The sequence below is a fragment of the Malaclemys terrapin genome, chromosome 5 (assembly GCF_027887155.1).
Source record: "Malaclemys terrapin pileata isolate rMalTer1 chromosome 5, rMalTer1.hap1, whole genome shotgun sequence".
NCBI lineage: Eukaryota > Metazoa > Chordata > Testudines > Emydidae > Malaclemys > Malaclemys terrapin.
The window spans coordinates 133,725,784-133,869,962 of NC_071509.1; the positions used below are offsets into that span (position 1 = coordinate 133,725,784).

Below are 144,179 nucleotides of genomic sequence, written 5' to 3' on the forward strand. Positions count from 1 at the left end.
ATCGGGAAGCCCTTGCCCTCTGGCATTAGGGTGCTTTCAGGTCACCGTCTACATTAAGGAAATTCTCTCAACCCTGCACCTGCACTAGGTAGCAATGGTGTCAGTGTTGCATTGATGAGGTGAGGGTAATTTTACAACAGAGCATGTTTTCATGAGATATAGTGGTAAAACACCTGAAAATTGTCTTCATGCATGACCTAGCACCATTGCAGCTGTACAATTGGTGGAAGCTGGAACCTAGTTTTTCTAGCATTAGACATACCCAGAGCCCATCATTTCTTTCTGTTGCCCCCACTGAGCTGGAAGCCAGTTTAATTATTTGTTAGGCACTTTGAGGATGAAGTGTGCAAAGTCCACGGGAAATTGCCTCTTGACTTCAAATGGAGCAGAGTCAGGCCAGGCCCGAGTGCTTTTGAAATCCCACCTCTAAAAATGGTTTAGTAAGTGCCAAGTACTGGTAGCAAAGATTAGTGCCAGAAATGAGAGTTGGCTTCTTTAAAAAACAAAAAACAACCTGTTCCCGTTCTCCTTCAAGTCCCCCATCCTGGAAGTGATGCTGCGGATTGACCGCTGTGCTTTGCAGAGCCTTCAGAGGGGCCCTGAGCAGATGCAGGGGTCTGTCCACACTGAGCCGTTTGCAGGACTGGGCTTAACAGAGCACCACATCTGTCCTCAATCCCCTCACAGACAGTCCTTAGAGTAGCCACACTAATGTTCTAGCTGGGAACATGCAGCGGCTGGGACAGAACACTTGGACTCAAAAGAGCCTCACGCCTGGCTCAACCCCAGTCCCTCCGTGGGAGTTTGGGCAAGTCACTTAATTTTTTAGTGCCTCAGTTCCCCATCTGTACAATGGGGACACTACTATTTTCCTTGTCTGAGGCTAAAATCCCTTAATGATTGTGAGGTTCTCAACTACAATGGTGATAGGTGCCATTCAAGTCCCTTGAGAGAGAACTGGGGAAGCATTTTCATTATAAAACACTGTTTTTTTGGCACAAACCTGGGAGGAAATTGAGGATTTGAAATGATGTTTTTCCTGCTTGATCTCACACTAGAGGTGCTTTCTTTCCATAAAGTTTGGTGAAATCAGTTTTGGGTTACTTGGAATCGCCTAGGTGCAAGGAATACAATGTTTTCCACATATTAAGAAATTCCCATCTTTTTTTTTTTTTACAAATGCAGTCACTCAAAAATGACTTGTTTGGGGAGGAGGAGATGTAGCAAGATGTTTGGCTTGGAGGTAATAAAACTGGAAGTGTTAGAAAATCATAACCTAGAAACAAGCTGCAATGTTCCACTACATTTTAAACCATGTAATGGGGTGTGGCCCTCTAAACGAAATACAGCTGCAGCTGATCAAACGGGTTACCCTAAAGTGTGCGAGGACATTTAGATAGATGCACTCAAGGGATGTGCAGTGAATCTTGCTCTAGAATAATGGTATGGGGCCAGATGCTGAGCTGGTATAAATAGGCATTGTCATTGAAGTCGGTGGAACTACACAGATTTTCTCCAGTATTTTTCATCCGTAGATGTCAAAGCACTTTCGAAAGGTGCATAAGCACGATCATCACCATCATGTCAACGGGGAAAGCCAGGCACAGCAAGCAGAGCTGAGACTCGAACCCAGGCCAGCTGCTCCCCATCGAGTCGCCTCACCCACAGAACAATGGTACCTGTTTGGCAATTGTTGTCTTGTGCAATTACAGCTAATGTAAACACACTGCCCCAGTGTGCACCAGTGCTGCATGCACCAGTGCAGATCCCCTTCATAACTCCTGAATGCCTTACAAGCCCGTTTTGTCCTCATGCAACACAACTATACTGCAGAGTTTACGTGAGTGCAAAATTCTCCAGTATAGTAAGGGCCTATCTACATTTACCATGGGCTGTTATGAACAAGCAGGTTAATCAGCACGCCGAGATGATCCCACACCCCTTTCCCTACTGCAGAAATCAGTGATTGACCTCTCTGGGCACTAGTAGCCCGCAATATTTTCTTGCCTGGTATAATTAGCCGGTGTCCTCCTTCTTAGGGCATTATCTTCCCGCCCTGACACCCACTCAAGCCTACTTCCAGGCTGTCTCTCCCCCTACCTGGGGATGGGGTGACACGTGCTACCCAAGGCCTGTGACACTTCATTAGTTAACTCCTGTGGTTCCTTGGTGATTAATATTGCTTTTAATTTCCCCCTCGTCAGAGCAGAGCTGAATTCATTCCAGGGGGTTCCCATGCAAAAGTCATTTTCAATCAGTTCTTCTGCCAACAGGTGGAAAAAGAGACTACAAATACCGTACCTGACTCGCGTCCCCTCTCTCTTACCCCAGTCTAAAGCAGGAGCAACTCCACTCAAGCCAGTGGAGCTGCACCAGCGTAAAACTGGGAGACGTAAGGACAGCTGGGGTCTGTTATGTGTCAATTTGCAATCGGAAACCTATTCAGCAATCTCTGAGCTCTGATTCTCTGCTGCCCTGGCCCCTTGTGTAATCACTTACACTTGTGTGAAGTGAGCATACGACACTACAGGTCTGATGTGGGAGATGTTCTGTTCATTTGGCATGGGTGTAAAAGTGATCCCCCAAGGGGCAAGACAATGCAAATCACACCCTTTCACTTACCACGGTCATCCGCTGCAGTGAACCAATAGGCCTCAGGCACATTTATACCATTGTCTCTTATCCCACTGGGGCAGCATAGGGAGGCTTCAAGTGGCTACCAGCAGAGCCATGCCAAGGTGTGAATAAGTCACCCCTCACCCCCCGCCATGTATTTGATTCAGATTCTGCAATGGACTGATCTACCCTGCCTGCTAATTTAGACAGGGTTTGGTCCTGCTCACCCTACAGTCAGTGTCAAAGCTCCCTTGTATGGCAACGGGGCAGGGGCAGGCCCAGGATGTTGATTTCTACCCACTGAGGATAACATAACGGGGTTGGGGACTGTTCCCTTCTCCACTGTAAGTCCGTCCTACACCGGTGTGGGGCTTGGAAAAAGGAACTCTTTGAGGCATTTACTATTTGGTTACAGTGCTTCGAACAAAACATATCAATTCCTTTTGCGGTCGCATCCTTGCCAGAATGTGATGCTCAGATGTGGGGAGCGAGCTCCGTCAATTCGCCAGCCTCCAGAGTCCTGTGTGAGCTTCATTAACGTCAGTGGAGATTTGTAATGCATGGCGGGCAGGGGCGGGAATAGGGTGGCAAAAAAAAAAAATCCAAACTGTATAATTTCTTAATCTGGACTTTCTCTCTACCGAGATTTTTCCCCTCCCTAAATAAATCAGCATCTGCTCTGTGGCAGAGCGCTCCAGAAGATGGATCAGCAGCGGTAGAGTACACGCGGTTATTGAGAAATGGAATACAGACCGTGGAACACAGGTACATTTTCCAAGGAGAGTTACCTCCCCCTGTTGGGCAGGGATAAAGCAGCGAACTGACGACACCTCTACATCTGCGCCAGGCATTTCTGCAACGCCGTCACTGCTTCAACCGCCTGACCATCTGGACTGCGAATTACTGTCAGATCGGGTCACAATGGGGGACTCCTGGGAGTAAATCATTTTGACTGTAATTAAAGTGACCAATGCCGAACCACACCTCCCCAAAAGCCATTTCTCCTGTGCCGGAGCATTAGGAAATGGGTGATTTATTCATGGCAAACTGCTAATTAAAACCCTCTGAGTGTTTCGAGAACAACAGCAGCAAAGGTAGTTTGTTCGTTTTACCAATAACAACCAGAGGAAATTTGTCTTTAAAAATGTGTATCTGAAATTTGAAGCTAGTCTTTTAAATTATTTGTATTACTGTCACGTCTAGAAGCCGCAATTAGAGACCAGGGCCCCAATGTACAGGGCACCATACATACATACATACAAACAACAATAAGACAACCCCCTCCTCCAGTTGAGTTTTATCTGTTAGCTTTCTCATTTGGGGCTAATTAAACGGAGTCACATAATAATAATATCCAGCTCTTATATCGCACTTTTCATGCATCAATCACAAAGCACTTTGCAAAGCAGGTCAGTACCATCATCCCCATGTCACAGATGGGGAAACTGAGGCACAGGGAGCCCCCCCCCATTCCACTAGGCACCGTAATCTGCCCATTCGGGCTGATCTTCATTAGGGTATGGAGGGCTATCCTAAAAGCCTCTGCATCACAGCAGGGATCAATATGAGATATAGGAATGCCCCAGAAAGCTATTCAGGGGGTAAGGTGACCAGATAGCAAGTGTGAAAAATTGGGACTGGGGAGGGGGTTAATAGGCACCTATATCTGACAAATCCCCGAATATTGGGACTGTCCCATAAAATCAGGCCATCTGGTCACCCTAGGAGGGAGGTAACCTTAGACTATTCCAGTTCCGAGGGCGGGGGGCGAGAAACAACTTTTGAGGCTTCCCCAGGGTTTGGGGGGGGGGGACTGCTGGCAAACACAGGCCTTTTAATGTTTTGTTTCTCCCTATCCCAGCTTCATCGGATTGATCGACCACATCTGCCCTCCCCACACGCTTGCTGCTAACGCCCAGGACACGGGAAAAGCTTTGCAATTGGAAACGCCGCCTTTCACAACATTGCAAGGGTGCCAGCTCACACCCGGGGTGACTAATGGAAGCCACGGTGATGTCGGGCCACCCATGTGCTGCGGCTTCATCAAGGCAGGAGGGTAACCCGTCCGACAGGTCACAGCCTGTACACGCTCGCCTCACTTCTCCTCCCTCCTCTTGATAGGCTCCTCCTGCAATTTAGCATCAAACACAGGCCCTGCTGCAGAGATTACCTTATTGAATTCCAGGTGACGTGCAATCAAATCCTATGTGCACTACTTCAGATGAAGCAGTCACATCATTTCAAGTCTGCTGCAGCTCCCAGAGGTTCCTGCAGCGGCATTTAGGTCTAGCTTGCTGCCGAGAGCTCAGAGACGTGCCCTGCTCCCAGGTGGTTTTCTGGACAGTACAGCTAACATTTTGCTCTGCAGTCATTTTCCAGCTGTTATAATTAAATTCCTGTCCTCTCACCGAGCTTGATCCAAGCGAGGTACTTAGGTACATGCTTAACTGCAAGGGTGGGAGTAGCAGTGATGCCATGCCAGTTAAGATATTTCTGGGGGGGGGGAGAACCTGTTCCCCATGCCTGCTTGCCCCACTCTCTGAACAGAGGGGCAGCCGTATCATATTAGAGTGGCATCGCAACCCTGCAGCCGGACCACTCCAACAGCGGCCAAACTGATTTATAACAGGCCCACTGCTTACCAGTGGTCGGGCCATGCCCCACACCTCCACTCCACAGCCTAGGGAACTTTGAGCAAGTCCCCCGAATGGGAGCCTGTGGTGAGTAGCCCCTCGACTTCATTGGGACTCACTTGCTCAAAGTTCAGCACATGCTTAAATAGCGTGCCGAATCCCAGCGATAGTCTGTTCTCAAACGCTGCTCCCTAATCTGGCGCCTCCCTTTCACACCCGTACATGCTTCTCCATTTGACTGCTTTGGGGACTGGATTACGCCCTGCGGCCCAGATCCACAAAGGGATTTAGGCTCCTCCTTTCCACTGAAATCAAGACAAATTAGGAGCCAAAATACCTTTGTGTAGGGTTACCATACGTCCGTTTTTTCCGGACATGTCCGGCTTTTCGGCAATCAAACCCCCGTCCAGGGGGAATTGCCAAAAAGCCGAACATGTCTGGGAAAAATACCGGCCAGGCACTTCCTCTCCCGCGGCTGCTCTGCTCCTCCCCGACTCAGACTTCAGCTCTGTTTAAGAGCCAAGCTGCCTGAGCCAGCGCTACTGGCTTCGGGCAGCCCCCTTGCCTCCGGACCCTGTGCTGCCGGAGCAGAGCAGCTGGAGCCGGGGAGGAGAAGTGCCCGGCCGGGGGCGCAGGGTCCGGAGGCATAGGGGCTGCTCGAAGCCCGAGCGCTACCGGCTTCATGGTTTGCCGGGCAGCCTCCAGACCCTGCGCCCCCGGCTGGGCGCTTCCCCTCCCGGGCTCCAGCTGCGCTGGGGAAGCACCGGCCGGGGACGCAGGGTCTGGAGGCTGCCCGGCAAACCGTAAAGCCGGTAGCGCTCGGGCAGCCCTTTTCGCGTGGCTGGGAGGGAGGAGGGGGAGTTAGGGAGGGGACTTTGGAGAAGGGGCGGAGAAAGGGTGGAGTTGGGGCGGGGAAAGGGTGGAATTGGGGTGGGGGCGGGGGTGGGAAAGGGGAGGGGCCGGGGCCCGTGGAGTGTCCTCTTTTTTTATTTTTTAAATATGGTACCTTTGCGGATCTGAGCCTGATGCACTGAATCAGACCAGTGGCCCATCTAGTCACCTACCTGATGCTTCAGAGGAAGCAGCCCTACAGTAGGCAGTTTTGGGGTAACCTATTCCTAGGGAAAATTACTTCCTAACCCCAATAGTTAGAGATTGGTTTGTGCCCTGAAGTAGGAGGGGCTGCATCTCCTCGAAAGTGCTTGTTTATTTAATACTTAGTGTTCCAATTCTGAATACACTCATCATATAAAGGTCTACTCTATTTTATTCTTGCAAGCTCTTGGCCTATACCTTGTGGCAATGAGTTCCACAGATGAATTGTGTACTACAGAAGGACGATGCATTTTTGAAGAAAAAAAAATACTCTTACTAAAATCTTCTGCAGTGTGAACTTGGGCTATTGATCTGAGTTCACGTGGGCTTGCATTTAGGGTGACCAGATTCCCAATTTTATAGGGACAGTCCCGATTTTGGGGTCTTTTTCTTATAAGGCTCCTATTACCCCCCGACCCGATTTTTCACATTTGCTGTCTGGTCACCCTACTTGCATTCCATCTAAGCATGGCAAAACAAGGGTACTTCCTGCCTGAATTTTCATTTCCTTCCTGGGTTAAAGTGTAAATTTCTGAGGCAGCAGGTTGGGAATCTTCCTGTCCATGATCTGTGTGTGGAGGGGACCCCTGCATGACGATCTCTCACTGCCTATGCTGAATGGGATGTCAGTCACTACCAAGGCATCATCTGCTCCTTTCCAGGAACCCGTGGAAGCCCTCTATGGGGTCAGAATTTGCAGGAACGAATGTGACTGAGGAAGGGCCCTGCATTGGCTGGGTTTGGGCCTAGCTACATTAGAATCTGAAAACATCCAATACAGAGAAGGACAATTCACAAAACACTGGCGGGGCCAATCTGTTGCATGTTTTCTTTCATTCTTGCATTGCTGCATTATAGGCTTGGTAACAAGCTGGGAAAATTTGGAGAAGCAGCTGAACGTCTGGATATTTATCAGCTGAAACACACTCCAAGACTCTGGATTTTCACTGTGCTCGGGGCTGGTTTCTTACAGACTGATCTATGCATTTCTGATATAAGAGTGTTGGGGTTACTATGCCTGCCTGAGCCAGAGTTCTTCCATGTTTAAACTCTGTCCTTCCATGTTTAACTCTAATCGACCTTAACAACCAAGGACAGGAATTGGAATGTGTAAATAGCCAGTTAGCAATTACGACCTTGCTCAAACCAGGTACCAAACGATAATGATGAGGTTTGCATGTTTCTAGCTGGGGAAGGGGTAATAAACTAAGGGTAAACAGGACCAAATAACTGTTTAGAGGAGTGTTACTAACAAGCTAGATTTATAGCCCTAGAATGATTTAGTTGCTTAAATGTATAAACATGCCTTTGGTAGAGAGGGGAGGGGGAGTGAGGGGGGTGGGAGAGAGGGGGGGCTTAGTTGTAAAATGTATAAAGAAGAGAGAAACTGTTTTTGCTGGTGTGCTCGATTTGAGACTTGCCTGTCTCCTTGCACCACTTTGAGATCTCAAATAAACTTTGATTGTTTCTCCACCCCGGTATGTTTATTGGCGTGAAGCACTCCGGGCACCGAACCCCACTGTTGCTGTCCTCGGGCCCCTGTGCCGGCAACAAGAGCGTCCAACAACACAGCCCCCACAAAGCAAAGACACATTCTTGCTTACACTAGGGGCTGTTTTAACCATATGCACCTGTGTGTGTTTGCTGGTCTCGGGGCTGGTGTACATTGGTGACTTCATATATTATGGGTGAGTTTTTCAGATGCCTCATCACTGCTCCAACAGTAATTCACTGAAGTCAATGGTAAAACTCTCACTTGGGAGCAGAGTTAAACCAATGTTTAGTGCTTTTGAAAATCCCCTCTGTAATATATCTGTATACCATTCATACTGTTGTGCTGGAGGCTGGTATGTTACATGCTCTTATACAGTATGTTGATTAGTCACCTTGAGCCTGAGTTTGCATAGTGTCTATTGTAGGCTTACCATATTTTGACTGTCCAAAAAGAGGACACTCCACAGGGCCCCGGCCCTGCCCCCAGCCCCGCCCACGCCCCCGCCCCAACTCCACCCCTTCCCCAAAGTCCCCACCCTAACTCCGCCCCCTTCCCTGCTTCCCGCGAACATTTGATTCATGGGAAGCCTGAAGCAGGCAGCAGGTAAGCTGGGGGGGGGAGGAGGCGCGGCCCAGTCTCCCCCCCCCCTCCCAACCGAGCGGCCCCGGCCCCAGCCCCAGCGTCTCCAGCCTCGCTCGGCTCGGGCCCTGGGGTGCCGGCCCCGGGCCAGCCCCCGGCCGAGCACTCCCAGGCCAGCACCACCGGCCCCCGGCCCAGCACTGCCGGCCCCTGGCCCCAGCCCCCGGCCCAGCACCGCCGGCCCCAGCCCCCGGCCCAGCACCCCCGGCCCCGGGCCAGCACCCCCGGGCCAGCACTGCCGGCCCTGGCCCGGCCCCGGCCCCCGGCCCAGCACTGCCAGCCCCAGCCCCCGGCCCAGCACCCCCGGCCCCGGGCCAGCACCCCCGGGCCAGCACTGCCGGCCCTGGCCCGGCCCCGGCCCCCGGCCCAGCACTGCTGGCCCCACACCCCCGGGCCCAGGCCCGGCCCGGCCCCGCACCATGGGCCAGCTCCCGGCCGAGCACCCCCGTCCCAGCACCGTCGGCCCTGGCCCGGCCCAGCACCCCGCGGCGCCGGCCCCTCCCTATTTTCCAGGACATGTTTGGCTTTTTGGGATTTCCCCCCGGATGGGGATTTGAGGCCCAAAAAGCCGGACATGTCCGGGAAAATCCGGCCGTATGGTAACCCTAGTCTATTGGATTCCCCTGCTGGAAACAGGGCAGGAATTATTTCAAAAAGGGAAGCAAATGATTTCATCTATGATTATATCATAAGCGAGCTTGGAACTTAGAAAATACATACCTTCCCTTCCCCATAGGATCCAAAACCACGGGGGTTTGTTCTTGCCATAAACAAAACACAAGGGGCCAGATCCTCAGCTGATGTAAATTGCCAACCCCACTGAAGCGATGCAGATATACACCAAGGGAGGATCTGGCCCAATGACTGAGGTTTTGCCAAAAGCAACCCACCGTTACTGCCTGAACCCATCTCTAGTATATCCAGACACCCATTCTAGGGTCTGAATTAATACAGGAGAGCCCCTTGCTTGTGATGGAATTCTCCCAACGTATCCATTTTGATGTAGTTTCTTATATGCCCCCTCCGTCACCACCGGATCGGAGAACCCCTCTCTGCATACTGCTAATTTTAGCCCTGCCAACAAAGACTTATTTTTTGCTCATGAAGTCAATGCACATTTTTACTTTTGATCTGCACCACATGATAAATGTTTACAAATATATTCCCAAGGTAGAACACCCCTGGCCTCCTCTAAAAAGATTTCAATCCTCCCTCCTGCAAATTTGATCACAGGAGTGGAGGTGAAGAAGGGACGTGGAGGAGGAGTGGAAGAAAGTAGGGAACAGTAACTTAACATGAAGATGAGAACTATTAACACAGCCACTGGCAGGGCCCCAAGGAGGCCAAAACTGCATGAGTTCTACCGCTAGACACGATGCATGACTGTAAAGAAATGCAAGCTCTGGTTCCAAAAATGATTGGACAGTTGCAGAATGATGCCAAGTTAAACACAAGCAAATCTGCAAATTATGTACCTGCTATGCTAATGAATCTTCCGTTCAAAGTTTTGGAACTGCCACATGACTGACAGAAGACTGGCACTACCCAGATAGTGAAGGAACTTTGGGTGCAAACATGGAACAGCAAACAGCGAAGTCCTTTGCAAACATGAAGCATAGTCCTGGTCCGATTGCCACTGTAGCTTCCACTTCTACTCCAGTCAATGTTTTCCAGCTGCAGACGAAGCAGCAGCAGCTCTCAGACTCAAAGGGCCGGTTTGTGGCCTCTGCTCCAGATACTCAGCAAAAGCCGGCTTACCAGGTACCAGAGAGCCGGCTTACGGGGATTCCCACACCACGCTCATCACCCGAGGATCTGAGATATCGGAGCGCCTTCCAGTAGTGCATTAAGGAGCATGACTACACATGTGTCACATGTGGTTTGGTTTCTCATCATCCCCCCAGAAAGAGAAGTGAGTGCAGTGGAGTGTCTTGTTTTGGTAGAGGGGGGAGTTTCGAAGGGGGGGCGGTTGGGGACCAGAGGGAGGCTGGTTTTGTTTTTCTAAGTTTGGGGTTTTTTAATAAACATTTTGCTCTGTATTTATGTTAGAGAAGGCAAGGTCCTGCACTGGAAACCAAAGGTGGGCAGGTTTGTGATGGTTCTTTGTTCCTGTGGGAGTTCATTCCACAGTCTCAGACCAGCCCCCGAGAAAGTTCTTTCTCTTGCCCAGATTGGCTTGACCTTCACTGTAGAGAGAGCAATTGTGCCAGAGGAGCAGAGTGGTCAACCCTGAATTCTTCATCAGAGCTTTAGGCAATATTTTAGACATCTTAGGCCCAGGTCATGGAGCGTTTTGAAGATAAGGACTGAGACTCTGGCCTTGATATGAAATTCTATGGGAAGCCAGTGTACCGAGCGAGACCACACATGAGTACGGGGCTATCCTGCAGCATGATCAGTGCTGGCACGTGCTTCCCATGCATTGACTAAAACAACAGAGTAGTGCTCATGTTGAAACAGAAATGCTGGCCATCGGTTTAAGATGCATGCAGTCTTAGTAATTCGCTTTCTGGGCAGCAATCGATCAAGGCAGGAAGATCACGAACCACAGGAAGAACTATTACAAAAACCGTTGCGTAAAGCACAGACTGGACTTCCAACCAGGACCATGCAATTGCATCCGTACTCATTAAAATGCAAGCTTGGTTAGCCAGTTTCTTACAGCCAACATGCTTTCAAGAGCACCTATAAATAGCAAAAGAGCTGCTGAAAGTGGAATTTGAAGTAAATATGACCCTTGTCTTACCCATTTCTGAAATGACATGACAGCCTCAGAAATGCAAATTAAACCAACCTTATAACAGCTGGAGAGAGTGATCCTAGATGGACGGTCAACAGAAAAAGCCCAGGTCCTTCCATGCTTAATAGGATCAGAGACTGAATTGCCACATATGATGGGATTTTATACAAAGAATGTCATGCCACAGTACCTGTGACAAAGTGGGAATGTTCTTAATGTTTTCTCCAAATACTGTGTGGGTGCCTCAGTTTCCTCTATGCCTTTCTTAAGTAGCTAGGTGGTGGGATAAGGGTGTATGATTGTTGCAAAGCCCTAGAGGGACAGTGTGATGCTGTCTGCACAGAAAATGGCTGACACCCTGTCTCCTGGCAACTGATGGCCTGGGCCCCTCCCCTGAAAAGGTGCCAACTGAAGGTGTTGGAGCAAAAAGAGATCAGGTGGCCTCCTGGCCCAGGAAAGGGACAAAAGCCAGAGGAGGGGCTGGAGAGTTTCAGTGTGGAGCTGGCTGGGGAAAGAGAGGGAGGCCCAGACCGGGGCATGGCCTCCCTGCTCCCAAGATGGACCTGACTTAGGGGTCCTGTTTCCTGTACCTACAAGCTCTGTTTTGGACTGTGTTCCTGTCTTCTAATAAATTTTTACTGGCTGGCTGAGAGTCACATCTGACGGCGGAGTTGGGGTGCAGGACCCACTGGCTTCCCCAGGAGCCCCGCCTGTGCGGACTCGCTGCGGGAAGCACACGGTGTGGAAGGGGAGGCTGAATGCTCCGAGGTCAGACCCAGGACGGTGGAAGCTTCTTGCCCTGGAGACAATCTGCTCACAGAGAGGAGGCTCCCCCAGAGTCCTGCCTGGCTTCGTATGGAGTAGTTCCAGAGCATCACCCGGTGACTCCGTGACAGTACCACACAGCATGAGGTTAGAAATGTTAAGCATTATCCTCAGTGCCCATCTGGGCACGGAGAAGGGAAGGCAGACAGCTTGAGATGTCGTTCCTGGCCACGCCTTAGTGCTGTTATGGAGTATAAGGGATAACCTTTTCAAAAGTGCCCAAATGATTTCAGACCCATTGATGTTCCAAGCGTAAAATGTGCGGTAAATAGAAGCCGCAATAAGAACAGCTGCAAAGAAGTGAGATTTGTGATCACTTTGGTTCAATATTGACTCGTGTTTTTGAACTAAAAAGGGAAAGATAAGATTACCTCTTTATTAGTGGATTACTACTCATGCGTTTTGGAACTGGACTATCGCACGACACCTTGAATCACAAAGTAACAACGTGGGATTTGCGGCTTAGTCACAATGGGCTTCCAGCGAGTTAACAGATAATGGCTCACGATTCGTGAGCCAGTTCAGCAATTGTGATGCACTGGTTCAGTCACATAATGTCAAGCCCTTACAATGCACAGTCAGCGAGAAAGCCAGGAGAAGCAGGGGAGGTGGGGCAAAGACGTCTATTTTTTTACATGGCCCTTATAGATCCAATGGATCCATCTTTAGCATTATTCGAAATTCATAATACACCTCGCAGTGCTTCACTAGGATCACCAGTTCAGCGACTTATGGCAGAACAAAAAACTTCTGTGCCAACATAAGAATGGCCATACTGGGTCAGACCAAAGGTCCATCCAGCCCAGTATCCTGTCTACTGACAGTGGCCAATGCCAGGTTCCCCAGAGGGAGTGAACCTAACAGGTAATGATCAAGTGATCTCTCTCCTGCCGTCCATCTCCATTGACAAACAGAGGCTAGGGACACCATTCCTTACCCATCCTGGCTAATAGCCATTAATGGACTTAACCTCCATGAATTTATCCACTTCTCTTTTAAACCCTATTATAGTCCTAGCCTTCACAACCTCCTCAGGCAAGGAGTTCCACAGGTTGACTGCGCTGTGTGAAGAAGAACTTCCTTTTATTTGTTTTAAACCTGCTGCCCACTAATTTCATTTGGTGGCCCCTAGTTCTTATATTATGGGAACAAGTAAATAACTTTTCCTTATTCACTTTCTCCACACCACTCATGATTTTATATACCTCTATCATATCCCCGCTTAGTCTCCTCTTGTCCAAGCTGAAAAGTCCTAGCCTCTTTAATCTTTCTTCATATGGGACCCGTTCCAAACCCCTAATCATTTTAGTTGCCCTTCTCTGAACCTTTTCTAATGCCAGTATAGCATTTTTTAAGATGAGAAGACCACATCTGTACACAGTATTCAAGATGTGGGCTTACCATTGATTTATATAAGGGCAATAAGATATTCTCCACCTTATTCTCTATCCCTTTTCTAATGATTCCTAACATCCTGTTTGCTTTTTTAACAAGCATATTGCACCAAAGACAATGAAGCCTGAAGTAGTTTTAAAAACCCCTGTTTGCCAGGAAACTAGATTAGGAACAAATATGACGACAGGCTAGTTAAACAGTAATCTCCTTTGCATGAGGGAGATAACGGCAGGCTGCCAGCCACTTTCTATTTAAAATCTAACGAAGTAACAGCTGTATCAATTGCAGCAAGATCATACATCATCAGGGCCAGCCTTCCAGAAGACATCTAAATAAAGCTGACGGATGACACCAGCTCTCTTTCCTGAGAGCAGTAAGTGACACCCAACCAGCTACTGACAATGATGCTCCAAGTGGTGGATCCACCCCAGGCCATGGCAGAGAGGACTGTTTTGAGAACCAGAGGTGGCCGGGTGCTAAGAAAACCATTGAGGTTCAGAGTGAGTAGTAACAGACTGATGTCCAGAAGGAGAACATTCCTCTTTTCCTCTCTCAGTAGCCTACCCTAGTCTCCATCCTAGACTCCACTGCTGTGTTGTATTAACTGGCTGCCTTAATTTGTGGTGGAGGTTTTCTATTAAGTTTCATTTGTATTGGAGAAGCAACCACCACCACTGGAGGGAGTGGACAAGGCCCCCTGTCATGTGATATGGATTTATTTACCTTTGTAATCCTCTGATCTAAGGGAGGTGAACATACTAAAGTGAACTGTCTCTCTCTTCTCTGACAGGTGCCATTTTCCACACGGAACAACGCATTTCAATAACACCATGTTCTACCAGGGCTATTGCTGAGAATGCATAGTAAGTGTCAGATTTTATTTTTTGCAGTAGTTGGCTGTGGCGTCCATGCCCTTGATTTTAGCATATCTTTCAGGGCATCCTCTGCATCAAACATTAATTTCAATTGCACTCAAGCAGCTGCATCGTCGTCTCTAAAGCACCTGGCCGCTGAGCAGGTCTTTGTTAAGTTCTTGGAGGGGAAAAAAATACCCCAAGCAGCACAGTAGTTTGTCATTCCTGGTTTTCATCACTGGTTCCAGAGTACAAGTTTCACTTTAGAAAGAAAAAGATGCCCATGTTTCTACAGGCTTGTCTACACGGAGTGATAATGCACACTTAAGGGTGGGATTTCTAAACCACGCCCTCACCTTGTGCATTAACTGACCCAGGAATCAGAGTGGTAGCTGTGTTAGTCTGTATCAGCAAAAACAACGAGGAGTCCTTGTGGCACCTTAGAGACTAACACATTTATTTGAGCATAAGCTTTTGTGGGCTAGAACCCACTTCACCAGGAAGACGCTGCTGGTGCAAACTAGAAACTCCCCGACAGTACTACGGCTAGTGCACACTTGGGAACTTCTACTTCACACCAGCCGGGTTTCCCCAGGCCAGTTCACGAGCAGCACATTGGGGACACTTTAGAAATCACGCTGCTCTCGCACACATTGCTGCTCTGTGCGGACAAGCCCTTAAAGGAAACCGTGAAGAGAAATTTGGGCCAAGAGTTTCAGGAAAGGGAGCCTGAAGTTATTCAGAAGCCCGATTTCAATAGTACTGATCACCCAGCTGCTCTCATTGAGGAGACTGGAAGCCTCAGGGTGGGCTCCGCGCTTTGAAAACCAGGCCACCTAGGGCCAGATGGTGAATGGTGATGAGCCCCATTGACAATAAACAGTAACAGGATCACTGAGTAAGGAGTTACATAAGGGCCAGGTTATGGGCGCCTGACCCAGGGAGAGAGAGAGTGTTACTTGCAGGAGTAATCAATGGGGAGGTGCGGGGAAGCCTGGCCAAGCTCTAATGTATTTAGTGCCATCACACTTGAAAGGAGATACGACGCTTGCAAAGCCTTTACCTCCTCTGCATCCCTCCATCCCTGCTTCGAACTACTGCTTCAGTCAAAGCTACGGAAGGAGCCAATGTTGCCACCCACCCTTCCGAAGGCGTCATGCGAGTGTGTGAGGGCTCTGCTGGGGCGAAAGGCAGAAGGAGCCTCGTGGTTTCTGTAGGCCTGTGACTGTCCAGTGATGGCTCTCTCAGGGTTGGCTTTTTACCCCTCTGGCTGGTGAGAGAGTCTCAGCTCCACATCTGTATGCCTGCAAATTGGGGTCTGAGGCCCAGGACACCAGTCGCTGAGAGCCTGAACCATGGACCATTGACGTTAATAGAAAGATTCCTATTGACTTCAACAGAGGTTGAGTTAGGTCCTCCGGATATGTCTACACTGCAAAGAAAAACCCACAGGGCACAACTCAGAGCCTGGGTCACATGACTTGGGCTTCTGGGGCTCAGGCTCTGTAGCCATCTGGGCTCAGGATGAAGCCCCAGCTCTGAGACCTGGCAAGATGGAGTAACACACTGGCATTTTCTGAAAATCCCAGCCAAGCTGTAACCTCGTAGCAACTGTACAAAAATCCCAGCCAAGCTGTAACCTCGTAGCAACTGTACAAAACAGCTAATGCGGTATGGAGACTGAGCAGAAGAACCAGGAAAGTGACTGTTATTAAAATACATGGAAGGTCCACTGCACGTCTAGAGAGCAGCTTTTAAAACAAGATTAGTAGGTTACACCATCCCTGAGGTACCTTCATCCCAGCCCCCTGGTGGTGTCCCTGGGGAAAACGGAGGAAAAAAATACCAGGAAAGAGTTGGGGAGGAAAGGGGTGGGTTGGTTTGTTTATTATTCCAAATGCAACTCTAGATCCCCAATTTTGCCATAACAATATTTTGCCATCTGTTTTTCCATTCTCAAACAGTTAAAAAAGGATGCAAGGTCATTAAGTCTTCCCTAAACAGTGATCCTAAAGGAGGCTTTCTTTTTTCTTGTGCTGTCTCCATTCCATAATGCTGTGAAGTGGTGAACTCGGGTGTGAACCAGGGGTCTCAAATACGCGGCCCATGGGACGCATGCGGCCCGCGGGTTGATTTTCTGCAGCCGGCGAGCCCCTTGCAGCCCCCCAGTGTTTACCAGAGCGGCGGCCAGACGTGCACCGGGAGCAGGGCATGCTCCCTGCCCTGCCCTGCCCAGCTCCGGGAAGAGGCTGGAATGTGGGGAAGGGGGGGCGGAGGGGCTGTGTGTGGCTGTTACTTTAGGCAGCGCCCCCAGCAGCTCCAATGGGAATGGGGAACCGCGGCCAATGGGAGCTGCTGGCTACGGTGCCTCAAGCAACAGAAACACACAGCCCCTCCGCCCCCCTTCCCCACATTCCAGCCTCTTGCGGGGGCAGGGCAGGCAGGCAGGGAGCCTGCCCTGCCCCCGGTACGTGCCAGGCCAGATCCTACCCCCCGAACTCCTCCTGCAGCCGAACCCCCTGCCCTGAGCCCCCTGCCGCACCCTGCATCCTGACCCCTGCCATACCCTGCAACCCTCCTGCATTCCAACCCACTGCCCTGAGCCCCATGCCGCACCCCTCCTGCACCCCGACTCCCTGCTGTACCCTGCACCCCTCCTGCACCCTGAGCCCTGCCCTGAGCCCCCTGCCGCACCCTGCACCCCGACCCCCTGCCCTGAACCCACTGCTGCACCCCTCCTGCGCTCCGACCCCCTGCCCTGAGCCCCATGCCGCAACCCTCCTGTGCCCCGACCCCCTGCCATACCCTGCACCCCGACCCCCTGCCTGAGCCCCCTGCCGCACCCCGCACACCTCCTGCAGCCCAACCCACTGCCCTGAGCCCCCTGCTGCAGCCTGCACCCTGACCCCTTGCTGTACCCCTCACCCCAACTCCCTGCCCTGAGCCCCCACCCCACACCCCTCCTGCCCCCGCTGGGGGCTCCGCTCTACCAGCCGCACCGCTGGGGACAGGGAGGGGGCAGAGTTGGGGGTGAGGATTTCGGGGGAGGGGTTGGAATGGGGGCAGGGAAGGGGTGGGAAGAGGCGGGGCAGGGGCGGGCCTCATGGAAGGGGTGGAGTGGGGGCGGGGCCGAGGGCAGTGGCGGGGGAGGTGTCAGTAATGCGGCCCTCGGGCCAATGTACTAGTCCTCATGTGGCCCTCGTGGTCATTTGAGTTTGAGACCCCTGGTGTGAATCCTGGGCTGAGTGGCTTGCTTCCACCAAGCCATGAGCCAAAGAGTCCAAGCAGAACACACTTCAGTCCTCATAGTTGCAGAAAAGTTCTGGTTATGTGAGGGCTGTATGCAGGGAGGGAAGAATTTACACTGGAGGATAAATAAGAATTTCTTGAAAGTAAATTTAGGGCTGGCACCTGTCCCAAAGTTCATGTTATTGCCCTGACTTTGATGGGTAGTGTGGTACATTGAAAACCGTATGAAAATTGTAAGTGGTCACTTGAAATGCTATGGGGGGGGGGGTGTTCCTGGTCCTGCTTGCAGGCTTGTGTGCAATCTGAACCTAGCAGCAGTCGGTTCTGTAGACAGACAGCTTAGAGTAAGGTAGGGTAGTTTGTGCTTCTCTGTTTTAAGGAGCAGCCTGCTTTGACTGTCTCTGGTTGTGGGTTCCTGCGTGTTATCTTTCTGAATTCTAAAAAACAAAGCAGTATGACGTTGCAACCTTCCAGCAAAAGTGTTCATCTAACTTCCCTGTGTGTACGGTGTGAACATTACAGGTAGGTACTCCAAAGAAATAAAGAGTCATGTTCATGTGGTGGCGATACTCAGTCTTCATGTTGTGAGGTTACTGGATCAGCTAGTGATGTGTCAACATGCAGTAATACAACACACTCCTACAGAGCACGAAGGAGGCAAGCGGAGTAGGTCCCTTGGGGACAACAGCAAAGCTAGGAGCCCCCAGCATGTGTAATTCCAAGAACATGTCGCTGTTCCCCAGGAAATAATGTATAGTGGAGGCAATGCACAAGCAAGCTAAAACAAACGCTACACGGCTTATAAAAGTCTCAGAAATAGAGTTGATTTTAATTGTCTCTCGCTTTTGGGATTCCTCTGCTCCAGGGCTGCCCGGGGGGAGGGGGGTCAAGTGGGGCAATTTGCCCCAGGCCCCGGCCCCAGAGGGGCCCCCATGAGAATATAGTATTCTAACTTTTTTTTATGGAAGGGGCCCCCAAAATTGCTTTGCCCCAGGCCCCCTGAATCCTCTGGGCGGCCCTGCTCTGCTCTGCCTCTTGCCCCGCATGGGTGGTTTTTTTTAGCTAATTGTTTCTCATGAAAAAAAAAGACTTTCTATTGATCTTAAATGTGTCCTAACAGACAAAGCTATGCGTGTACATCACAGGCAAGATTTTCCATGAGGAATTGCGCCATGAACCCTTTTTCCATGGTGCCACTCAGTGGCGAAAGAAGAAGATGCCGATGCTGCAGATAAAAGCTCCGCAGTAAAAAAAAGAAAAGAAATCAAAGAAGAATTTTGCTCTGTGACAGCAGATAACATTAAGAAATCTCTTATATGTGCCCCAGACCAGCTAGTTTAAGTTCTCGGCACTGGTTGCACTAGGAGACTATTTGAAACTCGTTGGCACATGTAATTTGTATGCTATCTATAAGGAAAGGACTGGAGAGGATAATACATATTGAAACATGGGTATTTACTGGAACTGAGTAGTTAAGATCCTGTCCCTAAGGGCATAGAAATGTATCAAATTATGTATAAGCTCTGCACAGACTAGCATTTGGACGTTTGACATTGGAGTCCACCCTCAGCCCTCCAGTTTTCTTTGTAATTTCAGTATTTCCAGTGTGGAGGGAAAAAATTAAAAGTTTTGAGGGGGGAAAATGGAGAGAGGGGAATCTTGAAGATAAGGGATGGGATTTCAAAGAACATTTAGTGCTGTTCTAACTCTGTTCCCATTGAAGTCAATGATAAAACCCCCATTGAGATCAAGGGGAACAAAGTTTTGAATGTCAACCTTTAAGAGTATGTTATTTTCTTAGACAGCATCTCTTAAAATAAAGCATTTCAATAAAGCCCAGGGGTCCTATGTGGAATACAGTGTCTAGCAGGAAGTATAGTCTTCTACTCTTGTTTCTATGATTTTTTTCACCTAGAAAATATTGTAATAAAACAAAACCACCCTGTAGCTATTCATTTAACACACCGGGGCATGAAAAGTTTCTCTCTTTAGCAGATGTGTGACCATACAAAGTAGCGATGCTCTGGAATAGGCAACTAGTTTGGACCCATCCAGCTGTGGGTTCAACCAACAATTGAAATAGCAACACTGTCTTAATGACTCCCCTAACTTTGGAAAATAAGGATAAACATACAAAAATAACCCACTTTTACTGTTGCTATTAGATGAATGTTCAATGTTGCATGTTTCACAGAGATTGCTGCCATCCTGTAACAGGCTAGATGTTCAGCCCTGACATCCTGCAGCACAATGCAGGGAAACGTACAATCTTTATGCAAATTAAATGTTCATAGTGGATAAAAAACAGTGGGGCTTTGCAAAGGAATTATTTTTAGGTGGGCTGAACTGTACTGGCCAGCAGATGGCAGCCTATAATCAAATATGCATAAGGTGCCTGCAGAAGAACCACTGCTACATTTGACTCAACTGTCCTGTAGCTTCTAGGCTTGCTAACAGGGAGTTAACTATTGCTGAAAGTTTTCCCAACTCTCACAGTTCCCCCTGCAAAATCTTTTAGCTAAAGAGCCACATTCCCTACATAGTATCAAAGGGGTAGCTGTGTTAGTCTGGATCTGTAAAAGCAGCAAAGAGTCCTGTGGCAGCTTATAGACTAACAGACGTATAGGAGCATGAGCTTTTGTGGGTGAATGTACATGCATCCGAAGAAGTGGGTATTCACACACTGTACTGCTGGTGGGTTTTGCTCACAAGCTGAGGGTCTAACTGAATGCTATATTTGCTGCAAAGCCCTCCAGCCTGGACTTTCACCAGCACACATATAGGTAGGGACACACGCAGCTGCAGTTACATGCAGGCTCTCTGACCAGCCCCTGCATGGGAAGGCTACAGTTAAGGCAGTGGTTCCCAAACTTTAACAACCTGTGAACCTCTTTCACTAAAATGTCAAGTCTCACGAACCTCCTCCTAAAAATGAATGTTTCCAGGGATTTTCTCGTCTACCCTGAGTATAAATTATAAAAGCAGTGAGCTTGGAAATATAACATTTGTTTTTATGACATGCTTATTACACACTATTTATTAATTATTTATCATTACAGTATTTTGATTACATTATGAAAACGGCAACACTCTTCCAAGATCTCACTTTCGTCGCTTGTATCACTTTGAATAAGTCTGTTATAAGACAAGGCTCGTATGTTTCATCAAGGACTATCAGATGTGAAACAACATGAAGGTATTTAAGAAGCCAACTCAAAGACTTCCTCCTACACAAGCATTCAGGTCTTGAGCAGTCCAGGCAAACAACGCACATTACAACAAAGCTTAAACTTGTTCTTCATAATAATTTTAAAAACAATACTAGCTGCCTATTTACTTTTAAAAACAGCAAAAAATATCTACCTCCCTTTCCATTTCTTAGAAGGAGTCTTGAAGTTTAATTCTCCTCAGTGTGATAGCTATGCTTGCTTTGAACTGCTTAGCTCTTGGAAGTCCAGGGGCTCTGGGCTGCTGGCCCCCTGCTGTCCGGGGTGCCTAGGGACAGCTCTGTCCGCCATTAGGGAATTTTTTCCCCGAGAACCCCCTGTAACATTTCGCGAACCCCCAGGGGTTCACGAACCCCAGTTTGGGAACCACTGAGTTAAGGCAACTCCCAGTTTCCCACGTGCACACCCCCTCTGGAGTATAAACCCCAACCCTGCTTTGCCTCCAGCATTTATAATGGTGTTAAATATATAAAAAAAGTGTTTTTAATTCATAAGGGGGGTTGCACTCAGAGGCTTGCTTTGTGAAAGGGGTCACCAGTGAAAAAGTTCCAGAACCCCTGTTCTAGTTTCTCAGATAACTTCCTCTTTCTCGTATTCCTGCTCCTAACCAACAGAGCACAATCATATGCAAATAGAGTGACAACTACCCTGGCAAGATCAATCATCATAATGTTAAATAACATTGGGCTGATAACACTTCCCCGTGGTGTGCCATTTTTAGTATGTATATATATTCGACATAACTTTCCCAACTCAGACCTGCATGGTCCTTTTACTCAAAAATTCTCTAAGCCAGCCATACAAACTTCTCCTTATCCCGAGTGCAATACGCCTTTCCTCCATAGCATGTCATATGCCTTTTCAATATCTAGAAAGGCAGCTCACATGAAACCCTTGTGCTTCAGACTTTTTTGTGTTTCATTTTCTAATTTAGCAATGTTATTAATGGGGCATCTTCCTCTCCTAAAACCACTCTGCACCTTGTCTGTAATGCCATTGTTTTCCAAATAGACAACGAATCGTTCATACACCATTCTTTCCATCATTTAACCCAGACAGTACCTACCTCTTTACAGCCATCCACTTTTGTGGATAGTTCCCTGGGTTGCATACTGGGATTACTACTCCATGTTTCCATCCTACTGGGATCACGCATTTTTCCCACGTAGCATTAAATAATTCAAAGATAACCTTCAAACTGCTTTCGGAGAGATATTTAAACATTATATTACATATCTTATCTTTACCTTGGGATGTATTCTTGATTATATGAATAGCTTTCTCAAGTTCTTGCATACAAAACCATTCATTCAGTATAGTATCTTCATGTTTACTCCAACTACATATTAGATCATGATTCTCTTTAATTAATTATCTTTTAATAATTAATGGTGGAAAACTTCACTTTGGTTTACTCACCCCCCGGAAAGTTTCTGATAAAACTTCTGCTTTCTCATGATCAAGGGGAGCAGTGGGGGCAAAAAAACCTAATTTGTTTCAAGATTGAACTTCATAAGTTTATGGAGGGGATGGTATGAGGAGACTACCTACAATAGCATGATGTAGCCAATCTGCGACTGCTAGCAGCAAATATCTCCGACAGCTGATGATGGGACACTAGAGAGGGAGGACTCCGAGTTAGTACAGAGAATTCTTTCCTAGGTATCTGGCTGGTGGGTTTTGCTCACATGCTGAGGGTCTAACTGAGTGCTAGATTTGAGGTCAGGAAAGAATTTTCCCTTGGGTCAGATTGGAAGAGACCCATAGGGTGGGGGTGGGGGTGGAGTTGGCTTCCTCTGCAGCAAGGAGCACAGGTCACTTTTCAGTCTTTAAATCATGATTACAATAGTAGAGTGTGACTAGGGGGGTGCATTTGCTCACAGGGGACGACTGCTATGGATTACTATACATTAATAAAACATTTAACCCTAAGCATCTGGCGCACTGTGACTTCCTGGAGTCAGTGGTCCCATGAAGTTGTCCAGGGAGCCGGTGCCCGCAGCTAGTTCTCAGCCCAGTCTTGTGGGGTTGGATTGTGAACGCTGTGGGGCAGGGACAGCCTCTCTCCCTGCATTTGTACAGCGCCGAGCGCAATGGGGCCCCGGTCTGTGGCACCCCTGCTAGGCTCTGCTCCAATCCCGGCCCCGGCCCGGCTGCTGGGGGAGCGGGAAGCGCTAGGCACCGGGGTGCAGGGGGGCGAGGTGCTGGGGGAGGGGAGAGCGGGCTCGCTGCGGGGAGAGGGGCCCGGCTCCCCCGCACTGTCCAGCAGAGGCCGCCGCGGGCCGCTCCCCGGGGAAGGCTGGGCGGCGTGGGAGGGGCCGGGCATGGAGCAGACGCGCGGAGGCTGCAGCTGCTGAGTGCGCCCAGCTCTCGCCCGGCTGCTGCTGCTTCTCTCCCGCCGCGGACCATGGTCTGCCCGGCTCGCCTGGCCCTCCTCCTCCGCGTCCTCCTCCTCGCGGCAGGTAAGGGGGCGCCGGGGGCCGAGCGGCGCGGGTCGGTGCCCACCTGCCCGGGGAGGGGCTGCGGGCGAGGGGGGCTGCCCCCCGCCAGGGGTGTGGGTACCATTTCCAGGGGGCGGTGAGAGCCATTGAACCAAACTGCAAACCCTGCATAGAATGGAAACCACTTCAAGCCATCGCTGCTTTAGGAAGAAGCGGCAGCACCCCCCTTTCCAGCCCCGGGCCCCCCTCCTCCCTGTGCCCCCAGGCCCATAGCTTATGGGGGAGTGGGACTAGACTTGCCTGGTATGCCACAGCGAGGAGCTGCAGGGACTCTGACCCCCCCGGTGCCACCCGGGTTCCACCCGGGTGTGTTTTACCCAGACAGTCCGGTTTTTGGCTTCTGTGTCTGGGTGCCATCGCTCTGCCCTCGAAAAACTCAGCCCTCTACCCTTCTCGGCTGGGCCTGGGGCCCAGAGCGAGGAAACCCAGCCGGTGACACCGGGTGCCCGGGCCCGGCAGCAGGTTGATAACACCCATGCCCGGCACCAGGTTGATAACGCCCCTGCCTTGCCCTTCTGATGACCTAAGGGCGGCACTCTAGTCCAGTGACTTGCTTATCTGGGGCTGGGTGTCGTTCAAATAGTGATACACACACTGCAAGCAGGTGAATGGTGTTGATTCGGCACAGTCCAGCTGCAACTCCTTGGACTCCTGGCTGACTCAGCCAAGGTGCTGGGGCCAAGTAGGTGATTGGGCTGCTGAGAGTTTTGTTACCACCAGCTGTGGGTTTTTAGGAAGCTCCGCCGTCCATAATCATCTGATGCATATAGGGTGACCAGATGTCCCGATTTTATAAGGACAGTCCCGATTTTGGGGGCTTTTTCTTATATAGGCTCCTATTTTCCCCCAGCCCCCTCCTGATTTTTCACATTTGCTATCTGGTCACCCTAGATGCATAAGTGGAAGCAGCGGGACTGAAGGGGACAGCGGGGATGCACTTAGAACTGGACTCTGGAGGGGACGGGTTAGGGATGATTCTGACCTGCCTCTGGTGGTCCTGGGGAGTGCTACTGATTATCCCAACTTTATACACTACCTGGTGAATTCACTTTGCCAATGCAAAGCATACCTGTCGACTTCCCTTTGTTGCGTATTCATCTATTAATAAAATCAGAACCTCATAGAGAGTTATACATAAGGCCAGAAGGCACCATTGTGATTATCCAGTCTGACCTCCTGTATAACACATGCTATAGAACTGCCCCCAAATAATTCCGAATATATCTTTTATAAGCGCATCCAATCTTGATTTACAAATTGTCAGTGATGGAGAATCTACAGCTCCTCTGATGCAACTGCGTTTTAGATGCCTAGAGAGCCCTTTTAACATCGGAAATGTGAAACTTGCATGCTGACGATAGGATCTGGTTTTAGAGGGGTGATTATTACTTTACCCACACAGCAAGAATGAATTATTACTTACTGGACTGCGGTTTTACAGTTGAGCTTCTGTAATCCATCAGTAAACAATGGGCTATATTTATACTAGGAAATGAACATTGTAATGGTGAAAACGTAGGTAGGTATGTGACCCATACATCTAGCCACTGCTACTTTAGGAAGAAGCAAAAGTGAAACATATCGTTTGTCTAGTTCAGCATTTGTGGCTTTTTAAAAAAACAACACAAATGTCAGAGAAAAACACTACAATATACTTTATAATTGCTTCAATCCGCTTAAAAAAATTTCAGGTTTTCAACCATAGTTAGCAGAAATCTCTCCCATTCATAATAGTTCCCAAAATGTCACATTCTGTTTGCTGGTAAAGATTTGTCTTCCTATTGGAGGAGTACAGACCCGATTTAAGAAGAAACAGTCTGATATTCTTCTGTTATGTAGTTTTACAGCCCTTGCAGTCTGTCCATGAGAGAGAGTTCTTTTCCTAGCGGTATGATAGTAGTCACTGTAAAAGGGATGGGGAGGGGGGTGTTTGAAAAATGACCTTGCATGGAAGACGAAGACAAAAGGGGGGTGGGGAAGAGAGCTAGGTATTAAGCACTAAGTCATATGGCTGAGAGCTGTTGTTGTTTTTTTACAGTACTTGCTAGCAGAGAGAGGCCTGAACAAAACCGCCCCTGAATTCTGGGGAAATAAAGTCCAACCACAAAGTTTACGATTGGAGCCATTCTGAGAACGCTGCCAGACACTGCTGTTCAGACCCTTCCCTATTAACTGGTACTGGCTGCATGCGGCTGGTGGGTCCTCCTCAGCTTGGATTTCCCCATCCCTTTCCCACAGGTGCCTCTGTGATGCTGCTGACCCAAGCCTTTCGTCACCCCTTCGCCCTAGACTTGGCAGAGCTCTCGCTGTGCAGTTGGAGTCAGGGCCAGGTGACTGGAGGAGTGAGCGATGGGTGGGAATGCACCATCTCAAACCCTGTAGGGACCTTGCCAAGCTAAGTGGAGTTCCTGTTAACATAGCCCCAGTGAAGCTAAGCTGCTATGGAGCAGGTGAGCCATCAGAATCAGGGGTCACCTAAAAAGGGACACCTCTGTCCTAATAAGGTTACTGGACACTTGTGCAGTACTTAATGTTTTTACAGTGGCTTGAGACACTCCAGTAAGTCTCAACAGTCCCGTGAAGCGGATAGGTCTGACTTACCAGTACTACAGTTATTTGTGTGGCACCATAAATGTATATGGTGCTTTACAGCAGACTAAGGGCCATACTCTGCCTCCATTGCAGTCAATAGGAGCAGGACAGGGCCTCATGACACATTTACCATCTTGGAGGGGAAGAATGCGGTCGCCTTTTGTTCCTCCACCACCACTGTCTCCCCTCTGGCATCAAAACCTTGTAGGTCAGCTCCCCAATGAAGGAGAAATCAGTACCACTGAGTCATGGGCTGAAATCCCAGGAAGAAAGGATTGCCTGCATGCTGCCTGATCACCTCTGTTCCAAGACAGGTGCATATGTGTAAATTACATGCACACAAAAAACTATGTTAAGAGAACATTAAGGGTACAGTGTCGAGCATTCAAAAGTCAGGAAATCCCACGGGACCCTTGTCTCATTCAGCGCACATAATGGATAGCATTCACTCACAACTATTCTCTATTTTGTCTTCTCCTTGTTCACTGTGTGGCCCCAGGCCTTAATTTATTGCATCATCATTGCTCTGAAGCCAGTTCTTAATTTACACATGGGCTTTTCTATGGTGCTCATCTCTACAGAGCTTCATAAATATTAATCAGTTTTTAAAACATCCGTGTGATATGAGGGGGTATCTTCCCCATTTTATACATGGGAATCAGAGACACGATTTAAGGTCAAAACTATCCACTAACTTTGGGTGCCCAGTTTCAGGTGCCTAGGACCTGATTTTTCAGAGAACGTAGCATTATACAGCACTTTATCTGTTCAAAGAACATGCTCCCATTGACTGCGGTTGCTCAGCAATGTTCTCTCTAATTTTTTTACATGTATGTGCGGAATGAATTTTATGTGCATCGATATGGAGGTGATGTGTGGTGTGGGTAGGACCGAGGGGTTTGGCGTGTGGGAGGGGGCTCAGGGCCAGGGCAGAGGGTTGGAGTGCAGGGAGGAGTGACGGCGCTGGCTAGGAGCGCGGGCTGTGGGGTGGGGCTGAGGCTGGGGCTGAGGGGTTTGGTGTGCAGGCTGCCCCAGGGAGAGAGGACTCCCTCCAGCCCTCTCTCGCCGCAGCAGCCCTAGGCCTGGGGAGAGCATCTCTCCCCACTGGTGCAGCTCTGGAGCTGGTGGCCAGGGGAGAGGTGCCTGTCCCCAGCTGTGGCAGCTATGGGGGGGGAGAGATGCCTCTCCCCCCACGCAGCCCTTGATAGCCTGCTGCGTGGCCGCACAGCTTAGAGGGAACTTAGTTGCTCAGCACTTTTAATAATCAGACCCCAGAATCTCAAGTGCTCCCTTGTACAGTCACGCCTCCGAGCAAAGTTACTCCAGGCAATGTCCACTGACTCCCTAGATGCCTTTGATGAACAGTGGGCACTGCCAGGGGCTCTCTGCAAAATGTCCCCTTGTGTTCACCTGATTTTTGCCCTGTGACCGTCATTCCTGTCTCAGTTTTTTCACTTGTCCTCCATAGTTGCTTGTAGCCCTGGTCCACTGGCCCCTTCCCCCAGCCAAGGGAGGGCCTTTAGCTATAGGCGGACTTAGGCCCACTGTTTTCCCTGGACCTACTATAGGTTCTGGAGTCAAGTATCAGGGGGTAGCCATGTTAGTCTGTATCTACAAAAACAACAAGGAGTCTGGTGGCACCTTAAAGACTAACAGATTTATTTGGGCATAAGCTTTCGTGGGTAAAAACCTCACTGCTTCGGATGCATCCGAAGAAGTGAGGTTTTTACCCACGAAAGTTTATGCCCAAATAAATCTGTTAGTCTTTAAGGTGCCACCAGACTCCTTGTTATTGTTTTTATAGGTTCTGGAGTAACTGAGAGAAGTAGTAGGTTGTTACCTTCTGTATGGACCAGAGGGGGATGAGATAGTTTCACAGATATTTGCTGACAGCAAAGGAGGGGTGAGACTCAGGGATCTTGGGTTCCATTCCTGGCTCTGAAGGGAAGTGTGCTGTAATGGGCACAGATTCTTCTGTCCATTTCCCCCAAACGTGACTTTTTTTGCCCTGTCCCCTCCTACCTGTCTCTGTCATGTTATCCCTGCTGTCTCATCCCATCCCAGTCACCTGGCCAGTAGCAGTCTCCGCCCCACTCAGCCTTCTCATCTGCATCCTTGCCCAGCCATTCCTGCATCTTCCACCAGCCAGTCCCAGTCTCCGCTCCCCATCCTCCAGTCTCAGACTTTCCTGCCCCAGGCACCTAGTTTCAATCTGCTCCCCCTGCCCCTCGAAGTCCAGCTCTTGTCCCCTCTACATTCAAATCAAACAGCTTCTTCCTCCATGCTGCCTGGGGGGGGAGGTTGGGAAGTCCTTGAGAGCACAGGCGAGATTCTCCCTGCTCTCAGTACAAGTGCTTGGAGCCTGCTGGGAGAGGGACGGCAAAGCAGGTGCCTGCCCTCTAGCCCTTCAACACAAGGACATGGTATACATTTGTCAGGTTGTAGTGAAAAGGGCAAAGCATCCTTGCCCAGTCCTTGTGCAAGGGCTTTTGCATCAGAGCAGCGTCACAGCTGGGGGAGTTCCATTGACTTCCATGGGACCCTCCTGTCTGTAAAGCTACTCACGTGCAGAAACATTGTCAGGATCAATCCCACAGTGGGACATTTCCACACAATACCGACATCAGTTAATCCTCAGTGTTCCGGTGAGCTGGGGGAGTATTAGCCACATTTCACTGATAATGTCCTGGCTTTTACAAAGCCTTTATTTGAAGTGAAGTTATGGTATGATGTATAGATTTGCCCAACCCCTAAGAGTCAGGACAAAAAACTTTGCTATTGTTCCCAGCAGGCAGTTAGTAACAGAAAATGGCTGTAGAGTTTAAAGCAAAGGACCATTTTACAGGAGATAGGCAGCCCCCTTATTAGTGACTGCTGAGACTGGAAATTCAGCCCTAAAGTTACACAGCTCAGTTTCAAACGTGGTTGCTACCTGGGTGGTGTTATCACTTCTTCCCTGCTGCACAAAAACACTTAGCAAGCTTGGCTTGACTGAATTACTAATTCAGAAACCCAGTAATTCTTTCAAACATCAGTCTCCCCACACTCCTCAAAGAGGACAACGGCTTTCAGTGTTGCACTAAGACTTCAGTACATTTACCAAATACGCTACAATGATTCACACTTCGTAGTAAGGGTACATATAGTCTTATAAAGGGTTTAAGGATTAGATATCTAATGGGTAAAAGTCCAACAGATTGCTTATAACCACGTCGAACCTTCTACTGACATGCTTACAGCTATCTATAACATGTACTGCTCATGTCTGACATGCTTATAGCATCATTAACCCTTTTAAAGACGGCTTATAAAAGTACACATAATATAAAGTGTGACCAAGTACATTGTCAGAAAAAGTGAACAAGTCCAGCTTGTGAGGAAATACTTTGTCGGGGTTAATACTGTATTTGTTTACTTGCAAAATTCAGTATGCAGGTATAAAGCAGCGTCTCAACTCTGTTTCATGGAGCGTGTAGACTTGGGTGCCTTTTCCGTGCAGAAGGATACGGGAACTCTAAGTACTGTCTGCATGGGTTTTATAATACAATAGCTGCAGAACTTGTAAACGGTATTGACTTTTATATACATAGATAATTGCGAGCCTCTTACTTTGTTTCTAGGCATAGTCAAAACTAGCATTAAAAAAATATTTAGTGTTAAATTTTGGCTGCTTCTCCACACCACAGCACTAACATGAATGCAACAATTCGCTATAACTTCTCAGTGGAATGTCCTGTCAGATGTTGGCTTTGATGTCGCAAGTGTCCACCCCTGTGTTGGTGTGGCACTACTTTGGAACAAACACTTACTCACTGGTACTACTTCCACCAAACTTAGCAAGGTCAAGGAAGAACCACATTTGTTGTCATTTCTAACTCAAAACTTAGAGTTGAGTGGAACTTGATGAAATCTGAAAGCCAGCAGCAACTGTGCACCGCATATTTTGAACCCGTTGTATTTGTGTTTACATATGTTCACATAATTGTAGGTAGATTTACAAACATTTCTGTCAGAGGTGCAGCAGCGCCTAATTAAGGTTGTACAATTGTTTCCATTCTAAGGTTTCATTTTTAGTTGCTTGTAATTTTTTCAGTCTCTGTTTTAAATTTGGCAGGTTTGTTTTCAGTCCAGGAGTGAACTTTGTTTGGAAAGTTTAAGCCCAAACAATTAATTGGTTGCTGCTGCCGCTGTCACCTTTTGTTTGTTTTTGAGAACGAGGAAAATTGGAGCAGGGGAAGAATACACATTTCTCATTCCTCCAAAAAAAAAAAAAAAAAAAAAATTCAGAAGAGATCTTTTTTAAAAGTGGCAGGGACAGAAGCTTGATATTTTGTCAGGGAAATGGACAGAAATGTGCTTTTCAGGAGTTATTTAAAAATCAAATATCAGATTGATGGGAGTACCCCTTCATCACTCATCATGTATTCATTCTGTCAGTTCCTCAACCAAACAGTGTTTTCAACTCTTGGTTTACAAAGTGGGCAGGCAGCCTGGTAGGCATTTATCAGCCTTGCCACCAACTGCATCTGGCTCCAAACTGTCTAGTTGATTTATTCAACCAGGCATTTTACAGGTGTTGAGTAGAAGGGGAAGTCTCTGAGAAACAGGTTCATGGAAGGAAGGCATGGATCATCAAAGGGCTGCTGGGTCAGGCAGATCACTTCCTCCATTCTCAATACTTCCCCACCATGATCCACTTTTCAAAGACGGGTGGTTGCAGGATACACTAGTTTGCAGCTGCTATAATCCAGGCAGCCAGGAGAGGATGCAATGTTCTACTGGATGTGGTCTACCCCTACACGTGCCACAGCGGAGTCAATAGGTCCTTTCTTGATGTTTGGCTTCATTTAGTTACACCCAGTGGGATGAGAGTCACGTTCAGAGAGTTGGGCTTTTAACCCCAAGAGCTACCGTAGGCTCTCCTGCTATCCCACTTCAGCATTGGTCCTGTGAGACCTTGTGCAGAATATAACCCATAGCAAAAGATTGCAGCGGTCTCACACTCATGAGAGGCGGTTGTGTGAGAGTATGGGTAAAGTTAAGTGCAGGGATCGCTCCATGCACTGAATAGAGGGAATTTTCAGGCCCTTTGCATGCCTGCTTCCATCCTGGTGAAAATGCAGGGTAAGAGAGAGCGGAGTGTGGGCAGAGATAGGAGCCTCTGGTCTTCAGTAGCGTCCTCCTGCAAATGGAAGCACTTAGTGATACACTCCTGCTTGGCCTCACTCCAAACTAGGCAAGGATAACTTGGAAGCTGTGCTACAGCACTCTTGCCACAATACCAGGACCCCTTCTGCTCCCTTTTCCTGCTAATTGCGATGCACCATGTCCTTATATTTGTAACATAACACACATGCCATGTACGGGAGCAGGCCCTTCATAAAAGGGGGTTCAGCTGGCTACGGAGCCAAATCCCGCTCCCCTTCTGCACATATCGTATCCCAGTGCCTTCACTAGACGTGTTCTAGCAAAGCCGCCAGGTTTGGCGCGTTGTTATTCTGTCGGCAGTACGCCACCACGTTACTAATGTGCACTCCTCCTTGTGACCTATATCAAGGTGTCTGAACAGATTCCTTTGGGTAAGTTAGAGGTTTCCTGGCCTAATCACATCTGTAGTCTACCCTTAGATTTAAGCAATGCTGCACGTTCTCCCAGCTGGGTGCTTCTCCCTCTGCTCCTCGTTTTCTCTGTGCTACAAGCGTTGACTTAGGCAGGCTTAGTGGGGCTTGGCCACTGCGATGCTTTCCCACTGGCTGCGTTTTGTGCTCCAGAATCAAAACTCGCTTCTTTGCAAAGAAATGAATCTCTTTAACCTGAACGGGCGCCAAGATCACCTCCAAAATATGAAACAAGCTCAGTTCAGCGACCTTTGCCTGTTACACTAATGCCAACTACCCCAGTCCATGACAATAAGGGGTTGACTCTGAAGCCCCGAGATTATACCGTAGAAGTCAGTGTTGTTAATTCATTGCCGATAAACGCATACAGGGAGGATCGTGTTACGAAAAGCTGTCCCTTCTACTGAGTGTGCTGTCGTTGTGTGTGTCAGTGAAGTGGGAGGAGTATGAGCGCCACCCTTTTAATTTTCAATTCAGCACCTGGGTAACGTGAGTCACTGGAGAAGCAGGCCCGCCTGTTGCTGCCTGTGCTGTCTGAAATCTGTTCGGAACCACGTTGCCTGTCACTGCCACCTATCAAGATTCCAGGCTGACACTGTGGTTGCTGTTCTCACGCACTGAAACTGTGGGTGGTTTATGAGAATCAAATGTAGGTCAGCAAAATAAACCCAGCTGGCTAGCTCCACTCGGGGCTCAATTCTGCTTCCACTGAAGTCAATGGGAGTTTTGCCGTCCACTGCCTTGGGAGCAGGATCAAGCTCCCTGTTTGTTTTTTAAGTGCTCTAAATCCACTGCTCAGTTAATTGCATCCCACATTGCTAGAGCTAAGCCTAGAAAAAGACAACCTGGGGATGGGCTCTAACCATGAAGCAGTGGTGGGCAACCTGCGGCTCCCGGGCCGCACGCGGCCCGTCAGGGTAATCCGCTGGGGGGCCATGAGACAGTTTGTTTACATTGACCATCCTCAGCTCCCCATGGCCGCAGTTCGCCGTTCCCGGCCCATGGGAGCGGCACAGGGTGGCCGCCATTTCCTGCAGCTCCCATTGGCTGGGAATGGCAAACCATGGCCATTGGGAGCTGCAGACGGTCAATGTAAACAAACGGTCTTGCAGCCCCCCCAGCGGATTACCCTGACGGGCCGCATGTGGTCTGCAGGCTGTAGGTTTCCCACCACTGCCAGGAAGCCTATAACTTGGAGGCAGTGCCATTACCTGTTTTTATAGTGAGATTAGCGCAGAGAAAGTTGGCTCAGCCAGTGAGTTTAATCAGCAGGACCCAATACTCAGAGCGGCTGCCGGTTAGCCCAAGCCTGCTTGTAGGCAATGCTGTACAATGTAGCATACCTCACTTTACTGTTCTGAATAATGGCATAAGTGTGAGCTTTGTTCTTGTTCCACAACAATGCTTCCTTCGCTTTGGCCATCCAGTACCATATTACCTTAGGGATTGTTATATCCTCCTTTCATGGAGCACATCCAGTTGCCTTTTGAAAAATACGTTATATGCAGAGGTGCTGGAACTAGGGGTGCTCCCGCACCCCAAGGCATGAAGTGGTTTCCATCATATTCAGGGTTTACAGTTTGGTTCAATGGCTCTCAGCACCCCCACTCTACAAATTGTTCCAGCCCCCCTGGTTATACAACCGTGTTTAGAAGAAAAGCACCACTGGCTTGCATAGCAGTTGTAAGTGTGTTATAAGGAACATCGAAAATACACTGTACTTGTTTGGTTCTCTGCTGTGTAGGGCCCTGTAGAAGCATGTGAATAACTGTGGAGGAGGAAGGTGTGTGCCTAGATTATTGTGGTGATTACAGTGCCGCTGGTGCTTGTTTGCAGATACCATTGAAGTTCTAGCAATCCTAGAGGTAGCATTACAGTGAGTCCTTAATGTGGCCACATTTCAGAGAGAACCCACTCCAATGCCTACTGAAAACCGTGAGAATCCGATTACCTTTAATAGGCTCAATGGGGCTTATAAGGGGCTCAATTCTTTGCCACATTCCACTGCTGGGAATCCAGGCTGTGGGGTAAAGTCCAGCAAGGGGAATTGTCAGTGGTGAAAAGGATCTGCAACTCCCATGCTGCCAGGAAGCCCCAAGGCAGCTAGGGGAGACTTCCCCAGGGCCCCCGTGCTCGTCAATAGTCCCCCGGAGTATCCAGCAGCAGGCACGCTCACAGGGAACTCCGGCTGTAAATGGAAGCAGTGTACCTAAGGCAGAGCACGAGCTGCCCTCTGTAGAGGTGAACCTCCCTGGGCTCGGCCCACCCCGCCAGTGTGCAGACAGGGAAATCAGCTGCAGCTATTGGAGCAGGGTTGAAGCTCGCCACCCCCCTGTGTTTTGTATTTGTTTCCTATTGAGAAGGAGGGTGTCATTAATACACGAACAGCTCACATGCATGAGGCACCATTGAATCTGTCCAATTGTGCAAGGCTCGTAGTAAAGAAACATAGGAGCTGATCTTGCAAACGTTTTCTACCAGGCATAATGCTCATTACCCTGAATGAGTCCTAGTAAGTGGAACTGCATCGAACTCAATGGCATTCCTCACAGTCCAGAAGTAAACGGTGCAAAGGGAACAGTCTGTTCAAGAACTACTAATAGCACTAGGACCTGCCCAAGACTTTGGACTACCCGACATCTGTGTGCCAGTTTTCCCTCTAGGTGCCAGTCAGGTATTTATTGACTACAGAATTTGCTTGCCAGGTTTAAAATCCACTAGCAGGCCATAACAGAGCACTCCCACTCCGTGACTTCCCAGCTCTGTAGCAGGGTTCACCTCTAGCACTTCAGCTTGCTCCCCGCATCTGTTACAGACAGCTCACTGACTCAGGACATCAGATAAGTTAATTATCTTAATACGGAGAAAGCACTTCTACCCTAACTACATAAGGCCTGAATCTACCTGCACTACGCACCTGTGTGACTGTTTGCAGGAGTGAGCCTTAATTCTGCAAGATTTTTGTTGTTGTTAACACAGAAGCATTGTTGTTGAGCGAGAATGACTTATGCCATACTCTAACTTGGTTCCCCTTATAGTAAAATAGATGGATGCCAGTGGGTTTTTTAACACATTAACACACAATGCCTCTTCTTTGGAAAATTCTTACAGTGTAATTGGCTCAACAATAATTCATGGTTATTGAAAATTAATTACTCCCATTTTAATGGTGGAAGACAGTGGGTCACAATCTCAAAGTATAGACTTGACTTCTGGAATCCTCCCATTGGAAATTGGCTCTAATAAGTACAAAGGCCAACAGAGTAATCCAGACTAAAGTGTTGTGAATCTCAACCTTGCTTTAGAAAATAAAATACTCAAAAGGAACAGTAAGTCTCTCAGGTGCTTTCTAGTTTAACCCCAAAATTGCTACACAAAAAGAATCGCCTCTTTTTTTTCTTCTTAGCCTAATTCATTAACCAAAAGACTCCTGTGATATATTGTGCCTGCTCAATCTTTGAAGTTTTAAACAACAACGAGGACATTACTTTGGAGGAGGAAGAGGACACTAAAGTTTGCACTGAGCAGAATGAGAAAGTTTTCAAATGATCCCATTTCTCCATTGGAGAGGGGAAGCAGAAGGCCTTCATTAGACCATTTCTATCTTTGAAACTAAAAGAACTTTTGTCTCTGCCATTACTTCTCTCCCAAAGCGTTAGCCCTCGTAGCTTTGAATATTCTTTACCTCAGATTTTACAGTCCAACAGCTGGTGGTGTTCTTGATCCAGCAGCTGTTAATTTTTAATTTACTGGTATTTTTTTTACCTAACATTCAAAGCGATAACACTTCACATATGTTTGGAGACCAACCAATCTGGAACGAAGAACTGGAAGGGACCTCCTGAGTCATCAAGTCCAGTCGCCTGCTATCGCACACAACCCCATCATATAATCCCCTTCATGAACGTAGCAAGCTACAGCTTAACACTGGTTAGGTTGTTTGCCCCCACACCTGCTCTGTAGAGGCTGTTTCAGAACCTCACTCCTCTGATGGTTAGAAACCTTCTAATTTCCAGCCTACGCAGGGGTGGGCCACCTGGGTGGTCAGGGGGGTGCTGTATAGCTGGTGTAGAGTTACAAGCTACTCTGGGCTAGCAGGGGAGCTCCATGTAGGGCAGCACCCAGATTTCTCCCTGCTTCCTCCTAGTGGAGGGGGAGGTGAGCAGTGAAGCAGATACTGTTCCTCCACCCCACCCCCCAGGGGGTTGTAAGTGGGGGGGAGTGAGGAGTAACACCAAGTGCTCTGTGCATCCAGGTCACTTTCCCCATGTGGCTGCAGGAGGGGGGTGCGGTTTAGGGGTAGGGGTGCAGGGGCTAAGACGGCACAATGCAGTGGTTCGGAGTGAAGGGGGGATTCTGGGGAGCCCATGAGTACCAGGGGCGGCACCCACACAGGCCTGGGGCAATGGGGGGCACCCATGAGGTCTGGGGCACCAATTTTCCCTAAGGTCGGCCCTGAGCCTACATTTGTTCACGGCCAGTTTATATGTTGTCCTTTAGTTTAAATAACTCTTCTCCCTCCTTGGTGCCACTAGCTACCGAATTATTTCCTCTTATGGTTACAAGAGCTGCTGAAATCCCTGTGGGATAAACATGTGTTTTAATTATTCAGACCATTTTGGCTTGTAAAGGCAAGAGAGACTTTTAAGAAATGTAACAAGTCCAGCATCTCAAGAGAGCTCTTCATTGGGGAGGAAAATCATCATTGGAGAACGACTTGATGCTGTAAACAATCTGTCTTAATGAGAGCAGAGTTCATGCTGAGATAAAGGGTTACAAAATGAGCCAGCAGCCTCATTATGTTCAAAAATCAACTTAAGCCATTGTGTTGCTGGCATATAGCGCTGTGACAGGATGCCAGATCTCAGCACGCAGGAGGCTGGAAAGTTCACCGTTAATAGGGTGGCTTTTCACACTGTCCCCTTATCAGAAGTTTCTGGCTGTGTAGGGGACACAGTGACCAGCAACTGCACATTTCTCCAACTTTCAGGAAAATCCTTAAGAATACGACGATCTTTTGAGGACGAGATGTATGCTTTTGCTGGAACAGCAGTTCCTGAACATATACCATCCGTTCTCCATTGTCTGAAGTCCAGTGTGATTTCAGATAGAAGTATCTGTATAACAATAGCTAGAAAAAGGAAAGAGACATTTAGAGCTAAGGCACAAACATTCACTTTATGTTTGCAAGGAGGAGACTGGATGGCTTAGCCATGATTGCTTGTGAGATTCTAACTTCAGTACTTGATTTACTCAGTGAAATGTGGTTGCGGTGTTCCATATTGCAAAGCTGAATTTAGCTTAGTCTGCTCTTACTGGAAAATAGCCAGAGTTTGTGTTACTTATTGTGGGAGCAGCCTGGCTTGGTTTACTCTTCGTGTACAGTAGGTTGTTTACAAAGCAGTGCATGTGGAAAGTTGGTGATTTCAGACAGTCTAGCAGAGAAGAGCTAAAGGACAGCTCTTTAGTTTCTGCAGTAGGTGGGATGCTGCTTGACCTTCATGATTGCAAGTAAACCACATTAGATTAGGTTTTGTTGTGCAAACATATGAGTGGAAAACAAACTGAGGTCTTTTCTGGGGTCTCACCCTTATTTACTTTTCAAGTCAAGAGCTTAGCTGGTGGTCAAATAGGTCTTTGCTATTTGAAAGCTGAGACTGTTCTATTGTGGAAACTTTATCCTTTCATCTGATCTAGTCAATCTGGGGGCATGAGTAGGTGGTGAGTTGATGTGAGGTGTATGGTTACAGATTTTTGTCATAATCCAGTCATAAAGCATTCAAGAATGACTCAGAAAAAATTGTCCATATCTTTGAAAGAGTTGGCAGCAGTGGACCATTTAGATACAGCAGCCATCTGCTCTTGTTTAAAAAACTGACTTTGCAATTGCAACGTTTGAGATAATAGTGTGAACCAAAACAACAAGGAGTCTGGTGGCACCTTAAAGACTAACAGATTTATTTGGGCATAAGCTTTCGTGAGTAAAAACCTCACTTCTTCGGATGCATAGTGTGAACCAGCGAGCCCCTCAATGCCAACTGGCAGAGGGTAACATAACTCCTATCAGGTCTGACATACTCCTTGCCCCAATTCACTATGGTCATATTCTGCATCTAAAAGGTATCATGTAAGGGATCATAAACTGCCAAATATTATGGTGTAGTGTATGTATGGGTGATATATGAACAAATATAAATGTGCTGGAAATATGTTCTTAAAATGTGTTTGTCAGGCAAGGCTCAAGTCACCCCGCCCTAGACAAAGGAACATGGTTCCTCCTGTTTGGAGGGGTCTCCAGTGTGAATTGAGCAAGGAGAGACAATGAAATTATATTTACATGAAGAGTAGACAAAACAGTCCGGCAAATCACTGTGGAAGATGGCCACTTAACACTCTCAATGGGGGGATGGAAATGGCAGCGCCAGGAAACTTTCCTGCCTCCTGAAACGAGGTCATTGAACTTTGGAAGATCTAAGCAAGGACAGAAACCCATGATGGCATCCGTAAAACAAGAGGCCAGAGCTCTTGTACATCTGAGCAAAGCGACCCCTTTCAATCAAGAGAGTTGAAAGCCTCTGAAACTGAATATAGGTGAGAAACCGGCTTCAACCAAGACTGTAACTTGCTGAAGTTAAATTTAGTCACTAGAATCCATGTTTAGTTTGTAACTTTTCACCTTTCCCTCTGATTAGAAATCACTTCATCCTATAGTCTTAGCCTAAAAATAAGTTTAACAACAACGTCTTCACTGTGGACCTTACAGTGGCACAGCTGTACTGTCTCCCTTGTAGCCACTCTCCTGCTGGCATAATTAAACCACCCCCAAAGAGCAGCATTAGCTGTGTCGGCAGGAGAGCGTCTCCTGCCAACGTAGCGCCGTCCACACCAGTGCTTTTGCCAGTGAAACTTATGTCGGTCAGGGGGTGGTTTTTTCACACCTCTGACTGACAACAGTGGTAGTGTAGACAAAGCCTTGCATTTCAGTGCTGTATGTTAAAGAAAGGGCAAGTCCTCTCCTAAATTACTGGGTTGGTCATGTGTACTGTCTCTTTAAGGGAGCAGCAAACTTCATAAGCTTCTGAGAGTGCTGCAGTCAGAAGGATGGTTTTGGGAAAACTAGGGACGGGAGTTTGTGGGTGCCATCCCGCAAGGAGTAACCAGGGTGGTGAATGCCAGGGTGAGGCTTTCGTGCTGTAAGCAGGGCTCTGAGCCAAAACTGCACAGAGGCACCCAGAGTAGCAGGGCAGAGAGTGACACCCTTTACTGGTCTGGGTTGAACCCCAAAGCATCACACAGAGAAAATCAGGAAGTTGGAAGCACAGGAACCGCTTTCACAGATAGGTTATGAGTTAAAAGTCTTAGTGATGACCTCTCTTCAGAGCGTGGTAAAGCACTTGTGAGTTTTACTGGAATGTTTGTTCAGGAAGACATCTACATAACCCTGAAAAGACTGAGCTGTGTCTGCCACTAGGACATTCCCAAAGTTATCCATGTGTGGGTGACATTCTGTCTCCTCTTCGTCAGATGCCCTGGGGAAGAGGGAGCCTTTCCCCTCATCATTGCAGGAGCCAGGCAGAACTGTGACCTAGCCCTCCAAGGAACCCTATGTACTGTATAAATCCAAACAAAGCGCCTAACCAAAATTAGATGTGCTTTTGGTGGATGTTAAACAATCGTGGGAAGCAAAATGAAGCCAGCCACTTCTGCAAAGCCAGAAAATAACCAGCCAAAACCCTCCCACACATCACCCAGACCCAGGGTCTTCGGGACACATTGCCAGACTCGGAAAATTCAGGCAGTTTTAGACCAAGGGGAGGAGTAAATTCCAACCCAGAGAGCCCCTCGTGGAGAATGCCCTGTCTGCAAGGAGGACCTAGTTAATTTGCTCTGCAGCACTCACTGATCCAGTGGGATATGGCCAAGTCCTCCACCCCAGTGCATCCGCAGTAACTTAGAAATTGCGTCTGGAGCAGTCATAACAATTGTTGCTGAGCGTGCGAATCCCAGGCACCCTGAACAGTCCTGCCTTTTGGCTGCCTAGGATGGGAAGTCTCCATGGGGCTGCTACGGTCCCTCTTCTCCCCATAGCTCTGGCAGTACAGGCTAGATTGTGAGTATTGGTCCATTGTGGTATCTGCCATAAAGAGTGATTGTTTTGTCCTGGCCTTGATAGTCTCAGGGTAGGCTCGTTACTTAACGGGGGCGGGGGGTGAGGGGGAGGAGACAACAGAAAATGTGGAAATGGCAGACTGTTTGTTTTCATCAAAAGGTTTAGTAACGATTGGACATCTAACATAGTGAATACCAGTGGAAATGAGGTAGAATCTGAGGCTAAAATAGAGAAAGAACAAGTTAAAAATTACTTAGACAAGTTAGATGTCTTCAAGTCAGCAGGGCCTGATGAAATGCATCCTAGAATACTCAAGGATCTGACTGAGGAGATATTTGAGCCATTAGCGATTATCTTCCGAAAGTCATGGAAAACGGGAAAGATTCCAGAGGACTGGAAAAGGGCAAATATAGTGCCCATCTATAAGAAGGGGAATAAGGACAACCCAGGGATTACAGACCAGTCAGTTTAACCTCAGTACCCGGAAAGATAATGGAGCAAATAATTAAGCAATCAATTTGCAAACACCTAGAAGATAATGAGGTCCAGTCAGCATGGATTTGTCAAGAAAAATTGTGTCAAACCAAACTAATAGCTTTCTTTGACAGGGTAACAAGCCTTGTGGATGGGGGAAGCAGTAGATATGGTATACCTTGACATCAGTAAGACTTTTGATGTTGTCTTGCAAGATCTTCCCATAAACAAACTAGGGAAATACAATCTAGATGGAACTACTATAAGGTGGATGCATAACTGGTGGAAAACCATTCCCAGAGAGTAGTTATCAGTGGTTCACAGTCAAGCTGGAAGGGCATATCGAGTGGGGTCCTGCAGAGATTGGTCCTGGCCTAAGTTCCCTGTAAGCTACATGGCCACGCAGCGGCATATTTAGCTCCATGCAGGTGCTCAAGGAACCTGCCCGGGGAGGGTCCCAGCCCCAAGTATGCCACAGCCCGGAACCAGCCGTGGCGGCCTGGCCCCACCGTGATCCAGACCCGTCGCAGGGCGCCCCTTCCCAAAACCCGGCCCAGACCTGCAGGGGCTGTGGGAAGGGCACCTATCGTGCTGCTGCAAGGAGGGAGAACTGGGAGGGAGTCCTCTCTCCCCGCCATAGCCCTGGAGCACCCTCCTGCACCTCAAACCCCTCATCCCCAGCCCCACCCCAGAACCCACACCCCCAGCTGGAATCTTCTCCCCCCCTCTGCCCCAGCCCTGAGCCCCTCATCCCCAGCCCCACCCTAGAGCCCACACCCCCAGCCGGAGTCCTCACACTCCTGCACCCCAACCCTCTGCCCCAGCCCTGAGCCCCCTCCCAGACTCCGAACCCCTCAGCCCCACGCCCACCACATGAATTTTGTTATGTGCACCCATATGAAGGTGATGTGTGACACATAACAAAATTCATTCCGCACATGCGTGGGGAACATGAGAAGGAACACTGGTCCTGGGTCCAGTTCAATATCTTAATCAATGATTTAGATAATGGCATAACGAGGACATTTATAAAGTTTGCAGACAATACCACACTGGGTGGGGTTGCAAGTGCTTTGGAGGATAGGATTAAAATTCAAAATAATCTGGAGAAATGGTCTGAAGTAAATAGGATGAAATGCAATAAGGAACAAATGCAAAGTACTTAATTTAGGAAGGAACAATCAATCAATTGCACACATACAAAATGGGAAATGATGCCTAGGAAGGAGTACTGTGGAAAGGGTACAGTGGTCCCAGTGGATCACAAGCTAAATATAAGTCAACAGTGTAACACTGTTGCAAAAAAAAGCAAACATCATTCTGGGATGTATTAGCAGGAGTGTTGTAAGCAAGACACAAGAAGTAATTCTTCCGCTCTACTCCGCGCTGATTAGGCCTCATCTGGATTATTGTGTCCAATTCTGGGTGCTACATTTCAGGAAGGATGTGGACAAACTGGAGAAAGTCCAGAGAAGAGCAACAAAAATGATTAAAGGTCTAGAAAACGTGACCTATGAGGGAAGATTGAAAAAATTGGGTTTGTTTAGTCTGGAGAAGAGAAGACTGAGCAGAGACATAACAGTTTTCAAGTACATAAAAGGTTGTTACAAGAAGCAATGGGCTTAAATTGCAGGAAGGGCGGTTTAGGTTGGACATTAGGAAAAATTTCCTAACTGTCAGGGTGGTTAAGCGCTGGAATAAATTGCCTAGGGAGGTTATGGAATCTCCATCATTGGAGGTTTTTAAGAGCAGGTTAGACAAACAACGGTCAGGGATGGTCTAGATCAGGGATCAGCAACCTTTGGCACGCGGCCCGCTAGGGTAAGCCCCTTGGCGGCCGGGCCAGTTTGTTTACCTGCCTCATCCGCAGATTCGGCTGATCGCGACGCCCACTGGCTGCAGTGCGCCGTTCCAGGCCAATGGGGGCTGCGGGAAGCGGCGCGGGCCGAGGGATGTGCTGGCTGTCGCTTCCCACCACCCCCATTGACCTGGAACAGCTAACTGTGGCCAGTGGGAGCTGTGATTGGTCGAACCTGCGGATGCAACAGGTAAACAAACTGGCCTGGCCCGCCAGGGTGCTTACTGTGGCGAGCCGCGTGCCAAAGGTTGCCGATCCCTGGCCTAGATAATACTTAGTTCTGCCAGGAGTGCAGGGGACTGGACTAGATGACCTCTCGAGGTCCCTTCCAGTCCTACGATTATATGTTCTAGCACTTACTTGTGTACACGACTGGCGGCCTCAAGCATACAAACCCCTTTAGCTGATGGTCAAAGATCTGCGATGGGGGCTTTGAGTTGGACTGTTGAGGAACTTTTAGATGACATGTTTTTCCACTGAAAAATGCAAATGTGTCAAAACTGTGAAACTTTGCATGGGAAATGGTTGAAATTGAAACTAAATATTTCAAAAATATCAAAATGAAATGTTTAGACTGACCCAAACCAAAAACAACATTTTTTGGTTGGTAAAAAAAAAATTGAGATTTAAATTTTTCATTCCAGTTCAGGATGGGAAGAGACCGTTTCCTTCCCAGCTGTAGCTTTGGTGTGTTCAGAAAGCAGCTTTTAATTGGGGTCAGGGTAAGTGTATTCTAGATGGTAGAGGGGCTTTCCCTTGGAGAACTGAACTTGTCAGCTGGATTACGTATGGAAATTCAAAAGAAAAGGAGTGGTGGCTGTTTCATTGCGTCTCATTGCAGAGGTAAGGCCCAAATAGCTCCCTAAACTACAGCTGAGTAGGAAAATGGGCGCAGTCAAATGCAGTGGCCATTGCTGGACTAAGGGGACAGTTTAATGGTAGAGTGGTTTTGCAATGGACTCCCTTTAAACCTGCCTCAGGCTGTTTCTGTGGGACCCAGAGACGCTCTCTGGTGCTTGTTTAGAATGAATACTTGTGAGAGGAGCTTGCAGACAAGAAAGGATCCGGGGGGTTGCCTGCCTACCACTCTGGAAGGATGGGAAGCTGCCATTATTACCACTGAGACTGTATTCTGTGCTGGACACCGGCAGCATGTTCATGCAGTGGTTCTGCTGCTAGTGGAAGAGTTTTATTTAAATCAAAGATAGTCTTAGAGTTTATACACTCAGGCCAGCTGATTTTCCTCTGGCCTGTCCAGTTAGTCTGTTTTGCACATGAAATTTCACTGAGCCTTCCTTCCCTCTGGCTAGATAATTAGGAGAACCCCAGGGCTTCAGCCAGCCTGCTAACATTATTGGATCTTAGAGATTCTCTGTCATGAGAAGCTCCTTGTAATAGGGTTTGAAAAACTGGCCCTGGTCATGTGCTGATCTAGTGCTGTATAAAGAAATGCTCCCAGTTCCACGCGCAGGGCCAGGTAGGCAGGCAGAGTCTCAATGCGTGGATGAGATGATGGTGTAGAGAGGAGGGGTTTACATTCATTAGGAACTGGGGAAACTTTTGGGATGGGGGGAGCCTATACAGGAGAGATGGGCTCCACCTAAACCAAAGTGGAACCAGACTGCTGGCACTAAACATTAAAAAGGTTGTAGAGCAGTTTTTAAACTAGGAGATGGGGGAAAGCCGACTGCTGCAGAGGAGCATGTGGATCGGACAGAGACTTCTCTTAGGGGAGAGTCTAATGATAGAGAATCTCCAGGTTATAGTCAGGAGCAGAGGATGGAGGAGGATAAAGTAGGGGCCAGATCAGATGATAAACATTCACATAAAAAAGAATCTGACACATCAGAAAAGGGCAGACAAATAAACAGTGACAAGTTTTTGAAGTGCTTGTACACAAATGCTAGAAGTCTAAATAATAAGATGGGTGAACTAGAGTGCCTCGTGATAAAGGAGGATATTGATATAATAGGCATCACAGAAACCTGGTGGACTGAGAGCAATCAATGGGACACAATCATTCCGGGGTACAAAATATATCGGAAGGACAGAACAGGTCGTGCAGGGGGGTGAGTGGCACTATATGTGAAAGAAAATGTAGAATCAAATGAAGTAAAAATCTTGAGTGAATTCACGTGTTCCATAGAATCTCTATGGATAGAAATTTCATGCTCTAATAAAAATATTACATTAGGGATCTATTATAGACCACCTGACCAGGACAGTGATAGTGATGATGAAATGCTAAGGGAAATTAGAGAGGCTATCAAAATTAAGAACCCAATAATAGTGGGGGATTTCAATTATCCCCTTATTGACTGGGAACATTTCACTTCAGGATGAAATGCAGAGATAAAATTTCTCAATACTTTAAATGACTGCTTCATGGAGCAGCTGGTACGGGAACCCCAAGGGGAGAGGCAACTCTAGATTTAGTCCTGAGTGGAGCGCAGGAGCTGGTCCAAGAGGTAACTATAACAGGGCCTCTTGGAAATAGTGACCATAATACAATAGCATTCAACATCCCTGTGGTGGGAAGAACATCTCAACAGCCCAACACTGTGGCATTTAATTTCAAAAGGGGGAACTATACAAAAATGAGGGGGTTAGTTAAACAGAAGTTAAAAAGTACAGTGACTAAAGTGAAATCCCTGCAAGCTGCATGGGCGCTTTTTAAAGACACCATAATAGAGGCTCAACTTCAATGTATACCCCAAATTAAGAAACACAGTAAAAACTAAAAAAGAGCCAGCGTGGCTTAACAACCCTGTAAAAGAAGCAGTGAGAGATAAAAAGACTTCCTTTAAAAAGTGGAAGTCAAATCCTAGTGAGGCAAATAGAAAGGAGCATAAACACTGCCAAATTAAGTGTAAGAATGTAATAAGAAAAGCCAAAGAGGAGTTTGAAGAACGGCTAGCCAAAAACTCCAAAGGTAATAACAAAATGTTTTTTAAGTACATCAGAAGCAGGAAGCCTGCTAAACAACCAGTGGGGCCCCTTGATGATCGAGGAATGCTTAAAGACGATAAAGTCATTGCGGAGAAACTAAATGGATTCTTTGCTTCAGTGTTCACGGCTGAGGACGTTAGGGAGATTCCCAAACCTGAGCCGGCTTTTGTAGGTGACAAATCTGAGGAACTGTCACAGATTGAAGTGTCACTAGAGAAGGTTTTGGAATTAATTGATAAACTTAACATTAACAAGTCACCGGGACCAGATGGCATTCACCCAAGAGTTCTGAAAGAACTCAAATGTGAAGTTGCGGAACTATTAACTAAGGTTTGTAACCTGTCCTTTAAATCGGCTTCTGTACCCAATGACTGGAAGTTAGCTAATGTAACGCCAATATATAAAAAGGGCTCTAGAGGTGATCCCGGCAATTACAGACCGGTAAGTCTAACGTCGGTTAGATTAGTCAAATTAGTGGCAAATTAGTCAAAACAATAGTTAAGAATAAAATTGTCTGACACACAGAAAAACAAACTGTTGAGCAATAGTCAACATGGTTTCCGTAAAGGGAAATCGTGTCTTACTAATCTATTAGAGTTCTTTGAAGGGGTCAACAAACATGTGGACAAGGGGGATTCAGTGGACGTAGTGTACTTAGATTTTTAGAAAGCCTTTGACAAGGTCCCTCACCAAAGGCTCTTACGTAAATTAAGTTGTCATGGGATAAAAGGGAAGGTCCTTTCATGGATTGAGAACTGGTTAAAAGACCGGGAACAAAGGATAGGAATTAATGGTAAATTCTCAGAATGGAGAGGGGTAATTAGTGGTGTTCCCCAAGGGTCAGTCCTCGGACCAATCTTATTCAACTTATTTATAAATGATCTGGAGAAAGGGGTAAACAGTGATCTAGCAAAGTTTGCAGATGATACTAAACTGCTCAAGATAGTTAAGACCAAAGCAGACTGTGAAGAACTTCAAAAAGATCTCACAAAACTAAGTGATTGGACAACAAAATGGCAAATGCAATTTAATGTGTATAAATGTAAAGTAATGCACATTGGAAAAAATAACCCTAACTATACATACAATATGATGGGGGCTAATTTAGCTTCAACAAGTCAGGAAAAAGATCTTGGAGTCATCGTGGATAGTTCTCTGAAGATGTCCGTGCAGTGCGCAGAGGCGGTCAAAAAAGCAAACAGGATGTTAGGGATCATTAAAAAGGGGATAAAGAATAAGACTGAGAATATATTATTGCCCTTATATAAATCGATGGTATGCCCACATCTCGAACACTGAGTACAGATGTGGTCGCCTCATCTTAAAAAATGCTATACTGGCACTAGGAAAGGTTCAGAGAAGGGCAACTAACATGATTAGGGATTTGGAACGGGTCCCATATGAGGAGAGATTAAAGAGGCTAGGACTCTTCAGCTTGGAAAAGAGGAGATGAAGGGGGGATATGATAGAGGTATATAAAATCCTGAGTGATGTGGAGAAAGTGGATAAGGAAAAGTTATTTACTTATTCCCATAATACAAGAACTAGGGGTCACCAAATGAAATTAATAGGCAGCAGGTTTAAAACAAATACAAGGAAGTTCTTCTTCACGCAGCGCACAGTCAACTTGTGGAACTCCTTACCTGAGGAGGTTGTGAAGGCTAGGACTATAACAGCGTTTAAAAGAGAACTGGATAAATTCATGGTGGTTAAGTCCATTAATGGCTATTAGCCAGGATGGGTAAGGAATGGTGTCCCTAGCCTCTGTTTGTCAGAGGGTGGAGATGGATGGCAGGAGAGAGATCACTTGATCATTGCCTGTTGGTCCACTCCCTCTGGGGCACCTGGCATTGGCCACTGTCGATAGACAGGATACTGGGCTAGATGGACCTTTGGTCTGACCCAGTACGGCCGTTCTTATGCTATGTTAAAGGATTTTTTCTTGCATCTCAGAATGTACTGGAAAACTTGGTGTGGAACTTGACTCTGTTGCTAATGTTGCCTTCCTGGCACAGGTCAGGTTCTGTCAAAAATCTCCAAAAAAGTAAGGGGGTCGCTCCAGCCCCACACCCTCTCTGCAATCACACAGGACCCCCTTGGCAGCAGATCTGATGCACAAGTCCCCCATCCCCCGGCATGCCACACACAGGAAAAGCATCTCAATCATCTGTAATATTCTGACCCAGTGTAGCAATGAACAGGGGACAGGGCAGTGTTAGATTGGGGCCGGGGGCACTGGTTCTAAATAGGATCTTCCCCTTATCCTCCCCCACACTGCTGTCCCTCCCCTGCAAACATACCCTACAATCAAAGTGCCCCATCTTGTTTTTAAAGGGACAGCTCCCATTAAGAAAGTAAAGACACAACAAATATTAATGTCCAAAAAGTGTTCTACGATATAACATTTCAAGGATTATAGTTATTCTGGATCCTCACCATGATTTAGGAAGAGTTCTTTTATATTATATAAAAAGATTAACATTGGGGCCAAACTCAGGTGCTCAAGACACTAAGTGCCAGAATTCATAGAATCATAGAATCATAGAATATCAGAGTTGGAAGGGACCTCAAGAGGTCATCTAGTCCAACCCCCTGCTCAAAGCAGGACCAATTCCCAGCTAAATCATCCCAGCCAGGTTATTAAGGTTATTAAGGTAATTAAGGTTATCTGTGCAAGTTTGATTCTGTCCCCTGATGCATATGCTTTAAGCAACAGTCTTTAATTACAGCATATATTTTTCCATCATGGTGGTTAGCAGAGTTTGAATCCAGGACCTTAAGATCTTCAATTCAGAGTTCTTGCGCTTGAAAGAGCAGGTGGTAGCAAACGTAGACTATTCTCCTCTGTGGACCAGCCCCCGAGAGGAGCACATTACAGACTTTGCCCGCGGGCTGACAACTACATGAGAGACAGCAGCAAAACATTGGGTATCTATAGCCCTGGGTTCTCTTCACGATTCACAGAGGGTGGTGAACTGGTTAGAGAAGCCATTACAGACAGGATAGCCAAGCCCATAGATAGGAAACAAAGCTCTGCTCTGTCCTATTACAGCTCTGGAGACTGTCGCAGCTCCACCACAAGTGACCTTGTCAGTTAGTGGGTGGGGAATGATGGTTTCATGACGCCTGGAACAGGGATGTGAGGCCTTGGTCAGTAATAAGGGTTGTGGACTGCACAGAACTAACCTCACTTGGTAGAAGTGGCAACACCTGAACCCATGATCTCATGGCTCCCAGACCAGTGCACCTTCACCTAGGCCGAAGGACGTTTCATGGGGGGAGTGTCTCACATATGAGAGTTCACCTGCCACACGCGTCACTCAAGAGGCATGACATTTGGCAGGCCTGCACTGCATTGGAAACCATATGACACTGCATAAGCATCCCAGAGCCTGGGTCAGTAACGAAATCCAGTGTGGATTCTCTAGGGGCAACCTCCTCTGTGCAGCTGCAAACTTCGGTGGCAATGGGGAAGGGATGTTGCAGGGATAGGTGCAGAAAGTTAGGTGACAGAGACAGCATCGACACACACCTCTCCTTCGGTGTTACAGCGTAGGGTGACCAGACAGCAAGTGTGAAAAATCAGGACAAGGAGTGTGGGGGTAATAGGATCCTATATAAGAAGAAGACCCAAAAATCGGGACTGTCCCTATAAAATCGGGACATCTGGTCACCCTATTACAGCTTTGCAAATAAGGCAGGCCCTTCCCCTACCTGCTGACACTCCTAATCCACAGATACAGCGGGGACAATGGGACAGCATAAAAGACACCCCTTCCTCCCTCCCGTTTGTTTTCTTTGAATGTTTGTATCTCTTTATTTAAATACAGAGAGCTCAAGGCTCCCTAAAAATTACTTCAGTCACCTAGTGACCATGCAGCAGCATAAAGCAGTGACACAGGAAACTACTCAGCTAGCCAATAAATCAAAGTAACAGTCTATTTATTGGGTACTTCTGCCTTGACTGTTTTGCCCAGGTATTTGCTAGACTGCCCCTTTTAGCTGCTGACTTTGTTTACTTGCTCCTTGATTCAGCTTCCCCAACCCTCATCCAATATTCTATATTACACTACATTATTAAGCCCTGCTTGCAAAATCAAGCACTCAAAAAAGTAAGGAAATGCCTGAATTCTATTGCCTGGGCCGCCTTTAAAGTTTGGCAGAATTAGAAGCAACTGAAAATAGTGCCTTATAACGAGAAGCGTTGGGCAACGTTCACTATAGGCAGCATGACCAATTTCACCTAGAATATATGGAGTTTGTATTATTACACCCTTCCTATTTTCATTTCATCTGCGTGGTAATAGGAGTATTTGTTCATGGGCAGTAGGGTTTTTTCCCTTGGTCCAGTGGAGCGCTAGCACATAGGCTGGAGAGAGCTACTGTAGTACTGTCCAGGAAAAGCCCTTTCATGGCATCACTCCTTCCCGTCCTTAACCATGCAGCATTCAGAGCATTAATCTCCATGATTTCACTGGCCATATTTTATGCAGGGCTGTGAAAAAGCCCCTGTGCTTGTTTAAATCCATGCACACCAAATGATACAAAAAGCTACCCCACCCCAATAGGGGTCTGGCTAATGAGACGTGGTGCTCGTTTTGAGGGAAGGGTGAAAGCTTACTACTTCTGAGCCAGATTGAAGACATTACCCAGCTTCTCTCCGACAACCCTTCCGTGGTGCCGTTATAAAAACGAAGCTGCAAGGACACTACAACTATTGATTTTAACACACCTAGATTAACACCGGGTAGTAAAGGATGTGTGGCTGCTGCTTGGATACAGGCCATCTAAAAATCTTCAATCTGCACGAATGACCCAGCAGTTGAGCTGAGCTATAGTTCGGTCACAAATCTGTACACGTTAAGAGGCTGTTCTAAATACCTTCCTAGTTATTCATGTGCAAAGAGAGCCTGACCTGGATTAGTCATTCCAGATTCAATAATAATATTTTAATAAGCACAATAACTCAATGCAATTGTTTAGCAAATGCTCCCAGTATTCCAGGGAGTGTTCACGCTTGTAAAGCAACATCCTGTGTCGTCAGCAGAAGGCTGCGCAATCCAGTCTGATGTTCCTTTCAGCAGAGGACAGTGGTACACACATGGGAGAGGACAGACAGACAAGAGTTGCAGACGGGAAGGCTCAGGAACAAGCACTGCAGAGGGCCCATCTCAGTACTGCTCAGATTAAATCTCCTGCTGGGAAAGCCCATTAGAAGGTCACATTCACAGGGGCAGAAGGTGCAAAGCGCATGCTACACCTTTTCACTAGGTGTAGCTAGCCTGCTGGGATGTATGTCCCCACGGCACCGCCTTCATCTCACTCCCGGCCTGGTTTGGCTCAAAGAGCCTAACTTCAACCCATAATATTGACCAGGGCCAGCTCCAGGCACCAACGGAGGAAGCACGTGCCTGGGGCGGCATTCCGTCTAGTCTTGGGGTGGCACAGTCCGAGCGGCTTTTTTTTTTTCGCTTGGGGTGGCAAAAATGGTAGAGCCGGCCCTGATATTGACACCACTGTGTTACTATTTCTTGAACTCCCTGGCTAGAGCCCTGTAAGCCTAGCCCTATAAATAGAGAAAGTAATCGCAGCAGACTACCCAAGAAGGGGAGAGGCAATCACACCACAATCGAATGCATTCCCACTTGTTGCCTCTTACGGATCCATTTAAGAGGAGAGGCTTGGCTGAAGAATCTGACACTTAGGAGAAAATTAGAGACAAGGTGGGAGATGTAATATCTTTTCTTGGACCCACTTCTGTTGGTGAAAGAGACACACCTTCAAGCTGATACAGAGCACTTCAGAGCTGGAAATGCTCATCTAGTCCCAGACAATACAGAAAAAGGGGCCACATTCAATAAAACTGTTTCACTTTGTGACTGGGTGACTTACTAGTAGAGCTGTGGTAGCAAAACAAAATTAAAAGTGGGTCACTCACTGTCTTGTCACCTGGAGTTTGTTTACTGTGGCAGGACTCCCCTTACTTGCGATGTGTAGGACTCTGTTTAGAGTCATTCTCACACACACTAATTAACTCCGTAATTTTCAGCCAGCATTTTAACCCAAGCTCAGAAAGCTTTGTTTCTGGTAGGTATAGACTCTCCAGCACTGTTGCAAAAGAGAGAGATCAAATGAGACTCTAAAGGCAAGTCACACTGCAAAATTAAGGCTACGTCTTCACTACGGGGGGAAGGGGTGTCGATTTAAGATACGCAAATTCAGCGCATAGCTGAATTTGACATATCCGAGCCGACTTACCCCGCTGTGAGGACAGCGGCAAATCGACCTCTGTGGCTCCCCCGTCGACGGCGCTTACTCCTACCTGCGCTGGTGGAGTACAAGCGTCGATTTGGGGATCGATTGTCGCGTCCTGATGAGACGCGATATTGATCTCTCGGGGATCGAATTTTCTACCCGCCGATTCAGGCAGGTAGTGAAGACGTAGCCTAAGTCGACCTAAGTTACAGCGATGTACAGCCACTGCAGTAATTAAATCGCTTTTGCGTGTCCACACTACATTCCTTGCGTCGGCAGTGTGCGTCCTCACCAGGAACGCTTGCACCGATTTAACTGTCAGTGTGGGGCATTGTGGGACAGCTTCTTAAAGGCAGTAACAGTTGATGTAAGCAACGCAGTGTTTACATTGACACTGAGTCGACTTAACTACCTCAACCTAAGCACTACGCCTTATATCAACCTAACTCTATAGCATAGACCAGGGCTAAGGGAAATTCCCTTAAAGTATGTGAAAATAATTCAACATGCCTAGGGACAGGGTTACATAAAGCTGCAGTCTCTCACACGAAGAAAAGTAATATACACATTGGAAAGGAGATTAAAAACCTATGTAGGTGCAGTTAGATTACCTATGTCAATATGTTCCAAGAGCATAATAATGTGTCAGCAGAAATGCAAGCATAGGGTTTTCTGACTGATGCCACTGTAATTCCAGCAGAGGAGATGACCTAGAAAAGGAACCTAATAGTTCACATGTACAGCCTGCATCAAGCTGTCTGTTGTTGGCAAGGAGCAGAGGTGCTTAGGCTGATGTGCACTCCCTATAAGAAGCCTCTTGCTCCACTGCCGTTTTCCTATCCAATTGCATTGTGTTGCCAACTACAATTCCCATCCGAGATCCAATGCAAGATTAGGGCTGAGTTTTTCAAATTGACCTAAGGGAATTAGATGCCCAGCTCACACCAGAAGTCCTCAGGTACCTAACTCCCTTTTGGCCCAGCCTACTTGTTTTTAAGCCTTAAAAAATTGTTTCTATAGAAAGATATCTTTAGAGTTATTTCACTACTTGATTTTATTATTCCTTTCTGCTGCCAACCATTACCGATGAAGTATTAAGACATGAACATTTTTAATTCAGCTTTTAAAAAAACCAACAACAAAAAGTGGCTATAATTGTTCCCCATTTTAAGCCTGACGTACACTGTTGCTAACCCCAAGCATTCAGGAGTCAGGCTGCAAAAAAGCCAAAGATGGGCAAAAAAAGAAAAAAAAATGTTTTAATGGATTTTTTAATTTCCCTTCTAGTTTGAGCTTTTAAGCTGCACTCTATTCACGTTGTCAAGCCACCCTCTTCTGCAACTACAAGGGCTAGGGAAACAAACAAATCCAAGTGGGGACTCTGATATAGCCCCTTGACTCTGAGCTGGCGCTGTAAGAGTCGTGATAAAGTGATCTGACCATTCATCAGTGTCTGGCTCCGATCTCAAATCTCAGGCATCCAACTTCCCATATAAAACATCAAGCAGCAGCACGAATGCACAGAACTGAGGCAAACCGGTACCAATACACCTACATCCACGGTAACTTATGTACACAGGAGGTAACAGGGATATTAACAGTCCATTCTTATGCTGGTAGAAGGAAGTCAGTTCAGTATTTAATGCATCAAATCCACTGGTAAGAAACTGGCGCAAACAGATGGGCCAGTCTACGTAGATAATCCAGAGTGATCTCTTCTAGAAATACATGAAGTGGCTGGTGTGGCTATGGCAGAACCCCTGGGAAGGCTGGAAGCATCCCGGGTTGGCATTTTATTTCAGGGTGAGGTTGGGTATCTGTCTAGCATACTGCCGTACTCTCGGGAGTTACTGCCCTGCTCAATGAAACCGTGACAATAAGTGCTATAGCACCTTATCGGGTCAGTAAATATATGGAGATATACCTATCTGATAGAACTGGAAGGGACCCCGAAAGGTCATCGCGTCCAGCCGCCTGCCTTCACTAGCAGGACTAAGTAGTGATTTTGCCCCAGATCCCTAAGTGGCCCCCTCAAGGATTGAACTCACAACCCTGGGTTTAGCAGGCCAATGCTCAAACCACTGAGCTATCCCTTCCCCCAATCAAGGAAAAGAAATCTCTCTAACTGGTTTCTAATTCTTTAAGTGGTTAGAAAAGGCACAGCCATTAGCAAAATGGAAGTGTGATTTACAATGGTTATTTTAAAATGATATTAAGTGTAAAATGAAACAGGACTTCCAGAATGTCAAGACAGGGTCCTTTGGTTACATCTAATCAATATTTCTGGCATTATGAGCAAAATGTAGTGGCCAAATTCTGCCCTGGCTTACCTCCCATGTATTTCCTGTCGTTGGCTACCCAATTCTGAATGTGTAACACAAGGTGATGCAATTTTGTCCGCAGGGGGGGAAGGAGGGGAGGGGAAGGGATCACACTTCCTCTGCTAGCTTTCCTTTTGCTTTGAAAATAACCAATTGTTGGCTGCTCTCCTCTTACATCTGCAAAGAAGTTAATTTGTGCCCACATTTCCCATACCCTACTGCTGAGACGCTTCTGCAGCTCTGGTTCTGTGCCGGCCACAACGCAGCAGGGAGCTGCCCGTAGCCGTCCCTTGGCCTTCAATGCTCCAGCAGCACACTGGTTAGCGAGAGCCCCTTTTTCAGTTAACACAGCGTCAGACACCCACCTTTCTGAGAAGTCTGCAAGTGAGGTTTTAGACCGCCAGCGTCACTATACTGAGCATTTGCAACAGCCCTTATAATGAAGATGCCTCTTTCATTAGAAACATTGGAAAGGTGCCAGCCTGCCTTGCGAAATGTCTTACTAGCTGGGCTCCCAAGGGTGCGCAGGGAGGTTGCAACCAATCCGGGGCTAACGACAGAGAAATTGGTGCATGGGCACTTTGGGTCAAACACTGCACACTCCACACGACAGGTGGTCGTGCCCAATTACATGCACACCCTTAAACGGCACTTGCTAGGATACAGCAGCCCTTGGATCCAAGAACACCTTCAGTGAATGCAAAATGTACATGGTGAACTGCAACCTGAACTCGCAGAAAGATGGAGAAAATGCCTTCCCTCTCCAAGAGACAGGAGGGCTACACCTTGTAAAAAAAACACACACCTCCTCTGTTGTCTCAGGACAGCTATTTGTTCAAAATATCCCCTTCCCTCTACTTAGTTGCTCAAGATTTCATGAAAGCATCAAGGGGTTTCACGTACCATCCTTTCCCTTGACTTCCAGTCATTAAATTGCTGTGCAGTCTATTCTTTGCAAGTTGCTCAAAAACTCAGCCAGCTGACCTGACAATTTTCAGCACAGGAGGTCACTACCTAACAATGCCTGCTGTACACTGTTCTCTTAGCATCCCTGTGTTAGACAAGAAAATACTGCCTGCTGCTGAAAATTGCATGCCATCCCCTTCTGCCTTACGCGAGAGTAGGTTGTACCCTAAATGAGTGTGTTGGACTGATCTATTTTAATAACCTCAAATGCTCTCACAAAGGAGGACGCTGAAGTTACAATGATTTCTTGGAAAAGAGAGGGTAGTTATCAACTGAACCATTGTTCGTGCAACATCTTAAGGGAGTAAGTTCTTACAGCCAGTTTCTGGCCTCTTGGACTAATGTATTTCATAGTGTTTGTCCACAATGGAGGTGGCCCAGCATTCCGGTGGATCCCAAAGAGCTTCACAGCAACAATGCGCGGAGACAAGAGACAGCCAGCAGTGGCTCTGGCTACAACATTACAGGCCCAGGCATTAGCAGATTTACTAATATTGCAAGAGAAAGTGTTGGCAGTTGCCACTTGTACTGCACAAGCATTTGGTGTCCAGCAAACAAATTAAGCAATGAAGGTAATATTTCCTGTTGTATTAGTCGGCCTTGTGGGCTGCCTGGCTCTAGTCATGAATTCTTACCCTTCATTTTTCAGCAACAGTGAGTAATCAGGCGAGTAGGGGGAACAATCCCTTTTGCTAAAAATTATAGCTGTCAGCCGGAGCCAGCATTGATTTCAGTTGTTCCCTGTGTGATGCTAAGTGAACTCAAGTTCCAGAAACTGAAATGTTCAGCTGCGGTACTGGGCTGGAACCCAGGGGTAACCTGCATCTTTTTCTGCATCGTGCACTCGATAGGAATCTTCCCCACCACCAGAGTAAATAAAAATGACACTTGGCTACTAGTATTTTTCAGGTTTGCCAAGAGGAGAGTTTTATTTAGTCATTTCCTCATGTTGAAGAAGAGTGAGTGGATCTCCATCATAAACTACTTCTCCACGGCACTTTCTGTTTGCAGGTCCATCTGCTGATGTGCACTTGCTCGTGGCTGAAGACTCAGTTTGTTAGATATACATAGACCTCTGCAGCTACAAGCCAAGGACTTCATTCTCCCTTAACACAAGCGTAACAAAGAAGCACCTTCATTATTTACTGAAATTTATTAACTAGCCACATTTTATAATAAAAAGGAATAGCCCTTATGGCATCAGAGACGGGATGTACAACCATGCTTCTTTCCCATGCAGTCGCCGCAGCTTGACACAGGGATGTGGCATAGTTTATAAGCTGGAGGGGAGGGGCAGCGTCAGGAGAGAATGGGGCCCACAAGAATCTCTGGGCGGATAGAATCTACACTATGGAACCGTTTGAGGGGTGGCTGGTCTTGATTCAAGGGTTAAAGGCACAGTACACCCTGAGAGTGCTAAGACAGCAAACAATCTTGGCAACCAAACAAACACTGTGTTGTTACTCAGTCCTTCTTTCCCATCCCTCACCAAATTGGTTCCCCGTCTGTGAAGCCTGAGAACCCAAAACCAGACCACTGCTCTAGAGAGTTCTGTGTCACGAGTCTGCTTTGCTCCCTACCGTCTCCTGGAACTCAGCCCTGGTGCATCTTTCTGTGTCCACCTCCATCACCACGATGAAAGGGAAGAAGGAAAAAAGCAGAAGGAGATTGTCCCACCCACTCACAGGCAACCGCCAGGCTGAGACTTCCTTTGGTAACAGACCAACTATCAGACTAGCATCTTTGCTACTATAGGCCTTGGGTTTCCCTGAGTATCCCTGTATGGGTGCCGTAGCATTAGCACCTCAACAGGCCATAAATGGACCCTATCAGCTGGGGCTATACCTCCATGGTGCATCTGGGGCGTTTACCATCGGACCACAGTGTGGGAAAGTCTGTAGACCCCTGTCCAGCAGCCAGGCCATAAGACTCTCCTGCAGGGTGGATAAAAATAATAATAAAAAATAAAATTGGATTTTTTTTATAAAATGCTTTTTGAGGAAAACATCAGATCTAAAGATAGTTGTAATTAAGATACGTAATAGCTCAAAGATATCTCATCATGGAATAGGGATTATAAATTTTAGTTCTATAGTATGAGACAATATATTCATGTAATGTTGAAGAAAAATTTTGTAAAGGAGTTCCAATAGTTCATGGATTAGGGACCCAATTTTATGGGGTTCCAAGGTAGCATGACCAGATGTCCCAATTTTGGGGTCTTTTTCTTATATAGGTTCCTATTATCCCCCACCCCCTGTCCTGATTTTTCACATTTGTTGTCTGGTCACCCTGTTCCAAGGGCTTCTGTATAGATTATTTAGGTTAATCTTTCTATCTACCCAACGGGACTCAGTGCTCAGTCTAGAAGATGCCTAGTTTTGCAGTTCTCAAACGGTGGATTTGTGTCTCCAGAGATAACATGCTTGTTAACAGCAAAAATGTTTTAAATAAATAAATAAATATACAGAGGTGAGAAATAAGACCTCAAGCCTACTGTCCCTCCGCAAATTTGTGTAAACAGAGTCAATCCCTTACTTCTCTTTAAAAGTGCAAAGTTTCAAAAAGTTCAATGAACAGAAGATTGTTGGGGCGGGAATAGATCTGGATAAGGAGAAGAAGTCTGGAGATAAAAGTGAAAAGGGAGGGACAGGCAGTAGAAACAAAAGTGAAACTGTTTGAGCAGCATATTCCAGAAGTCTTGAGGTCTTTCTGAGTGTAGCCTTCATTGATTTGAGATCTACCATACCATTCTCTCACTAGAAGGGAAAACCTATAATGGCAGCAGGCCATAAAAGAGACCCATTTTGGGAATAAGAACCATTCAAGAAATATGTGTTTGCTGATGACGTTTTAAAGAAAGTCACACCAGTGAAGTGGTGGAAGTCACTTAAGCACTTGGATTCAGAGATTGTTGAAGTGATCATCTCACTTTTAACAGCAGTAGCTTCTTCTGCCGGTGTAGAAAGAATATTTTCTTCCTTTTCTCAATTTGGAATGAATTAGTCCAATCGTTTGGGAACTGAAAAAAGCAGGAAAGCTTGTTTTTCTTTTCTAAATTATGAACAAACAGGAAAATGAAAGCAAAGATGACTGAGTTAGCTGCAGAAGCCAATATTTTAAGTTTCTCCCGTTGACCTGGCTGACAGAGTCTATTTAAATTTTTTTTTTTAATATTTCATTTCAACTATTTTAGTTAAAAACAATTTTAACAAAACCAAACCTGATTTTAAAAAACTGGAATGTTTAAATTCAAAAATTCATATGCTTGTTTTGTTAAATTATATGTTTGCTGTTGAAGAAAAAAATCCAGAATACATAACGTTGTTTTAGTTAAATAAAACAATTTAAATGTCCGTGGGGTGATGTTCTCCTCCTAATACAGCATGGCAAGAAAATCCTCCAAATATTAATGATTAACTTGTTGAATTGGAAATAGTTCATTTCCCAATGACTCCATAAATATCTGCTTCAGTTACCTTTGGTAAATGAAATAACCAATCATTCATTTTCTGGTATAGCTGTAAAACTCATCTGAAAAGTTTTCAAAATAAATCACTTTAAAAATGTATAGTGTGTACCTTCTAAAAATGAAACCTACATCTACCTCTGAGTTGTGAAGAATATGTATTAAGGTTATAACAACCAACAAGAATGCACTTTTATGTAGAAATCCATGATTAAAGAGAGTCTTCCCCGACTAGTGATTTAAATCAAGTCTACCCTGCTCTCCTGTGCCAGTGACAGGACTCATTTAAAACCATCCCTCCAGTTGATGCCCCTGCTTCTGGCCTCTGCCCAGTCATGGATGGCAAAATTGGCTGTTGTGTGTGTCAGTGGCAGGCAAGCACGAGAAGGTGAAATGCCCTTTACAAGTTCAGTTTTAGAAATTAGAATTTAGATTGGTTTTAAAGAGATGGTTACACAAGGAGGTAATGGGAGAAAAAAAAAATACATGACTTTTAACAGCAGGAGTCTAAAGTCAGGTGGCCTGATTTTCACAGGTCCTGAACCTGCAGTTAAAACTGCTGAGCGTTCAGCACATCAGTCTGTTTACTTAGGAGGGAGATTTTCAGAAACAGCAAAGGAATTTAGGCTCACAAGTTAGTGACTTTCGATAGCACTCGTGTTCCTAAATCCCTTAGGTGCTTTTGAAAAAAAAAAAATCAACCCCCAGGAGCCTTCTTTGGACTATTTTAAATCCTTGGCCCTGGTATACACGTGTTTGCAATTTCCAGTGGAAGTGTTAGCTAGTAGACGACCAGTAAGCAGCAACTACGTAGCACACATTCCAATAAGGAGGAGGAGTTCAAAATTGGTGCCTTTTAAAATCCCTTCTACATTTAACTGAATCAGCCATAAAAACGAGTAGAACCCTGTTCTAAATCTGCAGCCTTCTGTTTGCATGATGCTGAGTATTTAAAAGAATAGATGCTATATAATGGAGCCAGGGTTGTTGAGACTGCACCACCTTTTTCATATAAAACGATTAGTGCTCTAATTGTCTGTCTTCTGCTCTTTAATCCTGCTGAAAGGCTCATTCTGAGAGCTGCCCCCACTTTCACTGAACGCTTACCGGGCGGAGGGGGAAAGCACACCGCGCACAAGGAGTTTAGTCCGCGGGGATTGTTAATGAGTTCTGCAGGAGTACAGCGCAGCTGCTCATTCAGAGGCCCTCACACGTTTGAGTTATTGAGCCCTGCTAGCCCAAACGGAACGCTGTTTTATTGGAGAGCGCGCGATCGATTGGACTGGCAGCCCTGGAGTATGTGCAGCCCAGTCTAGCTGGTCTGGCTAAGGAGTGAGCAGGGGTTGGGTGGAGAGAATTATTCAGCACTTTTCTTCCAACCATCAGGGCAGTTCACAAAAGAGGCAGATATGCCCATTTCACTGATGGAGAACTTGAGGCACGGTGAGGTGACTTGCCCAGTAATTAAAACCCAGGTTGCCGCCCCCCAAGTCTCGGGGGGCACAGTGCTCTGTCCCCTGAGCCACGCTATCTTCCCCCAGAAGCCTCAAATTAGAGAGTCTGTGGGACTTGCAGCTTAAACCCCACCACAGAATAACAGTCTTGCGGCTGGATACCCACGAGCAGAGGTGCTACTTGCCTACCCGAATGTCAAGCTTCCTGTATATTTCAAGAGCCCTTGGGCTTTACAAACACTGATTGCAATACTATGTGCCAGCGTGCGGCTTTCAACACCACCCCTACAATTCCGCCTATCTCCGTGTGGCTGCGTGTTGCCAACCAGCACCTCTCTTTGGTTTAATAGGAGCAAGCCTGCACTAGTCAAAAAGTCACACACACAAATTGATAATTCTCTAGATGGTGAAAGGAGAATATTGATCCGTTTCGTCTTGTGCCCAGCATTTAAACAGCTATGCAGGCTGCCATCCTGTGGGGCACAGCGCCCTGCCCCCTTTGCTTTGCTGGACTGCTGCGTCAGCAGTGGCAACGGAGCGTTCCCAATGGAATCATTTTGCAAGTATGAAGATTTGGCTGCCTGGGCTGCAGTTTTTAAAGGCTGGGTGAATGGTTTGGGTGGGAGCCTGAACTGGCTGCATTCCAGCCCACTGTATCAAAACCACAGCACTTGCAAGTTCTGGTTCAACAGACAAGTGCATCGTGACTCAGCTATCAACATTTTATGCCAGCAGCTTAGAGGAGCACTGAGCTCTAGGACCCCATCCCTGGAGCCCAGAGAGGAGTTTGGTTTGGGGATCGCTACAAAGCTTGAGCGAATACCTGAGCCTCAAAAGTTTCCAGGTTCATCCACCGCTGCTCTAAACAGCTACTTTCCCGAGCTATGAGAGAGATGTAGGGCCAGACTGCTTTCAGCAGGGGCACCGATGGGAGGATACAAAGAGCTTTTCCTCCTGGAGCCTTCCCAATGCAGTAGCCATGCACAATTGCAGAGCAGGAACTCTTTTCCCCCAAAAGCCACTGCAGAAAAAAGGGACAGGAGACCGGGCCATAGTCCCACACAGATACAGAGACACTTTGCACTGTCCTATGTTTAATAATGAAGCAGCATGAATACTGCCCCGTGTGCCTAGGAATTCCAGGCTGTATTGCACCTCCCTGACATACAATCATCCCCCACCTCCCACCCCGAGACCTCTAAACAGCTCTTCAGCGGGGATGCCCTTACGTCAACGAAACCCTGCCCCACGTCCTATGCTGCTGCAAGCCCCACGCCAGAGCCTGGCAGCTACGCCACAACGCCGTCCAGGACCGTCTAGTGAAGGCCATCAACCCGCGTCTGGGAGAGATCGCTGTCGACCGCACCGTCCCCGGCACCGACAGCCCGCTGCGCCCAGACATCGTCGTCACGGACGAGGTGGGAAAAAAGATCATCCTGGTCGACGTAGCGATTCCGTTCGAGAACAGGACCCCGGCTTTCCGCGAAGCCCGAGCCCGCAAGCTCAAAAAATACGCTCCCCTGGCTGACACCCTGCGGACTAAGGGCTACGAGGTGCACGTTGACGCTCTGCTCTTTGGGGCCCTGGGTGCCTGGGACCCGTGTAACGAACGCGTGCTGAGGACCTGTGGGGTGGGCCGTCATTACGCGCGGCTCATGAGACGCCTAATGGTCTCGGACACTATCCGTTGGTCCCGGGACATCTACATCGAGCACATCACCGGCCACCGCCAATACCGAGGGTGAGCCGGGGGGACCTCGTGCACCCACACACACCCCCTGCTGGACCCTATCCCCTGAGCCCTAAACCCACCAAACCTAGCTGAATCCCGCCACATGAGGGTCACCCCATCCCCATTACCCAGCCCGCTTACTTATACCCATGACTGTCTCTACTTCCCGTATGGGTGTTAGACCCTCACCGCTTATCGACTGTTTCCTGATCCTGCCCACCGGTTACCCACCCCTCATTGGGGACATTGCAGTCTGTATATACTATGTGTGCTGCCCAGCCCCAAAACACCAACATACCCCTATACTCTGTATGTTACCCCCAATGACCAATAACTAATGCTTCAAATTTTCTGTATCGTTTATTTTTTTTAAATATTCTCTAATAAAATTTAGTTCTGAAAATGCACCTCCAAACAGAGAGGAATTCTTAAACTCACTCGGTTTTTGCACACATTAGAACTTTTCAGCTGTAAGTCTTCCCACCCAATTGACCTCAAGTCTAAATGAGATCATCAAATCAAGACAAGTTTGAAGTTTCTAACTTCCATCCCTTGAGTTCTCCAAGAGAGAGCGAGAGCACGCGCTGAACGTTGGAATCTCTTTTCCATATTTGGCTGGAAAAATGACTCAGAAGTAACTACCCATGCATGCGTTCTTCGTAGACCATTTCTCCAATTCTCCCCCCATCATTTCTGGTCAACTTTCAAAACCTTGAAAGTTTTCTCCAACCAACTCTACTTAGGAATTTCACCTTCACATGAAACCAAGCGTGGAAACATTTCAGCTCACAAAGAATTTGTAATGAGCAGCCAAAAGAAGGAAATTATAATGGATGATGAAACTTGACCTAACAATTGCCACCCACACAGAGTCTAAGTTGTAGCATATTAGAATTAGTTAATTGTGTTGCTTGTTGGTGCTCGAATGAATGTGACTCCACAGCATTTGAAGCGCTGCTCTGTGGACATAAATAAATGAATGTCACAAGAATAAAAATTAGTCTGAGGTAATGTATTGTCTGCATGTTCTTTCTGTAGCCAAACTAATACAAAGGAAGATGATAGAATTTGGCCTAGTAGATTAGAAGAAAAATTGAAGTCTGCTGCTGAGGAGAAGAAAGAAAAGACTGACTCATCTTTCTGCTAAGAAAGAAACAAGGAAGTGGAAAGGGGTGGGGGGGGGCGGAAGGATACACTCTGTGTTATTTCCAGGTGCCCAGCGGGGGTTAATAGGTTGAGTTTGCTACACAGCTGCTGAAGTGATATTTGCTGAAGGAAGCTGCTGGCCAGAGAGACTGAAGGGGGGGGGGGGTGTTGGTAAATTAGATGTTCTAGAAACTGACTTTGGAAAAGAGTTTTTTAATAATTTCTGAGGCACACCAGGAATGAGCCAATTTATTTCCCCAGGTCTGCGCATTCTTACATACAAAGAGACTTCCTGCAGCATTATTGATAGCTTCAGGCTTACCACGCTGTTACAGCCAGGGGAGCGCTCTCAAATATTTTTCAGTGTAGCTCTTATACCTGTTTTGTCCCCCCCTCCTCGACTTTGCAGCTAGCATGGAGGGAAATCCTACAGAGGTCATTTTATATATATAATTGGTGGTTTTGAACATGCAGTCCCAAAATGGAGACAGCAGTGGCCTTTTTAATAGGTGTGCTCTCATAGATACAAACAAAAAATTCTGCCAATCCAGCATACATAAACACCATCTGGATTTGTGTGTAATTCTGGCCTTGATGCAATCAGAAACAAGCCAGCATCGTAAGGTAGAGATGTTAAACCCATGGCTAATGCTGCAATTCAGTTTGGCAAGATGTTTGGGTACAGTACTTTGTGTCGTTTGCTTATCTATTGCCGTGACAAGGCATCCATCCTGTACATAAGCCAGTGAAGGACAGGTCAAAGGCGACAGAGCTTCAATGAAAGGCCATTGTAGATCAAAGTAATATTGGAGTGCTGGAGTGGAGTACATGCAGATTTTAGAAATGAATGGTAATATTTCTTCAGTGTGCAGATGAGTGAATGGGTGAGTTTGCATGTAGTGTAGTATTAGGGTGACCAGACAGCAAGTGTGAAAAATCGGGACGGGGTGGAAGGTAATAGGCGCCTATACAAGACAAAGCCCCTATAAAATCGGGACATCTGGTCACCCTATGTAGTACTCCTGGTATACCGAGCAGGAGGCTAAATATTGCATTATTGGCAAAATGCAATACAGGACTTTTCTGTTTTGCTTTATAATCAGTTGACCCGAGCCATGAAACTCGCTGCCATGAGGTTCTTTTTGCTGGGTAGATGTACCTTCTGTGTTCCAGTGAAAAAAGCGTCTCTAGAAAATCAAATTAAGTGATAACATTCAGTTTAACTAAGCCTGTCCATCTTCACCTGCAGTGGGCAGACAATGCAAGCAGCCGGGGAAGATGTCTCTATTTTCAGGCCTTAAACAGAAGGAAATGTTTCAATAGATAATTTGCTGCCCTGAGTTTAAGTGATTGTGTTCCAGAGAGAATAGATTCAACATAGCAATAGCATTCTTACGGTCATCACAATATTTTGATCCTACACTTGGAATGAATTATTTCTCATAGCTTAGTTAACATTGGTCTAAGTTTACTGAAGTATACCTAGGATTGGCAGAGTATTTATTTTGTTAATATTTATTTTTAAATACTTTTTGATTATAGATTTAAATTTTCACAGCTCTGGGAAATTATGGGGGGGATCAGACAATTATTTAATGACCGTAGATGCTGAGATTCAAAAACTTAAAGCTTGATAACAGTTAAATTGGCAACATCCCATGTCAAAATATACAAAGGAAATATCCTTAAATCAAACTGTAATGCTCACGCTGGTGCGCGAGCAGCAGTGGTGATACAGACTTCTTACTTTGCCTATCTGTACATTTTGATCAGTGGAAATATGTTTTCATCAGTTTGCCTGTGTACTGAGAAATCGTTTACTGACATTTACCAAAAAATCGAATCCTTCCAAACCTAATTATACTTCATATCATACAGCTATGGTTCATTTAAAAGAGCTTCTCGCCTAAGGATGGTTAACAACTCTGGAAAGTAGGATGCATAAACATTCTGGTGGAAGACGGTCTCAGAATAAAAACAGAGGCAAAATAATCAAAATAGTGCAGTCTCTCGCGTAACCAAATATAGCTGCTGTTTTGTCAATCTTTGCTGCAATGGCTCAGAATCTAGCTTAGGATCCAGGGGTCTCTTCTTGGGGTCTGTCTACACCAGGAAAATGACCCATCATTAATGACTATCAATAGAAGGTCCCATTGGCCTCAATCGCTGGCTGCTAGCGTACCTGGGGCCAGGCTGTTTTCAATACAGTTATAGAAGACATGGTAAAACTCTTTAGATTTGCTAGTACTTTCCTTAACAATGGAAAACGGTGTTTGGCATGGTGTGTCCTAATAATCAAACCATTCCATTAGGTGCTGGTCAGAAGAGAAAACAATTGTTTCCCCTCTTTACTTTTGAAAATTTCAACCAGCTCTGAGTTTCAGGCTAGGTCTATACTACCCGCCTGAATTGGCGGGTAGAAATCGACCTCTCGGGGATCGATTTATCGCGTCCCGTCGGGACGCGACAATCGATCCCCAAATCGGCGCTCTTACTCCACCAGCGGAGGTGGGAGTAAGCGCCACCGACAGAAAGCCGCAGAAGTCGATTTTGCCGCCGTCCTCACAACGGGGTAAGTCGGCTGCAATACGTCGAATTCAGCTACGCTATTCACGTAGCTGAATTTGCGTATCTTAAATCGACTCCCCCCCGGTAGTGTAGATGTACCCTCAGATAATAGTTCCAGGGACCCAAGAGAGGTGTTATTGACAGCCATTAAACAGGTTGTTGTCCTACTGTAGAAGGACCCTTATAGGACAGTCTGTAACATACACAAAGCCACCCTGGATATTAAGGTGTAACCCGATATCACTCATGTGAACAAAGTTCTCTTCCCAAGGCTACTACTCAGTGCCATGTTATTGTCCTGCTACCAACCGTGTTTGAGTTAAATTACAGCCTATTTGAATAAGTGCCCCCAATTTGATATAAATAAATGTAGTGGGAAGCAAGCACAAAAATAGTTTAACTTTTACAACATGATTTTTCATTTGTACCGTCTATTTCAGTGGTAACTGAAATCCTCCTTACTTCACTCATCCTTGAAAGGGATGTTTGCCTGTTGTAAAACTAACTGACTGGCCACTCATTCCAAACCCTTCGCTGTGTGCTCAGAGTGCAGCTTGTCACAACAATTTTCCAATGTTAACATTTGTGTGTCTTCTCCTCCTCAGGACTGAGTCTTCACTCTGCACGTTCAGAAACTACATCCTCTCCCAGTCCTTCTGTGAGAAATACCACTGCATCAGAATCAACTCAAACTGTCCATGTCACCCTTGCTACTAGTACATCAGCAAACAAGCTACAATCAACAACAGCAGGAACAGTGACCACTTCAAGAGACAAAGTCACCTCAGGACCAGCAGAACAGGGCAATACCACAATCTCCTCAGACACCACAAGAGAGTTGTCAGCTACCACTACACATCTTGCCTCAGATACAGAAAGAGCAAATGTTTCAGCCACCAGCCCGTCACCGTCCTCAAGCACTGGGTCAGAATCAACAGCCACAGAACACATCTCTGGGACTTCAGTTTCCAACCTGACAAATACAACAGCTCCAGATACAGCCACCCCTCCCACAACAGCTCCAGATACAGCCACCCCTCCCACAACAGCTCCAGATACAGCCACCCCTCCCACAACAGCTCCAGATACAGCCACCCCTCCCAAAGAGACCCCAGCAACCACCTTTTCTCACCTAACTAATACCTCGTCTTCGTCGTCATCGGCAGGTTCCTCCAGACAGACCACCATTACAAATCAACACACAACCCAGCTGCCAAACGCATCCACAGCAGCCCCCGCTACAGAGGATGCCTCTACTAAAAAGATGCCCCCAGAGTCCCTCTCATCAGGCCCAGTGATCAGACAAACATCTCAAGTGACTTTGGCAACCAAGTCGGTCACGGAGGCCGTCTCCATGGATAGCACCACTCTCTCCACAGGAGTCACCATGGAAGAAGTCCAGCGTGCTTTAAGTTCAGGTGAGGCAGATGATTTTAGTATGTGCGTGATTTATGCTGTCACCTTTAGTGCTTCATTTCTCCTGTTATTTTGGGGGGCATTTAGGGGGGAGGCAAAGAGGTGAGAAAAAGAACACTTACATCTATTCCTAGGAAGTGTTGTCATGTTACTTGTAATATTAACAAAGTCACCCAGGAGCTACAGCTGTGTTTTATGTACATCACACGGTATTGCCTTATTATGAATCTCCTCTACACCTGTGATCCCTTCATAGAAAGATGTTATAACAATGACTGGGTATATTCTGACAGGTCTGACACCAAGCTCTAAAGAAGAACAGGAGTACTTGTGGCACCTTAGAGACTAACAAATTTATTAGAGCATAAGCTTTCGTGGACTACAGCCCACTTCATAGTCTACGAAAGCTTATGCTCTAATAAATTTGTTAGTCTCTAAGGTGCCACAAGTACTCCTGTTCTTCTTTTTGCGGATACAGACTAACACGGCTGTTACTCTGAAACCTGTCACCAAGCTCTAAGTTTCAATAAGAATTTCACTTCCTACACTCTAGACTAGGAGACCACAACAGATCTGCTAACCATAGATGCCGCATTTTCTAATGAGAATGGACACTTTTCCCTTTCCCCACGGCCAGTGAACTTAGAAACCTTTCTGAGAGTTATCCAATAACTTTTCTACACAGTTTTAAGGTTTGAAATCTCAACCTGCCATGGTTAGATAAGTACCCTATCCTGCTAGAAAAATGGAAGAATTCATGGCTTTCTAATGGCATACAACTTCTTCTCGTCCTGATAGATGAAGTATTGGACCTTAAACAAATCATTGGTTCAGGATTAAATATAGTCAATGCCAGAGCTCAAGGGAAATTCCCCATTTATGGAGGAAATAACACGACAACATTCTGCCACAGGCTTTTAATGGCATCTTAGATGTTTGGAAGATCAGATATAATCACCTACTAATCCATTATCTTTGAAAAGTGGTCAAAGGTGTGTTGTGTGTACGTACATACACCACATATGGTGATGTCAGCATGGCAAGTTGCCCTATGAAGGGCTAGTGTGAGAATAGACCAGGGATAGTGTGAATCAATGTGGATTCCCATGATCAGGATATTATCTCAATGTCCTTCATTATGGGCGACCTTACTCATTTCAGACCGATTCTTTCCTGTCCTCTCCATACCTGGCATTCTGTTTAATCCGGTAACTTGATGTACAGAGTGAGACATTTTAAAACTGAGGCTACAGCAAGCTTTATACAATCTTTCAAACTTGTTTGGTGGCATTTTCCCCCCCAGTCTCATTGCGGGTGGGTTGGCCTATTCCAAGGGCTGGAGCCATCACCGTTCAAGGAGCTAGAGTCAGGATCATTCACTTTGACCAAGTACCATGGGAAAAAACAACAAAATAAAGGCACTTCTGCCAAACTGAATTCTCTCCTGCTCCCTTGAATTTTGAATAAAATGCAGTGTACGCGCAGGTGATACCTCTAGAGAAAAATCAGTCCCCGTCACCCTGAAATCTGGGGGAGCCCTACAGTGCTGTGATGTATTAGTGTGTATTTTTTCTTCTGATTAAATTTAGTGTCTGCAGCATATTCCATAGCATTAAACATCAGCTACAGGGATGATTGTGAGTTGTGATACAAAGTGACCCTTTTAAGAGAGGGCAAGGAAGTAGTGGTGCTATAAAGACACAAATAAACAGCATCTCATTTGTCGAGTGCTCAAATGCATAATTCAGCACTCTCCTGCATTACAGCACCAAAGAGCTTATTCACGGAGACTAGAGATTAGTAGATGTGTTGTGAACCATCCCAACTGTATAAAGAAAGAAGAGATGGAGGCACAACTGGAATACAGATCTGGATGCAAAAGTCCCCAAAGTTCAGGAGTTGTTTGAAGTTGTGCCATCTAGTCCCAACTCATATTTAAAAAAAATAAAAATCAGACGCTAGATGTTTTGTTTATTTCATCACATTCCTTTAGGCCTTAACTTTTCTTCCCCCTCATCAAGCAGAACAAGTGGGAGCGATCTCTGTCTAACAGCCAAAATCTAGAGAGTTAACAGCACGTTACGGCTGACTCATCAAGCCCTGTAAAGTAAAACAAGAAGTTATGAGTTCTCTGGCCCAGCCTTTGCACCCAAGTGTATTTTATGGTATAGGATGACAGTGTTATGGCTACAGGTGAGAGTGCAGTAAAAACCACTTCATACATGCAACGTAGATCAAAGTACTATCAGGCTGCATCTTCATGGGGCATACGAGCTATTTTGGGGTAGAAAGGGTCTGTTCTTATCTTAATGGGTTTGTTTTGGGGGAAAACAGAATAGGATGTTGGGAGGGGATTTAAAGTAATGGATACAAGTTCTGCTGGTTTTGCAAGACAAACTCACAGGCAGACAGTCTGTTTGCTTAATACCAGCATGCTTAATACCAGCACAAGCCACTGCATGTGCTTCCTCCGCTTTGCTAGCAGACATCCCTACTCATCCTCCCCTATGGCCCCATGTCTCCTCAGTACAGGTGGAGAGACACCTTGAATCAGCCACCTGAAATTTTGGTGGGATGGTTATGTACAAATCACGGTAGTTTCAAAGGTTAAAGGCAACATTCATTCCTCAGCCTGTCGTTTCCCCCACCAAGGCTGAGTGCCGGCCGAGTGCCATGCTGCTGGAAGCGTTTTCTGTCTCCGTGGTTAAGTGGAGCTACAAGGAGTTAATAGGAGGAATTCTCAGACTGTTTTCTTTCCCCAGGCAGAAGTCCAGTATCTTCTCCACTTAACTGCATTGGCTAATTGTAGCTACTCTTGAACGTAGGGCACACAGACAAGCAGCATGAGACTTGCCAGTTACGCTGGCTTTGTGGACATGGGTGTCCACTCAGTCTCTCTGCGGCCCCCCCAAGCTGGAAGGCATTGATTTACAGAGAAGGGTAGTGTAAGGCAGGAGCGGGCAAACTTTTTGGCCTGAGGGCCATATCGGGTTTCCGAAATTGTATGGAGGGCCGGTTAGGGGAGGCTGTGCCTCTCCAAACAGCCAGGCGTGGCATGGCCTGGCCCTGCCCCCATCTGACCCCCCCCCCCCGCTTCTTGCCCCCTGACACACACACACACCCCGGACTCCCCCATCCAACTCCCTCTGTTCCCTGATGGCCCCCCCAGGACCCATATCCCATCCACCCCCCCGTCCCCTGACTGCCCCCCTCTGCCCCATCCAACCCCCCCTCCTTCCTGACTGCCCCCCAGACCCTTGCCCCCATTTAACCCCCCTGTTCCCCACCCTCTGACCGCCCTGACACCTAGCCACACCCCCACCCCTGGCCACCCCCCTGAACTCCCCTGCCCTCTATCCAACCCCCTGCTCCCTTACCGCGCTGCCTGGAGCACCGGTGGAGCCAGCCACGCCACCATGCAGCACAGAGCACTGGGTCAGGCCCAGACTCTGCAGCGGCACTGCCCGGCAAGAGCTCACAGCCCTGCCGCCCAGAGCATTGCGCCAGCAGTGCAGTGAGATGAGGCTGCGGGGGAGGGGAGACAGTAAGGGAGGGGCCGGAGGCTAGCCTCCCCAGCCAGGAGCTCAAGGGCCGGGCAGGAGGGTCCCGTGGGCCGTAGTTTGCCCACCTTTGGTGTAAGGGCATGAGAAGGGTCTTCCAGTGAGAGCAGTCTCAGTTTTTTTCTGTAGGAGAGTCTCAAGATCCTAGAACCACAGGATCTGGAGCCATGTTTCAGAGGTGATTTTCCTCCTGTGTCATCAAAAAAGTATATTCAGAAGCTGACATTAAACATCGTTGCAGCTGGTGTCCTTTGGGGTTAAGAGTATGGACAGAGGTGCCATACACCAGAAGTGATGAGTGATCTCTCATCGGCACACAGACATTTCCTGGTGCTGGACAGCCAAGGTGGCTGAATGAGATACACCCTGAAATGGATCTCGGCAGTGGCTGCTGGCTCGCAGTTGGCAGTGGGTGTGTGCCCATTATGTGGGAGAAGGGGGGGGAAGAAGTGTTACTATCCTGGTAAAATAGAGTAACAGCATTGCCACAAAATGACAATGAGGGCAGAGGGGTTGTTTAAAACAACATAGGGCAATGATAAAGTCTATAGTTTGAAAGGTGCTGTGTGAGTGTAGTTAAGAGGCTGAAGTAAGATGGACGACTCGTTACAGAAGGAAGCCCTGGCTGTCCTGAGCAGTAGTAGGTAAAAATTAATTCTTTCAGTGTAGAAAATAGGACACCCAACTAACCATGGTGTCATGGGCGTTGGCATGGCCACTTCCACATTTCCCGAGCTCTGCCTGTCTCAGCTGGGTGCTGACCCTCTACCCATCCACAGCTGGTGCCAGACGCTTGCTCCCTCTTTCTCAAAGGAGGAATCTTTGTTCCCAGCACTGGGAAGAGGGGGACAGGGGAGCCATGGAAGGGAGAAGAGAGGAGTTCCTAAAGAAAAACAGAGCAGAGAAGAAACTTTGTAAGGTAGAATGGGAAGTGGAGAGGAGACTTCGCAGGGGCTGGCAGATTTGAAGAGCTGTGGGAGAAATCTTAGGTCGGCAGAAGTCACTTATTTGTTAGATATTTTGTCCAAAATTTTTCAAAGCAGCCAGTGAGTCTGTTTCAGAGTTTCGGCACCGCACAGACAGTGCTGATCTCCTGCCCTTTGAAAATCAGGCCCCTCCGCATGTCTCACGCTGAGCACCCACAGTCGCCAGTGGCTTCTGAAAATCTTGGCCCTAATTTTTGAGAGATTATTAAAAAAACAAACCAAAAAACACTGTATGTCGGGGGGACCTTTCTGAGCTCTTAAAGTTTTGTCTAACACGCTCTGTAAGCCCTGAACAGTGTTTTTGCATAAGCAAAACCATTTCCCTGTAAGGTAATTACTACTTGGGCAGAAGACTGTATGCTTTTGTGGATTGTTTTTGGATCATTCGGGTTGGGAGTATGAAGTCACAAGTCTGGCACTTGATACTTATCTTAAAGGTGGTAAAAACAAACAAACAAACAAACAAACAAACAAAAAAAACACACCCATGTACCATATTTTCATTGTCTGCCAGATTGTGACCTGCACAGTGCAGGGTCAGTATTTCAGCGCACACACACTTCCAGTGTTTGCTGTGTTTATTGTATCCAAATCCATTCGGCTGCCTTTACCAGAGCATCACAGTTACAAAAATATAAAGCTGCCCAACTCTCATCAAATATCTCCCTGCTGCAAAGGAAATACAAAGATTGCACGTATTTCCTCCCGCCCCCTTAAATGTTATCATACCAAGCAGACAAGAGCATTAAAGGGAGCAAGTGAAGACTTCGTTTGACCCCGACAGTCTTCTTCAGCTAATAGCAGTGCTGAGAGGAAACCAGTCCAAAGTGCTGCTTGTCCAGCGAGCGTCTGCAGGCTGCGGAGTGGAATCAGTATGGCCTTGGCAGTGCAGTCTTAGGTGGAGGGGCTGCAAGGTGAAGCCAATTAACAGGCACCATTGAATAACTGTCAGGAAGCCCCGGCGGCCTGGAGCCTGGTGAATACGTTATTGGAGGCTGCAGAACCACTGGCCTCAGAAGCTCATTACTTAAGAATAAACCTGTAACTTGAAGGAGTGTTGAAAACTTTCCCCTCTTTGTCCCCCTGGGAATTTAAATGAGATCAGTTCTGAGGGCAGCTCCTAAACAGTGACTCTGCATTGTCAGGGACTGAGGGCTCATCCAGCCATAAACCTGTTTATTCACGCCTTGTAACCCCCCCCACCCCCCCAGGAGATTTTAACTGAGCCATTAAAAGGCGGCATGTACTCGCCTGCCAGAGCTGTGCCACAGCTTCCTCCTTCAGCAGGGAAACCGTCAACCACTCGTAACCCCGCTGTGTGTACACAGTAACATCGCACGCGAGAGGAACATAGCCACACGTGGCTTTTAAAGTGAGGAACATGAGCCCATCCCAGGAGTAAAGCAATAAGCCTGGATGGGATGGAACTAGACAACTAGAGACAAATTTTCAAGGGCCCAACATGAACACTTGGGACCTCGTTTTCCAAGCACTCAGCTCTCATTTCCATGCCTAAATAAGCACCAGATTTTCCAAAGTCCACAGCAGCTCCTATTGTGCCACTACCAGTTCAACACCTAGCCTGCCCCTTTTGAAAGTCTGGCCACATATTTTGGTGCCTATATGGGCACCAAACTCTTCAGAAAAATCTAGCCTAAGGGCCCCATTCCCATCATGCAGGCTTGTGTCCGTGAGACTCTGCAGACTTCGGCGGGGGCATTCCTGATTGACAGCAGTGTAAACCAGAGAGAATCAGGTTCCTGGTTCGGGCACTTTGCCTGATGGCTGCAGGTAAAAGTTACAGTATGTTAGGGTTACCATACGTCCGGATTTTCCCGGACATGTCCGGCTTTTGGGGGCTCAAATCCCCGTCCGGGGGGAAATCCCCAAAAGCCGGGCATGTCCGGGAAAATCGGGAGGGAGGGCTGGGCCGGGGTCGCGGGGCCGGGGTCCAGGGGCACAGTGCCGGGCCGGGGCCGCGGGGTCGGGCCGCCGGGGGGGGTGAGCTGGGCCGCGGGGTCGGGCCGCCGGGGGGGGGGTGAGCTGGGCCGCGGGGTCGGGCCGCCGGGGGGGTGCGCTGGGCCGCGGGGCCGGGAGCCAGGGGGTCGGGCCGGGAGCTGGGCCGCCGGGGGGGGGTGCGCTGGGCCGGGGGACCGGGCCGCCGGGGGGGTGCGCGGGGCCGGGAGCCGGGGGGGTGCGCGGGGCCGCCGGGGCCGGGAGCCGGGGGGGGGTGCGCTGGGCCACCGGGGGCCGGCCGGCAGTGCTGGGTGGGCCGGGGGTGGTCGGCCGGGGGCCAGGGCCGGCTCCCCAGGGCCCGAGCCGACCCAGGCTGGAGCCGCCGGGGGGGCCAGCCTAGGCCGCACCTCCTCCCCCCACACCCCCCTTACCTGCCCAGGCTTCCCGCGAATCAAATGTTCGCGGGAAGCAGGGGAGGGGGCGGAGACTTTGGGGAGGGGGCGGAGTTAGGGCGGGGGCGGGGCTGGGGGCGGGGCCAGAGCCCCATGGAGTGTCCTCCTTTTGGAGGCACGAAATATGGTAACCCTACAGTATGTAAAGAATAGGAATAGAACAGCGGTCCTCCAAGTTTTGTACTGGTGACCCCCTTTCACACAGCAGGCCTCTGAGTGCGACCCCCCTCTTATAAATTAACATTTGAATATAATTTAACACCATTATAAATGCTGGAGGCAAAGCGGAGTTTGGGGATGGAGGCCGACAGCTCGCACCCCCCCATGTAATAACTTTGCAACCCCCTGAGGGGTCCCAACCCCCGGTTTGAGAGCCCCTAGAATAGAACCGGCCCTGGGAACAGACAGCTTGGGAAGGGAGGGGGAGCTTAGGTTAAAGGGCAGTCTCGTTTCAGAATCATTCCACAGTGCAAGTGCCCGTTCACATCCAGGCCTCAGTTACAAACAAGGACAGATCTTAGTGGTGAGGCGGAGTGGCCATAGTCTCTCAGATGTGCAGTGAATGAACCACCTTCCTTCTCAATAAGGCATCTGGGGTTGACAGCAAATACCACATTGCATACACGCGCAGGCAATCCACACGTGGCCAGCGTGGTGTTAACCCGCGCACTGCAAACAAGTGAGCCGGAAGGAGACGGGGGTAATTGTTTTGATAAATTATGACCTCACTAAAACATCTGTTTATGCCCTTTTCTTCCTCTTCCCTCCCACCCCCTTTGCAGGAAGCATTGCAGCCATTACAGTAACGGTCATTGTGGTGGTGCTGCTGGTGTTTGGGGTGGCAGCATACCTTAAGATCAGGTAAGCATCCACTTGGTAAAAGGACAGTTACCATGAACATAAGAATGGCCATACTGAGTCAGACCAAAGGTCCATCTAGCCCAGTGTACTGTCTTCCGACAGTGGCCCAAGCACCTGCTTGCTGGGCTGGTGCCTGGAGCCGGTCCTGGTGGCCTGGTGCTGCTGTCAGGCCTGGACTGTGCGTCAGTGACTGTTGTGTTCAGGAGAGGCCTGAGCCTGACTGCTCTGCTCTCAAGCCCCAGCAGCAGTAGGGCAATGCAAGCTTGTGTGCGCTGCTGGCCTACCACTGTGCCTCCAACCCCGGGGAGCCCAGATCTAGGGCCAGACGCGCATTTCAGCCTCTTGACGAGGGACCAGCGAGTGCCAGTGATGGTAGCAATGGTGGTGTCGACACCTGGCCACAGGAATAAGAGCCCTGGCTCATTTTATCAAGGTCACCAAGCAGCTACCCACTGACAATGGTGTCCAGCCGTTATTGGGCTGGCTGGGATACAAGCTCGTTAGCCGACAGTGAGTGGTACCACAGCCCCTGCCTCCCTTGGTGCACCTGTACCAGCGCTAGGGGGCAATCGAAGGCGCACTATTATCTGAGTGCAAAGAGGCTCAGAGTTGGAGGAGACGCTGTAGCAATCCCATTTTATGTAGTTTTCAATGGTACAAGGTGGCATTTTTCTCATTACAAAGGCCTCACTCACATGCCAGAGCCAGTCCTGCAATGTGTTGTGACCATAAACAGTAATTATCCCTCTGGCAAGCTTTACTCATACCCTATCTGTGACCTTAAAATAAGAACAACCTACACGGAGCATCTTTAATTGGGTTTAATTTAAGACTGAGGTAAGCAAGGTTTCTGTTTCAACTACTTCATAGTGATTCATACGAGTTCAGGCTTGGGCACAACCAAAATAGTCCTGTGCGGAGCTATCACTGGTGGTATGGAGGGACACTAGAAAATAGATGGGTTAGTAAATCAAACAGACAACAGCCAGCTATTCTTGCTGTAAAAATGAATGTCTTGTTTGCACGGACACAGTCCTCCCTGGCCAAGTATTTCCTGAAAGTCACGTGTTCAGTTGGCATTCTCTCGGACTAGAATAACTTTTAAGTGTGGCTGAAGAAGGGAGTAGATTGCATTGAACAAGAACGTCCTGCTTTGGAAATTGAAAGAGGTTTTCACAGCTCCTGTAGGGCAGTGCTTCTCAAAGCCGGTCCGCCGCTTGTTCAGGGAAAGCCCCTGGTGGGCCGGGCCGGTTTGTTTACCTGCCACGTCCGCAGGTTCGGCCGAACGCGGCTCCCACTGACTGCGGTTCACCGCTCCAGGCCAATGGGGGCTGCGGGAAGGGCAGCCAGCACATCCCACAGCCCCCATTGGCCTGGAGCGGCGAACCGCGGCCAATGGGAGCCGCGATCTGCGGACGCGGTAGGTAAACAAAGTGGCCCGGCCCGCCAGGGGCTTTCCCTGCTCAAGCGGCGGCCAGACTTTGAGAAGCACTGATGTAGGGCACAGCATGAACTGGGATCCCTAGGAAGGTTCTCAAATCTCAGGTGCAATTGCAGAGAGTTTTAGACGATTTAAGGTATTTCAGAATTACATTCCAGGGGCATTTTTGGCACGATGTTTATGTGGACTTTGCCAGTGGCGAATCGCATTCTGTTAAAATATCAACAACAGAACTGCAGGATCCCAAATGCCACTGTAATGCTACATATGCACCCATCCGATAAAAATATCAAAGAGCCAGCATTTAATAAACAGTCAACGAAAGCAAGTTCCTTCCCCGCCTCCATACATCCAAATATTGGGCTCCATGCCAACCTCCCATCCATAACCATGTCTCCCAGGCAGTGTTGAACAGGAGCAGAGGCCCTTTCCTGCCTCTGAGGGATGAGTTCAAGGCCCATGTCAGTATTATAAAAGCATGTGAAAAGCCTGCATATTTACACACATATATACACAAACTTTTTCTGCAAATATTCTCATTTAAAAAAAAATCATTTCCACAAATATTCTGGACAGGAATCTCATGTGCTCTTATATTCACAACAAACTAACAGGAGAGGAATGGGAACAGAGTCAAAAAGCAAATTTATTTAGGTAGGTGACTGAGTTTTCACTCCTTGCAGTGTTCAGCCAGCCAGTGTCTCATACCCCTTGCACTGGCTTCATCATAGATCACTAAGAGACAGACAAAAAGTATGGTCAACATGCATTCATTCTCTTCTCACCCAATTGAGATCCAGCCCACAGACCACTAAATATTCAGAGCTTAACAAAACAACCCTATTAAAAATCCATAGCACTTAGTACACTACCACACCTAACTCTAGATCAAGAGGCAATATTAATATCTATATAAAAGCAGGAAGGTTTTAACTCCCTGCAGGGGAACAACAGACCATCTACTACACTCAAATGCATTCATACCACGACACAGAATCATCGATCACCCCCGGGAATTAGAAACTAGAAGGCATGGGGCCTACTGCAAACTGAAATAAACTAACTGATCAAAGGGCCCAATTGTATTGCAATGCACAGTCAGGGGACATGACTGTTCCTTGATATCATTAAAGTCCAAATCATTCCTATAGCATAGACAGGATCTAGCTGTGTTTTAAGTGCGTCCCTGAACCGGACCAAGGAAGCAGCTAGTATTAGACTTCTCGCTGTCCCAGATGGTTGATCATTAAAGATTTTAGGCACCTGGAGCGGAGATGTGATTTAGGTGTCATCTAAATCAGAATCAAAACCGTAGCCTAAAATTAATCGGGATCTAAATACCACCAATTTATCCTCTCACACATTAAGTTCCCTGGGCCTGGTTACAGAGATGGGTTTTAGCAGTAGGTGCTTTTCAATGTCTGCAGGAACGAGGGCATCCTTTCTACAGGGCTGTGCACTGAATAGGAATAGCGCTGGAATAGGGTGTTTCTAAACCATTCCCAACTAATCCCAGACTTTTTTTTCCCTCCCTCTCACCCTCCCAGACATTCTTCATATGGAAGGCTGTTGGATGACCATGACTACGGATCCTGGGGAAACTACAACAACCCGCTCTATGACGACTCTTAGCAAAGGAAAGTTAATTGGGACAAGAAATAAATGTTCTTATTTATAAGTGCTTATACAGTAGAACAACAACAAGTCGCCGGGTATGCATTCAGTTCCAGTGCCATGCCATCTTCTCTTCCCGCTGCTTCTTCCTCTGTTACACATGGAATCACACTTTTAAGACAAGCCTAAATGCTGAATCACAACTGCAATGGGACTAAACTGAAGCTGACAGACTGCAATCGCGGTCTCGAAACCAAAGGCAGTCACTCCACAAGCGCAATAAATTTGAGTTTACGCTTTTAAGGAGGAAATTATATTAAATCTCAGTGAGGGGATGGGAATGGGAAGTAATGACTGAAAGATTTTCATCTGTACGGCTTCTGTTCCTTTGATTTCTCTTTAATCTTCCCTGTCTGTTCAGAGCGGATGGGGTTCTGGTCAGAGCTCTGCAGTGCAGTACAGGCCTTCTATCGTTTATTACCAAAAGATCAAAACAAATTACCCAGGAGGCTGGGAAGTAGAGAAAAGGAAAACTCAGCAGGGTCATGCCAGAAACGGATGCTTTTATTGTTGGTCGTCTTTACCAGGCTGTCATTTTCAGAATGTTATAATTATAAAGTCAGCTGAAGGTTAAATCCACCACCTATGTCATGGTGGGCGGCAGGTTTACACACTGACGTGTTACACGTTGAAGTGGAAAATTAGTGATAAGCAGGAAGGGGCGACAAAGGTACCACCGCTGCTGCAATGAAGGCATGTGGCAGAAATGCCGGCAGGAGTTGGGAACTTTCTTTTTGGAAGGGTGAAACGTTAGGAGAGAACCCATACATTGTCAGCACCATGGCAATGTAAGATTCCATGAAGCGCAACATTCACATTCAAAACACCACTTCCTCTGATCTGACCGCTGCTAGTGAAGAATATGGTTATACCCCAAATAAACTGCAAATAGGCGAAACCAGTTCTGCTGCCCTTCCCTTCATTTAAGCTGCTAGGATGAGTAACTACAATTTAACCTGAGGTAAAGATCGCAGAATTAGGCCCCAAATTAGAAGATGTGGTGGAGGTTTTTAAAACAGTCTATGGGAATTGCACACACCTCTCTTTGAAATTAACCCCTGGGATGCTTTGCTTTGAGAGTCTCAACTTAATGTTTAATAGCTGTTCGCTGCTGCAAATCTTCAACCCAGTTCAATCATTTCTCTCTCCCTGACCTTTCCCTTTTCTTTTTTAATTGTGTGAACAAGGCTGGGTGTCTTTATTTATTACAGAAAAGAAACTTGACAGATCACCAGTGCTGTAAGGAAACAAATATAGCTTACAGAATCTGAGATAGAAGTGTGGTCATCTGCTACATATATTGCTTTATTGAATTATTTTCTTACAGTTATTTTTATCTGGTAAGCTCATTTGCTAAAACTAGCAAGTATTTTTAATCCAAAGTTTGTGTTTACTAATCCTGCTACTGCTACCAGTAAACAAAGCCACATGGGTTCATTTAGGAGATCAAAACAGACTTGGCTGGTTTAAATACACAATAACATTGGAGCACATGATCCGACAGACTTATGAAACTCCAAACCTTGTCTTTTTCAGAGTAGTTTGATTGTTTTAAAAAGCCAGCACAGTATCATTAGGTTAACATGCATTAGCTCATCAAAGCTACAATAGTGGTTGGCATGCATTTCCATTTTACCAGTTTGACAGGTAAACCAAGACCTGCACTCCCAAAACATAAGCTTGGATGGAAACTTACTTTTTAAGCTGTCACTTCTCTTTGTCAAATAGAAGGTGCAGGTAACTGCTTGAGTGCAGCGGGACATTTTGCTACAGGGGTGGTAGTTCCACTGGATGAGAAACGTGTGCAGGGGCCTTGCTGTTGGGAATAAAAGTCACCTATACGGAGAACACAGACCATGTTTGAAAACCAGTCAAGAACTATTAATTATTGGTACTGCAGTAGCGCTAGGAGCCCCAGTCATGGATCGGGGCACCATTGTGCTGTATAGACACAGAACAAAAAGAAAGAGTTTCCGCCTCAGAGCACTTGGGTGGCTCACCTTGGGCCCTCCAAAGTAGTAGTACCTAAAATTAATGGACACTTGGAATGTATGCTGTCAGTCCAGTCTCCCGCCATCAAATCAGGATAAGAAATTACCTAGCATCACTTTAAGGAGCGTTGTGAGGTTTAGGGTCTAAACTGCTTTGACAGCCTCAAAAAACATACATACAAAGGACTATGAGAAACCAGCATGTGTTAACTCCTTGTGCTTAACAATCTGTTCCACTTTGTTTTTCGCTGAGGCACTAAGTACCTTTCCCAAGCCTGAAGAACTCTTTAAAGTTCAAAAGGTTGCCTCTTTTCCCAACAGAATTTGGTCCAACGTGAGAAATCATAGAAAGGTACCCTTGTTGGGGCCATTACTATTGCTCTGTACCATTACATGCGATTCCTACTGTAGTACCCTAAAGATATAGATTACGGATTGCTTAAAAATACATTGTGTTTCTATAGCATCTTTCAAATAAGGATCTTGTGGTGCTTTATATACGTTAATTAAGCCTCCCCACACACACACACACACACACACCCCTTTGATACAGGTAAGTGTTATCCCATTACAGTTGGGGAAACACCCAGGAGGTTGTCCCCGGTCACAAATGGGGCAGCAAGAAAGAAACCAAGTCTATCGCCTTGGTTCTGCCCATTAGACCACACTCCCTATCGTCTCTTGGTACCCACAAAGATTATATTTGCTTTATATTTCCCACATTCCTTGTGTTAAATCTCTTTCATTTAGTTACGTTAGGTGCATCCAACGTCATTGGAATGTCTCAGTGTGTCAAGGAAACAAACAATTCAAGATCAAAGGCTAGAAGTGGCCTGCTCAGAGAAAACCACCTGTTTTGCTCAGTCCCTCCCACCTGCACTGCAGAAGTTAGCACATCATAAGCCAAAAAAATTCTGAAAAGTTCATCAACTTCTTTAGAAAGAGTAGCGCGTCTCCAATCGTCTTTGGAAAGAGCTGGGGAATTAGCAGATTCAAAGGAGCTCAGCATTGGACAAATCTCATCCCTAGTTTCGGTTGTGAGGCTTTAGAAGGGAGCTACTATGCCATCTCCCAATAGGATTTTTTGTTTAATGGCGAGAGATCTTTTCCCAGTAGTTTTCATATCACCCAATTGATGGACATTGTGCTTTACGGACACAAAATAACTAGGAGGTCCCTGCCTCGTAGAGCTTTCGATCCAAGTAGCCAGTTGCTGGCCTATCAAAAGCAGTTACCATATACAGGCCCCCCATATGCCCTACTGGGGAGAGCCACAGTCATGTGATGAGATGTCACAACCACAGCATCAGTAATAAGACCGGTTGATGAGATACCAGCGAAAACAGCAAGGACTGTCTGAAGTCTGTGTGGGAGCTTCCGAGATCTCCTAGTTCCAGCAGGATTAGCTGTTCATTAGTTCTCCTTCCTCCGATTTGCCCTGGATTACAGCCCCACCTTAGTATATCCCTCTTTCCCCGATGCCTCGGAGGAGGGATTCCCAGCAGGCTAGGATGATAATTTGCACAGATTCACCTTTTGCCTCTAGCTTTCTGGCAATGAATGGATCCGTAAGGCTGCTTTTATTAAAAAAAGGCAACAGATGGCAGAGCCAACACTCAGTCTGTGGCGGTGGTCATTTTTACTTGGGGCAGTTGGGGAAAGAATGGGAAGATTTAAGTGCAGCCAATTGGATATTTGATGTCATCATAACCACATTCATTGTAAGATATACCAATGACACCAATTAAAGTCATGCAAAACTTGTGCCATGTTGTATTGAAGTGTGTTAACTTTGCGCTTCTTTCCGTACAGTTCCCAGTGACATTTTTAAAGGGAGGAGTCAAGGACTCCGGCCTGAATCAAGTCACATTGGAGCAGTGTCTAGAGTTACTCCCTGTAGCGACATCTCTGGGTTCTGCGCTGGTTGGGTCTCCAGTCCCAGATCAAATTGTTCAGTCTACAAGTAAAGATAGTATCTTCTAATTGTACCCTCATCTAGCAGGCTGAAAGTGGCCCTAACTGTTTTCCCTATTTCAGAATTGACCAATTTTCATTGCCGCCTAGTTCAGTGCTGACTTTTACTAAATAGAAAGGGTGACTCATTTTGTAGGAAGATTGTGGTTATCCAGTAGATGCAAAGCAGACACTAGTGGAATCATAGAAAAATAAAAGATTAGGGTTGGAAGAGACCTTAGGAGGTCATCTAGTCCAACCCCCTGCTCAAAGCAGGACCAACCCAACTAAATCATCCCAGCCAGGCCTTTGTCAAGCCGGGCCTTAAAAACCTCTAAGGATGGAGATTCCACCACCTCCCTAGGTAACCCATTCCAGTGCTTCACCACGCTCCTAGTGAAATAGCGTTTCCTAATATCCAACCTAGACCACCCCCACTGCAACTTGAGACCATTACTCCTTGTTCTGTAATCTGCCACCACTGAGAACAGCCAAGCTCCATCCTCTTTGGACCCCCACCCTCTTCAGGTAGTTGAAGGCTGCTATCAAATCTCCCCTCACTCTTCTGAAATCCATAATCTTGCTCCCAGCTAGAACCCTGCCCCCTTCCCTATGTTCTCGCCTATCTTGACTCTCCTCACTGCTCCCTTTGCCTTCCAATGCTTTCTATTATGCCTTTACACCTGAAATAAATCCCTTGCCATCTACAAACTTCTCTTTCCTTCAAAAATCCCTCTGTTCAAGTAATCGCTTCCCCTTGTCAGTAAACCTCACACCCATGCTCCAGTCTCCTGAACTGTGATTCTGTCTCTTGCATTTGTCAGCCTTGTCTTTTGACTGGCAGCTGTACAAGAGGGAGCATTTTGTTGTGTGCGTAAGGCAACATCCTAAATGGAATTTTTCTGTAGGAAACAGAGCTGGTCACATTTATGGTCAAAGCGTTCTTTGGATAGAGTCAAACTTTCATGAAAATTTTTTGATGCAGTGAATGTTACTGGGAAATGTTCAAAGTGAAACCATTGCTTTGTTTTGAACTGGAAATTTGTTGTGGTTTATAACTTTTGGTTTTCTGGATGGGGAGGAACTTCCTCCCTTTCCATTTACTCTCCACTCAGTTGTCCCATGGGATAGGCAAAAACTGAAATACTTGGGTTTTCAAAAACCAATGTGGAATTTTTCCATTTGAAAACAAACACATGTTGACTTGAATTTTCTCCTGAAGATGTCCATGAAGAATTTTGAACATAGCTCACATTTGTCATTCCTTCAAAATTTTGGGCAGAAACTAAAATGTGGGGGGTTCGACCAGTCCTAAAAGAAAGGCTGTTGTATTGCAGGCGAGTTGGCTGTGGAATTTCTGGGGACCATATTGTTCCTAGCTCTTCACCTCGGGGTAAGATCTTGAAGAAGAGGGAGACACCATAGCTAAGTACAAACTGTGGTGTGTGACTTTCCAGCCATTCGCTTCCCAACAATTTAAGAAGGTGATATATGAACTAATAAAGTCTGGAGCTCCATTGAATTAGCATGGATCTATGAATCTATGAATCTATGAATCTGTCTGCCCTAATCATAAGCCACCACGCCAAAGGCAGCTGCAGCAGATAGCCCATAGAGCTGGCCTTTGGTTCACAGACCACCAACAGCCTCTGAAATGTACTTTAAGGGATCCACATTCAAAGCAATTGGAAAACACTAAGCCAGTAAGGCAGCCGCAGACCTAATCTGTATGAGAAACTGCCATCCAAGTGAACACCTGGTCCTCATTACACAGCATCTGGAGGAAGCAGCTGCAGCAAGAGCTCTGCCTCCCTTTAGATGCTTTCGGAAGACAGGCAGGCTACTAACCTGCTTTACAATGGGTCACTTGAGGCCTTGTCTACGTGGAGAAATTTTACCAGTTGTACAGGTATGATCCCGCCGTGTGGACACTTACTTCACTGTAAGAATGGCTTTTCGGGGTTTTGTTTATGTGACTTGGGAAGTCCTGAGAACACTTATTTCAGAATCAGAGGATAGCACAAACATATTGGACTGGTATAACTGTATCTGTTTAAATTCACACCTGAAATGGGTTTCCAGGTAGACAAGGCCAAAACTCAACCCAATCTCAGTGCCTGTTCATCAAGTCCTTTAACATCCTGCAAACTCTTTAAAGCATCTCTCCCCACGCACACTGCATTGTGCATCTTCAGTACGAAATGCTGAATGCCCTACGGAATTCCACCATGTCTAGAGTTAAGGGGACAACCGGAAATCTAGTTGGCTAAAATACATTTATCGTAGAGCTGGGTGACATTTTTCAAACTTAGCTGAAACGCTTCTGTTTTGTCAAAGTGCCCATGGCTCTTTGGCCAGCTCTAACTGGTCATACACCAGCCTGGCCATTATTTGTGGTTTTACAAAAATACCCCAAAAGAATCTCTCTGCCCATTGCTGTGTGAAATGCCCACATGAAACAAAGGAAACTGACTACACAAGAGAAACAGTGACAAGTATCAATCACCCTGTAACCAGAGCTGGGTGAGTAGATTCTTTTGGAGCGCCACTGGCTCTGGCTGGGCACAAGAGTCTGCCTTGGATGGAGCCAATCACTGGGGTCTGGACTTATGTCTGAACAGTACCCAGCACAATCCCAACCAGGGCCTCCGAGGGGCTCAGACACAGGTGGTATGGGCCTAAATGCTGTAACGGCACCTCTCAGAAGGTAGGGCCCTCTTCTGAATCTCCGTTTTCATTTTTAAGAAGTCTCTAGCTGTTCTGTTTGCAGCGAAAGCCTTGGAAACACAACCTGAGTGTAATCAAAGCGAAGAGGAGAGTGCAGAATGCCTGGAACACGACCTCTGAGGGAGTGCGAACTGCCCCGTTCAGCTCAGGGAGAGGTTCTCTCAAACATGTGTGATGACCATTTAAACGTACACATTGACGACTCATCCCTCAGGTTAAAAAAAAAAAAGGTTTGGGGGGAGGGTGAGAGTCACAGATCTGCACAATTTACCACGAGTGATCTCTCATTTGGTGCCACAAGTGGGTGGCGTTTGGGAAATACCCCTATTTATTTCCCTCTCCCCCTCCCCATCCCAATCAAGAAGGAGCCAACCGAAAGGAACCTAGCGGGACCCATGTGCATAATGAAGCCCTGCCAGGGGGAGACAAGTGGCACACGCCTACGTATGGTGAACATCTGCACAATCTCCTGTGAGCAGCATCTCACAGAGCTGGAGTTTATTTGTCAGTGTGGTCTGGGACCTTCCCCAGCCCAGACTTTTGCAGGTGCTACTGTGATAAAAATAACTAGGTTACCACCACAAGAGGCTCTCGGATGTGCAAAATAAGCTAAGAATGTCGTCATCCTGGCCAATCTCTTTCCAAACCAGCTGCATTTGCTGTATTTTGCATCAACTGTAGCTGAAGATTCAGACAGAAGGGTGATTAAGTGGACAGGGTCCCTTTAACTTAGTCTGGGATCCTGCAGAACAAACTGCAGATCATCTCTCCATTGCCAGTGTGACCCTCCAGCATGCACTCTGCTGTCAATGTCACATCCATGCACGGAGACCTTTCCTATGGGGAAAAGAGGCAATTTCTCCTTTCACACCTCCTAGTTTTTAAAAAATATATATATATTTAAATTCCTCAGAGGTATAAATACTAATGTAATATGGGAGCAGGGTTGTAAGGATAAGGTCTTATTTCTCCTACCCATCTCTTACTGATTGTATGGAGCCAATCGCTGGGGTCTGGGCTTATGTCTGAATAGTACCCAGCACAATTCTGACCCAAGCCCCCCAGGAGCTCAGACGCAGTAGATGCATAAACCAACCGAGTCTCTACTCAGCCATCCATCAGGAGCTTGGGAATCAGAGAAGAGTCTGGACTTCATAGACATCCAAAATAAGAAACGAAAAAGTGAAATATTCAGGAAAATGGCACCTTCTCCTGATTATTTAGGTCACTTTCGTACATTTCCTCTACATTTCCATCTTGCCTCTGATGTTACAGTTATTTGGGGTATCCAGAGAGATTTGCTTTTAGAAGCCATACATAATATTTCAAGAAGCATGGAGCTCCCTGGATAATTAAAGGTAATTATGGGTAAACAGGATTTCATTTCTCTAGGGGATGCAATGTCTGAGATAAGAAAGACACAATCAAAGCATGCGAGGAGTAGGCATCCCATCACATACCCATCTCTGCGCTTACAATGCGTCAAACCTGGGTGGCATCTGTTGCTGTCAGAATTTGACTGACATTGGCACATATCTCAGTTAGGAACCCGGCAGCATGTCTGATGAGGACACGTAGGTTCCTGTTATCACTCCATCAGCCAATTAGACAATGCAGCTGCTCAGGTGTGCTGCTCTCCTTCCTGCAGCAGTGGCATGAATTATTTCATACGGGTCATTTGTAATGCCAGTTCTGCCCTCCAGCTGTTCTATACTAAAAACTTGGAATCTTATCCCCACTCCCCCGCCAGCTGTTCTGACTTTGCACAGACACAACACCTCTTTCATACCTGGAGTGATGGGGAGGGGGGGAAATAGACTGTATCAGCAGGGGCAAACGTGTCAGCAGGTCAGTGGGCAGCGATCCTTAAAGCTAGCCCTGATCCTTAAAACCTGCGCACCCACATCTCCCATTGAGTACAGTGAGTAGCAGGGATTCAGCAGCTCCCAGTGAGGCCTGTTTTATTCTGGGGACTGCTCAGCAGTACCTCCTTGCTGTTCATCTGGGGAATTAGCTCTGTCACCTGGTCAGAGGCCCCTCCCTGTGGTTACGCAATACATCAATCCCCTCACTCACTCCACAGCAACTCCTGCTCCTGGAGCTGCAGCGCTTTCCTCTTCATAGCTTAGCCCTCCAGCCAAGTCACATTGAAGTTCTTCCCCCTTCCAGGATACCGCAAGTCCTTTGAGGCAAACCCCATCCCAGGCGGTCAGCTCCCTACTACCTGGTCTGTGCCACTCCCCCAGTGGCTGGTAGGGGGACCCGGGCCCATCCTCTGCAGCAGGTTGCAGTCCAGGGACCCTCAACCCAGCAGTTCTGGGCATTAATCTTCCAGCCCTGACTGCTCCTTCCCTGGATGGCTTCCTACTCTCCCCTGACAGCTTCCTGCTCTCCCCCCTTGTACCAGGGAGTGCAACTACAGGTCTCCTCTCCCAGCCTGCCAATGTCCTCTCTTTATAGATCCTGCGCAGCTCCTCCCCCGAGCTGGACTTCATCTGCAATCAGGCCCTAGCACTCCTTAGGTTTCCTCCAGGTGCAGCTTAAGGTTAGTTGGCCTAATTTACCCCTTCAGGCCTTGTTTGGGGTGGACATCCCATCACAGGGACTATTAAAAAACAGCTTGTTTGGAAAACTCTTTGTGATGCTTCCCAGTGACCCAGGGTTGTGAGGCACCTCACTACCATCTGCCCTTGGGTGAGGAAGCCTCATCTGTGCCTGCCAGGGGTCCGCTCCTCACCACCACCAGCCTTCGGCAACACAAGCTCTGCCTTCCAGGCCCCCACAGGCCCTGCTGTCTCTGTACAGGTTAGCAATGGGCACACACCAACCCTGAGTCCTCCAAGCATCTCCCTGGAGTGCCCAGCCCCCGATCCACTGGACATGCACAGAATTGCCAGATCCTCTGCTCCCTTACCAGTTAAGCATAGAACACAGCTCTGGTTAACACACAGTACTTACATTTGCTTACAGAGAAAGCAAGTACAAGTTTACTGAACAAAGAACAGAGATCCAAAGGGTAGCCAGCAGAAACAAAGGGTTATGTAGCAAATAAAATCATAATACACGTACTAGAGACCAAGCTTACCTAATAAGACATTGTCATGTCATATAGAGCAAAAGCAAACCCAAAATCCCTCCAGCATACCAGCCAGGCATGGCGATGATCTTCCACTCATGCTGTCCTCCTGCCTCCTCAGTGGACAGATGCAAAGTTGGTCACGGTCCCTACACTTACAGGCCAAAAATCCATTGGCTCAAGCTATCCCGCACTGCTTGTGTTTTTCTCCAGGGGGAACTTTGCAATCACTTAATTAGCATTTTGCTCAGCCTGTAAACGGGCATTCCCTGCAGCACAAACAACACTCAATTCAAATGTGGACCAACAGACATCTTTTACCTGCAAGAAACCAGTTTCTCACCTTCTAATGACTGGTCCCAACTCATGGACCTTAAGAATATAATTTTCAGCATATCTACGTAAGTCCTTAAAGCATTGTCCGCACATCGTTTCGCTAGGATTACAATGACCACTGCGACAAAGGTTTAGGCCTTGGCTACACTTGCAAGTTAGAGAGCATTAAATCAGTCCTGGGGGCCCTACCTCCTGAGGTGTCCACCCTGGCAAGGCACTTAAAGTGCCCGGACCCCGCGGCTGGAGCACTCCTGGTAATCCACTTCCACAAGAAGCATAAAGCTTGCTGTGCCCTGGCCTGAGTGCTGGGGTGTCAGTGTGGACGACGTGTTGCATTACTGCGCTGTGATTGGCCTCCGGAAACGTCCCATCATCCCCTGAAGTCAAGTAGCCACTCTGGTCATTGTTTTAAACTTGGCTGCAGGTATGCGAATATCCCCTTTCAAAGCTCTGTTTCTGACAGCCGGCGTGCTTATCTGCTGCAGGACACACAGCAAACATTACTGTGGAATGCTCCTGCTGCAGAGGCAGGGTGGGTGGGTGGGTGGGTGGGTGGGTGGGTGTGTGTGTGTGTGTGTGTGTGTGTGTGTGTGAGGTTTCCCCTTCCCCCTGCCGCTGTCTGAACTTACAAGACAGCATGCTGACACACTCTGCCCCCCAAAACACACTGTCTCTCCTCCCACATACACACTCCCCACCCCCTCTCAAACTCCCCACCCCCTCATTTGAAAAGCAGCTGGCAATCTAGTAGGATGCCCATGGAACAATGGGACTGGGAAACCTGCATCATGTGATGCTGTGTCTGCCCCATGAGGCCTTGCAAACCCTTCCCAAAGCACGCTGCAGCCACTTGCGCACTGGGATAGCCACCACAACGTACTGCTTTCTGTGGTGTTGCAAGAGCTGCTAGTGTGGACATGCTCCACAATCACAGTGTGAACACACAGCAGCGCTTTCCCTGCTGCTGTCTCCAAAGGCTGGTTTAACTCCCGGCACTCTACATCTGCGAGTGTAGCCATGCCCTTAGTTTCAGTAGAGACCTTATGTGACACACTCTGGCAAACTAGTATGCAGATACCAGGCCTGGGGATCCTTGCAACCCTTATGCACCCCCTGCCCTCTGCCAATTGGCACCAAAAGGTCCCTTGGTCACACCCTTCTTTCCATATGAAAAAAATATTGTCCTACAATATTAAGCCCCAGGACGTGGTCAAATGAGTACACCGCACTGCAGAGTATTGGGCGCAATCAGTGTAGCACACAAGGGAGCTCCCTGACCTGCTGTACATTCTAATGACTTGGTTACCACAAGTCACAGTCAATCAGCTGACGTCTCCTGCCCCTGCAGGGTCTGAGCAACACACACCTATCTGTGGAATCAGAGGTAATCGGTTTAACTCGTTTCTCCATAAGTGTTTTGCGAAGCTTTAATCAGCCTGCGTGTCCGATGACGCCAGCTTTAATTAGGCTGCCTCTGGTAACTCAAGCGCCAACGGTGTCGGTTCAGTCTGAAGCCATCACAAAGTGTGGCCAGGTTTTTTCAGATAGAACTTCAGCTTATAAAACAAAAAATCCTTTAAAGAAAAGCAATCAAGGCAATGCTCAGGTTGCAGACTCCGGCCTGAATCTGCAATACAAGTGCTTAACTTACACTCATGAGTAGTCCCGTTGAATTCAATAGGACAACTCCTGCATTTAAGTGATCGCAGGATCCAGACCTCAGAGCCCAGTCATGGTCCCACTGAACTGAATGGCTAAACTCCCACTCCGCTAAATAGGAACTGGGAAGCCCACTCGAGTATACAAGGGCGGAGATTCTCTCTTGGTCACCTCTAAGCGTATGGGGCGAGAGCTACTGCTTGGCATGTTGTCTGAACGGTACGTTAAACAAAGACGGGCCGTTATCTGAGTGACTCAGCCCTTACCTTGCCCCCTGCAATGGGGCAGGTAACCCCCCCACCAGTCAAGAAGGGGTTAAAGAACAAATCAGCCCCCACCCGCTGCACCTGTGTGGCTTGTCAGGCCTGGGGCAGACCCCAGCCCAACGGGGGCAGGACCCAAACAAGCAGAGCTAGAACTACCTGTCCAGGGCACTGGGCTGTGCCCTGGAGAAGGGCTCGAGAGTGCCCCCAGCCTGAGCCCGCCGAGGAAAGACAAGGGGTCAGTTTGTTTCTTTTGTTAAAACTCCCGGGATTAAGTCTTGGCAGGACGGTGGGAGCCAAGACTCTCTGCAGAACCTGAAAAATGGCCTCCTCTCTGCTTTGTGCGAAGGAGGGGCCCGAGCCCCTCATGGGCATTGGAACTTTTTACTTGGACCGTTTCCTACTCCCCACCCTAGGAGGGCACAGACTTGCTACGGGGCACAGCCCGAGGGCTACCCCCCCAGGACTCGACCATCGGAGTGCCATCACCCAGGTAACAAGGTAACGATGAGGTAAGCAAGGAGCCTGCCTTCACCCCAAGTGGGGCCCTGGGGGGAAAGAACCTTGAGACACAACCTTTGATACCCCCACTGTTAATTTCTCTCTCTGGTTGGTTTTGAGACCTGGTTACCCGGGCATGTGTTAGTGAGACCAGACGGGGCACACAGCACTCAAACAGTGACAAAGATCTGGTGCAGAGAAACGACTAGCCAGAATAGCCATCGACAGCTTGTATCCACAGCTGCCAAAGCATTGTGAACCGAGGCCCCTACGGTCTCCTTCCTGCCCAGAAAAAACAAATTCTGGTCCTTTGTTGATACGTCAAGAGAGGCCCCTTCCAGCAAGTGAAGAAACCACCCTCTCATGTCGGTTTTATCAATGCAAGTGCGTGGGTGCAAAAGCTTCCTGATAGGGTTTTATCCAATTCCCAGCAACTTCACAAGGTGGTGTACTGGGTGCTCAGAGATAGGGGAGGCTTTGGAAAGCAGAGGCAGGATCATGTGGAAAAAAATAGCTGCAGTTTCATCTAAATCTTCAGCTAAAGAGGAATACTGAAGATAGCTGGTTCCTTTGTCAAGCAGCTGTTTGTTTTCCAGGTCAGGAATAACAATGGGAACCCACAGATAGCCCTGCTGTCCCCCAGCCTGTCAGCACTTCGCCAAATGTTATTTCACATAAACCACATCTGCCATCATAGTATCAGGCAGATCTGAGCCACCACGGACTTCATTCAGGCTTTCAGTTAATCACGGTTATCGATGCAGGCTCTACTTCTCGCTTTTGCTCAGCGGCCGCCAGTAAATCAAGCGTTCTGGGGACAACAAAGCCTGCTCCATTTGCATAATTGTTTCATTCGCTGCTTTCCTTTAATATATGCATGATCTCTTATTTTCATAAAGTGAGTTTAACAAATGCAACTGGGACCACAATAGTCATCTGAGAAGGTCAGAAGAAATTAGCGTCAAGGCCAGGTCTGCAAAGCATAATGCCAATCTAATGCTCACTGAGGCGTGGAAATATGATCATGAATTCCTTTAGGGATTCTCTCACACGTCTAGATTTCCTAGATGTTTGTGCATTAGATGAATAATATACTCACACTTTGTACATTCCCAGAGATAAAACACCCTGCTCACCTATTCTTCTATTCAGCACGAAGAGTAGGACAGGCCTGTTCCCCCCACATACATGTAAAAGGACTTTGCCAACAACGTGTCACTCATCTGAGAAGTCAGTATGTAAATCAGGAGTTGATCAAAGGCCTGGAATTTGGCTAGCTAGCCTCAATCTCAGCCTAACACTTTGTCTGGCAAATGCCTAGAACACCATCATGCATAGGAAACAGGAGGAAGACTGAAGTTATACAAAAAGAACAGGAGTACTTGTGGCACCTTAGAGACCAACAACTTTATTTGAGCATAAGCTTTCGTGGGCTACAGCCCACTTCATCGGACGCATAGAATAGAACATAGAGTGAGGAGATATATATACATACAGAGAACATGAAAAGGTGGGAGTTGCCCAACCAACTCTAAGAGGCTAATTAATTAAGATGAACTGTTGTCAGCAGGAGAAAAAAATACTTTTGGAGTGATAATCAAGATAGCCCATTTAAGACAGTTTGACAAGAAGCTGTGAGGATACTTAACGTGGGGGAAATAGATTCAGTGTGTGTAATGGCTCAGCCATTCCCAGTCTATTTAAGCCTAAATTGAAAGTATCTAGTTTGCATATCAATTCAAGTTCAGCGGTTTCTCGTTGGAGTCTGTTTTTGAAGCTTTTCTGTTGCAAAATTGCCACTTTAAATCGGTTACTGAATGGCCAGAGAGGTTGAAGTGTTCTCCCACTGGTTTTTGAATGTTATGATTCCTGATGTCAGATTTGTGTCCATTTATTCTTTTGTGTAGAGACTGTCCGGTTGACCAATGTACATGGCAGAGGGGCATTGCTGGCACATGATGGCATATATCCCATTGGTAGATGTGCAGGTGAATGAGCCCCTGATGGTGTGGCTGATGTGATTAGATCCTATGATGGTGTCCCTTGAATAGATATGTGGACAGAGTTGGCATCGGGCTTTGTTGCAAGGATAGGTTCCTGGGTTAGTGTTTTTGTTCTGTGGTGTGTGGTTGCTGGTGAGTATTTGCTTCAGGCTGGGGGCTGTCTGTAAGTTCCTCCAGAGGTAAGAAGCAGGATTGAAGACAAAATGGAGAAGGAGCAGCTGCCTTTTATAGTCTCTTGCCATGCGACCGGTCATTCCTTTGTTCCAAACACAAGCTGCCCAGCACATGGCTTGGAAGCCTTAGCGTTCTCTCCAAAGGCATGTCCCTGCATGTCTTGTTGAGTCATAAGGTGTCTCTACCTTCTCTCAATGGGTCAACTGCATAGCTGATGGTCCTTAATGGGCCATCAAGCAGGCTAGGCAGTGCTGATGCCAAACTGTCCGGGGTGTCACCCAGAAGCACAGCACAAGTTTGAAATACACACAGTATAGAACCAATACTTATAAACTTAAATACAAAAACAATACATGCATACAGACAGCATAATCATAACCAGCAAATCATAACCTTTTCAGAGACACCCCACTTGACCTCCTTTGTACAAGATTTGGTGCCACTATAGGACCTTGGTTGCAACAATGATCTATACGGTCACAGTTGATATTAATAACGTCACAATACCATATAACCCACTGCCATCATTGGCAGAGGTTAGTAGCAGAGGTGCCAAGAGGGGTAGGTACTGATTGTACGATGAGAAGTCTTAAAACCACCAGCTACTTTGTCAGTGTGAGGTTCTAGTTCCTGAAGCATCAGTAGCCAGGGTGGATGAGAGAGGTGGGAAAGAGAGAACAATTGTATCAGGGCACTGAGCTCAGGAAGCCTCCGAAAATGTCTAACATCAAATGGGAGGGAGTGGGGATCCGGCAACCATGATGTACGTGTTTCTCTCAACAGGCCTGGAGGTAGCCTTAGCAGTCTCCTGTAAGCTGATGAACCAGGAGCTCAGAGTCCCTCACAGGGCTAATACAAGGCATATAGCCTGTTTGGGCGCACAGACCTAGACAAAATTTAAGATGTTCTATTTCAAACAGGTTTCATCTTGACAAGCTGTAAAGCAATTTTTCTCCACCAAGATTTTGGTTTCAGAAAATAATCCATGACCTGTAGCCGAGTTCCAGACAAGACTGATTCCTGGGATTGCCTTGTCTACAGGAAGATGATTTGCCTAGTTTAGATCAGCAGTGGAGGAGACCACATGCCTGAATTTATTATTTTGTTGATGAATGAGTGTTTGAGAGACTGGCTTTGCTGTGCTAGGGATTATTTTTAAGGGGTTACATTGAATTTCCCATTAACGTTTAAGGCATTTGACCTAGATAAAACCATGCCAGCTTCCTCAAAAGTAGTCTAGATTTTCCATATCTTTGAGGAGGAGAGGGAGTCACAGACCAACAGGTTATATGCTATAGAAAAGACTGAATATTTTTTAAATTCAATATAAAAATCAAAACCCAGCTCGGAAAAGTCAGGCTCTCAAGCACTCATCCATCAATGAAATAAAAATAAATGCAGACATCCAATAAATGTCATCTTCTCCCTCAGCTAAACTAAAACCAGACATCTTACACACAGGGCAGTCTTAAGCGGGACCTATCGGAGTTGATGCTTGGTAACAGTGACTTACGTCGCACGGCTCCAAAGCAGGCCTCTCGCACCTGATTTTTCTGGAACCCATGGAAGCTGCAAGGTGGAGCAAGTGAAATTCATAACCCATAAGAATCCCAGATATGGTTAAGACACCTTGCTGTGTGTCAATAAGCCATCGGAGGACAGAGTGCCATTTCACGATCTCAACTTGGGGAGATAAGTCCCAACATCAGACAGGCCACTCCAGCCTTCATCCCTCTCTCCCTGTACCTGAAGGAGTTCCACTAGCAAGAAGTGCTGTGCCAGCAGATCACCACCATTTGGCTCCTTGACGACAGTCCCAGCTCCTACCCTACAAGACTCCAGATGACTACAAGAGCTGGAGTCCATGAAGCCCTCACCCCAAATGTGTCGTCTTTTTCCTTTCTAGATTTTGTCTTGTTTTTATTAACAGGGAGATGCCCCAGCCATTTTAGTCTCTTTAATTTTAATGAAAGTGGGGCTGTGTGAGCCCTCAAAACCCAGGCAGAGAAGGTACCTGAAAGAGTAATTCTCTGGGTTTAAACAAGCCCTAAACATAGTCTCAAAGACACTAATTAAAGTCTTGAGACCTGAAATCATCATCTCCAATTTCCTATAAGCAAGAGTTGTAAAGCATCTGCTTACCAACAATGTTGTGTTAAAGTCTATTATAAGCGCTCTGCTGGGGGAAGGAAACCACATAAGAGAGGAAGCGTTAGAATTGGCTCAGAGGTTGTGGTTCAGACATGAAGATAATCATTTGGTTTCATTATTAAGCTACTTAACCAAATACAAATGATAGATCTGATGACTTTGGTAAAATGTATTAGTGGGGATTTATAACCAAAGAGCCAGCCACTTTCTTAGAAAAAGGATTATGTTTGGTATTAATTTGATGACTTGACTCCAACTCAGTATGGAGACTATCTTGTTTGATTGGTTGATTTGATTTTGATTCAACAGTGGTTAGTATTACTAGTTTAGTGCTAAAGCCACGTGTTCTTGATTTCACTTTAGTAGAAGAGGTTTAACAATATTTATCAAATCCAAATTGACACAGCGTCACATGTCTTTCACTAAGAATCAGGAGTCCTTTGATGGCCTGGGGTGGATACCAGTCAGTCAGCGTAAATGCCTGATCAGCTACCCCTAATAAGTGTATGGTTCTCACATAATTGCCACCCAAAGAGCACCCCAGGTTGCTTTTGAAGGAGGAGTCCACTTATCAGTAAGCCTCGTTGGAACTTTGTTCCTGAACAGTCCTTCGTTTGGGCTCTGTTCTTCGAATCAGAAGACTGCTCCAGCAAGCAGAGCGAAGACAGAAAGACCCCGTTTTTCCTGGTGACAGTGGATGAGAAATTGCTTTGGATTTTTTCTAAATTTCTTCATTATCTACATTTTACTCACGTATTAGAGCTGAAAGACAAGTCATCCCGTGCGACTGGCAGATTAACTGGGATTTAAATATTAGCAGCTTGCAGCTGGATTTGTGCAAGATACTTCCTGAACTGAAACAGACAAGCATGTCCTGAATTTCCAAGGTGTTTCACACTTTTCCTGGTTTCTGCCTTTGCCTGCCAGGGCATTTCTAGCAGTTTTGGATTACAATGAAAACCACAAGTTCCTTCAAGAGAAAAGACAACTGCCTTAATCATGGACAAGAAGCCATCCCCCAGAGAGCCTGCTAGAGTCTATTCCAAGAAGTACCCAGGTGACCATTCTTCTAAATCACCTCTCCACATAGAGGTAACACAACATACACCACCACACAACAGATTAGCAACTTGATTTTGCACCAACTTTATTCTACTCGTGAGTCAGTTCAGCCTTTACCATCTGATCAGGAGGTTAGTCCCTTTATATTGGGGCAGTTAACGGAGGACGTAGAGGGGCACAAGGCAACAGAACTGGAGAGCTGGGACTGACAAGTTGCAGGAATCTCACACGAAGGATGTGAAGGAAAGGGGAACAAGGGCCCCAATGCAGACAGGGAGAATGCTGCAGGTTACAGATCAGCACCAAAGCCACAATGCAGCTCTGTGCTGGGGCCTCCAGGGGCCAGTTCAATTTGTGCCCCGGTTGCCATGGTCCCCATGGGTGTGAAAGTAGCGATTTCCTGGGCCCTGCCATCCCCACACCAATCCCAGCATTCCCCAGTACGGGGATTTGTAGCAGATCTCGGTGTAGTTCTTAGGGATCCATACCATAAAACCCACTAAATCCCCCCAGCACAAGTGGGGAGCAGAAAGGCCAAGAAGGAATGAGGCCAGTTGCAGGAAGGGCAGCTAAAGCCGCCAGCTACTTTGTCAGTGTGAGGGTCTTGCTCCTGAAGCACAGCTGCTGGTCCAGAGCTCCTGGTCCCTCACAGCTAGAGACCAAAGTGCTGCTGTGTGAGAACTGAGAAGGACATGTCTCTCCATGCTCCATGGATTCACTGGAACCCATCAGCTGGTCACAGTCTCCATTCTCAGCCCCTCACATGTTGGGAGTCCTAAGTCAGCAAGGCATTGCTGGCATTTCTGGTCATGGCGATTCAGACCTAACTCCTTCATGAATCAATAATACAGAATTCCCCCATCCCTCACTTCGGCACCACATGTGAACATTTTCCTTTACGAGCAAAATAGCAAAGATGAAGGCAAACTATTTTGTACAACATATGAATAAGCACCAGAAGCTTGGGGTTCTCCTAGCTCGAGGAAGGGTTTGTGATCAAGGCTTAAGTGAGACGAGGGAGGAAAAATAAGAATAAGTTTAAGAGCAAATTTTGGAAGAATGCAGCAAATGATATTACAGTGGTGCTAGGAACCCCAAACAAAGATTCGGGGCCCAAACCACTAAGATGAAATTTAATAGCGCAAGTGCAAAGTACTGTACCCGAGAAACAAAAATCAAATGCACAAATACAAAATGGGGAATAACTGTCTGGGCAGTAGTCTTGCAGAAGAGGATCTGGGAGTGATAGTGGGTCACAAATTAAATACGAGTTAACAGTATGATGTTGTGAAAGAGGCAAATGTCATTCCGGGATTAACAGGAGAGTCGGATGGAAGACACAGGAGGTAATTATTCTGCTCTTCTCCACACCGATAAGGCCTCACCTGCAGTATTGTGCACAGTTTTGGGTACCACATTTTAAGAAGGATGTGAACAAGTTGGAGAGAGTCCAGAGGAGAGCAACAAAAATGCTAAAAAAAGAAAGATTTAGAAAACCTGGCCTATGAGGGAAAGTTTAAAGAATTTGACATATTTAGTCTAGGGGAGAGAAAATGGGGGGAGGCACAACATGACAAGTCTTCAGATATGTTAATGGTTGTTATAAAGAGGACAGTGATCAATTGTTCTCCATGTCCATCGTAGGTAGGACAAGTAGTAATCAGCTTAGTCTGGAATAAGGGAGATTTAGGTTATCTATTAGGAAAAGCATTTCCAACTAGAAGGATAGTTAAGCACTGGGACAGGTGACCTAGGGAGGCTGTGGAATCCTTGTACTGGAGGCTTTTAAGAACTGGTTAGACATGCACACACCTTTCAGGGATAATCTAGGTATACTTAATTCTACGTCAGTACAGTAGGATAGACTACATGACCTCGTGAGGTCCCTTCCACACTTCTAGATAAACACAGAGGGAAATGACCCAAGTGAAGTAACAAAGCGTTCTGAGGTAAATTAGCATGTCATTTAAGAGTTATGCACACTGCGTGCCAATGAGTAGGACAAAGGCCACTGTGGAAAAACAAAGAATAGTTAGGGCGTATAAAGCAACATGAAGAACAGGAGTACTTGTGGCACCTTAGAGACTAACAAATTTATTAGAGCATAAGCTTTCATGGACTACAGCCCACTTCTTCGGATGCATAAGTGGGCTGTAGTCCATGAAAGCTTATGCTCTAATAAATTTGTTAGTCTCTAAGGTGCCACAAGTACTCCTGTTCTTCTTTTTGCGGATACAGACTAACACGGCTGTTACTCTGAAACTAAAGCAACATGAGAGGTGTAAAATTAGATACAGACGAGGAACTGCAGTTAACTGAATGACGTCAAGATTGTACATCTCATAAAAGCTAATTGTAGAGGATAAAAGGAAGATTACATAAGACAAGTTAACTATTAAGAGGCTTCCAAGAATATAAGGAAGAAAAGGAAGGTCAGGACACGAGTATGGCATGCACTGTAACCGGACTGAGCAAAGGCAAAACACTCAATAAAAGGCAAATGCTTCAAAAATAATAAGATCTGTGTCTCTACCTTCCTTTTAACATGAAGCCTGACAAGATTTTGGGGCTGGAAGAAAGCTGACAGGACAGCTCTATGGACAGAAATGTATCTTTAGAAATAGTTGTGCTGGAGGCAGACTGATTTCCATGGCCAGTAAATACAGCTCTGGGTTATTTTAGTGGCTAAACCCCGGGCTCACAGGAGCTACAACAATACAGATGATAATGTAAGTGATAATGGAACGAAGCCCTGATTTGGATATCAAAGGCAAAGCGCTGAGTTTGGGAGTGGAAGGGAACAGGAAGTGGCTACTGGGGTGCCACAAGGATACTTATTAAAAAGACTTTTGTTCTAGTTCCAGAGGATTAAGCGTGCAACATGGTAATGAAATGTGTCATCTGGGATAGCCTGGTTCCAATGTCGTGACCACCCGTTCCCGTGATACCCCCAAGGTCCCATTTTGCTGGCAGAAGGGAGTGAACATGTGACGAACCAGGGCCTATCAATGAAGGGGTGAAGCACAGTGCTCTGCCACTGCCCCCAACCCATAGCCGCTCCTGTGCAACACTACCGTGGGTACTGGGGCACGAAGCCCTGGGATCAGCTGTTCTACAGCATGTTCCCATGGGATCAGGACTGAAACCCACAGCAAAGTGCCGAAGACATTAACACGGGTCAGGCCTGTATTACCACGAACCCTCCTCCCTGCTTTCCCAGGTACAAGTCGACAGGTCGCCGACTTTGGTTAAGATTAGGGCCCTGAGGAAAATCATGATTTCACAGACTGCACAGAAATTAGCAACTCAATACCACGATTTTTCCACCAGTGGGGGGGGGGGGGGATGGGGCAAAAGCAGGCCTTTGCATACACGGATATTGTGCTCGGAGCACGTGTTCCAAGCGGCAGCGGCACTGGCTACAGTGCACTGCATAAAACCGGACATCACTTGGAACACGTGCGAGGGGAGGCCCCCTTACTCCCCAGGCCTGGGTGCCTCGCTCCCCCATGGGAGCCAGCACAGGAACCCCACAGTGCAGACACCCCCCAAAGGGCACAGCCTTCCCCTCCCCCCAGCCTGGGGAGCAGCACCCATACCCCACTGGCTGCCCCGTCACCCATCAGTAACTCTCCTCTGCTCCCACCAGGAGGGTTTCCCAACTCCCTGGACACTGCTCAGACTCCCTACTGTGTGGGTGCCTGCTCAGGGCCCCGGCCGCTACAGCTGTTCCCGCTGCCCCTGGGTGTCAGAGCTGCAGGCTGAGGGGGGCAGGAGGGTGCTGCTGGTTACTTTGCCCCCCGAAACGGCTGCAATTTTTCCAGCAGGAGGGAAGGGGCTTCCACCGGGAACATGCACTGTGAGCTGCACGAGACCATCTCCTCTGCCGCTCCCCTCCCACAAGCCAGCTGCACTTCACACGTCACATCAACAAACTCTGCTCCGATATTTCCTCGCTAATACTTTTGCCTGTGAGATTCCTCGCCCAGGCCTGGTCAGCCCCAGGGCCCCTCACAGAAGAGCCTGTGCACCGCTCACACCATTTGCGAGGATGTTTCTAAGATCCCAGTGGCTCTGATCCCAATTCAGTCTGCTTGTGAGTCACTGTGGCTGGAATAGTGCCTTCTAGACAGAGATCTCACGGCCTCACCCTAACAGTCCGAGCTCCCTTATTCAAACTGAGTAGCGTCCAAGCCTGCAAAGAGTCCTGTTGGATCCAGTGGGGCTACTTGGGAAGTAAGGTGCTACTCAACTTGAGTAAGGGTGGCAGAATCAAGAGAATTCTTTCCTGGGTGCTGGCTGGTGAGTCTTGCCCACATGCTCAGGGTTTAGCTGATCGCCATATTTGGGGTCGGGAAGGAATTTTCCCTCCAGGGCAGATTGGCAGAAGCCCTGGGGGGGTTTCGCCTTCCTCTGCAGCGTGGGGCAAGGGTCACTTGCTGGAAGATTCTCTGCACCGTGAAGTCTTTAAACCACGATTTGAGGACTTCAATGGCTCAGACGCAGGTTTGTTACAGGAGTGGGTGGGGGAGATTCTGTGGCCTGCGTTGTGCAGGAGGTCAGACTAGATGATCATAATGGTCCCTTCTGACCTTAAAGTCTATGATTCTATGTTACAGGGGGCAATTGGGACTTAGGAAGGTGGCGTTGACTTGATCAAGGTCAGGATTAGTGACTTGGACTAGTCCAGCTTGGACTAGAACCTAGGAAATCTCCTACACTAGCGAAGAGACATCAATCCCCACTGTAAGGAGGTTACAACACTGGTAAGAGGGGCCATTTCAAGCTACATTGGGGTGGCTGAGCTTTCAGGCTCCTTTCTGTCCCAGTCATTTCAAAGTCTGCGAGTAACATTAGTACAGGATCCTTGGGCTGCCCGCGAATCCTGATCTGCAAGCGACAGCTCTGTTTCACGACAAGGGGAGAAAATAGGTCAGTCACTGCACTCTGCTGATCAAAGTCACTGTTTTATCTCCGAGGCTGAAAAGTGTCAAACCTGAGGCAGGAAGAACGATCTAAACAATTAAGATCATATGATTTTATCACAGATGCCGCCAGCACACGTGATGCACCTTATGACATAATCAGCTCTTTCCCTGCTATGGTAGAAACTCCTGCGCGTTACCCAACCAGACTTTGCTCGGGTGACTCAGCACATCAAGCAGTGACTTTGGAAAAGCTGTTCCGACCTATTGAAATGAATATGTTCACATGGAGATGAACATCTGGCATTGGGGTGGGGGGGGGGGGACTGCACAGAGGAACCAGCCAGAGACTAGCCAGCCAGAGCAGGGATATTCAAAGACTTTCTCTGCCTTGTGCTGACTGGCTGTTTGCTCCAACCCCCTCCTTCCCTCAGTCTTGATCTCAGTTTCACTCCACCCCTGACCCTATTACCCTCTTCTCCTCTGCCGTGCCCCCACACCTCCTTCCATTCAATGTCCCCTCTCCCCTTTCCCTTCTTTTCATTTAGCCGATCCTCTCCTCATTAAGCCTGCCTCACACCCACATTGCATCCTGGTCAGTGAGCTACGCATCAACCTTATACAAGACAATAAATTCGTCCCCATTAACTCTGGCTGTGGGCCAGAGGCTACGATATCTGGTATTTTACCATTCACATGTGGTCCGCAGACTATGAGCTGGAGACCCCAATGTACTGCTGATCCCCTTGATATGGGTCCACAGCCACCCCCCGCATGATGCAGAGATCCACCTTGACCCCATCTGCACGACACACTCTAGCATACCCCAGCTATAGCCAAGAATTTTGCTTTTACCCCTATCCTACAGAGGACAAAGGCGCCAGCATGCGGAAACCCTGGTTGGTAGCACGTTACCACCCGCTTCTCTTTCCCTCTCCCCACACATTCTGGCCCCCTGCCTTTCCCTTAGGGCACGGTATAAACTTTGTAGACACACAAACTAAAATAACTTGTTCTTCTACCTGCTCAGGGTCCTTTAAGAATTTAGCAGAACATCTAACTAGCACCGTCTTGCAACTTCTCTCAAGTGCATCGTCTAACTCAGGCAGATAGTTCTGCTGAAGTTACTGGGACTATCTGTGCAACAAAAGCAGAAGCCTTAGACTTAATGGCTGCGATTTGCAAAGCCACACAGAGGATTTAGAAACAAATTGAATTTAGACAGTTTCCATTGAAACAAATGGAAGTTGTGCACCTAAATCTCCTAGGCCATTTTGAAACGGTCAGCCTACATGCATATTAAAGTGCAACATTAAGCTTGCACCATTAAAGAAGTTGGGAAATACAAAAGTTAAAGATCCTGCCGCAATGGATGCAGCAAGCCAGCTACAAAATACCCACACTCGAGGGCTGCAGTGACTGGCCTCAGCCAGATTTTAAGAGCCCACCCTGAGAAAAGAATGTGTGTGGGGGGGGGGGAGAAAGAGGGTTGCTATATGGATAGCAACTGCCAAAAATGACATTCTTGTGGGCAGAAGCTGTTTTGTATACCACTGTATTACAACCCCACTGTTTTTAATTATATACCATGTTTCTCATGCTACGTAGGTTTTCATTAAATACTTGGAAGTTCTCATCTCATTGGCTGGAGGAAGAATTCCAACCACTGATCCCATTTGCCTGAAGAGAATTGACCGCAAGGCCAGATTAATTGGGTGGCAGCAGGACAATTACGATGGCTGTTTCTTGCCAACAGACAGGAGCATAACATTTAAAAAAAATTGGGATTTTTGCTACATTAGTCTCTAATTTCTATGAGATAAAGACTCAGTGATCTGCAATTTCTCATTTCTCAGAGGCCTTCACATCTTCAGAATTTGAATGAGCAAAGCTAATGTCTCATTGGAATAATTTATCCCAATCAGGACCAATGTGAAATACCTCACCACGGGGAGAGCAGGCAGCATTTCATTAGGAGAGAAATTCACACACCCCCAAATGAAAATTCCTATAAGTGATTTTTCAAACATTTAACAATTATCCAACCAATATTCCTTTCTAATACTTAGCAGCAAAGCCGATGCTACATTACATATCAAGTCTGACGTTTCAAAGTTTAGCTTTTTGGAATTATGTCATACAGGGGGAAAGAAACAATGGCAGTTGTGTGTCACCTGAAATACTCCAAGCCTCCAGGACTGCCCTGTATTCTCAATCACCCTCTTCTTGATGAGGAATCAATCTTGCAAGTCACTGAATTTTCATGACAAACACCCCTCCTCCCCCAAATTGGAGTTGTGTTTATAAGGATAGGGCAGAGGTGGTGGGACAAGGAGACATTTGTGGCCGTGGATGCATCTGCTGGCACAACATACAAGATGTTTGCAATGTTAAGTAGGATAAGCAAAGAGCAGGAAAAAAAATACAACCAGCTGCATTTGAACTCCATAGTTATCTGTCTTGAGAAGTATTATGACTTTCACACACTGCTCTTTTAATACTTGTTTGATTACTTTTTTCAGCCTATTAACTTTTAGATTTTTGGCAGCAGTGTAGGTCAATCAGAGAAGTAAATTAGATTACTGGGACTTAGAAAAATGAAAACATTCAACTCTTGAAATAAAGTCTAGAGGAGTCTTATGGCCTCTCCCTTATCCTAAGTCCAGCTACCATCTGTTCTTTGCTTCTGTAGGACAACCACTGAGGAAAGCGATCATGCCATGTAGAATATGAACTATTCTACTGAAGTGTAATACAAGAAAGGAACATGTTTCCCCATATCAAATACAACTAGCACGCTTGGTACATTTCCATCTTCTCTTAAGTCCATCTTTTTGTTAAAGACTGTCTGTGTGGAGCCATAAAAAAATCTGTATCAGTTTTATCATGAATAGGTGAAGGAGGCCTCGTATCCTGGACTAATTACAATTTGGGCATTTCCATTCCGCTCACCTAAAATTTACAATAGCATCAGCTGGATGAACTCCTAAAGTGTTGCTTTTTGAACAGATATTGCCTTTCACATCAGGGACAACTGCATTTCGATTGCAGGCAAAATGAGTCCCATGTGTCTAGGACCTAATCTTGCAACCTTTATTCACACAAGTAGTCCCAGTGAAAGCAAGGAGACTATTGACATGAGTACGGTTACGGAACATATTCAGAGTTGGTAGAGCAGTTAGGAACGTGTTTTGGGATCACCGTGAAGGAAAGGCATTACAAATTTGATTCTCTTTCTATATGCAAGGTGTGACTGGGTAACACCATTTCATGCAGGAACTGGAAGGAAATAGCAGACCTTTTAAAGAAAGCAAAAGGAAAAAAAGCATTATGTACTATAGCCACTGACTCAAAGAACTCAGATGTGCTTTCAAGAATAGCATCTCTGTTCCACAGCCTCTAACAGTCTTCTGCTAATTTAGCATCCTTACAGATACACCATATTCACTGGTGGGGCTATGCCAGGGTAACAATACAAGTTCTTGCACTTGGTCCTAGCACCAAAAACTCGGATGTGGCTATAGTAATTCGGCTGGAGACTAAAAGCCAGATGTCCAGAAGACGACCTACCCTGCCCTAAGTGAGAGTTGCTGAATCAAATATATTTAACAGTAAAATATTTCAAATCATCCCCACCCTTTCAAGGCACAGTGGGCCAGCCCGTTCACCAGGCCACTGGGATAAGAGGCAAGATGGCCCATGTAAAGCAAAGTATCACAATGTTGAGCCCATCGAAGTATCTGAATGGCTGATGGTGCTTAGATGTATGATCAGGTGCACATGTTCAACTGAAGTTAGGGTCTAATTCTCAGGTTACAGCCAAGCCCAATATTTCATTTGGCCACATCCCCAGTTGCAGCAGCAGCATCTTCTTCCTCCATGGAGAGGCTAAGAAACTCAGACTTTTTTTTCCTAATACCCCAGCGTGAGACTCAACCTGATGGGACGACTGGCCATGTTGTATCTCTTTCAAATAACTCCCCATTTTTCTTTCAATGGAAATTGGGCATAATCCTGCATCCCTTAGTCAGCCTGCTGATTTCAGCATAGCATGGAGCAAGGGCGCTACCTGGTCTCTGGGAAACAAGGGGTTAATTGCAGCTGACACACAGGTGCTCAAGCGAAGGACTAAGAATAGCTGCTCGGGAGACAGTGTGGAGGGGGGAGCTTGGAAGGACTGGGTGAAATCCTATAGCTTGTGCAAAAAGAACAGGAGCACTTGTGGCACCTTAGAGACTATTTGAGCATAAGCTTGCGTGGGCTACAGCCCACTTCATCGGATGCATAGAATAGAACACACAGTAAGAAGATATTTATACATACAGAGAACATGAAAAGGTGGAAGTAGCCATACCAACTGTAAGAGGCTAATCAATTAAGATGAGCTATTATCAGCCTCTTACAGTTGGTATGGCTACTTCCACCTTTTCATGTTCTCTGTATGTACACACCTCTACCCCAATATAACGCGGTCCTCGGGAGCCAAAAATCCCTACTGCATTATAGATGAAACCCCATTATATCAGGGTAGCGGTGGCAGGGCTCTGACAGTGATTTAAAGGGCCCGGGGCTCCCCACAGCGGCCAGAGCGCCGAGCCCGTCAAAGCGCCACCGGAGCCTCGTTGCCGAAGCCCCGGGGTAATGGCGGCAGGGCTCCAGCAGTGATTTATAGGGCCCGGGGCTCCCCGCAGCGGCCAGAGCCCCGCTGCTGGAGCCCCAGGGTTATATCGGGTCGCGTTATATTGGGGTAGAGATGTATATATGTTCTTACTATATGTTCAATTCTATGCATCCGATGAATGGGGGGAGGGATAGCTCAGTGGTTTGAGCATTGGCCTGCTAAACCCAGAATTGTGAGTTTGATCCTTGAGGGGGCCATTTAGGGATCTGGGGCAAAAATCTGTCTGGGGATGGGTCCTACTTTGAGCAGGGGGTTGGACTAGATGACCTCCTGAGGTCCCTTCCAACCCCGATATTCTCTGATTCTATGTGGGCTGTAGTCCACGAAAGCTTATGCTCAAATAAATGTGTTAGTCTCTAAGGTGCCACAAGTCCTCCTGTTCTTTTTGCGCATACAGACTAACACGGCTGCTACTCTGAAACCTATAGCTTGTGCAGGAGATCAGACTGGAAAATGGTGCTTTCTGGCCTTAGATCTATGGCAGAGGTGCCCATGGCTTCTTGCCAACATTGAGTTCTGCCAGCTTGTTCTTTAGTATCCTGCTCGTCTGAGGCCATCTAACCTCATGCAAAGCCCAGATGGAAGTAAGCTACTCTACTAACACAAGTTCTCTGTATTTTTAAAAAAAAGGCCCTGTCCCAATATCGAAGCGTGCTATCTACAACGTGCCAGTTTCCTCACATTATACAAATGTGGGCATCGCTGCTAGAACGAAGCCTTACGATCTCAAAGAGGATAAGCAAATTTCATGACTAATGACATTCGAAACCAAAACATTTCCACCTACTGTATGGAACCCATGTTACTTTGATGACTCGGGTTTTAAGTGACAAAACTGCAAAATTAGCACAACTAGGGGGGCATGGATCAGCATTCACGTCGCACTCCCCGTCAGTACCCGCCCCAAGCTGGGGAAGCGAACGAGCCAACCAGCGGACCAAATTCAGTGATGAATCCTGGTCACGTGCCACCTGAGGCTATTGCACATACACTAAGAAGCATCACAGACTAGATTTCACATGATCAAAGGACAGAAATGCCACTTTTGCATTTCTTTCTGCATCAGCATTTAGTCTTCAAAACATCTCTCACTTTTTCTTTGATTATAGTGTGGGCTCAGTCCTGCATTCTTATCTCAGGCAACACTCATTCTGTAGGCTTATGCCCAGATTCTCAGAGACAGAGCAAATACGTTGGTTGCAAGAGAGCACGCCACACCCAAGGTAATACAAACAGGGCTATGTCCCTAAATAGGGAGTTGTTCCATATGCTTTCAGATTATTTTCGGTTTATTCTACTTCCTTATTATAAAGCACTCACCCTTGCAGTCCACACTTTGCTGACTACAGCTGTTTTTGGCTGAGTCAGTCCACTAGTCAACAGGAACAGAATGTGTGACTCTTCCAAAGTGCTCTGCTACTGTTGGGCATAATATAGATCTACATATTAAATACACTTATGGTCTGTATTCACTTTGATGCCCGTCACAGAGAGCCTGGCTTCACTCCATACACACACACTTCCTAGATTTCTTCTGCATTCCTGTGCAGGAAAGGTGAAAACTCTCCCAACTTTCCCACCCCGACACGCATGGCCACAGTGAACAGAAAGCGGACAGATTGTAGACTGGATAAAAAAAATTCTGCGCAATTTTAACAGCACACTTGAGCAGTTCCAATAACTAAAGTATTGTACAAAGGACAAGCACAACATAGGCTTAAAAATCCCTTATTGTTCAATTCTGATTCGATCGTCTCCAGACCAAAGGGTCCATCTGTGACCTAGACACCATGGCCAACATTTCCAAAGAGGAGTGCCTACATGGGAGCTGCTGGGTAATCAGCACATTTGAAAAATCAGACCACATATCTTCGATATCTAAATAACAGCTCCCTAACCTTCGGCTCATATTCTAATGTCCCGGCCACTTTTCAGATTGGAGCAGTATCCCACTAAAGACACAAGAGTTGTCCAAAAAAAGGGTGAATTTTATAATGGCTGAAGTATATTCTTCCCCCTCTTAAAAACACACACCTCTCTTCACTCTTCAAAATGCCTCAACCATTTTTGTTAAGGTTTCTGAAACAATTCACTCTGGGCCGTGAGCAAACAGATAAACATCTGAGGGGACTTTGTTCAGTTGCTTGTATCTTTGCCAAATGGAAATACATGCTCCATCTTCACTACAGCTAATGAGAACATGCCACCTATAATTCACTCCTTTCTCCTTCTCTTTTCATCTTTAGGTCGATGATAACTAAAGACAGCTAACCAACCATTAAAAATGGTTCACTGTACAATAATTTGAAGATCTGTTTTATTTTAATTAGCTTTACTATACTTTAGGCTTATATCAAATGCGAGTGTTTTGGCTTAATACAGGAGTAACTGTTCTACACAAGATCAGACTACATGATCTAATGGTCTCTTCCTGGCTTAAAAATCTATTAATCTAGTTATGCTATAATAGGGTGACCAGACAGCAAATGTGAAAAATTGGGACGGGGGTGAGGGGTAATAGGTGCCTCTATAAGAAAAAGACCAAAAAAATCGGGACTGTCCCTATAAAAATCGGGACATCTGGTCACCCTCTGCTATAAAGAGATGTGCTGGAATTCGCATTAGAAACTTCTAATTTGTACCATGTACACTGGAATGTTTCCTTCTGGATGAAATGTCACACAAGGTCTCAGTCCAGAAGTGATTTGTTCAACAAATAAACGAATAAGGGACTCGTGTCCCTTAGTGCACGGAGCAGAAGAAAGAGCATTTTGAGTCTTATTAATTCTGCAAAGCACATAAGCACATGCTGACATCTAGCCTTGTTCAGCAATGGACATCAACACATGCTGAAGTGCTTACGTAACACCCACTTGGAGTTTGCTAATGTGGGGTTCCCCCTAGACCTCTTCCACTTGGCTCCCCAATCATTCAATCGGACTCCAGTCTCATTACTCCGGCTCCTTTATTTGGCCTACAGCACTGCTATGCCAGGCTGATCAGAGACTCAACCATGGGGGGGGGGTTATAGGGGATACTGCACCTCCAACGTTACATAGTAAACCCCTTCTTTTATATACAATTATACATTAGATGCATTTGGGGATTAGCTTGGAAGCACTTTGTAGGAACCAGTCCTCTGTCCACGCACAGCTTACACTTTTTAGTCCAGGCTTGTTTCGTTCATTGCTCTCTTGTCCCTTGTAAATGGTTCCCCCTTATCTTAGCTAGTACAGATGTTCCGTTTCCAGCCTGCTGATCCATTCACATCCCTAATCCCGTCTCCCAGGAAACGAGGCAGCACCCGTGTCCAATTACTGAGGCCAAACCAGGCCTACAGCCAGCTCCTGGAAGTCTGCACTGAGCCTCTAAGGGGTCCTGCCCTAGGGAGTACAAGAGTACTGGCTCCCAGAGCCCTTGGACGCCATTTCCCGTGCTTGGAGTCAGGGATAGTGTCAGAATGGACTGGAATCTCCTGCGGAGATCAATAGGGAAGCTTCTGCATAGAGTTTGCTGGGCCAACAAAGAGCCAGGGTTGCTCAGCTCCTCTGTGGGCTCAGAGACAAAGATTCATTTCAGTTCCTAGCTTGGGAGTGAGAGAGAGAAGCTGGGTGGCTCCGAGACTCTCTGATCCACATTCACTCCCACTCCCCATAAAGGGAGTCTGAGCTGCTGAGGGATCTGGCACGTGGGTCAGGCAGTTCCAGACCGGTTTTAGCTTATGCCCAAATAAATGTGTTAGTCTCTAAGGTGCCACAAGGACTCCTCGTTGTTTTTGCTGATACAAACTAACACAGCTGCCCTTCTGAAACCTGAGAGCTAGCAGAGACTGGCACAAGACTCCAGGCCAGCAACTCAGGAGAGGACCCCGGGCGAAGGCACTGTAAGAAGGCCCTTTTTGCTTAAGCCAGTCAATGTCCACAGTGCTGCAGCACTCGTCTCTGGTCTCATCCTCAGCATCCCGTCTGCTTGGGAAGGTGCCAGGGAAACTACGAGGGGCTGGGATAAGCTGTGAAGGGTGGGAGTTGGGGAACGGGTTGAGTTAATGTTTAGTACTTATTCAGTAGCCCTCACCCTTTCCTTGGTGTGTCATGTCTTCGCAGGGAGTTGTGCTGATGTACTTTGTTTCTGGTGCACTGGGTTTTATACTCCTTGCCAGCAGTGGTAGCATTATCCATTTCCCCAAGGGACAGCACCCTTTGTGTCTGGGCACAGTGAGGAAGTCACCTTAGGCATCACAAGGACGAACCCAGGACCCAACTCATGCAAGGAGAGGGGAGAAGCTGCTACAAGTAGCAAGCACCAAGGAGGAGACTTCATCCACACCTTGAAGGAGGAGCTAAATTGATCTAAACCTAACCCTAATCAGTCAAAACAGGTTGAATTCTGGTCAGTTTTTTGAAAGAGCTGGTTAAAAAGTTTCAAGTTATACATTAACCCCTGAGACCCCCCTGCCAAAAGCAGTGCGCTTTTATAATCACGTTTCAAACATTTGTCTCCCCATTGTTGCTTAGTGAATGATGCAAACCAAAAGGAGAAACTGGCTACCAGTAACACAGAAGAACCAGTGGAACCAGTTATACCAAGTCCTGTAAACTACACAGAGTGAACAAATAGGAAAAACAATCTTTTAATTTGAACTTTAAGTGTTACTCGCAATGTAGGAGGTAAAAATTCATGAAGGGACATCATCAGTTCAAATTACACTCTTCATTTGGTAACCCAGCCTGCAATTAAAGTAGGTGTGGGTTTACGTAGGTTAACATACCTGAGACCAGTCTGGGTGAGAAGACACTAAATTTATGCAGAGTCCAAGCAGCCAAATGACTGAAATAGCTTTCTTCTGCCTTGCAACTTCTTTTCTCATTTCAAAATCACAGCAACTGTGAGTCCACATCCCAACTGCTCCAAAGTTCCTAAGAAGGGCCTGCGACCACCTCAGCTCTTGCTATGCCTGTCACTGGGAAATGTCCAGCAACCCATGTCCTTAAAGACTTGACTATTCAGATTTTGGCCTTGGCATGCTCAAAAAACCTGCTCTATCACTGGCCACCTCCACGACAGAACCCCTCCCCTTCTCCAGAACCCCACTAGGTCACTGGCCACCTCCGCGACAGAGCCTCGCCCCTTCTCCAGAAACCCACTAGGTCACTGGCCACCTCCGCGACAGAACCCCGCCCCTTCTCCAGAACCCCACTAGGTCACTGGCCACCTCTGCTACACAGCCCCGCCCCTTCTCCAGAACCCCACTATGTCACTGGCCACCTCTGCTACATAGCCCCGCCCCTTCTCCAGAACCCCACTATGTCACTGGCCACCTCCGCGACAGAGCCCCACCCCTTCTCCAGAACCCCACTAGGTCACTGGCCACCTCCGCGACAGAGCCCCACCCCTTCTCCAGAACCCCACTATGTCACTAGCTACCTCCGCGACAGAGCCCCGCCCCTTCTCCAGAACCCCACTATGTCATTAGCCACCTCCACGACAGAGCCCCGCCCCTTCTCCAGAACCCCCACTATGTCACTGGCCACCTCCACGACAGAGCCCCGCCCCTTCTCCAGAACCCCCACTATGTCACTGGCCACCTCCACGACACAGACCCACCCCTTCTCCAGAACCCCCACTATGTCACTGGCCACCTCCACGACACAGACCCGCCCCTTCTCCAGAACCCCCACTATGTCACTGGCCACCTCCACGACACAGACCCGCCCCTTCTCCAGAACCCCCACTATGTCACTGGCCACCTCCACGACACAGACCCGCCCCTTCTCCAGAACCCCACTATGTCACTGGCCACCTTCGCAACAGAGCCCTGCACCTTCTCCAGAACCCCACTATGCCATGGCCACCTCCACGACACAGCCCCGCCCCTTCTCCAGAACCCCACTGTGTCACTGGCCACCTCCGCGACAGATCCCCCGCCCCTTCTCCAGAACCCCACTATGTCACTGGCCATCTCTGCTACAGAGCCTCGCCCCTTCTCCAGAACCCCACTATGTCACTGGCCACCTCCACGACAGAGCCCCACCCCTTCTCCAGGACCCCACTATGTCACTGGTCACCTCCGCGATGGAGCCTCGCCCCTTCTCCAGAACCCCACTATGTCACTGGCCACCTCCGTGACAGAGCCCCACCCCTTCTCCAGAACCCCACTAGGTCACTGGCCACCTCTGCTACACAGCCCCACCCCTTCTCCAGAACCCCACTATGTCACTGGCCACCTCCGCGACAGAGCCCCGCCCCTTCTCCAGAACCCCACTATGTCACTGGCCACCTCTGCTACACATCCCAGCCCCTTCTCCAGAACCCCACTAGGTCACTGGCCACCTCTGCTACACATCCCGGCCCCTTCTCCAGAACCCCACTAGGTCACTGGCCACCACCGCGACAGAGCCCCACCCCTTCTCCAGAACCCCACTATGTCACTGGCCACCTCCACGACACAGACCCGCCCCTTCTCCAGAACCCCACTATGTCACTGGCCACCTCTGCTAAACAGCCCCGCCCCTTTTCTAGAACCCCACTATGTCACTGGCCACCTCCACCACACAGGCCTGCCCCTTCTCCAGAACCCCACTGTGTCACTGGCGTCCTCCGCAACACAGCCCCACCCCTTCTCCAGAACCCCACTATGTCACTGGCCACCTCCACGACACAGCCCCGCCCCTTCTCCAGAACCCCACTATGTCACTGGCCACCTCTGCTAAACAGCCCCGCCCCTTTTCTAGAACCCCACTATGTCACTGGCCACCTCCACCACACAGGCCTGCCCCTTCTCCAGAACCCCACTGTGTCACTGGCGTCCTCCGCAACACAGCCCCACCCCTTCTCCAGAACCCCACTATGTCACTGGCCACCTCCACGACACAGCCCCACCCCTTCTCAAGTGTAAGATTATTGTCATAGGTTGGGGGGGAAACTTTTCTGTTCACAAACCTAAATGATAGGAATGGCAAAGATGACATTGCAAAATGGTTCACTCTTCACAAAACAGGACTGTTCTGTGAGGAATCCTGGCCCACTAGGGAGCAGGGCACGAAGTTATTGTCTCTCAGCCAGGCAGAAATTCAGGTACTTTCCCACCTCTGCTCCTAATCAACTGGCCCCAGTTGCTTATGAAACCAGATTCTTATCTATTTACTTCCACACAATGTAGATAATACAACACAGAAAGGACCCGAGCACGGCCCCTGCATCCCATTAGTTTCTGTATTCTGTTTCCTCAGAATGTTATTTTCCCTTCCAAACAAGGTAGCCTTTAACACTGTGCAACCCGAAAGGAAAAATAGAACAGAGCCATTAAATAAAATAGATGTTACCAACATCTCCAGCCCTTAGGGTGGGTTTTCTCTTTCATAGCTAGTGCGCCACTGCAGTATCATCAGTATAACTTCAAGCTCCTCTGGGTTTAAGCTGCTTTGCTGAGTGCGAACATTATTTCCAGATGGGGAACCTGAGGCAGGGAAGCAAAGGGACAAATGCTGTTTGCTCCACCCCCCCCAGAAGGGGATAACAAGAGGGACACGATAAGAAGGAATCATTCCTCAGACTGGGCCATGTCATTCTTTTCCACCCAGCAAAGCCTGTATGTGAAGGCTACTCCTACATCTAAGAACATCTCACCAATACACTTTGCCTTTTTATTGGAAAACTGGACAAGGCCAGCTGAGTGGCCAATTAACTGCACAAAGCAAAAAACAAGGCTGGGGAGTAAAGAGACCTTGTTGTAAAGAAGTTGTAGGGTAGGGAGGTTCAGCATTTTTGTAGTGCTCAAGGTATGCATGGCCCCAAACCCATTCATTCAGACATAGCCTTGTCCTCCTCCATTTTGTGCCAGGTCATTCTACTGCTTACATTAGCTGCACACTCACCTTTAATGGTGGCCTCTGTGGGCTCAGATTCTGAAGCAGTTCAGGATGGCTGTGTTGTACTGCTCTTGGAGAAGTAGGCACAACGGAACCGTGAGAAAGTGGAAGGAGATGGACAGCCAAGGTTCATGGGAGCAACGGGGGCGGGGAGGGAAGTGGGGGATGGAGACAAGGGGGAGGCGGGGGGATGCCAGGTTGTGAGAACCAAGTGTGTAAAACCCAAGAGAATCAAACAGAGTCTAAGGTGAGACATAGAATCATAGAATATCAGGGTTGGAAGGGACTTCAGGAGGTCATCTAGTCCCACCCCCTGCTCAAAGCAGGACCAATCACCAGACCGATTTTTGCCCTAGACCCCCAAATGGCCCCCTCAAGGATTGAGCTCACAACCCTGGTTTAGCAGGCCAATGCTACTGAGCTATCCCTCCAGAACAGTGCATTGCGGTCGCACTTAGGAAAGAGGCTGCAGGGCAGGGAAAGCTCTCCCCACTCCGGCTCACTAATGCTCCTGTTTCCCTCATTGTGGTACTTATCCTGCCACTATTGCCATGGCTTCTGAGTGCCTCAGTCTTTAATGTAACTATCCTCACAACAGTCCTGCGCGGTAGGTCAGTGCTATTATCCCCATTGGACAGATGGGAAACTGAGACATACAGAGACTGGCTTACCCAAGGTCACAGTGGAAGTCCTAAGCTAGTGCCCTAACCACTGGATCGTCTTTCTTCTCTAGTTGGAAAAACGTTAAGGGGCTTTTATTTAGATTTAACACCCAAGCAGAAGCTCTGAGAGTTCCAATCATACATACAACCCTCATAAACAGGCGACCTCATTCTATACATCCTTAAGCAATGGAAGGGAGAATGCCATGATCTAGAAACCCCTACTAATAAAGAGCCATATGTGACATGATGAGAGTGAAATTAATCTTATTTCTTCAGGTAAATGCTTGTGCCTCATTACAGCAGAAGCTGAGGATGAGGCATTGAAACATGAATGCTCAGAAGAAGATGGAGGATTTGATCCTGATCTCACATCATAGACTTTAAAGGTCAGAAGGGACCATTATGATCGTCTAGTCTGACCTCCTGCACAACGCAGGCCACAGAATCTCACCCACCCACTCCTGTAACAAACCCCTGACCTATGTCTGAGTTATTGAAGTCCTCAAATCGTGGTTTAAAGACCTCAAGGTGCAGAGAATCCTCCAGCAAGTGACCCGTGCCCCACGCTGCAGAGGAAGGCGAAAAACCTCCAGGGCCTCTGCCAATCTTCCCTGGAGGAAAATTCCTTCCCAACCCCAAATATGGTGATCAGCTAAACCCTGAGCATGTGGGCAAGACTCACCAGGCGGCACCCAGGAAAGAATTCTCTGTAGTAACTCAGATCCCACCCCATCCAACATCCCATCACTGGCATTGGGCATATTTACCTGCTAATAATCAAAGATCAATTAATTGCCAAAATTGGACTATCCCATCATACCATCCCCTCCATAAACTTATCAAGCTTAGTCTTGAAGCCAGATATCAGTTTGATACCACATTAAAGTGGAGTGACTCCTGATTAAAACTAGCACAATAGCCAGAAGATTTTGACCTGAACGAGAAGAGAACGCAATACTTTAATGGGGAGATCAGGATAGACTTTAGAAACATGATGAAGGAAAAAGCCACAGGATCTAGGATGACCACAGCCTAGGCACGAAGGGAGTAGATGTAGGAGTCAAAGATGATTCCCAGGGTAATGAAGGTAGAGCAGAGCATTGGAAGAAAAGACGAGCTCAGTTTAACATAGTACCTCAATGAAGTCAATTGTGATCAGAACAAAATAGCATGAAAGCCTTATTTTCAACAAAGAGCCTCACACCAGTTAGCATTAGAAAGTGAACCTACTTTTAGGCCTGATGCTGAAAAGTTGCCCATTTTCTCTGCATAAAATCAATCATAAATGTACTTTGGGTGATGGCACAATGCCTGGAAGAATACAGGGAGAAAAATCAACCAAGCACAGCACAAGCGCTATAAAAATGTGCAGATTTCAGCTCGGGCAAAGAGCACCATTTAATTTAGACACTCATTAAAAGTGAAGTTGCTGTGCCAAGATGTGGATTTGCATAAAGTTGCAACAACGTCTATCGTCCTCTTTTTGGAAGGCTCAAATCACAATCCCGCTTCTAAAGAGCTCATTATGGGATGCAAGCATATCCAGACGCGGCACCAATTTATTCTGTTTTCATCATGGGAAGAGCTGACGTGACCAAGATTTACTGCTGGTGGTAACAGTATTTCCGGTAAAAAGCAACAAAAAGAGTCCTGTGGCATCTTATAGACTAACAGACGTATTGGAGCATAAGCTTTCGTGAGTGAATACCCACTTCGTCAGACGCATGTATTTCTGCGACCCTCACAGCTAGATGCATGCTTGGTGCTTGTCACCTCAAGTCTACATCCCAGATCAGCTGGTCACATGGTGTTGCGTTCCATGACCCTGAATTAAGCATTTACACTTGCATAGCCCTGAGAATGCAGTACACAACCCAATAAAAGCCCTTAACTTCTAGGAAGCACTTGACGGCCACCCATGCTCTTTCTGATTGGCACCTATCAAAGGGATTCATCCCTCAGTAACCCACCGGACTGTGTGTGAGAAGTGGGATGCATTCCCTGGCAGGAATGAACTTTGATCAGGGAGCAGTGGGCTGCCTATCAACACTGCACAGAGATTTCTTCCACCCTCACCCACTGACCTTTCAACCCCTGCATCTTGCTGCCACACTTGCGTTTAGATACACGTGGTATTCACAAGATGACACTGTGTCCCAGTTGGTGATAGTGATTTGGGGAGGCCCTGGCTCGCTGCTTCTTGGAGAGGAGCTGCACATCCCTAGGGTTTGGAGTGCTGCTATGGTCCTTGCTAAGAAGGAAAGAGGAAGCAAAGGTCAGAGCGGCACAAACATTCATTTTATTAAACCTTACTTTTGAGTCAACAAAATCAGATCATAAAGCCAACAAACTATTTTCATAGCATCAGAGGGGTAGCCGTGTTATGCTCCCAATACTTCTGTTAGTCTTAAAGGTGCCACAGGACCCTCTGTTGCTATTTTCATAGCCTGGCCTCTGAATCCTCTCTCTCCCCTCCTGCTGCTTATTCTCACTTTCAGTCACATACCCCTCAGTTACCACAATTGTTCAATGAGCAGAGAAGAATGATGTCAGAAACGGAGTATTACATAATTTCAGGTGGCGAATGAATACAGAAACATTAACTCATCAAAACCAGAGATCCTATTCTCATGCAGATAAATAACAGGGCAGAAAAAACATGCCATATGCCCACAGAATTGGTTCTAAAGGGAATATTTTCCAAAGTTAACCATGCAATAACAGAGGCTCTGCAATGGGAGATCCTACACAACCCACAAGACAAACAGACACAGGCCAGAGAAGCTCCAAGTCTCTATTTGGATCCAAGCCCACAGCTCAAACTGGTCCCCCTAACACGGTGAAGTCTCTGCAGTGGGAAGTTTTGATTTAGGATTTGCTGGCAATATTACTGGGCCTTGCTTTTCACATACACCTTTCATCCAGAAAGGCATCAAGCCACGCACATGACATCTAAAAACCCATGCCTGCAAAACTACACAAGTGTGTATAAGAATTCACCAACCCAGTCTCATGAAGAAAAACTTTTCAGTGAATAGAGATAGTTGGAAAATGAAAATGTTGCCCAAAAAATGGTTAGTTCCTTTTCCAACCCTGAAAAAACAATTTTTTTCCCCAAAAAATTTCAAGTTTCTTCCCCCCACCCTTCCCTTCATGCTATTGAGTGTAATAAGATAATGATCAGGATGTGGGCGGGTGTGGTTTTGTTTTAGGTTAAAAAAAAGTATATTTCTTATCCAACTTTGAAAAGTTACAGAAGCAAAACGTTTGTTTCATTTTTCCTTCTGCCATTGATATTTTCAAATTTTGAAGAGTTCAAATGGAAATAAGAGAAAAGGAAACAGTGAAAAAAATCCTATACCTTCATTGTCACATTCAGAGACAAAGGAAAAAGGAGGAGGGAAATTCTGATAATTTGTTTTCAAAAACCAATGTGGAGAAAAAACATTATTTTGGAACATGAAAGACTTGTTTTGCATTTATCTGCAGAACATTTTGGTTTTGATGAGAAATTTTGGGTCAAAAAATGTTGACCAGGTCTAAGTACCATAGTATGAGAGGAGGAAGCATTACATAGCCACCTAGAGTGCACACTGGAAGAGATGGTGGGAGATGATGTCTTTCAGGATCTTGGAAACCAAGAGCAAAAACCCAATCAGCAACTGAACTGGAGGGAGTGAATAGCCCAGACAAGCCACTTTTTTTACAATCATTCTTTTCTGAACGTATCTAATGACCAGACAAACTGAATTATAAGCATCCAATTTCCTAAGCACTCTGACTAGAAACCTGATTTATATGACAGATTCAGAGGTCTGGTTGTTCTGACAGAGTGGCTTGCATGTAAAAAGGGATGAGTGTCTTGTTCCTACGCAGTGCGTCATTTCATGTACATCACAGCACTTAATCTCGCTCCAACAACAATGAAAACATCAAGACACCTCCTCCCACCAATTAACTGGGTTACACCTAACATCAAAGGCTCCAGCCAACTAACACTTTCTTCTAGACAGGAAGTAAAGCTCTGCACACCTCTCTCAAAACTCTATTCTCAACTTCATAGATTTTTATCAAATGAAACACAGATAACGTGCATCATTCTGGGAATTGGAGCAGTCCAGTGACTGGGGCATGGATTCGATTCCCAGCTCTGCTACTGACCTGGTGTGCAACCTTGGTCATGTTCCTTCACCTGTGTGTGCCCATTTTACCTCCCATTCTCGGTCCTGTCTTTTCTATCATATAAGAATTCTTCTCGCGTTGCACTCATGGCCATAGAATCTGAACATCTTTATTAGTGCGACAAATAAATGGGACCAGCATCTGTCATGGGTCACGGGATCTCGTCATCTCTCCAGGAAGAGAGCTGCGTGTGCAATATAGTGTTTTGGTTTGTTTTTCCATAGGTAAATGCTGCTCTCCACTCACACTAGAGGAGGCCAGGTTTAAGCACATGTACCTCGCCCTTGTAGGGAGTAGAAGGTGAGGAGGTGTGTGATGATCCTTAGCTCCTGTTTGCAGCAATGCCCAGGGCTGGCCCCTGGGAAAACTGCCCCCCCGCCTCCCCAGACAAGCTTCACCCTTACATTAAAAAGTTCCAATGTGCCCGAAGAGCAGAGTTCTCTGCTACGTTTTTCATCCAGAGCTTCAGGCGGGTTTAGATATTCTGGGTTCAAGTCACTTAGTGTCGGGAAGACAAAGAGATACCTTTACACAGGCTTCCCACAGAACACCAAATTAAGTTCGGAAGCAAACAGGTTTGAGGCGTTCATATGGCCTGGATTGCGGAGGAGTGTTCTGTTCTGGTAGGAGTTTTCTAAAGGCAGAAGACTTCATGCCCAGGTATATTCCATGGCTGTTATCCGGACAGGAGGTGATATATCTGTGTAACTGAAGCCAGGACATCATCCACCAGGCTAGGACAGTTTCCTAGCCAAACATATGGTGGAAAGTGTTACTCAAACTCATGGATACAGTTATGTGAGAGTTTAACATCACAAGGAATCCAGGAGTCTCTTAAACTACGGATTGCATTGACCAACTGTGGCTGTGTACCGTCCAACAAGAGAGGTTGCACTGTGGCTGGAAACTCTTCACACGCTTTCCTCTGCCCACCAGCATCACTTCTGTAATATTTGGGTTCTTCATCCATGAGCTGATCTCACCCAAGCACTGAACCTTCTAATGGAATGGCTGTATGTGCCGAAAGAGGAGTAGAGCTGGGTCATCTGCATATTACTAGACTTGCATCCATGTGGCCTGACCAGTTCACTAGTGGCTGATACGGACTAGGATGGGAGAGAGAATTGGTCCTTGTGGGACTTCCCTAGTGAGGGGTCTACTGGTGAAGGTGCAGTTTTCTCCATCTACTGATATCAAGAGATATATCCAAAGTCAGAAGAGACCATTGTGATCATATACATCTGATCTCCTGTTTAGCACAGGCCATAAAACGTCTCCAAAATAATTCCAAGATCAGTTTTTAGAAAAACATCTACATAAAAACGGCCACCTGGGGTCAGACCAATGGTCCAGCTAGCCCAGTATCCTATCTTCCAACAGTGGCCAATGACAGGTGCCCCAGAGGGAATGAACAGAACAGGTGATCAACAAGTGATCCATCCTCTGTCGCCCCTTCCCAGCTTCTGGCAAAGAGAGGCTAGGGACACCATCCCGGCACATCCTGGCTAATAGCCATTGATGGACCTATCCTCCATGAATTTATCGAGTTATTTTTTGAACCCTGTTGCAGTCTTGGCCTTCACAACATCATCCGGCAAAGAGTTCCATCTAATCTGGATTGAAGACTGTTTAGTGATGGAGAATCCACCAAAAGCCTTGATAAATTGTTCCAATGGTCAATTAACCTCACTGATAAAAATGTACACAATAAGTGTAATTTCCATTGAACCTCTTATAACTGTGGTGCCTAAACCACCCCACCCTCCACCCCCAAAGAACAAAATCCATATAGGGCAATGACTCAACCTTCGCAGCGGGAAGTTGCTGGGAGCCTAATGGTCACGCCTAAATGGCGCACACATCATGAAACATTTTCACCAGAAAGAAATGCACATCTGGATTTAAAAGCTAAAACAAATAGGACTTGACAGTGGCAGCAAAGGAGCATCAGACTGAATATAGGAGCTTCTGGGAAACCTGCACTTCTTGATGTTCACCTGGACCCAAGGCCTCCATGTGAAGTAGGAAAGGCAGGTTTCAGACTGCAGCAGCTGGCATGTATATTTGTTCAGATTCACAACAGAAAAGATCTCTTCAATTTAAGCCATTTCAAGCAGCTGGCACAAATACCACAAATACGTCATTGATGGTGACACAGGACACTACGTCAGTGAGTTGCAAGATCAACCTTAACATTTGTCCTCTGAAATGCCCACATGTTGATCAAGTCGGAATTGATGCTTCTTGCTCCGTTATAGAAAGAATTCATCCCCGGTTCTTCTTAGCAAGCAGGAGAGGGCACCTAAGCAGCCAGTGGAAAAACCTCGCATCTGAGAGAAGAGGCCTTTACTCCCTTCTGCCCCCTAGCTGCTGCAAATAAGTATTTGGGAGAGTCAAGAAATGGATTCAGAACTAGCCGCTGGATAAACCTTCCACAAGCTCCTCTGGCTTGCTACAGCTGAAGCACCAGGACCACCCCAGCTCAGCTAGCACAAGAGAGTCCGCTCCTTGAACGTGGGGCAGCCCGCGGGGGACAAGTTATACACCTCGAGTCTAATCGACCTCCCTTCTCCACTTAGCATACCTGTTCTAAGCACATGAGATTTTTCCACACTCTACCATGGGAAACTTAATTTTAATATTCTAATTGTTAACCTTGGGCTTCAGAGTCCATCCCTATTGTCACTCAACTATTGTTTCAGGCTGCTAGACCCAGGAAGACTGCATGTTCCAAGGGCTTTCTGCACAATCGTAAGAATTAATTATCTGCATTACAATAGCACCTCGAGACCTCACCCAAGATGGTGTCCCCATTGTTCTATGCCCTGTACAGAAAGAGAACAAGCCCTCCCTCCAGAGCGTTTGGGATCGAAATAGACAAGACAAACAACAGGAGGGGAACCCGCACAGAAATGTGAAGTGACTTGCCCAGTGTCGCAGAGCAGGTCAGTGGCAGAGCTGGGAACAGAGCCCAGGTCTCCCGACTCCAAGTCCAGAGCCCTAGGGACTAGACTAGAGAAGGAAAGCTGAACATCTGCTGAAACGGAAGGCTGATAAGTAAGGCCCTGTGCAAATCATCATTGCACAGAAATCATGAAATTACCCCCATTACTGTGACTTCTCAGCCGTGGGGAGGTGGAAGCTGGCATCCCCTCTTCTGCGTTTCCACTGCTGGAAAAAAATCACAGTATTGGCTGTTTGTGGGGCAGTAGTGGGGGGGGGGGGCAGCAGGCTGAGGGGGGGAGGGGAAGGGGGTGTCTCACTGCCCATCCTCCAGCCCAGCCCCTGCAGAGGGTTGAGGGCAGGGAAGATGGGAGAGAGGCTCCCTACACACATCTCCTCGTGCTCCAACTGACAGATCCTGGTCCCAGCTCCTCGCCACCTGATGCTGCGGTGTCCCCCCACGGTGGGGCAGGCTGGGCCGGGACACCTAACTGCTGGGCTTTGTCAGCACCCCCCCAGTCCCTGCCAGCCCACAAGCAACAACCATGGCCTGGACCAGAACGGAGCACGGAGCAAGCCAGGGGCCTGCTGCCCTCGCCCCCAAGCCCCAGAATTGAACCAACCAACAAGCAGCCTCAGCAGGGCGGCAGACGCACCGATGCCTGCTTCTGCCTCCCCTCGGGGGGGAAAAGTCACCGCTGTTCGGGGAGAAGGGGTCTCGGCGACTGTATATGAAATTCGAACACCCATGACGCTGCTGTGAATTTAAGAAACCCTCGATGTTGGCAGGGCCTTAGCTCCGAGGGACACTTCTGTAGGCTCAGGGAATTTGGATAGCACTTCCTTATGAGCTGTCACACGCACACCCCCTTCATGCACGGTACTGAACCACATTGGGCGCGTTAAAGGAGATTTAATCAATCTGATCTTCTGTTGTCAGTTGTATGGGACACCGACAGCTGAAAGTGAAACCTGCGTGATAGATACCAGCTGTAAAGCAAAGTCTACTGTCCCAGACGTTACTGGAATCTCTGTTCAAAGCAGTCAGTGCTGATCGCTTTATGGAACCATTTAAAATAGCACTAAGCGTTAACCCCTTTAACACCACTTTAAAACCCCTGGTGTCTTCTGCACCGTGGGGAATGTCAAAGGAAGAAACATATGGCCAGTCGGGTGGTGCTGTTAAAGCCACACGCCGCTGGAAGAGTTAAGTATCATTAACAGGATTAGAACTGGAAGAGACACCTATCACGAGGTCATCCTTTGAGAGCCACTGCAGGATTGGTCCCTAAAGTCTTTTTAGATGTGAGACACTAAATAGGACCAAGTGAAGAAGAAGGATCTGAGAAAAAGGAAGCAAAGAACTGTGGCTCCAAATGACTAACTTGGACAGGTACAATCGATCTGAGCCAGGAAACTGTGGGACTGTGTTGTAATAAATCGGCAGAACCAAAGTTCAGCTGGTGTGAACTGGCCCACCAGTCCTACTGCTCCACGACCATTGATCGTTTCCTTTGAGACACTCTACGGTAACTTACAGGGAACAGGAACACAAAGTAAGGCCCAATTTACCTAAGACTGAGACCAAGGGGCCACTCCTATCTTTGCACATGCATTTCCACACTTACTTGTGAATTCGACATATATTGGTGACCTAAAGAAAAGCTCTGTGTAGCTCGAAAACTCATCTTTCTTTCACCAACAGAGGTTGGTCCAATGAAATACATTACCTCACCCACCTTGTCTCTCCAATACGTTAGTATGCAAGTCAGGAGTTTTGTATTCATGATTTGCTAATTTGTGCAATTTTATTACAAGTCTTGCACTACCTGGGTTTTTGAAAAAAGCCTCAGCTTCCGGAGTCCTGTGATTACATGAGAATCTCAGTTTTCATTTAACATGAAAAAAAAAGTTACTCGTCACTGTGCTTGCAGAGAAAAGCTTGAAAAAAATGTTACTTGAGAGACCTAAAGACTCCAAAACCAGAAGAGAGACAGACAGACAAAAAAAAAAAACCCCAAAATGTAATTTAAGCCAATCATGATTTTGAGCCCTTGTGGTAGCAACACTGCACACCTGTCCTGGCTACAGAAATGCCATGTGCCATAGCAAGCACACACACAGCTTCTACTTACTAAAAAAAACAAACAAACAAACACACCCTCAGGCATTTTCCAGCCCGGTCAGTGCTGCTTTTATCGAAGCAGCTACCCCTCCTGAGCTGTGTAATACCAAAGAAAACCTCACTCCTGACACGCAGCTCTGCAGGTCTAATTGAACCAGCGCAGCCAATTAAGCAGCAGGGACCCTATGGGAAAGCTCACAGCTGCCCCTGGAAATATTTACATCACCAGTGGGAAAAAAATGTCATGGTGGACAGGTGGGAGCCCACTGGTGCACTGAGTAATTAGAAGAATTTGCCCAGCACACAGGCTGCCTCTCACGAACGCCTGGAGGAGTAGGAACTCCAGGAGGGTGGTCAGTGAAAGGGAGGGGAGCAGAGAACACAGAGTGTGGGCACATTCCTCCCTGATTATTGTGAGGACACGCACGGGGGCATTTCATTCCAATTGCAGACTGCGCTCGTCAAACCTGCATACCTACCACAGTCACTTCTCCGTGCACGAGTATGGGAAACGGAAGATTCTGGTTCAGACAAGCACCTCGACCTGGGTAGGCTTATCTGCACTATGCTAACCTCCAGGCGATGCAAAGCTGGGTTCGAAATATTGCAAAAGCAAGCACTGCTGGTCAGTAGCGGCACCAAGAAGCGCCAGCTAAACCAAGACTGCAGCTTCTCCAACGTGCTTCAACCCTTCTCTGTCAGCCCTAGGGGAGTCCCGAGTGCATGACAGTGAAAAGGGTTAATTCAACTTTTCCAAAGACAACTCAGTACAGATCCCACTGGAATCTGAGGCGAAACACGCTGGGTCTGATTTTCTCACCATCCTTCCAGAATGGGATTTAAACAGTTGTGCTGCAGGCTGGCTTGAGAACAACTGTAGCTTGTGGATAAACATGGGAACCCAAAACGGCTTCTGTGGTGTGGGCAGGCAAACCAGATGTTGAGATGGGAAAAAGCCTGGCTCCCCCATTCCCAGAAACATTATACCCTATTTTTTTCCCCCAAAAGTTGCAGGACCCTTCAGAGCAGAGACCAATCCGCTTCATTCTGTCTTAATCCATCACGTAGGGGATATTTTATTACAACGTAGCCAGAGCTGCATCCATCCAGATGTGACATAACTCTCAGCAAGTCAATACCCATGAGACCTATAGTACCATGCGGGGGGATTGCTCTGCTATGCAATGCTGCTAGCAGTACAGTTGCTATGTGGGGCTAGTTTAGTTAGCACACTAACCACCACAGGCACCAACTTTCCCCGGTACCACTGGGTGCTCGCGCCCCCCCCCTACCCTGGCCCCACCTCGACTCTACCCTTTCCCTGCCCTTCCCCCATTCCAACCCCTTCCCCAAAGTCCCCACCCCAACTCCGCCCCCTCCCTGCCCCTATTGGACCCCTCCCCCAAATCCCCGCCCCCGCCTCTTCCCCAAGTGCGCCGCGTTCTCCCTAGCTCCCAGCGCTTGCCGCGCGAATCAGCTGTTTTGCGGTGCAAGCGCTGGAGATGGGGGGAAAAGCAGGCACGTGGTGTGCCCAGGGGAGGAGGCGGAGATGAGCTGGGGGGGGGAAGAGGGCGGGGAGCTGAATATTGAAGTTGCTCTTCATACATTTTTTCAGGTCCTGATGAGTACCCAGTGTTTTGAAACAAATTATACCTTCATTGGAGTACCCAATTTGTTATCACTATAGACAGCCCCAAAACAGTAGCAGAGCACAAATTATCCCCCTCTGAACTCTTCACCAACACAACGTTGCTAATTAGACAACACTGCCTGCCATTATGAATGTTTCCGGGTTTCACACTCAGAACCACTAATATCATTCTATGCCTTAGGATTTGAATCAAAAGTGGTCTTAGGGCTTGTCTACACTTGAAAATTAATTCTGATTCAGGTAGAGTGTGAATTTAAAGTGCAATAGCTATTCTGGAATAACTCCATATGTGGACACTCTTATTCTGGATTGGATTCAAAGTAGATTAAGCTAAACAAGAACAAGGATCTCTTGTTCTTCAATAATACTGTCCACACGGAGTTACTCTGGCATCGTTACTCCTGAATAATTATTCTGGAATAACTCCAAGTGTACAGGTCTACACTGGGGGGGGCGGGTGGAAATAGATCTAAGATACGCAACTTCAGCTACGAGAACAGCGTAGCTGAAGTTGACATATCTAGATCGACTTAGAATCACTTACTTCACGTCCTTGTGGTGCGGGATCGACGGCCGCCACTCCCCCGTCGACTCCGCTTCCGCCTCTCGCCGCGGTGGAATTCCGGAGTCAACGGCAGAGCGATCGGGGATCGATCACTACCCGCCTGATCAGCGGGTAGTGTAGACGTACCCACGTGTCAGGATCTCAACAAGGGCAGTCGGGGCCAAGGGTCAGAGCTGGAGTGACCCTGAGGAGTTCATAGTCAGGTTCCAGGCTGGGTCAATACCAAAGTTCAGAGTATGAGTCAGGAGGCAAAGTCCAACTCAAGCTGAGGGCAAAGCCAGGAATTCAGAAGCAGAAATGACCGTGGCAGCTACAAGAGATCTACACTGTTGCCTGAACACTTCCTGGAATGCCCTTTGAATTTATAATCAGGGGTGGCAAGCCAATCAGGAGCCACGAGGCTAGCGCCTGTCAAACCCTTGAGGCGGAACTGCCCATGGTCAGTGTCCGCAGCAAGTCGTGGGAAGTGGAGCACAAGCTGGTTACAGCGGCTGCTGGACGGCAGTCTGGAGGGGTCAGCTACCTGTAGGCCTGGGTTCTGAAATTGTGGAGCCATACGAAAAGCCCTGGTGTGGTGGGGTGGGGGGTGGGGGAGGGGGAAGGAATCCAACCCCATTGCTATAATTCAGACTGTTTTTCTCCCAGTAGATTTATGTTTCAGATCACTCAAGGTTAAGAAGAGCACCGATATTGAGCAACACTCGGTACTTGCCAAGCGTATAAAGAGACTTAAAAAGGAGAATGACTGTTGGGACCTGTGCTAGGTGACTACTGCAAGTGTATTCTTGTATTCATTAGTTTTCAGCATTAAGGCAGGTATTTTTAAATCATAAAAATGCTTATTTTTAAAAAGTCTCAAACACTCAAGCTTTTGTGCCAGAAGCGTTCATGTCACCAGCTTAGTCTTTGGAAACACAAGTAGGATAACAAGCCGTATCACACCAAGAGTAACCAGGTCGGGGGACAGTATTTACATCTTCCAGCTGAGCACCTCACAATCATTAAAGGAAGTTCTCCTCCACATCTGAAGTACAGATTGGGAAACTGAGGCGTGGCAATTCTATGACTTGCCCGAGGTCACACAGAAGACTAAAAGAGCCAGGAGTTGAACCCAGGGTGAGATATGGTCACAAATTGCAAATAATGAAAAAGTTTGCAAACAGATCTTATGCCTTTGTGCTGAAGCTGGAGAATGAAAGAGGGATAAGCTTGTGGAATAAGTTATTTGTAACAAATAGATAGCCCAGTTCTAAATCAAGGCCATCATTTAATTTTAAAGTGCATCTTGGAAACTACTGAGCTATCCCTCCCCGCCCCCCCAGGCCAATGCTCCCCAGGGTTTGAGCATTGGCCTGCTAAACCCAGTCTTGGAAACTAGTAGAAGGATAAGATTCAAGGCATGATGCAAGTTAGAGGAACCAGGGAAAAACTATTCCAGTCAAGCTATTCTCTCTTGTTGCAATATGGTCTTTTCAAAAACTCAGAGCAGTTTTACAGTAGAATGAATCGGAGGGAGCCGGATCTCCTTTGGTTTTGGGTGTCTGAGGCAGGATGAAAAAGGAGACACAAAAAACAGGTGCATGATCCAAGACATCCATTGCATGGACACTGGCACGGTTTAGGGCAACTGTACCTATATTCCCCCTCTGCGGTCCAGCCAGGGCACCGCTAGGTTTCAGGCTTCCCCGGCCATCACCTCTCTAGTGGAGACCCACATCTCATTTCCTTCGGACTGGGGTATTTCTGGGCTTCACAGTGCCCTGACTATACTGTAATACCCCAGCAAGAGACCCTGCCTAAGCAGGCCTGCTTACTTTGTCCTCAGAGTAACACTGCAATTACCCACTCTTATAAGGTATTTTAGTCTTAAGGTAAAAACACTACAAAGAAAACATTAAATACCATAAAAAACTATACACATGCTAACCATCTCACCAGGGGTCACCCCAGCCCTAACATGGACTCTAGCAGGAGCAGTCCTTCAACCCGCCCCACCAAGGGGTTTCAAGTTCATCACAGCTTCAGCTCAGAACAAGCATACAGTCTTATGAGGTCTCAGAAGGCCCAGTTCTTCCAACCTTTCCCCAGGGATTGGGACCCTCTGGGGACCAGGGGTCCTGTCAGTTTGCTGGATCAGGAAGAAGACCTTGAACTTGTTTAAAACCAAGCTCATTACTCAAAAATCCTCTCAGTGTCTGTTGATCCCTGGAGAATCCAGTTTGAACTAGTATATGAGAAACAGTCCAGGGGTGGCTTCACTTGGCTGGTAACCAGATGAATTCCATCAGCTTCCCCCCTCCTCCTGGAGGAGTTACATACAATTCCACAGTAACATACACAACTGCATTTTTAACACAATGGACCCCAAAGGTATCAACCCTAATTCAATAAGGTTTGACTTAATTCAGTTAAGTTTACCTTCAATATATTTTGTCCAGAATATTGTCAGTCTGTCACAGACACAGTTCACCACCCAAAAGGTGGAAGTCCAGAAAGAGTTTTGCCTCTGAAAATCGCTTACCCCAAGATACAACTGTGGAAGGCTACAGAGTAACAAAATCATTGGCTTTTCCAGTCATTTTGGAGAACCTGTTTCCTTCAGAACAACCTGTTTCCTTCAGGGACAGACCTTGAATGAAAATACTGGTTTACTCTAAACAGAACGAGAGCTGGAGTGGCAAAGCCTGGTGACAAGAGCTATTCAGGGGTGGGAAGGGTGACTCTCCCCCTCCTCGCCCCTCTCCATGAGAAACCTTCCTGATGAACTTTTTGTCAAAATGGATACATTGCTGCAAAATATTTCAGTTTTGACAAAACTACATTTAATGGGGGAAAGTTTTATTATTATTTTACAACCAGCTCTACTGACAATGCTCAATGTGTCTCTATCAGCAAACTGCAATTAAATCAAACGGGGCCCAGAATTTAACGGTGACGAGCTGAAAATTCTGAACACAGCTTTTCCTTGTCCGCAGTCACAGTCAGTACTGTCCTAGAACCCAATCCTGTTTCCACACGATGAAATGTCAAGCCCATAAAGGGAAATAAGCTGAAGCCACTGAGTTTCTACATAGTTTTGCCATCTGACTAGATGAACAGTGAATTCTGTACGATTTTAACAACAAAGCATAAATCGGCCTAGGCTCACCAGGGTATCCGAACGCCTTCTAGGAGTGGGAAAATAAAAGAAAAAATGTTCCAGCTCCTTTTGCTGTTTGTGTCCAACTCAGCCTCTGTAAGAAGACATGGAGCTAGCCGAATTTAGAGTGGTTTCTGATCTCAGTGTAAACATTCCACAGGGTACTAAAAATAAACTATTAAGTGCGTAGGCCAGAAAAAGAATTAAGCCTCCAGAGACATTACTAGTTCAGGGGCTTCTTTTAAAAAGATTTTGAATATTTTACCATTTCTAGACTGAAGAGTCTTGTTTTTAATCAGGAACTCAGCTGCAGAAAATGAAAAAAAAAATGCATGAATTGATTCATCATAATTCAACATTGAGTATATTGCACATTTTAGATTTCTGGCATGATCAAGCCGGCCTATTTATTCTCAAGTGCTGCCATTTATTTATAGTACTGTCCCATAGCAGCAGGTTCTCCCCTCCCCTAACCACCACCAGCAGACACAAAGGCTGCTAATACAAAATAAAATGGATACTTCCCCATGTTCCAAAAAAAATCTCAGTTAAAAATCAAATTATGGAAATACTTCATCTCATTTGTAAGCCCTCAGATACAATAGCAATTACCTGCATTGAGATGGTCTGCCATGAAGGGTTGTCAAGAATTCAGGCAGTATCCTCTTCACCTCATTACATTTTCCAACAGCATAAAACGTTCCATGAACAAATTTGTGTTTAGATCCACCATTTTATAATTATGCAAAATAATCTAACAGGGTTTATTAATGATGCATGGCCATGCTGGAAGTTATTTATATCACAGTAGCATCTAGGGTATGTCTACACTACCCGCCGGATCGGTGGGCAGTGATCGATCCAGCGGGGATCGATTTATTGCATCTAGTCTAGACGCGATACATCGACCCCCAAGCGCTCTCCCGTTGACTCCTTTCCTCCAGCACCGCGAGAGGTGCAGGCAGAGTCGATGGGGGAGCGGCAGCAGTCGACTCACCATGGTGAAGATACCTCGGCAAATCGATCTAAGTACATCGACTTCAGCTACGTTATTCACATAGCTGAAGTTGCGTAACTTAGATCGATCCCCCCTTCCTCCTCCCAGGATAGACCAAGACTTAGATGCTCCAGCTGAGATTGGGCCCTATCATGCTATGTTTTATACATACATGCAGTAAGACTGTCTACACATGAAATTGTCTTGCTTTTTAACTATATGGGTGTAGTTAAAGTAGTACATGTCCCTCAATGTTGAGGCAGTTATATAGCTATAGAAGTGCTGATGCTGGCATAGGAAGTCCCACATGGGAAGGGGAATACGCTCTATGGGTATAAGGTACCCTTAGAATAGCAAAACTGTGTCCAAACTAGGGTTCTATCAGTACGACTATTTCGGTAAAAATCACAACCCTAACTAAACGAATTACACTGTGTAGACCAGGCTTTAGAGACCATCCCTGACCCAAACGGCTCAAAATCTAAACAGACAAGACAAATGACATATTAGCCCTATCTCACAGATAAGGGATAAGGCACAAAATGTGATTTCACCCCTAAGATCACACAGGAATTCAGTAGAGCTGGAAATTGAATCCAGATCCCAATCCAGCACCTTATGCTCAAAGTCATCCTTAATCGAGGATTGCGCTATTCCAATATGGGGCCTGATGTTACTCCTGTTGAAGTAAATAGCAAAACGCCCCTTAACTAAAACTTTTGCAGATGTGGGCTTTTGGTTTACAAACCTTTCCTGATGCCCCGGACATCACAACATTCTGTGACATTAACATAGCAATTGGAGCTGGGAGAGATTTTGGTTTTGTGAATGCCATGTTGCATTTAAACCTCCGTTTTGAATGTAGCCTTGAGTACGGCTTTGAGTGATCATTCTGTAGCAGGAGCTTGACATCTAGTGGAGAGACTGTCCAGAAAGCTGCGACTCAGCAACGAAGGTCCCTCAGCAATGACTGTCTCTACCTTAGCGGCACAAATAGGTTTGCAACCAGTAGGGCCATTGCCTGCATGACTGTTTACCTAGAAGCTGAAGGGAGGGGACAACCGTGGAAATTCCCAAGCAGAAATGCAGGGATAAGACACCAGCCCAAGCCTGGCCTAGTGACTCAAGCCAACCCCAGGACCTCTCAGGGGCGGTGAGGACACTGAGGGGGATTACATTGTGGAGTTCGTCATTCACCATGCATCTGTGATCCTCTGGTGCGTGGAGGTTAAGAAATTCCTGGGCTAAGTCTGTGTTCATTGCTTTACAGCCACGTTGTCCCTGAAAGCTGTAACTATAAGAACCTGAGGGACCAGAATGTGGAACCATGGTGGTTCGGGCCCACTGACCCATCCACATTGCCTTTGGAAGCTCGTGTTGGGTTTCCGCTGGAGGACTCTGTGAAGATAAACACTGCAGGAAGTACCACCCAACAGGGCCTGAGTGGCAGCCCCCCACAGCCCACTGATTGGCTCTGCTAGTATATAAACCAGGAAAGCTCCAAGGGGAGTTGTCTGAGAAACGATGCAGACGGCCTGCTTGCCGCCTTTCCAGACCTTGCCACGTGGTGTACCCTAGACTCCAGTTTCTGACCCGGTTTGTCCCCAACTCTGCTACTCACCTGCTGTCCGTAGGCTGCTGCCTGACCCTGATTTCCTGTCCCAGCTCAGTCCCAACCCTGCTACTCGACTCCTGACTGAAATTTAGTAACTGAGCTGTGTGCACACAAGCCCCCACAGCCTGGTCTTGACAGTACTTAGGAAAACGACACTCGGTGGCCTCTCAGATCTCTAAGCAACTGGGGGCTCAGGAGGGCTGGGTCACTGGTTCTGGGGTCAAAGCTGTCTGGAGTGTAGGGTCCCTCTGCACTAGGACATGGACATTGGGACTGCACTGGGAGTGTGCCTGAGAGACCCAGAGCTAAGAACTAGTCAGCGTGCAGGGGGCTTAGAAGCACCTGGGATTCAGAGCTGGATCCACTCCTAACAGAACGGTGTCCATCCAGACAGCAAGTGTGGGCCAGGTTCTGACGACCACCAGTACTAGAAGAGTCAGTGACTAAAAGGGAGCTGAGGTCAAAGACATCCCATAATGAGACCTCTTTAAGAAAAGCCAAAAGTGCAGCCGACTTTTTTGAAGGATAAAAAAAGAATTTAAAAGCAAGTTCAGAGTCATTGGTATGCTGAACACAAGCTGGTTAATAAAAGCATTTGGCATTAACTGATTCCGTTTACCTTCACAGTTCCCCTTTAACTGTGCATCTGTTAGGAAGTCACCGGTGAAATGCTTCACTTTGTGTTAACCCTTAGAAAGCCGGCTTGTTCCCAAGCCTATGGCCCCTGGAGACCGGCTGTGCTGGAGGGAAGCACAAGTCAGGACTCCTGCCTTGCATAAAAATCTTAACTCCCCCCCACACCCCATCCCGCTCCCAACTGCTGGAATCAGTGAGTTGAGGCTCAGTTGTGAAGTGCTCCCACAGAGACCTGCTTCTCTACTCCTGACTCGCGCTGATCCTCAATCCATGGATGAGCAAAGAGAAGGAATCAGCCAAAAACATGCATCTGGACATTTTGGGGACCCTACTGGGGAGCAGGAGGCAGAGTACAGGCAAGGATCAGGAGACAGTCCAAGGAGAAAATTGGGTTCAGGTTAGAGTGGAGGAGGGCTGAGGAAGTGGCTGGAGCCTTGATCTACTGGGGAAAGCCGAAGGAGATGGAGGGACATTAAGAACCTCTTGAGAGGTGTATACTCATCTCACATGGTTAAGATAAACAACAGGCATTTATTTCCATTATTGTAAAGAATATCACCCTTTTGTTAATGTCTAGGCTTTATTCTGGTGCTTGTCTCCATAGCATCCGAGCACCTCCCAGTGAAGGATTTATCCTCACCACAATTCTGATGTAGGGAAGTTTAAAAGAAAAAAGAAGAATTAAGCTGCTTGCATGATATATAGGAAGTCTGGCAGGAAAACCCAGATCTCTAGCACCTGGCCAGTGCCTTAATCACAAAGCCATCCTTCCCCGAGTCATTAGAGCTGCAGCAGCAGCACGCTAGTTGTTTGCGCTGCAAGAGCAGCTAGGGGTACCAGACGAGGATCGGGGTCCTAATCGTGCTAGGTGCTGTACAGACAAGCATTGACTAAATACACGTACATTTTGCACTCCAGATATCACAATAGGCCTTTTGCAGAATTAACTATGAATACTGAAGCCATTTTAATTTCAGAGATACCAAGATGAATTTGATTAGATTACCTGATCTTGCATTTACCATATAGTGCGTTCCATCAACAGAGACCCAAAAGTGCCTTACTGTCTATACATACTGCATGTAGAAACCATTTATCCACTGTTAAAGTGCAAACAGCGAGACAGATACTCTTAAAGAGTGCAAAGCAAGTTTGGGATTGGAATACCACACAATCATTATCAAATTGACTAGCGTTGCAATTGAGCAGGTCCCATGCATTCACTGTATATAGAATTTTGCCAAGGACAACGGGAACTAATTAGGATGTGTATTGTCTCTACATCTGTAGTAGGAAGTCAAGCAGGACAAGGTTCAAAGCAAAAAGCTTACCATTGGAGCAGGAGGAGGGTATCTGCAAGGCTAATACTGAGCTCTTTATTCTAACACAGTTCTTTGTTCAGTGTTAAATAACTGATGCTTGACTGTTGTCACATGACAAGGCTCACACTAAAGCAACCTGCAAGGAACTTGGAGGGAAGAGCACAGGTGCCAAGAGGGAAGTGTTTGGAGGAGGCACCTGGAAGACAGTCTGTGTGCACATGGCTGGAATGCTATCCTGTTTCCCCGAAAATAAGACATCCTCCGAAAATAAGGCCTACTTACAGTTTTGCCTCTCGTTGTAATATAAGGCATCCCCCCGATAATAAGACCTCCCCGATAATAAGGCATCCACCGATAATAAGGCATTTTTAATTTCTGAAAAATAAGACATCCCCTGAAAATAAGACCTAGCGCATCTTTGGGAGCAAAAATTAATATAAGACACTGTCTTATTTTCGGGGAAACAGGGTAGCTGCCGTTGCAGAATCTCTGTAAATAGTTCTCTTAATAAAAAGAGCCAGGTTAGTTTTACGAGCATGGAGCCTTCTTGTGTTATTACCCAATATGAGGAACATGAAATAGACAGTCCTCCGTTCATGAAAAGTGCCATGGGAATTTTAATTCCCATTGGGGCCAGGATCTCCTTTTCACAGCCTCATCTGAAAGACAACACCTTCCAGGAGAACGATGCCCCCTTACTGGTCCAGTACCAAGTCAGAGGGAAGAGAAACATCTACTGAAACACCAGTCCCTGCTGTGCCTGGATTGTCACATCAAATTACAGACCTCACCTGCCCTGCTAGACTAGTGTTCTCTTTGGAGATGGCATGATAGCACCTTCCCAGCCAGTACAGGAGCGAGTAGAAGGCTGTAAGTCACTCCAAAGCCAACGAAAGTCACAAACCACAAGAATACAGCCAAGTCCCAGGGGCTGAATGCCTGTTGGTAATTAGGCAAGGGCCATCTACTTTCATTACCAATCAGTTCATCAAAGAACAGAGAGCACGGTGAGGGTTTGGATGAAGTTCATTCTCACTGGACTTTAAAACAAGGACAAATTTCCATCCTCCGGCCATGTTGAAATAACACAAATTAGTTTTCACTGGGCCACATTCTGAGCTTTCCATGGGCCATATTCTGAGGTTATGTGGATGATGATTCTACTGAGGGTCAGTGCTAGCCAAATGCCTGCACCCAAGCACAGTATTTGGTCCATTGCTCGCCACTTCTTTTTGTTAGGGCTAGTGACAGCATTTTCCAATGGCGAAGCACTCGCTTAACTCTGCATTGAACCGAATGGGAGTTTTACCATTGAATTCAATGTAATCAAAGCAAGCCAGTGCTGAGGGCTTTGCAAAATCCCTCCATCTCTTTCTCTGCTGCTGTTCAGAGAAATACAATAAATACCCATGAATAAATATAATAATATAAGTTAGATAAGCTAACATTAACATTTCAGTAGCGAGAGATGCCTTTAACTTGGTAATACACAGCAGCTTCTTGGAGGATTTCTCATAAGTTTTCCCATTAAGCCCAAGTGAATATCATGGAAAAATGTACATACTTTGCACTCCCTTCACAAGAGCAACAGAGTTATAAGTTGTCTGCCTGCACAGTCATTGCTTTGTAACCACGTTAAATTTGTGGCCTTTCAGAAGCATGAATAACTAGATTTTATTCCCTCTAATCCCATGTAAAGCCTAGTGCTTACCCCGAGACTCTGCCAAAGGCTCGGCTGGCTCCAATTAACTTTGATTTTGTGTATATTTTACAGGCATTTACAAAGGACTATAAAAGGAACGAGTCAACGCTGACCGGTTTCATTGGATTTTGCAATGAAGTACACAACAGGCAATTACTGGCTTCATATTATTTCATTGCCTCTTGTTTTATTGAGGCAGTTTTGTACCTGTGGTTAATGCGAATATTGTTCTGCTGGCTCGGATTAATAGCACCTGCTATGCCCTAGTCACAAGCCAACCTTTGTCTGAGCCGGGTGGGGAGCACTTGGGGTTTACAGATCGTTATCTCTCGTTGTATAGGCTGGCTGCCATGATGCCCGTCCAGTGCTTCGTATCCAACTAGTTAACAGAACCCAAGGGTTCTCCCTCTCCAATCTACACCGTGTTATTGGTACTACAGGACCACTTTGTGTAGACATACCCTGCCCCCGGCAGCAAGCCTTGCAGCCCAGGTTGAAAGACTTGGGCTAGCAGGGCTTGAACTAGCTCTCCGGAAACAGCGGTGTAGACAGCACTTGGAAGCTGTGGATCAGACTGGAGGTCACTCCCTTCCCTCAGCTTCCCAGCTGGAGCTCCAGCCCAAGCCACAGCTTCACAGCGCGGTGCACCCAGCTGTGTGCACTAGTGCAAGTCTGTGAGTGTGGGCCGGGAGGCTCACCGCTGCGGGCTGTGTAGACACCCCTCTAGAGGCTCAAACCAGTACCAAAGCACCAGTGTACTAGACGCTGCACAAAGCCAGAGGCAGTGCCTGCGCTGAGGAGCTTACAATCGAAACAGACCAAAAGGTGGGTGCGATGGGGTATACACACCCTGCACTGGACAGCCAGGGGTTAAGGAACAGCTCTGGGCCTGGGCAGCCCCACCCAGGCACACCTGCAAAGCCTGCACAAAACGGGGAGCCGAGCAGTTCCGAGGCAGGCAGTGGAAGGGAGCCGACGCCTGCTCTGAGGGGGAAGTACTGCCCAGGAGCTCATTGCACGAGACCTGACAACACAGACCATGCGAACCCACCAAGGAGAAGCAGGGGGCAGAGCGTGGGGGTCAGAGACTTGATTAGAGTGATTTACTCTGGGAAGCTGAAGGAGGCCGGGGTAGGAAGTGGCCCGAGGGGCAGCAGCTTAGCATCCCAAGGTGTTGGGTGTAGCTGCCCTCTATTGGGCCCTGGACCGGAGCCCATTGGAGGAGGTGGGCCTGGGCTCCCCTACCCACTCAGAGGACAATACAACGAAAGCCATCAGGAAAAGACTGACTGTGTAAGGGCCCAGCCCTCAAAGCCCCTTGGGCAGGGGTGTCGAAGGACAGGACTGTACTTCAGTGCAGAGACATCTGGCCAACCCCTGCCTGACCACTAAGCAGCACTGTCATGGTTGTACACCTTCTACAGTGGATTACTGAGGCTGAGAGAGGGGTAGGAGCTGAGCCAGGAATGGCATCCAGATTTCCTGATTCCCATTCTAGTGCCCTAGCCACACTATATTCCGGACCCGTTCCACACAAGGGCTTTAATGGGGTTCATCGGTAACCACACTGCAGACTAGGAGCCGTATATATTAGGTATCCTACACCATACTCTCTCTTGCATCCCTGCTGCCAGTTCTGCTCTCCACTATGTCATCTGACTGCACGGATGGATCAGAGATGAACTTGGCCCAGGATTGCAAAGAGGCTGGATAACTTTAGAAAAAGAACTTTGATCAGGGTGAACAGAGGACAGTAGCAACGGCAGCAGCCAACTGCTTAAATTCTATTTCACTCTCTCCGACCCCCTTCCTTCACCAACCATGCAAGAGATGTGGCAGGCCATTTTTGCTTGGATTCTGTGAGCACTCTTTGAAGGACTTCCTTGTTTCGCATTTTTCAAAATTAACTACAGCTCCAATTTTCACTCCTTTTGCACTGACACAGCATTGGAATCTACAAGAGCTCCCTTTCAAGACTGCACACAAATGGGTCCCATCGCTCAATGTATCAAACGTGCCCTGTTTAAGGATAAAGGAGGACCTCAAAAAACGAATGCAATATTACTTTAAATGTTGGTCCTCTCACCCTTGACGTTATCCCTTTAAGGAAGCTACGGTCATGAAAAGCAGCAAGAACGTTCCAGAATCCATGCCCTGGAGTTCCCCGATAAAGGATCCCTACCAGGAGAGAGTCTGGATGAGATGTACTATCCTACTTCACATGCAGTCATTGTCAATATACCATTTAGTGCTAGGCACAGCACGTACTTTGGCAATGTGCAAAAATAGATGATGTTTTTATAAAGTCTACAAATCAAGCAAGCCCCGTCCGTGATATACACGGTGCTGGAGCAGAGGTGGCATGTTTATGTATGCATTGCTGTGTGCCAAGAGAGGCCCGAGACGTGAAAGAGCCTAAAATAGCAAGAGCACTTGACAAACAGAACAGGCAGTTTGTAACAGGAAAATATGTCTGCAGAGATTAGATACAGGAGGCAAGGACCGTTCTACTAAATTAGAAGCTGTAGGCCACAATTTAAGGCTACTAAGCCCCTAACTTGCCCTTTAAAGGCCCAATCTAGCCTTGAGCTTTCAGAAGTGCAGGTGCCTGGTCAAGATGCTTTCAGGTTTTTGGCTTTAAAATACACACATCATTTCTGTGATGCTTATAGCAGCTTTCACGAGCAGCAACTCTGCAAAGTGCTGGGACCCTCAATTCTCACTGACATCAAAGGAAGTGGAAAGTGCCCAACGTTGGACACAATTACTTCCTTAATATCCCAGGTGTCAATGGACTGCTTTACCATACGCGATGTTCGATCACCTGTCTGGACTTTCTGGCTTTTAAACCCTTACTCCACCCAACATGATTGACAAGGTTGGCGGGTAGGGTTGCCAACCCTCCAGGATTGTCCTGGAGTCTCCAGGAATCAAAGATCAATCTTTAATAAAAGATTACGCCATGTGATGAAACCTCCAGGAGTACATCCAACCAAAATTAGCAACCCTACTGGAGGGGCAGGGCCAGCCTTTCCCACAGCAGCTCTTTAACCCCTTTGTCACCAGTGTGGGGTTTACACCCCTTGTCACACAGCCCTGTCTGTCAAGGTTCCCCGTCAGTCTTTTCAGCAACATTAAAGAACCTTCAATTTTTTGGCTCACAAGAAGTGCTAGGCAGATAAGCTGGTTCAGTTAGTTAGCTCAGCATAAGGTTGGTTAAAGTTAAAGGCACAATGCTAGACATTTCAAAGCCATTGCTACACAAGACAGTGAACTCTAGACTCAAGAGCACAAGCTTGGTTTCTTTGTGAAGAAGAAAGACCTGCAGAGCCAGACAGATAATGATAAGAAATTCAAATGCTAGATCAAAAGAGGAAAAGATTGAGTTCTGAGGACCTTTGGGAGCCCATACTTATAGCTTCAAATGCTTAGTTGTTTGCGTGGTCCAAGATACATTTCACTCTCTTTATATAATAAGCTATTCAATGCCATTCAGGGTCCTAATGAACAGATTAGATCAGTGTTCCTTGCCTTTAAAATTGATTAGCTTGACCTTCTGCACAGCAGGCCCTAGAATTTCACCCGTGACTCCTGCTTTCAGACCATTAACTTGTAGCTGAACTAAAGCGGTTTTTAGAAAGCGGTCCAACCTCAGAGTTTTTAATCAAGTGACAGAATCCACCACGTTCCTTGTTATTCTGTTCCAATAGTTATCCTCACTGTGAAATGGTGCCTAAATTCCCAGTCTGAACTGGGCTTATTTCATCATCCAGCCACTGCGTTTTGGTATGATTCATCTTCTAGAGACTAAAGGGCCCTTTAGCAACTGATCTCTTTTCTCTGTGCAGGTACTTCCAGTCCAAGAAGTCACCTCTCCATGCTCTCTTGAATAAGCTAAGTAGATCAAATACCTTTAGTTTCTCATTGCAAGGCATGTTTTCCAGTCCTCAGGTAACTTGTGGCTCCCCTGAATGCTTACCAATTGGTCAACATCCTTTTTTAGCGTGCCGATGCGGAACAGGCTACAGTATTCCATGGTTGGTCTCAGCTATACTCTTCTACCGGAGTACCCTTCCCTCACTACTATTACTTGATATTCCCCTCTTCAGAGAGTCAAAGTTTAAGGCCACAAGGTGCCAACAGATCTAGTCTGACTTCCCTGTATATCACAGGCCACCGCCACCACCACCACCCAGCATACTGAATCCAACAACCAAATTAGAGCCAAGTATCACAGCCTAGAGGAGACCAGACTATTACGTGCCACAGGCAGAGAAGAAGGAGAGACCAAGATGCACCAGTGCTTGAGGCCCCCACAACAGCAGGGAAATGATTCAGTGAGATACACCCAGATTATCCTGGCAAGTCACTCACACACTGCAAAGGAAGGTGAAAGACCCAAAGGTCACGGATAACCTGACCTGGGGGAAAATTCCTTCCTGCCCCACACATGGCGATCAGTTAGACCCCAAGCATGTGAGCAAGAACCAACCAGCCAAGCACCTGAGCAAGAGAATGCTTGGTGCTGTCTCAGAGCCCTGGCCCTCCCCGCCCAGTGTCCCATCTCCAGCCAGGGTCATCCCTGATGCATCAGAGGAAGGAGATAAAACAAAATACATTGCGGGGACGGGACGGGGACGGAGAGGAATCACTTCCTGACCTCTGCAAGCAGCTCAGCGCTGTTGAGTATCTCTCTGGCCTTTGGGCCACAGCACCACACTCGAAGCTCACACTCCCTTGGTTTCCTACAGTGGCTCTCATGTCCTTTCAGCAGGGCCGGCTCCAGGCACCAGGTGCTTGGGGCGGCACGTCCGGGTCTTCGGCAGCAAGTCCCTCGGTCCCTCTCGGGGCGAAGGACCAGCTGCCAATTTACCGCCGAAGAATGAGGCGGCGCAGTACAGCTGCCGCCGATCGCGGCTTTATCTTCCCCCACACACACACACTTCGCTGCTTGGGGCAGCAAAAACACTGGAGCCGGCCCTGCTTTTCAGAGAGTCAGCTGCCTTCTAAAATCTAGCTGTTTCCCCTTCTACCAGCACCTAAAACCTGGTGAACAGCAATCCTTTCCTGTTCAATGTTGGCTGCAGAAATGAAAAGCACACATGCCAACTCACTCCCACTCTGTCCAAATGCCATTCCGTCAGACGGACATCCCTTCTGCAGGAGGAGATTAGGTCTGCCACAGACCTCTAATCTGACCACACCTCGTCAGAGCAGGAAGCCCTGGGATATCACAGCAGTGGCCAACAGTTGCTCTTATGGTGGCTAGTTTATCTGCGGATGTAACTCCATTGATTGAAGTGGAGCAGGGAATCAGACCCAGGATCTGAAACCCAACCCACTTCCATAAGCTATTACACACCAGAAGAGTAACTCGGCTTCACAGTGGAATCGTTTAGTCATAAATTTGCTTGTTATTCCCTCCCCTCCCCCTATCATGCTGGAAGAGGTTTCTGAGATTATTTCAGTTGCCTCCTGCCCCCAGATATACAGCACTGTATGCCTTCCCCAGACTATAGCTGTAGAAAGCAGGTGACACAAAAAGGCAAGAAGGGCACGCAGCTGTGTCCAACTGTCTGAGCCAATGTGACATCCTCCTCCTGACATTTCCTTGTTATGTTCCATATACACCTCTGCAAAAACACTAAGCGGCTGATCTGGCATGCAGTGCTTATGTAAGAAAAACCTCTAATGAAGTACAGGAGTTATGCTTGCTTGACCTCATTATTTCTTAGAAAACAATCAGTTCCTCCCCTGCAGACACCAAGAGAACCACATCCAGCGATGCTGCGATCACAGGGCTCTGGTATTTTTTCTAACCCTCCTCCGCCACTGACATTTGCAAAGTTTTTATCTTCTCTTGGGTAGTGGAGGAGGGAGATTTTTTTCCCCCAGAAACATTTTCCTCCTACAACGGAGATGAAAACAGCACATCTCAGGAAGTAGGAGACCTCTTGTCAGACATACACGGAGCTTTGAGCAATATGTTTCAGTTCTCCGGCAGTGGCTAACAAAGCCTGGAACAGAAAGACAAATACCTCAAAACTACCTACATTTTTTTAAAGATGTGACCTATGAATTTATCTCTCACCTATCCAACCGTATAAAACAAGTTTTGAAGTTTGGTTTACAGAGACCTCAACCGGCTTAGTAGCATGGCAAACATACCATTAAAAATCCTTTTAGCCTTTTATTAGAGATACCAAAAAGAAGGAAAAACAGTTAACGCATTTGAAATGTAAAGTATTAGGCTTTCATTTTAACATCCCTGGTTCCCTTTAGCTAGAGAGAGTTGTTAGAAGAAGGAAAAACTCCTTGTTTGACAAGTCTTTGATGGTATCAAAGATAATTGTCCTTTTTGGGGAAAAGAGAAGTCAGTGCAGATGGGCTGGAGCCGTTGTTCCTGGTGCTGTAGTTAAAGTCCAGTCCCGTTCCCTAGAAGATAAACACACACAAAAGGGAGAAAGAAAGACCAGCAAAGATAGAAAAGGCAGCTTCTGCCTTTGATGGAAACTTTCACTTGCAACCTCACGGCTGAAAAACACAGGCACAGCACAAGAGTTATCAGCCACCCTGGAGACAGGCAAACCTGGAGCAGCATCGGGCTATAGAGGGTGTTGCATTTAGCTCACAGCCATGTTGCAAAATACACCGCTACTGCAATATAACGCGACCCGATACAACACGAATTCGGATATAACGCGGTAAAGCAGTGCTCAGTGGGGGGGGGGGGGGACAGGGCTGTGCACTCCGGCAGATCAAAACAAGTCCAATACAACGCGGTTTCACCTATAACGTGGTAAGATTTTTTGGCTCCCGAGGACAGCGTTATATTGAGGTAGAGGTGTACAGTCCTTGACAGCTAAGCCAGACTCTTATTATCCCTAGAGGGGAAGGGATGGCTCAGTGGTTTGAGCATTGGCCTACTAAACCCAGGGTTGTGAGTTCAATCCTTGAGGGGGCCACTTAGGGATCTGGGACAAAATCAGTACTTGGTCCTGCTAGTGAAGGCAGGGGGCTGGACTCAATGACCTTTCAAGGCCCCTTCCAGTTCTAGGAGATGGGATATCTCCAGTAATTTAATTTAATTAGGCCTAATATCCACCACACCAATTTTAGTTCATTCATTTTTAGTTTATCAACTATAGTTTGAAACATAATTCTTAAGTTATATTAACTGAGCTGCAGCAGTGTTTCACTAACTGGGCTGCTGTGTTTCGTTTCCTTGTACCTGTTTATAAAACATTTATTATTAAAAACAGCTAGATTGACATTTTATTAGAGATACAAGGTGGGTGGACCAACTTCTGTTGGCGAGAGAGAGGGGAGCTTTCATGCTACACAGAGCTCTTCAGGTCAAGCTTCTCTCACCTTGTCGCTTTCATAGCCTGGGACCGACCCAACTGCAACTACCCTGCATCCTTATGTTTTATGAACAATTATAAGTTATTGTGACATTTTGTAAACCTTCGTAGACATCATACAATTAAGCTCACAACTAGAGTAAATTTGTCGGCCCAATTATCACAATAGGACACAAAGGACCGGGGGGGGGGGAGAGGGGTGACAAAGTCTCACAACCCAGGCAGGGCCCATCGGGGGGGGGGGGGGAAAGAGACGCAGGAGGGTCATTTGGCCTGGGCCTCAAACTCAAAGGGGGCCTCGAAAGTTGACACTTATTATTCTGAAGCAATATCTTCCTGTTTCACTGCATGGGATGTCCAAAACTAGATGGTGTGCATGGATTGATGGCGTTCAACCAGTTGCGCAGCATTTGAATCCAGTGAGAAAGGCTTTAAATGAGCTTGAATCTCTCAATCTCACTGCACAGGCTCGAGCTGAACTTCAGTCTATTCAGAAGCAATGTCCAAATTTGAATGCATTTGGATGTCACCTTTGTGGATGAAGCTACTTACAATGATCCACCAAACTAATCTGGTAATTGAAGCCCGCAATGCTACACTGGATGCTGAGAGGGATATCACTGAAAGTCTCATCAATGACATTCAACAGATTCGGTAACAATGGGATGCGATCCTGACTGAGACCAAATTAGTAGCACAGAATACTGGCATTTCATCAGAGTTCTCCACCAATCGCAACTTACCGACTGAATCCGAGGCCGAGCAGCATTACAGGGTCAATGTCTTCCTTGTCATCATTGATTCTATTCAATCAGGTCTTACACATCGATTTGAGTCACTGCGACTAATCCGTACCCTTTTTGGGATTCTTTGGCAGCTCAACAGATTGAGTAATGAAGATCTATTTTCTGTAGCTGAACAAATTTCAGCAATGGTACAACAAAAATCTCAAAAGATCAGTGACAAGGTCATCTTCCTCAAACGAATATATGCCACAAATTTAAATTGGATTACAAGCCAAAGGAATTGCTTCAAGAAATACTTGAACTTGGACCCTCTGCGGTGTTTCCTAATATCACAATTGTATTGCGTATTTCTGTCAGTTTGCCTGCATCAGTGGCTTCTGGGGAACGCACCTTCAATGTGTTGAAGCAGGTAAAGAATTATCACCGTTCAACTATGGGACAAGAGCATTTGAATGGGGTCGCCATGCTTAATATCAACTGTAACATCGCACGAAAGCTGGATTTTTCCTCAATAATTAGTGCATTTGCACAGAAAAAGGCTAGGAAAGCATTCATTAAATAAAAAAAAATATATATTCAAATTATGTGTCTCTCTTTTTTTGGTGCCTTATTTTGTTTTCACGTGTCATCATTTTTTATTTTTATTATGGCTAAGGGCCTCAAAAGCTGGTAGTGGCCTGGGCCTCTCTGGACCTCTGAGGGGGCCTGAGCCCAGGTGGCGTTTTGGATTTAGCCTGAGCTGGTGGGGATGTTGTCAGGTTCCCTCTCTCTGGCCTGAGCATGTCTCCGGATCAGGATGGCAAAGTGTCCCAGGAGATGGTGGGGGTGGCAGCCATGATGATGCTCACTTCAGTAGCCAATTTTTGTCCCAAAGTCTTTCCTTAAAGAACCCCAAAAGGGAGTGATTGGAGGAACAGCCCATTCCTGTCACTATTTTGTCCACCAGTTTGGTCTAATCTGTAACACACCAATTTTGGTCCACTAGTTTCTGGTTCCTCACTTTTCCTGTTTACCAACCATGAATTTAACACAGTCCTTGAGTTGTGTGGGTTGGCCTTTTTGTTGTCTGTATTGCTTTCGTACCTTTCTAGAACAACAGATGTTGATGGGGGTTATTATGATATACAGGGCCAGCTTTAGGCCAATTCGGCCGAATTGGGCCCAGCGCTAAGAGTGCCCCGCGCAGCAGCTCTCCACCCGCCCCCAGCTCACTTCCCCCTCCTCCCTTCCCCTGAATGCTCCACCCCCTGCTCCTCCCCCTCCCCTGCTTCCCGCAAATCAGAGGTTCACGGGAAGTCTGAAAAGAAGCAGGGGCGGGCAGGCAGCACCAGGTAAGCTAGGGTGGCGGGGGGCACAAGAAGGGCTCCGGGGAGGCGCGGCCCAGTCCGGCCCCGGTTCCGGCCAAGCGCGCTGGCCCCAGCGGCTCTGGCCTGGCCCCCATGGCGCGGCTCCGGCACGGCCCCCCATGGCACGGCGCGGCTCCGGCCCCCCGGCCTGGCCCCCGCGGCTCGGCGCGGCTCCAGCCGCTGAGCAGCTCCGGCGACCCCGGCCGGGGCGCGGACTCGATTCCTGGGGGCGGGACTTGCAGCAAGCCCCGCCCCCAGGAATTGGGCCCCGCTCTTGCTAAAGCCAGCCCTGGTGGTATATTATGGACCTTTACTCACTTTTTATCAGTATGCACACAATTAGGGTAAATGTATAGGCCTATATATTAGAACAGGTTCTGATCCATGAGTGAGGCTCCTAGGTGCTACTACTGCTGAATTGAGGCCTAAATACCTAGGTATAGCTTTAAAATTCTCCTTTCTGTCTCATTTCAGAAGATCCTCAGGATTTTATCCAGGTCAAGCTGATCCCAGATTTAAACGATGGGACCTGGGCCAATTACAACACAGCTGTAATAAGGAACAAAACAAAATCTAAAACACACATTAGACTGGGAAGTGACCACCACAAATATCCTCAATTCAAGCCACAGGAGCAATTCAGGTGGGGGGGAGGGGGGAAATGATTACCTGCCATGGCGTTTA

General features: G+C 47.1%; 1 protein-coding gene across 1 annotated transcript; it reads left to right on the top strand.

The window, feature by feature from the left end:
- Nucleotides 1-23,113: 23,113 nt before the first annotated feature.
- On the top strand, nt 23,114-80,882 carry PARM1 (prostate androgen-regulated mucin-like protein 1). The gene is made up of 4 exons (XM_054029642.1): nt 23,114-23,230; nt 65,387-66,199; nt 73,934-74,012; nt 77,001-80,882. Exons 1-4 carry the CDS (start codon nt 23,176-23,178, stop codon nt 77,083-77,085), a joined length of 1,032 nt encoding a protein of 343 aa, XP_053885617.1. The 5' UTR covers nt 23,114-23,175; the 3' UTR covers nt 77,086-80,882.
- Nucleotides 80,883-144,179: the final 63,297 nt, after the last annotated feature.

Coding starts and splice junctions, on each gene's coding strand:
- PARM1 (XM_054029642.1), top strand. CDS start 23,176: ATGGTCTGCCCGGCTCGCCTGGCCCTCCTCCTCCGCGTCCTCCTCCTC. Junction 66,200..73,933: donor CCAGCGTGCTTTAAGTTCAG/GTGAGGCAGATG, acceptor CCCCCTTTGCAG/GAAGCATTGCAGCCATTACA. Junction 74,013..77,000: donor GCAGCATACCTTAAGATCAG/GTAAGCATCCAC, acceptor TCACCCTCCCAG/ACATTCTTCATATGGAAGGC.